Consider the following 144,179-nt stretch of genomic DNA (forward strand, 5'->3'; position numbering starts at 1 on the left):
TATGGAGTAAAAGAGGGTCATGTTGTTCTGGTGGGCTTAGACAGTGCTGGCGAAGGAGATGTAATGCGAGGTGTGGGTGAGGAAGACATCAAGGAACTGGGCCTGACAGTTAGAGATGGGGGGCTGGGTGAGGCCTGCAGTGACTGAGAACACTGACTGAAAGGTACCAGTGGCAAGAAAGGTGAGGGAGGCTGTAACTTTAAGGTGCACTGGCACTGGATTATTACTGTGTATCCTGGCCTAGAGGTGAGGTCCTCACTGCTGACAGAGGTGCTGTATGGCAGCCCTTTCAAAGCAGTACCTGGTAAGGCACTCCTGGTCACTGAGGTCCAGGAAATAGATCAGGGACTTGAAAACTCTCTGATAGGAGTCCCTACACCAAGCCTTGCCCTCTAGACTTTGAGCCATATCCAGCAAAACCTCAAGTACAAGAGCATTCAGCAGATCCATGCTTCTTGTGCAGGTGTCCTACCACCACAGTTGCAACCTACTAACCCTACTGCACACACCTCCACCTACTGCACAACTCAGCACCACCTAGTGAGACACTGAACCACCACAAGCAAGTACACAACACTTACTCATCCAATAACAGTACTCACTTACCCAGCACCAGTACATAGCACACTGACTGGGACTGGTCAGTGATCACATGACTGTATTTCTGTAATAATTGGGTCTTTTTTTTTATTTACAATGTGACAAATTCAGTTTTTTTAGAGGAAGGCACTGTGCTGTGTTTTTTTGATTTACTAAGTTTTTGAGTTTTCCACTGTGCTGACCTTAGTTTTTACGATACTACTGGAACATTGCCTTAAGTTGTATGCATTTGATTTTTTTATGCTTTTAATCAGTTTTCTTTTTATTCAGTTGGCTTGCCTTATTAATATACTCATTTTTATTCGTGTTCTAGAGTCTGTTCTTGACCACGGTTTTAAAGGCTTTTAGGTTTAATAAGGTTTTATAGAGTTTGAGTTTACTTTGTTTCCCTTATTAATATGCATGTTTCTAATAAGGTGTAATGCTTTTTGCGTCCCTCATTTATATGCACATGCTTTGGCGTGGTTTGGTAGGGCCACACAGGCACTCGCTGGAACACTGTTGTCATAAGCTGTGGTGCTGCTGCCATTACAGCATCATGGGGATCATGCTGATCAAGTTAATAGTGGTGCAACTGTATACAGGTCAACTGTAGCAGGAGCTGGAAGCTTTGTTAGCAAACACTGGGGGGGAGCAGAGGGGGCGTTCCCGCTGGACATCCCTGGACATCCCTGCGGGTGTGGCAGACCAGCACTGGCTGGTGCTGTTGTGCAAACATTGGGGGGGGGGGGGCAACAGGGCCGTAGCGAGGGCTAATGGCACCCGGGGCGGGTCGCCGCTGCGCACCCCCCCGGGTGCAGCATGGTGCGACCCCCCCCCCCTCTGCAGCGCACCCCCCCGGAGCGCAATCCCCCCCAGAATCGCATTCTTGCCTGCGGGAGGGCCGATCCTCCCCGAGTGCACGTCACTCGGAGCTGCATCGGCCCCGCTGGTTCCCTGCTCTCTCTGCCCCGGAACAGGAAGTAACCTGTTCCGGGACAGAGGGAGCAGGGAACCAGCGGGGCCGGCACCCCCCGAGCGTGTGCACCCGGGGTGGACCGCCCCTCCCGCCCCCCTTTCCTACGCCACTGGGGGGCAATGAGGCGTGCTCAGTATGCTTCCCAGGGGTTTGGAGCACTGCAGCCATGCAGGTAAATGGCTAGATGCCCTGGGGATGGCCACACAGTCTCTCCCTCTTTTGCTTCTTGAGGCACACCCCAGACTGGATATCATATCAGATGCAGAGGGGGAGAGACGGGGGTCTACATTCATATTTTCTTATGCCGGTATTTCTTTACCACTGGTGTATTGCATGTGCTTCCCATGGTTGTCATGGTTACTAATCAGATAATTCTTTTATTCAAGTGGCAGGCTTGGAATTACTGCAGGCCATGGGGAGGGGAGGAGGTAGTGGATCTGACCCTTTCAGGAATTTGTAAAACAATGGGGCGTCTTTGACCTTAAGCACACCTTGGAATGTAACCAAGATAATGCTAACACATTACTGTTTTAAATCTCTTGATAATTGTCCTTTGATATCTTTATTCAGTTGAAAATGTTGCTTCAGTTTACTGTTTATTTGTTTTTCTAAATTCACTTAAACAGTCTTATTTAAGTCCAATATTGCTTTTTGTGGTTAGGAATTAATTGTATTCAGACATGTAGAGTTTCAGAGTATCACAAAAGTTTGACTTTGGCAGCAATTAACAATGGAGTGTTAATTATGCAAATAGTGCTTGTTGAGCATCTGAGACCCTTTGAAGTATCAGTTTCCTGGGGAGAGGAGCTCTGTGGTAGTTTCATTAAAGACTGCTTATTTAGAATGAAATATTTATTTATTTGGATTTTGCTCACACCTTTTTCACTAGTAGCTCATGGTGAGTTACATTCAGGAACACTGGATATTTCTCTGTCCCAGGAGGGCTCACAATCTAAAGTTTGTACCTGAGGCAATGGAGGGTTAAGTGACTTGCCCAAGATCACAAGGAGCAGCAGTGGGATTTGAACTGGCCACCTCTGGATTTCAAGACCAGTGCTCTCACCACTAAGCCACTCTTCCATTCACTTAGCTAATGCTACCTATATTTTGTACTTTTAAAACTTGAAACAAGGAATCTGGTTTTTATAGTCCAATATCTAATATTTAACAGGCAGTTCTGTTCATTAGAGACATACATCAGATGGATATGTTTCACTCCTGTGAAGTTATTTGGAAGTTTTAATGCTGAGGAAGCTTCAGCAAGGTATCAGAGTTTAGAGATAAGTTATAGATATGAACTTTAACTCACAAATTGTAGTGATGGTTTCAGTTGTAGATCCAGTTTGTGTCACAGCAGAGAGAAAGTGTGCTTGCATGAAAAATGCAGGGAGGCAGAAAGTTGCATTTATCCAAACACAACAAATGGAACAACTAAGTGAGTGTATATTATGGGCACTACTATTACTACTACTTATCATTTCTATAGTGCTAGTTATGAACTATGAAATATGAACCATGGTTAAGACCTGTAAAAGCAGGCCTTGAGTGTCTCTTTTAGTTGACCTCTTTACTGAATCAGAGCTCATGGTCTGCTAGCACCTAAGTAAACACTATAAAGACCATAAATCGTGAGGCCCAGGAACTTATGATCTGATAAGACATTCCTGTGTGCAAACGGGCCTGGGAAAGGTGCAATTATGGATGAACAGAAGAATGTGAGATTTAGTGACATGGGACAGATGGTGTGAATAGAAGACATAATGATTTCTCAGGAGGATAAGTGCTAAAGCCTTGCTTTACACAAAAGGTATATAAACAGCTGTATCAGAGCATTACATTGGAGAGAGGCAGAGGTAGACCATATGTTTGGGTCCCCCGCGCTCCCCATGAAAAACTAGCATTTGTAATTGTAAATTACTCTTGATAAACAATAAAAAAGAATTGCCTTTTTCATATTCTTGTAGTTTTGGTTTCTTTTACCTCTCCCAGTAGAGAATGGCTGGTTTATGCTAATTTGGGAGGGGATACAAGCAGCCTAAAAACATGAGGGAAGTAACTAAAAATAAATTAACACTCAGGAATGGTGCTCCGATGTAGACTGAGCACAAGTAAGTACTCTTTGAGCTGTAAATAAGCAAAATGAGTGTTATTTAGCATGGAGTGTAGGAGCTCTAGGTACTGGGGTGATAGCTTTCCCTAAAAGAGTGACAGGGGATGAAGGTGGCAGCGGGCCACCAGAGAACCAGCATGCAACTGTTTTATTGGTATTTAACACTAGCTGACATTCCCTGAGCCAATTGGCAACAGACTCAAGACAAACCTGAAGTGGAGCCAGAGAAGAAGAGGATGAAGAGGTAGGGTAAAGTAAGAGGATGTCGTCTTCGTAAAAGTGTACTGAAATATCAAAAGACTGAATGAAAGCAGCAAGAGGACTCAAAAAGAGGTTAAAAAGAAGAGGGGATAGAATGGAACCTTGGGGCATTCCCCCCCCCCCCCCCCCTCCGATTGAGATCCTGTTTTGTTTTGTTTTTTGAAACAATATTATCTAACATGACTTGAAATGAGCGGTGAGTTAAGAAAGAAGTGAACCAAGATAGAACTGTACCCGAGATACCTAGAGAGGACAGGACGGCAAGCAAAAGAGAGTGATTAACCATCCTGCATAGAGTAGAATTTGGAGGAGATAAACCTTACAGCTGCAATGGCCTGAAGTAAAAACAAAAGAATTGGAAAATAGATTAAAAAGAGCCTAATACCATGTAAAATGAGTTTATCTTGTTGGGCAGACTGGATGGACCATTCAGGTCTTTACCTGTCATCATTTACTAGCCTCAAATTAGAAGACCCCTGGCCCAGATGGAGTGACCAACTTTTGTCTCAAACAGTTAACATCCCTTCACTAGGACAATGCAAACTGCAAAAAGCAATTAATCAGGCAGCCAAATTTGACATCACATTGGCTAATAACAGGAAAAACACATATTGTCTGAGGGCCTTGAAAATCAAACATAAATTTAGTCCTGTAAGGTACTGGTAGCCATATAGTTTTTGCATGAACGGTATGATGTGGTCACGCCATTTGCAGCCTTCTATCAGTTGTGAGGCAACATTCTGAATTAGTTGGAGCTGATACATACAAACTCTTTTTGGTTTGACCAGTGTACAGGGCATTACAATAATCTAGTTGTGATGTATCATGGCATAGGCTACTGTGGGCAGACTCTTCTTTTCAATATATGGAGAGAGATTTTGTAACTGCCATAGGTGATAAGAGACAATATTTAAAGGTTGTTTGAATTTGTGGGATCAGAATGAGTGATGAGTCTAGCAGTATCCCAGAATTCCTGACCTGTGATTTTAGGGGGAGTTCATCCTTCCCAAAAGGTATTTTGAAGTTGGGTATTTGTACACTTGTGTTTGGTACCCAAAGAATCTCTGTTTAATTTGGGTTCAGGCAGAGTTTGTTGTTGTTTGCCCATTCCTGAGTTGTGGTTAGGCAAGCCGACAGTTTACTCAGAGCTGTGGGTAGATCTGGTTCAATGGACATGTGTAGCTGCACATCATCAGCATAGATGTTGAATTTTGTATCCATTGACCAAAGCAGCTCATCCAGAGGCTTGAGGTAGATATTAAATAAAATGGGCAATACTATCAGGCTTATTTTCGAAAGAGAATGACGCCCATCTTTCGACACAAATTGGAAGATGGGCGTCCTTCTCACAGGGTCGTCCAAATCGGTATAATCAAAAGCTGATTTTGGATGTCTCCAACTGCTTTCCATCGCAGGGACGGCCAAAGTTCAAGGGGGCGTATCAGAAGCGTAGTGAAGGCGGCACTTGGGTGTGCCTAACACATGGACGTCTTTTACCCATAATGGAAAAAAAAGGATGACTTGACCTGGTCGTGTTTTTCTTACAACCAAGGTACAAAAAGGTGCTCCAAATGACCAGTTGACCACCGGAGAGAATCGGGGATGACCTCCTCTTACTCCCCCAGTGGTCACTAACCCCCTCTCACCCTCAAAACACAGCTTTAAAAATATTTCTTGCCAGCTTCTATGCCAGCCTCAGATGTCATACTCAGCTCCATCACAGCAGTATGTAGGTCCCTGGAGCAGTTTTAGAGGGTGCAGTGCACTTCAGGCAGGTGGACCCAGGCCCATCCCCCCCTACCTGTTACGTTTGTGAAGGAAACAGCGAGCCCTCCAAAACCCACCAGAAACCCACTGTACCCACATCTAGGTGCCCCCTTCACCCATAAGGGCTATGGTAGTGGTGTACAGTTGTGGGTAATGGGTTTTAAGGGGGGGTTGGGGGGCTCAGCAGACAAGATAAGGGAGCTATGTTCCTGGGAGCATTTTATGAAGTCCACTGCAGTGCCCCCTAGGGTACCCGGTTGGTGTCCTGGCATGTCAGGGGGACCAATGCACTATGAATGCTGGCTCCTCCCATGACCAAAGGGCTTGCATTTGGTTTTTTCTGAGATGGGCGTCCTTGGTTTCCATTATCGCCAAAAATCAGAAACGACCAAGTCTAGGGATGACCATCTCTAAGGATGACCTAAATTTTGCGATTTGGGCGTCCCCACCCGTATTATCGAAAAGAAAAATGGATGTCCACCTTGTTTTGATAATACGGGTTTCCCCGCTCCTCCAATGGGACGTTTTGCGAGGACATCCTCAACAAAACTTGGGCTTCCTTTTCAATTATGCCCCTCCAAGGATCCTGTTCAGAAGTGCATACCCCACCGACCCAACATAAAAATGACTGTTCACTTGCGACACAATGCAACCAAAGATCGTAACGAACATTACCTGACTCTTCTTCCCCCTTTTCCCCTCTAAGTTCCCCCAACTATACCTACCTTACATGTACCTCATTCTACCACAATATCACTTTGTATTCATTCATACCATGTATTTGTTCAGACCGTAATCGGCTAACGCTGTTAACGGTGATATGTAAGCCACATTGAGCCTGCAAATGGTGGGAAAATGTGGGGTACAAATGTAACAAATAATAATAATCCCTGTGGCAGTCCACAATTTAGTGCCCAAGGTAATGATGTACTAATGCTGAACAGAACTGATTGCTGTCTGTCTGACAAATGGGATTTGTAAGTACTGCGGCACTGATACCAGTTTCTGCCAGTCTTGTAAGCATGATATTATGATTCACAGTGTTGAAAGTGGCTCAGAAATCCAGCAACACTAGTACTGAGGCAGTTCCCTTGTCACAATTTCTGTGCAGATCATCAAGAATCTACACAATAACTGTCTCTGTTCCAAACCCATGTCTGAAGTCAGACTGACATGAGTCTAGCCAATTACTTTCAATTAGCCAGTTGATGAGTTGAATGCAGACTGTCTTTTCTATAAGTTTTGCTAGGAAAGGAATGTTAGAGACCGGTCTGTAGTTTTCAATCTTGCCCTGGTCGGGTGAGTTCTTTTACAGTAGGGTGCACATCACAGCTCTTTGTAGTGTTTTTGGCAGCTGCCTTTCCACAAGAGAGGTGTTAATTTTTATGCCCCTTCAATTAGGCCTACGCTCACTTGTTGTACTATCTTTGCTGGGCAGGGACCAAGAGGTCAGGTTGTAGGCCATAGACCTTTCAGAATTTTTTCAAGAACGTCCTCTGTGATCTAGTTGAATGAGTCCCGGATGGATGTCCATGGTGAGTAAGTGAGAGTGTTCTCTCTTCAATAGCTGGTTTGAGCTCTGATGGGACCATCTATAGGTCTTGATGGAGACCTTTAATGTTGTTGAGGAAAGTATGTGGCAAAATCATTGCTGGTTAGTTGTGACTGGCAAGTCTGGTTCTGTTTTGGGGTTTGAAGTATGCTGTTTACTGTTTTAATTAGTTTCTAGGTTGAATTTGCAGCTTGTTCTATATGTTGAGAGAAATATTGTGTTTTGGCTGTTGTTAAAGCCTAGCGTACACTACTACTACTACTTATCATTTCTATAATGCTACGAGATGTACACAGTGCTGTACACTGGACATAAAGAGACAGTCCCTGCTCGATAGAGCTTACAATCTAATTAGGACACACAAACAGGAAAAATAAGAGATAAGAAAATTACTAAGGTGGGAATGATAAAACATGGGTATTGAACAAGTTAGTAATGGTTGGGAGTTAAAAGCAGCATCAAAAAGGTGGGCTATTAGCCTAGATTTGAAGACGGCCAGAGATGGAGCTTGACATACCAGCTCAGGAAGTCTATTCCATTCATATGGTGTGGCAATCTAATTAGGACACACAAACAGGAAAAATAAGAGATAAGGGAATTACTAAGGTGGGAATGATAAAACATGGGTATTGAACAAGTGAGTAATGGTTAGGAGTTAAAAGCAGCATCAAAAAGGTGGGCTATTAGCCTAGATTTGAAGACGGCCAGAGATGGAGCTTGACATACCGGCTCAGGAAGTCTATTCCATTCATATGGTGTGGCAAGATAAAGGAACGGAGTCTGGAGTTAGCGGTGGAGGAGTTAGCGGTGGAGGAGAAGGGTGCGGAGAAGGGTGCAGATAAGAGAGATTTACTCAGTGAACAGAGTTCCTGGGGAGGAGTGTAGGGAGAGATAAGAGTGGAGAGGTACTGAGGAGTTGCAGAGTGAATGCACTTGTAAGTCAATAAGAGGAGTTTGAACTGTATGCAGAAACGAATAGGAGCCAGTGAAGTGACTTGAGAGGGCTAATATGAGCATAGCGACACTGGCGGAATATAAGTTGTGCAGCAAAATTTTGAACAGATAGGAGAGAGATGGCTATGTGGGAGACCTGTGAGAAGCAAGTTGCAATAGTCTAAGCGAGAGGTGATAAGAGTGTGGATAAGGGTTCTGGTAGTGTGCTCAGAAAGGAAAGGACTAATTTTGGTGATTTTATAGCAGTAGCATAGCCAGACCTTGGCGGGAGGGGGGTACAGAGCCCAAAGTGGGGGGGACACATTTTAGGCTGCCTCACCCCCGCCAGCAAAACCAGGGGCCCGGACTAAATCTGTGGGGGCCCAGGTCCCCGTGGCCCCACCTAGCTATGCCCCTGTATTATAGAGAAAGAAACGACAGGTTTTAGCAGTCTGTTGAATATGTGCAGAGAAGGAGAGAGAGGAGTCGAAGATAACCCCAAAGTTACAAGCTGATGAGACAGGGAGGATGAGAGTGTTATCCACAGAGACAGAGAATGGGAGATGAGGAGAAATTGGTTTAGGTGGACCAACTCAGTCTTGGTCATGTTTAGCTTCAGATGGTGGTGAGACATCCAGGCAGCAATGTCAGACAGATAGGCCATGTGTTTCTTACAGCTGAGCCTATCATCCTCTAAGTGAGAAAATGGAAGATGAAGATAATTATTTATTTTATGATTTTGCCTGTCTTACTCAAAAACACTTATTGTAAAAAAACATTCAATATACATCCATAACAGATCACTGACTGCTGTCTTTCCATCTTCACAAAACCTCTCCCTCCAATATTATTCCTTAGCGAAAAATTAGAGAGATAATATTCAGCCCGTGGCTTCAGTTCTGAGCTGCTCACAGCCGTGGGCTAAACTAGCCCCAGATATTTAATGCTGGGAGATGCATGGCTCCCTACATTGAATATCCAAGTCTGTGCACTGACCCAGAAGCTAACAAGGCACCATCTCTGAGGTAAACTTCAGGATTCCATCAGGACCATAACAGTATCCAATGAGTGATGATATCAGAGAGATGCACAGCATAAAAAAAATGGTAGATTGGGGCACAAAGACCTACTTGAATGTAGTCTGCCACCTGCTAAGTCAGATTCCTAAGAACTAATAGTGATGGGCATCCTTTACAAATGTGGTGTGGCCTGTTTTGTACGTCACATCCCAAAGCAGGGGATATGTTGGTAGGCACTGCAATCACTACCAGAGATGTGTGATACTCTGGGTCCCTTACTGTAAAACCTTGGAGTTCATAAACTATCCTGCACTGAATGCCACAATCCTATTGAGAGTGTGTGCTTTTGGAAACTCCGGCTGTTTGGACTGTCTCTTGGGTGTGGCATGTGGAGGGAGAATTGTTTGCTGAGCTTACATTGCTATTTCCTCTGTTCTGTGAAATGCTTTATACATGTTGCAGAAGTTGACAGACTAGTTTTGTACACATGCATAGTTGCATACTCTGTTCAAGGTCATTGTGAATGCCTAATAAAGGGGTCCTTGTCTCTTAAACAGTGTCCACTCTAGCACTGGTAGGGAAGGTTCAGTGAAAGGGGAGGACCAGTTCAGAATGTGATCAGCTATTTTTGTTCTGGTATGTTTTAGTGGCATTAGGCATTTGGTCCTGTGGTCTGTGCAGTGTGTACCTTGCCACTGTGTTCAACCCATGCAGGACCTTTGATTGAGGCCAAAGTTGGGTGTTAACATTATTGGTCATGTGCCTCCACTTTTTCTCTACATGCTGGGTCCAGTCCAGGTGCCAGACATGGTCAATAGAGTAGTTGAGATAAAGGAAATGTACATGAAGCATGAAATGGATTTACACCAGCCCTGGAACCCCCATGTGGTTAAAATCTGTACCCATTCGATCACACTGCAGGCAAAATATGCATCAGGCAGGGCATTGTAACAGGACTCCTTATCTGTCTCTTCCTCCCTTCACAGAGTCCTCCAACTTCTCTTTGTCTATTTTGTCACTCTACTTTTTAAAATTTAAATTGTGTAAATTGCTCAGATGACCCTTGATGGGCAGTTTATCAAATACCTATTAAACTTGATATTTGACAGGGCAACCATGGCCACAGAATTAATAAAACAAAAGAACCAGGCTAACTATGAATTATGAAACTATGAAAACAAGTGCATATAGTTAATCAAGCCATTTTGAAACACTGGCAAATACTGCAATTACACTCATGTCATGAACCCCCAATGTTTATCTTTAAAAAGAGGGAAAAACTTGCGTGATTTTTTAGTACCATCAGACTTGGTCGATGACAGCAATTTGAATGGGGAAGGTCATGAAAGGAGTCATTACTTATGCGGTTCATGTGGCCTTTGTGACATCTCTTTTTCAGGGACGGAAGTTATTTTAAATGGAATGACTGTCAAACTGCAGAGGGATTCAAGTTGTTTGACACATAGAGTACTATATGCTATTTGGTGTCTGTGACCTTTGGTTTATATTGGAAAAGTGATGCATTCTTTGAAAATGAGACTTATTGAACACCGTGTCAGTTATGGTGCCAAGATTTGACAGCCCCTACTGTTTACAGTTCCATCATCCTTTTGATGTCTTACTGTTCAGTGTGTTAGAAGTTGTGTATCCAGACCAATGTGGGGGAGATCTGAATGCACTCTTTTTGCAAAAAGGGAGCAGATTGATTTGTAAGTTAGGTACAGTTCAACCAGGGGGCATGAACTCTGATATTGAACGGTTTTAATGATGGTGATGTGATTGGGTTGTTTAGACTCTAAAGAAGGGTTAAGTGATGTGTATTTGTTGATAGTATCTATGTTTGGTCCCATTTTAATGATGTCATCCACCATAGCTGCATGCCAGAGTGTGTAGGTTTGAATTATTCTCTTATGTGAGCAGGATGAGCTAGCTTACCAAGAGCACCCTTTGGTATCCACATGATGAAAAAACTTTCAGTTTTCTTAAAACTACATGAAAGGTATTTTAATGCTTATGAAGAAAGTCATACCCTGTAAATTCCCACCACTCATAAAGAAAAATGAGTGGGTGGGGGGGGGGGGGGGTCCTGAGGCTTTTTCCTCTCATAGTTTAAAATCCTCTTGAGTATATATATATATATACAGTGGTGGAAATAAGTATTTGATCCCTTGCTGATTTTGTAAGTTTGCCCACTGACAAAGACATGAGCAGCCCATAATTGAAGGGTAGGTTATTGGTAACAGTGAGAGATAGCACATCACAAATTAAATCCGGAAAATCACATTGTGGAAAGTATATGAATTTATTTGCATTCTGCAGAGGGAAATAAGTATTTAATCCCTCTGGCAAACAAGACCTAATACTTGGTGGCAAAACCCTTGTTGGCAAGCACAGCGGTCAGACGTCTTCTGTAGTTGATGATGAGGTTTGCACACATGTCAGGAGGAATTTTGGTCCACTCCTCTTTGCAGATCATCTCTAAATCATTAAGAGTTCTGGGCTGTCGCTTGGCAACTCGCAGCTTCAGCTCCCTCCATAAGTTTTCAATGGGATTAAGGTCTGGTGACTGGCTAGGCCACTCCATGACCCTAATGTGCTTCTTCCTGAGCCACTCCTTTGTTGCCTTGGCTGTATGTTTTGGGTCATTGTCGTGCTGGAAGACCCAGCCACGACCCATTTTTAAGGCCCTGGCGGAGGGAAGGAGGTTGTCACTCAGAATTGTACGGTACATGGCCCCATCCATTCTCCCATTGATGCGGTGAAGTAGTCCTGTGCCCTTAGCAGAGAAACACCCCCAAAACATAACATTTCCACCTCCATGCTTGACAGTGGGGACGGTGTTCTTTGGGTCATAGGCAGCATTTCTCTTCCTCCAAACACGGCGAGTTGAGTTCATGCCAAAGAGCTCAATTTTTGTCTCATCTGACCACAGCACCTTCTCCCAATCACTCTCGGCATCATCCAGGTGTTCACTGGCAAACTTCAGACGGGCCGTCACATGTGCCTTCCGGAGCAGGGGGACCTTGCGGGCACTGCAGGATTGCAATCCGTTATGTCGTAATGTGTTACCAATGGTTTTCGTGGTGACAGTGGTCCCAGCTGCCTTGAGATCATTGACAAGTTCCCCCCTTGTAGTTGTAGGCTGATTTCTAACCTTCCGCATGATCAAGGATACCCCACGAGGTGAGATTTTGCGTGGAGCCCCAGATCTTTGTCGATTGACAGTCATTTTGTACTTCTTCCATTTTCTTACTATGGCACCAACAGTTGTCTCCTTCTCGCCCAGCGTCTTACTGATGGTTTTGTAGCCCATTCCAGCCTTGTGCAGGTGTATGATCTTGTCCCTGACATCCTTAGACAGCTCCTTGCTCTTGGCCATTTTGTAGAGGTTAGAGTCTGACTGATTCACTGAGTCTGTGGACAGGTGTCTTTCATACAGGTGACCATTGCCGACAGCTGTCTGTCATGCAGGTAACGAGTTGATTTGGAGCATCTACCTGGTCTGTAGGGGCCAGATCTCTTACTGGTTGGTGGGGGATCAAATACTTATTTCCCTCTGCAGAATGCAAATAAATTCATATACTTTCCACAATGTGATTTTCCGGATTTAATTTGTGATGTGCTATCTCTCACTGTTACCAATAACCTACCCTTCAATTATGGGCTGCTCATGTCTTTGTCAGTGGGCAAACTTACAAAATCAGCAAGGGATCAAATACTTATTTCCACCACTGTATATATATATATAAATGAGAGGTGACCAACTCACCCATAGAGAGCAGCTGTTCTGCGCATGCGCGGCACGTCACAGGTCTCTCCCGACGTCAGCTGATCATAACCGCAACACCTGTACTACTACTTATCATTTCTAAAGTGCTATACTAAACGTATGCAGCGCTGTACAGCCACCCTCCTCTCTCCCGTGCCCCCCTCCAGCCACCCATGTCCAGCGACTCTCCTCTCCCCCTGCCCCCCTCTAGCCACCAATGTCCAGCAACCCTCCTCTCTCCCCTGCCCCCTCCAGCCACCCATGTCCAGCAACTCTACTCTCTCCCCTGCCCCCCCTCCAGCCATTCATATTTAATTGGCACACGGTCATTCCCAGCGGTTTAAACCTGGAAGTTGAGTGGTGATTGGCAGCATGGATAGAGGTGTGTTGCGCTCAGAGTAGATTAACTTATTTAAGCCGGTATCCCACGTAACAGGATATCCGCTCGGAATGAACTGTTGTGCCTGCACCTGATGGACGCTAGTCCCCCCCCCCCCCCCCCCCCGGTAAGTCGTCGCTGTTGGTATTAACAATGTACTATTTAGAGGAATATGATTTAAATGAAAAAAGATATGGCAAGTTTAGTATAAATATATGTGATATTATTTGTTTTGGATTGATATGTAATAAAGATACAGGTTGCTTTTCCTGAAGAAGATTCCGAAATGTGGTTCCACATAGAGAAGTAGAGGAGTATTTAATGGCTTCTGCAAAAGAGTAAAAGAGGAGTCATCCATTTCCTAATTTGTGTGAACAGTAGCTTTATGGAAAGTATTAAGGCAGACAGAGATGATTAACATATGTAAGACTTAGGCACCATGGGACGTTGAGTACTGTATGCATGCCCTATGAGATGGGATTACCATTGATTCATAGCATCAACATCAAGGTTTCTCAATAAAGAACTATGTGGTTACATATTTGAGCCAAACCAAGATCAGAGACACAGTTTTATGATGAAAGGCTCATACAGAGGACTTAATGATTGACTGTCTGTTTGATTACTGCATAAGTGTAAATTGGTTAGAAGCAATTCCGTTGTTGCACCACATAGAATGAGACGGTTAGAAATGATTGTAGTATGAAAGAATAAGGGACTAAATACTACCTTATTAAATTTGGTATTTTTTGAATTAATTTGATGTGGGTGAGGTATTATTATATGAACAATTTAGAGATATTACTTACCTCACTTAAAAAAGTAGGTCTCCTTAAGTGCAGTACAATTAGCATGTGCCAATTCGTGCTTTAAGGGCATTTTGTGTTAGGGGTGTATCTAAGTGGGGCATGAGTGGAGAATCAGCACGGAGAGTATATTGCTGTTAGCGCACTAACTGCAACTGGGGTACCGAGCACTAATGGACATTTTAACCTGCAACCTACAAAAGAAATGCTGGGCACAGCCTCCAATAAGTGCCACATTAAATTTGCACTTACCATATGTTAACCTCTTGTGTTAATGCACAGTAACTGAAAAATGTAATGCACTTAAATTTGGCATGAGATAAAACCAGTGAGAAGACACATTCTCACTAGTTTTATCTCATGCCAAATTTAAGTTCACATTAAGATGCATTTGAGTCCAATATTCAAAGGGAAATATCCAGATAACTGCCACAGTGATTCAGATATTTCCCTCTGCCACAGCTATCTGGGGTTATTCAGTGGTGATACCTGCATACTGCCAGTAAGGGATGTAGTTATCATCATGGCCTACTATTAAGAAGTGGGTTTTTTTTTTTTTACTACTAACTTATGCCATTTTAGCACAGGTCCCATTTTATACATGGAGACCTAGGCAGCAATTTTATAAGCACCCACATGTCTAAATGGTAGTCTTTAAGAGCCTTATTCTACAAAGTTTATGCTCCTAAATTTAGGAGCATAAATTAGCTCATAAATTTAGGAGTGTAAATTGTAGGAGCATAAACTTTGAAGAAAAAGGGCACTAAATATCTATAATATCATCAAAATTCGCCCTTTTCTTTCTGAGCACACTACCAGAACCCTCATCCACACTCTTATCACCTCTCGCTTAGACTATTGCAACTTGCTTCTCACAGGTCTCCCACTTAGCCATCTCTCTCCTCTTCAATCTGTTCAAAATTCTGCTGCATGACTAATATTACGCCAGTGTCATTATGCTCATATTAGCCCTCTCCTCAAGTCACTTCACCGGCTTCCTATCCGTTTCCGCATACAGTTCAAACTCCTCTTATTGACCTATAAGTGCATTCACTAAGCAGCTCCTCAGTGCCTCTCCACTCTCATCTCTCCCTACATTCCTCCCCGGGAACTCCATTCACTGGGTAAATCTCTCTTATCTGCACCCTTCTCCTCCACTGCTAACTCCAGACTCTGTTCCTTTTATCTTGCTGCACCATATGCTTGAAATAGACTTCCTGAGCCGATACGTCAAGCTCCATCTCTGGCCCACCTTTTTGATGCTGCTTTTACTCCTAACCCTTATTCACTTGTTCAGAACCCTTATTTTATCATCCTCACTTCAATATTCCCTTATCTCATGTTTGTCCTGTTTGTCTGTCCTAATTAGATTGTAAGCTCTGTCGAGCAGGGACTGTCTCTTCATGTTCAAGTGTACAGCGCTGCGTACGTCTAGTAGCGCTTTAGAAATGATAAGTAGTAGTAGTAGTAGTAGTAGTAAATGTTTAAATGTCATTTCAAAACAGGGGCCATTCAGATATGTGAAAGCTCACTACATCTAAATGGCAAGAAGGCAAGGAGAGGGAGTGTTCTGGGTGGTACCTCAATACCAGAAGTGTATCCAGGTTGAGGGCACAGGGGAAGTGACTGGACTGCTGACAGCACCGGTGCTTAATTTAAACATGACAGATCACGTCAGAAATAGGCGCCAGCTCTATCGGAAGTCCATTTGGGGGAGTGGCCGCTCCCCTGGCGATCCACCTAGCTACACCTCTGCTCAATACAGACATGCATTCCCTATTTCATATAGGGAATCCATATATGCAGTGGAAAACCCAGATATCAGAATTTAGATCTGCTATGAGGCATGACTAAGTGCCTGAATCAGGGGCAGTGATTAAATCCTGCAATTCCAGTGGTTCCTCACTTTAAGCACTCCATGCCATCAGTTCACTCCTCCCCCCCATATCACCAGCCTCCTCCTCACTCCCCAACTCCCCAGCATCAGCAGTCACTTTCCAGTAACACTCCCCCCCCCCCTTATTACCATTCCTTTTCCCATTTCAGGTCTTGGCAGCATAGGCGTAGTTTGACTGTTTCATTTGGGGGGGGGGGGGCAAAGAATGGGCGGAGCATATTAGCATATCATTTTCATATATACATATACAAATGAATATGCTAATGTTGAGGAAGGAATTGTAATTTACAGGCAAAATATCATAGATGCACATTTCAAAAAGCTGGCACATTTCAATTAATAAATTATGAATAAAATACTTTTATCTACCTTTGTTGTCTGATCATTTAGTTTTTCTATTCGCTTTGGTCCCAGTGTCTTCTGTTTTATGCAGTGTCTTCTTTCCAGTAGGCTTCCTTCTGCTCCCCACCCTCCCCAGTCCCATCCATCTCTTGCTCCTTCCCTCTGCTCCCCACCCCTCCCAGTCCCATCCATCTCTTGCTCCTTCCCTCTGCTCCCCACCCCTCCCAGTCCCAACCATCTCTTGTTCCTTCCCTCTGCTCCCCACCCCTCCCAGTCCCAACCATCTTCTGTTCCTTCCCTCTGCTCACCATCCCTCCGTCCCATCCATCTTCTGCTCCTTCCCTGTACTGTGCCTGACCTCTCCCAATCCCATCCATCTCCTGGTCCATCCCTCTGCTCCCCACCTCTCCCAGTCCCATCCATCTCTTGCTCCTTCCCTCTGCTCCCCACCCCTCCCAGTACCATCCATCTTCTGTTCCTTCCCTCTGCTCACCATCCCTCTGTCCCATCCATCTTCTGCTCCTTCCCTCTGCTGTGCCTGACCTCTCCCAATCCCATCCATCTCCTGGTCCATCCCTCTGCTCCCCACCTCTCCCAGTCCCATCCATCTCTTGCTCCTTCCCTCCGCTCCCCACCCCTCCCAGTACCATCCATCTTCCCTCTGCTCCCCACCCCTCCCAGTTCCATCCATCTTCCTTCTACTGCCCCCCCCCCCCCGCGAGGTCCAAGATCGTGACTTTGTTTACCCCCTTTCTTCCTCCCTCCCTCCGGCGCAGGCAACAGTCTTCAGCTTTTTCTGCATTCCTGGCAGCGGTAGCGATGTACACGCTGCCTTCGGTCTGCCCCGGAAGCCTTCTCTTCAAGTTCCTGTTCCCACCTATGCGGGAACAGGAACTTGAAGAGAAGGCTTTGAGGCAGAGCATGTACTGCATGTACTGTTGGGAAAAAGCAGGAAAAAAAAAGAAAGCGCAAACCAAAGTGATCCAATATAGTCCAAGAGTAAAATTTATTCAAAATGCAACAATACATGTGGGGTATAGAACAAATTGCTACCTGTGTTGCTGCTTTTTGAATGAATTTTACTCTTGGACTATATTGGATCACTTTAGTTTGCTCTTTTTTTTTTTTTTTTTGTCATTCTGGCACTTGCAGACCACTCTGTCTAGATTTCATTATTACTAACCAGTCTTCAATTTTCTCTTTTTGCTGCATCTACTTATAAGTTTCCATCTCTTTCCCTCCTGTGTTTCCTTCTGTCCCCTCTCTCTCTCTCCCCCATTCCAACCAGCATCTTCACTCTCTCTCTCTCCGCCTTCCATTTTGCATCTCCTCATTCTCTCTCCCCCCCTTTCATCCAGTGTCTCCACTCTTTCTCCCTCCCCCTTCCTCCTACTCTCTCACTTCCCGCTTCCATACAGCATCTCCTATCTCTTTCTCATCTCCTTCCATCCAGTATCTCTTCTCCTTTGCAGCATCTCCCATATTTATCTCATTCCTTTCCATCCAGTGTCTCCCCTTCCATCTAGCATCTCCCCCTTTGCAGCATCACCCATCTGTCTTGCTCATCCCCTTCCATCCAGTGTCTTCCCCTCAACCTTCTATCCAGCTATCTCCCCCTCTCTCCCCCTTCATAGCATCTCTGATCTCTCTTGAACATTCCTTTCCATCCAGTCTCTTCCCTTCCTCCTTCCATCCAGCCATACCCCTCTCAGCATCTCCCATCTCTCTTTCATTCCTTTCCATTCAGTGTTTCCCTTCCTCTTTCCCTCTAGTATCTACCCCTCTCCCTTCCATTGCTTCCCCCTTCCAATCACTGTCTCCCCTTTCCATCTAGAATCTTCTCTCTCTCCCCCCTTCCCTGTTACAGCCATCTGATCTCTTCTCCCCCACCTCACCTCTCACTCAGCAACATAGGTGCCTAATCACTAGTTTCTTCTAACAGCTGTTGTGGTGGCCTGGAGGAACCATGAGTTTCCGTGCTCTGCCCTGCCTCTCACTGACACTCACTCCCTCCAGCAACCCTCCCTCCCCTGCTGAGGCTCCAAAACAAAATGGAAATGTGTACAGGGCCATAGTACTGTGTGTGCCGCTGCCAGCTTCCCTCCTCTTCCCTCTCCCGCCTCATGATGTAAGTTCCTGTTTCTGGAGAGGGAGGAGGAGGGAAGCTGGCAGCAACATGTGCAAAACTATGGCCCCCTTGCATGTTTTCATTTTATTTTGCAGCTGCAGCGGGGTGTGGGGGTGGGGGGTGGAAAGAGACAGGGCAAAGCACGGAAACTCACAGTTTGTCTAAGATGCCACAGCAGTGGCCAGAGAAGCTAGTATGTATGTGTAACCCGGGCCTCACTGATCAGCTCAGTTCTCTCCTGAGTCTCACTGACCAGCTCAGTTCTCTCCCACTGACCTGGACCACAAACCAAAATTTTTTTTCCTGGTAACTCCATCTCACTCTCCACTCATATCCGGTTACCTTCCACATTAGATTAGGCACAGGCCGGGGATGGATAAAGATCTGGAAAGCCGTAAGATATTAAGCTGGACTTTTAATTTCAGTATCCTCAACAGTCCTTGAGTTCACTCTTCACTTTCTCTTGTTCTCTCTTAAAGGATACTCCACACACCATGAATGTTCCTTGAAGCAAACTTTACTAAACTCTGCAATGGCAGCAAATATAAACTTCCAACTTCTCTATCAGGCTCATTTTCAAAAGAGATGGACGTCCATCTCACAGAAACGTCCAAATCGGTATAATCAAAACCGCATTTTGGATGTCTTTCTCAGAAGTCCGTCAGAAGGATGTCCAAATCTCAAGGGGGCATGTTCAAGGTGGGACTTGTGACTTGGACGTCTTTCAGCCATAATGGAACAAAGCAAAAACGTCCAGCACTAAAACTTGGACGTTTTGAGTTAGACCTGTTTTTGTTATGAATAAGGCACAAAAAGGTGCTCCAAATGACCAGATGACCACTGAAGGGAATCAGGGATGACCTCCCCTTACTCCCCCAGTGGTCACTAACCCCCTCCCACTCCCAAAAAGTGTAGTGAAGAACATTACTTGCCAACCTCTATGCCAGCCTCAGATGTCATATTCAGGTCCATAAGAGCAGCATGCAGGTCCCTGGAGTAGTTTAATGGACTTCAGACAGGTGGACCCAGGCCCATAGCCCCCACTACCTGTTACACTTGTGCAGGAAACTGTGAGCCCTCCAAAACCCACCAGAAACCACTGTACCCACATATAGGTGCCCCCTTCACCCGTAAGGCTATGGTAGTGGTGTACAGTTGCAGGTAGTGGGTTTTGGGGGAGATTTGGAGGGCTCAGCACACAAGGCACGGGAGCTGTGTACCTGGGAACATTTTATGAAATCCACTGCAGTGCCCCCTAGGGTGCCCAATTGCTGTCCTGGCATGTCAGGGGGACCAGTCTACTAAAGATGCTGGCTCCTCCCTGTTGGAATGTATTGTATTTTTACATGCATTGCCTGTCACCTATTATTTCTCTGTGATTACTCTGTGACCTCTGATGTGAATTACTTAGAGAGGTCACACAGCTATGCAACTTCCTGGTGGGGGTTAGACACAGCACATGCAGCACATGGAGCACATGGAGCTCATGATCTCTCCTAACCTGAGAGAATCTATGGTGGTGTGAGCATCCATTACCATCTAAGCACATGGAAGGAGCTGATAATACAAATGTATAGTAATATGTATATATAAGCCTGTCTGATTATAATCTAACTACAAACTGTGAGTAAACAGATGTTTTGTTACTTCAACTTTAAAGTGACTCAGCAGTGAATTATTCAGGGGTGAATGAGAGAGAGATGAAGAAAGAAATTAACATTTCTAAAGCTGAAGCTGTGTGTACTAAAATCTGCTAATTATTTACTACAAATAATCCAACAAAAGGGTTATGGGCCCAGGGCCAGGAATTGAAAAAGAAGAGAAATATTACCAGGCAGAAAAAAAAGGCCACATTTTTCTCTTAAGTTTTAAAGGAAAGATTCAGTCTGTCTCTCTCTCCCCCCACACAGCAGACAGAAGGCTAAGAAAATGGCTGAGGGAGGAAATTCACCATTGTTCTATTCTCTCAAGGTGCCTAGATTAACTGAGTTTAATTATCAGCAGTGGGAACTAAGATTCATATGTCTCCTTCGAGCAAAAGGATTAAATATATGCTTAGACCAAGACAGAACAGCTGAAAATATGGCTGAATGGGACAATGCAAACTATTATGTGAAGTGCATGCTTTTGGAAGCTCTCTCAGAGAAACAAGCCATATTAGTGGAGGGAAAAGATACACCAAAGGACATTTTATATAAACTGAGAACTATGTATGCAACTACATATGCAAAGCAGCAACCAATTTGGCTGGCAGAGTTGAATGAAACCAAATTAAGGGATAAAAGTAAATGTAATGATCACATTATGCATCTTATGTCTTCATTTCAAAAGTTAGAACTTTCTGGAATTCCCATGTGTGATGCATTGAAAAGAGCATTTCTTTTTACCTCACTATCAAAGAAGTTTGATGTTTTTAGGTCTGTAAATGAGGCCATTGAAGGGCAATCTTTTGAACAGGCAACATCAAAACTAAGGCAGGAATGCATAATAAATGATTCTGAGGAGATGTGTTCTCAAAGTCAGTCAGAGAGAAATGAAACAAATTTCTTGGCAAAGAACAGAGGAAGGCGGAGCTATGGGAAAACTCCACCCAAGGGCAAGCTGATTTGCTACTCATGTGGAAAGGAGGGACATGTATCTAAATGGTGTAAGGAAACACAAAACACTCCCTCTAGCTCACCTAAGCCAATGGAACTAAAGAATTTTCAAACCAGGAAATGTATGAAGGACAAAGATAAACACAAGGGCTTTCTAATGGCAGAAAAATCTTTGACTATGGTAAATAATAATTCAAATGAAAGTACTTGGATTTTGGATTCAGGGAGCACATGCCATTTAACCAATTGTAAGGATTTCTTTCAGGAAATGTGTCCAGAAGAAGGTATTCTTAAAACTGCAAACGCAGGGACTGCTAAGATCCAAGCAAAAGGTATTGGATTCTTAAAATGCAAAGTGTCTAATGAAGTTAAAGAAATTCCTGTAAGTGATGTCTTGTATATTCCCCAAGCAGTTTGCAATATGCTTAGTGTATCTACATTAGATAAGAAGGGATTTGCGATTCATTTTGAAAACAGTAAGTGCACAATCTCTAAAAATGATGAAGTGTATGCTGAAGCTTTTATGCATAATGATGTTTATAAACTGAGCATTTCAGGTGAAGCCTCACATATGGCGCAAGTAAGGAAGAATGATGGTAAATGTAGTCTGAAAATCTGGCACCGCCGCCTGGGACATCGTGATTCTAAGGTGATCCAGGATCTTTACAGTAAGCAACTGGCCACTGGCATTCAGATAAGTGCAGATGCTGGTAAAATGGAGAAATGCATAGACTGTGTTACTCAAAAAGGTGTGAGACCCTCATTTCCTGCATACACAGGAAATAGGAGTAATAAAGTGCTGGACTTAATACACAGTGACTTATGTGGACCGTTTAATATCCCATCATTGGGAAATAACAGATTTGTGCTAATATTCTTGGATGATTTCTCTAGATACTGTGTGGCCTATTTGCTGAAAGAAAAAAGTCAAGTCACAGACATGCTGAAGAAATACGTAGCCATGGTGAGCAATAAATTTGAAAGAAAACCAAAGGTTCTTCAGACCGACAATGGTGGTGAGTTCACTTCACAAAGCATGCGCACATTTCTAGAACAAGAAGGCATTCAGCATATCACAACAGTAGCTTATACACCAGAGCAAAATTCTGTTGCAGAGAGAAAATTTAGGTCAATTGTGGAAATGACCAGATGTATGCTGTCAGATAGCAATCTCCCTAAAAGACTATGGGGGGAAGCCATTCTCACAGCAGTGTACCTACAAAACAGAATGCCAACTAAAGGCGCTGAGCGCACACCACATGAGACATGGCATGGTAGGAAGCCAAACCTGTCACACATAAGAACATTTGGAAGTACAGCATATGCTCATATACCAAAGCAAAGAAGGCATAAGCTGGATTCCACAACAGAAAGGGGCATTTTAGTTGGCTATGCTCCAGGACACAAAGGATATAGAATTCTGAATCTGAAAACTGGCATTGTTGGCATAAGACATGTTACATATTTTGATGAAAACAAAAGGGTTGATAAAGGCTGGATTATCCCAGATGAGCCTTATCATCCAGAATATGAAACTAGAACCATAATAGACATGCCAGTGTATATAAATGCCATACCAAGGCAGATGTCTGAAAGCAACTCATCTGTATCTAACGAGGAACAGGCAGAGGAAGCAGACACAGAAAGGATCATTGAAGAAGACAGTACAGTTGGAGAAGGGGAATCAATTGGAGAAGGACTCTCAGATTTTGAGGATGCGGAAAGGTCAGACCAACCTGTTGTCAGACGCTCATCCAGGGAAAACAAAGGTGTTCCACCCCCAAGACTGTCTTACCTAACAAAGTCAGCAGAAGCTCAAGAGCCCTTAACATGGGATGAGATTGAGAAAATGCCAGCAGAAGAAGCTGCTGAATGGCATAAAGCTGCACAAGAAGAAATTGATGCATTGGATAAAAATAATACTTGGATTCTTACAAAATTACCTCCTGGCAAGAAAGCTATAGGATGCAAATGGGTATTCAAGTTAAAAAGGAATGCACAAGGAAAAGTGGAAAGGTATAAAGCCAGATTAGTGGCAAAGGGATATCTTCAAAAATATGGAGAAGATTTTGATGAAGTGTTTGCACCTGTAGTGAAACACACGACAATTAGAACACTTCTGAGCATTGCAGTCTCAAAAGGCATGCAAGTCAAACACATTGATGTGAAAACAGCGTTTCTTCATGGAGAAATAACTGAAGACTTGTACATGGAACAGCCAACAGGTTTCATAAATACAAAACAAAGACAGCTAGTGTGTAAATTAAACAAAGGTCTTTATGGATTAAAGCAAAGTGCAAAATGTTGGAATGAAAAATTGCATGAAATATTGACAAATTTAGGATTTAAGCAAGGTGAAGCAGATAAATGCTTGTACACTAGGTGCACAAATGGACAATATGCATACATTTTAGCTTTTGTTGATGATCTGCTCATTGCAAGCAAAAGTGAGCAAGAGTACAAGGACATTGTAAAATATTTAAACCTCAATGTTGAGATAAAAGAACTGGGTAATGTGTCATACTATCTTGGTATAGAAATTGAGAAACAAAATGATGGTTCTTATCTTCTAAGCCAGAAGCAGAAAATAAATGAGCTTATTGAAAGTTTAGGTATGCAAGATGCCCAAGTTGTAAGCACTCCCATGATCACTGATTTTCTGAAGGATGAAACAGTAAGAGAACCTTTACCAGATAACATCCAATATAGATCAGCCATAGGTAAGCTTTTATATCTAGCTACCACATACAGGGCTGATATAGCAAATGCAGTAGGAATTTTGAGCAGAAGGGTCAGCTCACCTACCAAATCAGATTGGACTGCAGTTAAAAGGATGGTAAGGTATTTAAAGGGTACCATTGATTGTAAATTAAAGGTTTCAGCCAATAGTAATCCAAAACTAATATGTTACTGTGATTCAGATTGGGCAGGGGATCATTCTGATTATAAATCCACAAGTGGATATGTGTTTATGTATGGAAATGTACAAATTTCATTGGCCAGTCATAAACAAAGTATTGTGAGTTTGTCTTCTACAGAAGCTGAATACGTGGCCGTATCGGAAGCGTGCAGAGAACTGATGTGGATTGAAAAACTTTTGCTGGATTTCGGAATAGCTGAAAAGAGACCAATCCAGATAATGGAAGATAATCAGAGCTGCATCCGACTGTCACAGAATGACAAGGTTCAGTCACGCACCAAGCACATCGCAACGAAATACCACAACGTGCGAGAGCTGGCGAAAGAAGGGGTCATCAGTCTACACTATTGTCACACCAGTGAGATGACAGCTGACATCATGACCAAACCGTTACCCAGAGAACATTTTGTGAATCTGTGTATAAAGCTTGGACTTTGTATGAATAAATAATTGCATGACAGTTATGCATGAGAAGGGGTTTGTTGGAATGTATTGTATTTTTACATGCATTGCCTGTCACCTATTATTTCTCTGTGATTACTCTGTGACCTCTGATGTGAATTACTTAGAGAGGTCACACAGCTATGCAACTTCCTGGTGGGGGTTAGACACAGCACATGCAGCACATGGAGCACATGGAGCTCATGATCTCTCCTAACCTGAGAGAATCTATGGTGGTGTGAGCATCCATTACCATCTAAGCACATGGAAGGAGCTGATAATACAAATGTATAGTAATATGTATATATAAGCCTGTCTGATTATAATCTAACTACAAACTGTGAGTAAACAGATGTTTTGTTACTTCAACTTTAAAGTGACTCAGCAGTGAATTATTCAGGGGTGAATGAGAGAGAGATGAAGAAAGAAATTAACATTTCTAAAGCTGAAGCTGTGTGTACTAAAATCTGCTAATTATTTACTACAAATAATCCAACACTCCCACGTCCAAATGGCTTGAATTTCGACATTTTAGACTTGGACGTTTTTTGTTTTTCGAAAATGGCTGAAAATCAAAGACGTCCAAATCGCAAAACGTCCAACTCCAAGGATGTCCATGGTATTTTTGAACACAAAAGATGGATGTCCATCTTTTTTGAAAATGACCTTCCCTTTGGGCCTCATAATCGAAGGTTGTTCCTGATGTCTTTGATCCCCATCTGTTTCCTTCAGGATCAGACCTTTCTGTCTGTCCTTCATCCAGCAATGTACCTCTCAGGACTACACCGTGGCCTGGAACAGGCTTCCCCTACTTCAACTGCCGCTCCCAAGCTCGGCTTCCCTTACCCACTCAGAGCTTGTTTCACCCTCACAGTTACTGCTTTTAGGAGCAGGAAACAGTAGAGTAACCAGAAGGCAATTTTTGGGTGGGCCAACAGGTTGGATGGGTGGGTACTAGAGAACTTCAATAAGGGTAGCAGTGCAGACTTCAGTAGCTGCAGGCCACTTTGAGGGCTAGAGGAAGTACAAGAGGCTGCACTCATCATCCCTCATTGAACCACAGTCCCCCAGCACACATATGCTTTCTCCTAAATATTCTGCATCCATAGAACCCCCTGGTCTTCCCTCAACAGTGGATGCAGAGCAGAGCTAGGATATTGCCCCATAAACTCACCATACAAAAAATTATGTTTCTAGTGTTATCTCAATAACGGGCATATTGTAAAGTAATTCAAAAATCTATCAAAGAAAAAGTCACTCAGACCCTAGAGCAAATCTTCCATGCCAGCACTAACATCCAAAATAAGGATCCTCTCTATGATATTTTAGGGCCCTGAATATTACAGTGGAGCCCTAAAATATCAATACATCTACTGAGAAAACTGAACAAGTCAAATTACTACAGAATACTACATAGAAAATTCATGCTAACAGAATACATTGGTCACCCTCACAGAATACAAATGCCAAATACGGTATAAGTGACCATAAACCTAAATTAAATCGAAACTCCAAGAAGCCAGAGCTTGCACGTAGTGCAACACCAGAGAAATAGAAGAGATGTACTTCTTCCTAACCTGTGCAAAATATAAAGGTAGCACATGTCAGGGATGGTTTTATGGGGGTACAGCCTGGTAGTAAGCTTTGGTGTCCCCCCCCCCCCCCCCAAAAAAAAAAAAAAAATTCTGCCTCAGCCATATCTAACAGCAACTCTGGCAGGATGCCCATTTCAAATCTGACATATTCTAATAACAAAATAGAAAAATAAAATTATCTTTCCTTCCTTTTGTTGCCTGTTCATTTTATTTTTCAAATCATGTTGGTCCCAGGCTCTGGTTTCTGCTTCTCTCTGACTTCTCTTGACTTGCTCACCAAGGTCTCTTGACAATTTGGCATTTCTTCTCTCTTCACTATTCATCTTCTTCCATCCCTGTGTCTACCTTCCTCTATGCTCAGCATTTCCATTTCTCTGTGTCCCTATATTTCCCTGTCCAGCTTCTCCCCTCTCTTCCTCCCCCATGCCAATGTGTCTTCCTCCACACTGACTCCACCCCATCCAGCTTCTCTCCCTCTCACTTCCTCCTCCCCTTCCAGCATTAGGCTTTTTTGCCTTTAGTGGGTTCAGTATTTGATCCCCTCTTCCTTCATCCCCTTGGTCTGGCATCTCTCTTTCTCTTCCTTTTCCTCCCCATCCTGCAGGCCCAGCACATCTCTCCCTTCCCTTAGCTCTCCTCCTTTCACATCACCTCTCTCCCTTCCCTCCAGTCCCCCTTCCTACCATGGGTCCAGCATCTCTTTCCTTTCTCTCCAGTCCTCATTCCTCCCATAAGTTCAGCACCGATCTCCCTTCCCACCAGCCCCCCTTCCTCCCATGAGTCCAGCACTTCCCTCCCTTCCTTCCAACCCCCCTTCTTTTTCTCCTCCTTCTCCCACAAGTCCAGTGTACCTGCCCCTTCCCTGTAGTCCCTCTCTTCCCACAAGTCCAGCACATCTCTCCCTTTCCTGCAGCCCTTCTTCTCCCAGAAAGTCCAGCACACCTCTCCCTTCCCTCCCACAGGTTGGGGATCACTGCCGTTTCCTTCTCCTTCCCTCACTTCCACTGCAGGGCTTACTGCTTGCAGCTTACATTTTCGGGCCATCCACAATTCACGCAAGCACTGCAGAGTCTTCCCTCTGCCATGTCCAGCCTTCGCATCAACAGGAAGTTGCATCAGAGAGGGCCGGACACAGCAGAGGGAAGGCCCCAGAGTGCCTGTGTAAATCGTGGCTGGCCCGAAAATGTAAGCTGCAAGCAGTGTAGTGGCAGCAGTGGTGGGGGAAGAAGAAGGAAGCAATGCCCACTTGCTCCTGCGTGCTTGACGGTTTCTACATGTGCACACTATAGGGGGAAAGAGTGCATATTCTTCTGCAGTAGCATCTGTGAGGATTTAATGCCCATTGTTTCTTTTTACTGCCAGCATGTTAGGGATGAGCAACCCCCCCAAAAATTTGTGTTGTTTATTTCCAGATCTTTTTGTGAGGTGACATTTAATCATCTCTCTGATCTCATGTGCGACTTTCTTTAAATTAGTCACCTCACTTTCTAACTCCTCTTACTCTCTTACCTATCTATATGCTCCATCTTTGCTTATACCCTAAGCTGTCTATTAAGATGTTCTATTAAAATATGAAAGTGTCAAACCACTACGAGAAAAGTACCACTGGCTCCCACTCAAAGAACGCATCACGTTCAAGATCTGTACCCTAGTTCATAAAATCATCCATGGAGATGCTCCAGCCTCTATGTCAGACCTGATAGACTTACCGACTAGGAATGCCAAAAGATCAGCCCGCACATTGCTTAACCTTCATCTCCTAAGCTGCAAAGGTCTAAAATACAAACTTACGCATGCAGCAAATTTTACCTACTTGAGTGCCAAGCTATGGAACGCACTGCCGCACAACCTGAGAAAGATCTACGAACTAACAAACTTTCGAATATCATTGAAGACCCATCTTTTTAATAAGGCATACTACACAGAACAACAAACATAAATACATGCATCTCCTATACCTTTACACAAAACTATTTTATAATATCTGCTTGCTTTAAACTTCTACCATGTTACTCAAAACCTCTATGTAACATTAACTGATTACATTCTTATCTAGTACCACCAAGCACAATACATTGTAAGCCACATTGAGCCTGCAAAAAGGTGGGAAAATGTGGGATACAAATGCAATAAATAAATAAACATTGTGCTGACATTGTAAGTAGTATACTTTGTTATTTGAATATTTTTACTGCTGTAATTGTCTATTGATTATGTTTGTTCTATTCTTATTGTACACCACCTTGAGTGAATTCTTTCAAAAAGGCGGTAAATAATTCCTAATAAAATAGTTGCACTGCTAAGGATTTTAATATGCTGTGTTTTGGTGTCTAATGCAAGACTTTGAGCACCATTAGCTTCTGTGCAAAACCCTTTTCTGCATCCAGGTGCCATAAAGTTGTGAGTTAAAACAGCTCTCACTCTGTGCTAACTCTGTAAAGCCTTAAACACTTTACTGCATCAGTCCCCAAAGACAGAAGCATGTGTTCACTTCTCCCTTTGCAGCCTTTTGTCAGACTTTCTGCCCTGGACACTGGAAGAGGTCGTCCGGGCTCCCTCCAGGGGCTTTTAACCCCTTTCGTAGCTCCTCCTGTTGCCGACGGGGTGCCCCTGGAGACGGGATCCTGCTCCCCTCACCTCGCTCGCTCCCTGCTGGCCTCGGCGCGCAAGCCCGTCGGGGCACGGTGCCATGTTATCTTCGGCTCCGTGCACCCGAAGGGCACTGCACCTTGCTTTTCTTTTACCAGCCAATAGGCTGGGGAGGGGGGCCAGAGTCAAGCAGAGGAGACCAAGGATATCCCAAGATTAGGCCAGACTAGATGGTCGCCTAGGGAAGCAGCTTTTAGGAGGCAAAAAAGCAGCTGCAGTCAAAACAAAATAGTAAGTTCTGACAGCCACAGAATTCAGAAAGTAGAAGTGGCACTTACTTTACCTGTCAAACCAAGTTAAACATTTTAAACGTTGACAATAAAAAAAATAGGTGTTTTTTTTTAAATGTTAAACATTTAAAAGCGTGATGTCAAATTGTTTTTATAGAATTGTTGTAAGGTGATCATGAATGATGGTAGACTTTAATTATTAAACTCTTGGAGGGGGAGCAGACAGACTAGGTAGGGACTGAAAATTAATTAGGGCTGGTAGGGGAGAAATGTAAGGCAAAAGGTTATCTCAGGATTCCTAGTACTCTTGTACCAGTCCTGGATGAGACACAAACACAGGCACACTTTCTTCCTGCCTGCCTTCTCCGTCCCAGTGCTGCTGTAAGCACCAGCTCTCTAGCACCTCCCCTCTATGCCTCCCCCCCCCCCCCCCCCCCCCCCCAGCGCTTGGTGGGAGTTTGCAGCCACAAGAACTGATTTGTTGTTGCCTCCCACTCTTTCTCCTGTGCGTTGGGTGCTGGATGGAGGGACTTACTTGTCTCTTTCTCACACACACATTTGCTCTTTTAGCATTAAGGTATCAGCAGCTTTACGGGGAGAGATCTATGTGGCATACTAGTGCAACTTTCCAATCTCCAGTCTTTCAGAAGTGCCCTACGGGGTGTGGAAACGTTGGGAAATCGGATGGATTTTGCGTACGTGCAATGATTGCAGTTTGACAATTTTAAGGGAGAGCTACCTTTTGCAAGATTGGTACAAATCAGAGAACTAAACCTTAGAATAGCGGTCGTTTTAAAGGCTTAAAACTGCTTCTCTGGACCAAACCAGAAGGGATAAAATAGAGGTTTAGACTAAATAAACATTCTGAGTTTTGGCATGTTTGGATACAGCAATTATTGTCCAGTATTCATCCAGCTCATTTCACTGTTTTAAAGCGCTGCTTTTTTTTTTTTTGGTCACGAATCTCATAGTTTACCAGTTTGCAGAGATATTCTTATTTCATATTAATTTAGATTAAGCCGTGCTGTTAGCTATTTCATGGAACAGTGCTAACTTTCCAGCCCCGGGCAGTGTGCTGACAATTTCGACGAAACAGCTCTAAATCTTGAAGATTGAAGACTAGTTGCCTGGCTTTAAGCGATGAATGACCACGTTCATTAGCGTCTTGGTCTGTCTCCCTAGAAACACACTGCTGGCACAGTTTGACTTCTGTGATTTAGCAAATTAAACACAGTCGCTCCTCTCTTCCCCCTTCCTGGAAGAGGGATTTTTACGTTTGACAGCTAATCCCAGGTAGTTCGGACTCGGAGAGCCACGATGAAGCGTGCAGCTAATGAATGGCTCCGAATCACTACTTTGCTCTTCATAGCTCACACTGCCACTGCGATGTTTCTTCCAAACTCTACACTGCTAGAGGAACTCTTAGAAAAGTATCTGGATGAGGATGGTGAATGGTGGCATGCCAAGCACCGAGGGAAAAGAGCCATCTCAGCCAGCGATATGCAGACTATTGTGGAGCTGCACAACAAGTTAAGGAGCGAGGTGTATCCACCAGCCTCTAATATGGAATACATGGTAAGACCAAATGGCCAGGGGCTATCCGGAAAGGTATGTGCTAGCCAATAATACCAATTGTATTATTGACCCTGTTATGGTAACAGATCTTTGTAAGCCACATTGAGCCTGCAAATAGGTGGGAAAATGTGGGATACAAGTGCAATAAATAAATAAATATACAGTGTGCTGATGGGTCATTTCCAAGTGGGATCTACAGGGCACGTCCTAAAATCGGTGGCAGGATGCCTCTGGCTGAGGGGTGAAGTAGCTGGCGGTGTTGCACTGCAGTGTGACGTTTTAAGCAGAGAAATTCAGAGTGGGGATTGCTAACCTGTAAGCAAACATTTGGGGGGGGGGGGGGGGGAATCGTAATGTGTATTTGATTCATTTGGATGTCTGTTGTTCATAGTTGCTGATTTAAGTCACCTTTTTGAGTCAGTGGCAGTATTGCTGTCAGAAATATGTAAGATCATTTCCTAATTAAACTACCCCCGCTGTTAATAATAAATTATATGTCCATAATCACTTGCAGCAAGTTTTTTTTTTTGTTTGTTTTAAGGAAGACGAGTGAATGATTTAATAATATCTCCAGTTAAGCCAGAGTATGCACTGAGGGGCCCTTTTTTGATGCTTGTTAAATTTCTGTGATTTAAAAAAAAAAGAATAAAGCAATACCAACAAAATAAAATCTATGTAGTGTTAATATCCCATTGGAAAAGCCACACAGGTAAAGAAAAGAAGCTGTATTCGGAGGTGTGAAGTATATATGCAGGGCCGGTCTTAGGCAGAGGCGACCAAGGCGGCCGCATAGGGCCCCGCGCCTGAGGGGGCCCCGCTCTGCCTCTGCTCCGACCTCCGCTCGCCTCGGACGACCGTCCGCATCATTCATGATGATCCCGCGGCTCGGCCACTCCACTTCTGGGGAGGGGAGGTTTCATGATAGCATTGTGCTTATTATTTCAATCAGTTTTTTTGTACAAGTTTAGCTTCATTTGTCTTTATTTGAAATTTCATAAATAAAAAAAATTTCTAAAAATGGAATAATCTTATCAATGGGGTGGGGCTAGGGTGGGGGCGGAGCTAGGGTGGGGCTAGGATGGGGCCCCACCAAATTGGTCTGCACAGGCCCCCGCACTTGCTAAGACCGGCCCTGTATATATGTTCCTTATGTTTAATAACCCATTCGTGGTTCCCTACGTTAAAAACTAGGGCGGTACTTACGAGGAAGAGAATTAGTGCCACCTCCACATCTAAATTGTTATTAATGTGCAGATGGATTTCCTGTTGTAATCCACACATGCAGGAAATCCACATGGTATTCTTTGCTTTCTCTTTAGTCTGAAATTATAAAAACATTGGTGGATTATCACAGTGTGCAAACTATATCCAGAGATGTGACTGTTCACACAGACAAGAGCTTTGGTGTATCCGCCTCGGTTGTGGATTTTGCCAGAGACAATAGCTCAGATGTTGTCTTTAAAGATAAAAGCAGGGCTTATTTTGAGGGTGTATTTGGGGGTACTGAGTACCGGCACCTTTTCCATTGTGTGCTAAAATTGACCCATGGACCCCAAGTTTTAATGAAAGAGCTCAGGCTCTACACACCAATTCTGCCTTGTCATAGATTATGTGACTGCTTGCAGGGGGCCTGGCTATTGTGGGGTGGGGCCCTCAGTAACCATACCACCCCTGAGGGGTGGCCTTGCATTTGAGTTCCAGCACCTTTTTTGCTAGAAAGAACAAACTGGATAAAGGAATGGGGCAGGAACCTGGCTGTCCTTTGAAGCTGCTTAAGTTAGAATGTGCTGCTTGTTGATTTTGTACTCTGTGCTCTGTGTAGTGCTTTGGTAAAATAGTTTAGGAATGGGATGAGAATAGGGAGGAAATACGTCATCATGCATGTAAATTTCATTCTGAAGGAAACTCTGCTTTGATTTTTAAACGTATTACAATATATGGGTCTAAAAGAATTACGTTCTCATTGCAAACTTCTACCATTTGGGATAAAGATGTATCATTTAGCCAACTACTCTGCTCTGCAATGGCATAAAGATAGGCACTTGCTTCAATATGCCATCCCAGGGCAGTACTTGTTCCCTGCCTCACCTGTTGGTTAAGAGCAGGACCAGTGCTAGGGTTTCTGGCGCCCTCCTGCAGCCTATTAGTTGGCGCCCCCTACCCATCCAGGGGCAGGATCACTATGGCTCTGCCCCTACAATAGCCACACCCCTTTTACCAGCCATGGCACATGTAAATAGTCATCACTGAAAATATTATGCCAGTATAATATGCAAACTCTGCATGCAACACAATACCAGAAAAATAGAAATAAACACATTGCTGTACATTGAAAAATAAGACAGCAGATGTAAATTCTCAAATTGGACATATTCCAAACTCTAAAATGAAAAGAAAATGATTTTTTCTACCTTTGTTGTCTGGTAACTTTGTTTTCTGATCATGTTGGTCCTAGTCTCTGATTCTGCTGCTTTATATCTGTTCTCTTAACTCCGTTTCCAGGGCTTCCTTTCCATTTATTTCTTTACTTTCCTCCTTTCTTCTTCATTTCTTGCCCTACATCCATAGATAAAAGCTGGGTTCTCCTTGGACTTGACTGGAGGAGGTATAGAGTGGATCCAGCTTTTGCATATTTTCTCCATCCATGTGTAGTTTTTCTCTTTTCCCTTTCCCTCATCTCCATCAGTATGCATCTCCTTCCTCTTTCTTCTCTTCCCGCCATCCATATGCATCTCCTTCCTCTCTCTCTCTTTCCTCTCCTCCATCCATGTCCAGCATTTCTCCTCTCTCTCCTCTCCTCCATCCATGTTCATCTCACTTTCTCTCTCTTCCCTCCCCTCCATCCATGTCCAGCATTTCTCCTCTCGCCCTTCCCCTCCATCTGTGTGCATCTCCTTCCTCTGTCTTTCCTTCCTTCCATCCCTATCCAACATTTCTCCTCTCTTTCCTGCCATCCACTCTATCCATGTCCAGCATTTCTCCTCTCTCCCTCTCCTCCATCCATATGAATCTCCTTCCTGTTTTCCCTCTCCTCCATCCATGTCCAGCATTTCTCCTGTCCTCCCCTCCATCCATCCATGTCCAGCAACTCTCCTCTCTCCCTGCCCTCCCCTCCATCCATCCATGTCCAGCAGCTCTCCTGTCTCCTCTGCCCTCCACTCCCATCCATGTCCAGCAATTTGCCTCTGCCCTCCCCTCCCCTCCCATCAATGTCCAGTGATTTCTCCTTTCTCCCCAGCCCTCACCTACCATCCATGCCCAGCGATTCTCCTCTGCCCTCCCCTCCCATCCATGTCCAGTGATTCACCCCAGCCCCCACCTGCCCCATTTTCAGCCCCCGAGTTCCAGTTTCAACCCCAGCTCCACCTGCCCGCCCTCTTCTCCCGCGAAATTCCCCTTTTGTTCCTGTGTCCTGTGTCCTGTGTTTAAATCTTTTATTTTGAGCACCAGTCTTGGGGGCGTGTCAAGATGGCGACACGCAGTTGATCGAGGCTCGAGCCTTTCCCGAATCCACACTCTGTTTTAAAAATATTTTCCTCGATGCCGCATACTAAAAGGAAGGGAACGGTCCGGGAAAAACCTTCGACAACCCGGACCTCTTCTCCACATCAGGTGTCGATTGAAAGGTTCACCTCGCGAATTTCCACCCAGGACGCTGAGAGGAACCTGGCTGTCCTCCAGGAGAGGGAAATCCTTGAGGACTTGGGCCTAGATGTTACGCTTTCCCCTCCGGCGCTTCATCCACCGCTCCCTCCAGACGGCCGCCAGATTCAGAGAGGATCTCCCGAAACCGAAGTGTTTGCAGTGGAGACCTTATTCGAAGGTGCTGGGAAAGCGGACTCTGAAGGAATGCAAGACCTTACTGGCCTGGGCAGTGAATGGAAGCAATTGAGAGCTGCTCCGGGAACGGTGTCATTGGAGAACATGTGGGTAGTTCTCCAACAGCTGGCAGTAACCGTAGAGAAATCCACGAAAGAAATCTCCACGTTAGTGAGTACAATGAATACCTTCTCTGACTCTCTGGCTACTATTAAAATGGAGTTTACAACTCAAACAACAAAGCTTAATCAAGATGTAAGAAAACTACAAGACTTATCCTCTGAAATGATAAAAGATAAAACTATTATGAAAAGAAGGATTGAACAAATAGAAAATTATAATCAGAGACTAAATCTGCACATTTTAAACTTTCCGAGAGAAATAGGTATATCACCATTGGATGCCTTTAAAAATTATCTCATTGAAGTATTGAAATATTCCCCTGAAGTTTTACCTCCGATAAACAAGATATATTACATACAAAATAAAGATCGCTCGGAAGGATAAACTAAATGTATCTGAATTGCTGGAAGTCTCCCTATCAGAACATTCAGAAAGAATGACTTTATTTGTCCAATTAGTCTTTCAACAGGATGTAGAAGCGTTAAAAAGATTATATTTTCGAAAAATGAATGATCTATTTTATGGTAAAACAGTACGTATATACCAAGATGTTACAAAGCAGACACAGGAAACTAGAAAAATGTTTTTGAGTATGACTACTACTACTACTATTTAGCATTTCTATAGCGCTACAAATCGTACGCAGCGCTTCACAAACATAGAAGAAAGACATTCCCTGCTCAAAGAGCTTACAATCTAATAGACAAAAATAAAGCAAGCAAATCAATTAACGTGGGGGAGTGGTTACAAGTCAAAAGCAATGTTAAAGAGGTGGGCTTTCAATCTAGATTTAAAGATGGTCAAGGATGGGGCAGTATGAGAAAGGAAACTTTAGAAATGGGAGCCTCATTCTTTTTGAACTATCCTTGTAAATCTGTTTTGAAATATGAAGGTTTGAAATATATTTTTTTTCAGCCAGAACAGTTAAGAGTTTTTCTTGATTCCAGGAAATTGTCTGCGGTTGCTACCAACTGATTAAGAAGGTGTTAAAGTAGGTGTGAAAATGCGTGTTAAGTCTATTCTGTTATAAATTGTACTTGTTAAATTTCCCTTTTATTCTTAATACACGCCCCCCCCCTTTTTTATTTTGTTTACTGTGATTTAAAGAAGACATTTAAATTTAAATTTGTTATAATGTTCATTATGGATGCTATATTCCTAAGTTTAATTTGGTCTGCTTTTCTTAAGCAAGATTTTCTTGTAATGCAAAATAATTGGAAAATATAAATAAAGAATTAAAAAAAAAATCTTTTATTTTACCTCAAGTCGCAGTGGCAGCAGCGGCAGTGAAAACAGGAGGCTCGCCTCGAGCCTTCCCTTCCCTCTCAGTGCCCTGCCCTCGTGAAACCAGGAAATTACATCACAGGAGGGCGGCGAGGGTGGTACACTGAGAGGGAAGGGAAGGCTGGAGGCGAGCTGCTGCTTTCACCTCTGGATTGCAAGACCAGTGCTCTAACCACTAGGCCACTCCACCACTCCTCCATGCCACTCCACTCCCTTGAAATTTGGCCATCCCTGTGGGGGGGGGGGGGCAGTATGCAGGTCCCTGGGGGGGGGGGGAGATATGTGTGTGTTAGTGGAGGCATAACGAAGGCATGGATGTCCTTCTTTCAAACATTTTGGATGTCCTCAACGGACCTCCACAGGGACGGCCAAATTTCAAGGGAGTGGCAGAGTGGCCTAGTGGTTAGAGCACTGGTCTTGTAATCTAGAAGTGGCTGGTTCAAATCCCACTGCTGCTACTTGTGATCCAAAATCTAAATAAATAAAGAGGGTGTCAGAGGCATAGCAAAGGCATGGACATCCTTCTCACAGAAACATCCACATTTTGGATGTCCTCAACTGCCATCACGTCCCCTCCTTAGGAAGGAAATCGTGTGCAAATGAGCTAACAGCGAGCAACTCATTTACATGCAAATTCCTTCATGCATGCCCGTTCCTTTCCGGATCGGTAAGGGAAGGGCTTTTTCCATTCAGTTAGTGGGACCAGTGCACTACGAATGCTGGCTCCTCCCATGACCAAATGGCTTGAATTTGGTTGTTTCTGAGATGGGCATCCTCACTTTCCATTATTGCCGAAAACTGGGGACGACCATCTCTAAGGTCGACCTAAATTTCAAGATTTGGGCGTCCCCGACAGTATTATCGAAATGAAAGATGGACGTCCATCTTGTTTCAATAATACAGGTTGCCCCGCCCCTTTACAGTTCCGTCCTTAGAGATGGGCGCCCTTAGAGATGGGCGCCCCCGTTTGATAATCCCACTCCTGGTGTTATAAAGAAGGAATATATTTAAATTGAAGTAAAATGAAACTCTCCTTTCACTGAGCACATGAAATCACATCTTCACTTCATCTCATTTGTGGAAGTTTACATTTTAGATACACAAATGGATTATATTGATTTGAGTATGTTTCAGGGAAAAGTGGTTTTATAAGTCAAAATCAAAAAGAATAAATATTTTGTTTCATGCAGATCTCTCATTTGTTTAACTAAATGGGCAATAAGTTCCTAATGTAGTACATTGTTTTTCTTAAACTTTTTTCTTGTGCTGACTTATATTGTGCAAAAACTGAAAACTCTTCTCTTCTATCTGGTTGATAATAAAAGGAGCTCATTGTGAACACTATTCACCCTAAAAGGACTTTTTGTGGCTGTACATAAGGAATTGTGATATTGTATAAATGTGTGTTTTTGTTCCTAGTCTTGCATCCAAAGGTTATATAATCCTTTTAAGAAAGCCAGTAAATTGTTTAACCTATTAGTGGAACATAATCACAAAGGCATGGTTTGGCCACATTTAAATATGGAAATACCAGAACCCAACTAAGGAACAGTTATTTTGAGTTGCTGGACCAAACTTATTTTCTTTGAGCCATTACCATCCAGTTGGATAGGCAGTGCCTTAAGAGGTGGAGAATAAAGGGTTCTTTTCTTTTCTTTTTTTAATTTGATGCTGGATATGGATGAAGGGGAAATTGCTGAATTTAAGGGCTGGATCAGAACACTTTGAGGGCAGATGCTGAAACTGGAGGAAGGATAGGGACAGGGCTACAGGTGGTAGACAGGACGCATAAGGACACAGGAGGATGGTGGACATGGTGAGTGAAAAAATATAAAATGGAAAGAAGACACTGCATAAAACAGAAGACACTGGGACCAAAGCAAATAGAAAAACTAAATGCTCAGATAACAAAGGTAGATAAAAGTATTTTATTCAGATTTTATTAATGTGAATATGTCAGCTTTTGTAAATGTGCATCTGTGATATTCTGCATGTAAGTTTCAATTTCTCTAGTACTAGCCGTTAAGCCCATAAAAACGGGCGAGATTTCCAGCTACCGTCCTCGCCGCCGCTCCCTCCCCTCTCCATGCCGGGCCCCCTGCATAGACCTGACAGCGCCTCTCACCTCCGTGTGAAAGCGCTGCAGGCAGCAGCATATCGCTGTGCTGCTGCCTGCAGCGCTTTCACACGGAGGTGAGAGGCGCTGTCAGGTCAGTGCAGGGGGCCCGATGCGGAGGAGGGCGGGAGCGGCGGCGGGAATGGGGGGGGAGTACATAAGTAATGCCATACTGGGAAAAGACCAAGGGTCCATCGAGCCCAGCATCTTGTCCACGACAGCGGCCAATCCAGGCCAAGGGCACCTGGCAAGCTTCCCAAACGTAGGGTGGAGGGTGGAGGTTGGTGCGTGCGATGTTCATTTCCAGGCGGCAGCATCCGACAGTGACTCCGACTCCGCTTCCCTCTCTGTTCCGCCCTCTGACATCATCACGTCTTGATGCGAGGGCAGGACAGAGAGGGAAGTCTCTACTGCGCATTTGCAGGTGAGTCAGTCACTTGCCGTTTATATGTTTGATTGCTACATGTCGAGTCTGACTTCTTGAGGTAACTTTCCAGTTCAGTATTTTGCCTTCATATTTTTTGATTTCTAGTTCATTGTGTCATATCTGTGGTGTCATGTGTGATCAAGGCACAGTATGCCTTGTAGAGCTATAGAAATGATAAGTAGTAGTAGTAGTAGTATTCTGCTAGCGTGTAGTATTTACAGCCTTTTTTTTCACTAGGTAGTGTATTGGTGTTTTAGAGCCTGCCTTTCCACATATAAGGTTGTAGCTCATCCTGACCTTGGAATTAGTGCTGTTATGGTTTGGAAATGTTATGAGTGTGTTTTTGCACAAGTTTGTGTATAGTGTTTTGCAGTGGAGCGATTGTGTGTTGGCCTTACTGAGGTGGCACCAAAACATCAGAAACGGTTTTAGAGCCTAAATCATGACACACTACCTCTTGAAGGATCTACACATAGAGCCTATGTGTTCCTAAGGCCTACACTGGCATGGTATGGGAAAGGGGGTGGGGAAATACTACTGGAGAGGAAGAGGGAGTGCTGGGTAAGGAGGAACGAAGGAAGGAAGGAAGGAAGGGAGAGAGAGCTGGCTTTTTTGGGAATAACCATAATGAATATGTATGATATATACAAATGAATATGCTAATATGCCCTGCCCCATCCTTTGTCCCCCCAAATGAAACAGTCAAACTATGCCCATGGGTGTGGCCATATACAGCACTACAACCTTTGGTAAATACCCATGCCTAAATTAGGCATGGGTCCCCCAAATTCCAAAACTATACACATAAATTTGAGGAATACCCCTGACACATTAGGAGTCACGGACCAAGAAAGGGATCTAGGTGTCGTCATCGATGATACGTTGAAACCATCTGCTCAGTGTGCTGCTGTAGCTAAGAAAGCAAATAGAATGTTAAGTATTATTAGGAAAGGAATGGAAAACAAAAATGAGGATGTTATAATGCCTTTGTATCGCTCCATGGTGCAACCGCACCTCGAATATTGTGTTCAATTCTGGTTGCCGTATCTCAAAAAAGATATAGTGGAATTAGAAAAGGTGCAGAGAAGGGCGACAAAAATGATAAAGGGGATGGGACAACTTCCCTATGAGGAAAGGCTAAAGCGGCTAGGGCTTTTCAGCTTGGAGAAAAGGCGGCTGAGGGGAGATATGATAGAAGTCTATAAAATAATGAGTGGAGTTGAACAGGTAGATGTGAAGCATCTGTTTATGCTTTCCAAAAATACTAGGACTAGGGGGCATGCGATGAAGCTACAATGTAGTAAATTTAAAACGATTTGGAGAAAATTTTTCTTCACTCAATGAGTAATTAAACTCTGGAATTCGTTGTCAGAGAATGTGGTAAATGCGGTTAGCTTAGTGGAGTTTAAAAAAGGTTTGGACGGCTTCCTGAAGGAAAAGTCCATAGACCGTTATTAAATGGATTTGGGGAAAATCCACTATTTCTGGGATAAGTAGTATAAAATGTTTTGTACTTTTGGGGATCTTGCCAGGCATTTGTGATCTGGATTGGCCACTGTTGGAAACAGGATGCTGGGCTTGATGGACCTTTGGTCTTTCCCAGTATGGCAATACTTATGTACACACACACATACTTCTCCCGTGGCCGTGCCTCCTTTTCAGATATGTGTGTTAGAATTTTTGCTTGCCTCTTTTTAGAATATGCCTAAAAAGAAGTGCGTAAATTCCAATTATTGCCAATTAATGCTGATAATTGATTATCAGCCAGTTATCATTGCTGATTGGCTTGTTATTCAATTACAGTGTGGGTGTAAATCATGTGTTGCTTGTCAAAAATGCACACAAATACAGTCACTCCAAAAACAAGTGCAACTTGAGCCACAAGGTGGAACTATTTTTTGCCTGTCTCTAGGAAAAAGCCACAGTTATTTTTCCACACATGGTTCTTGTTCTTAAAAGGATATCTTAAACTTCTAGTCAATGGATTTTACCCATTTTACCATAGATTTTAAATTGAATAAAGTGAATAATTAAGCCTCCTGCTGTTATACATTTTTCATGACTTACATTGATGGATTTTTCTCTCCCTTACTATAAACATATCATAATGAACATGTCTTTACTCTACAGATAGTTGTAGGTATAGACTTGTCACTTTCATCCTTGAATGCTAAATCTGAACAAATGTAGTGAACCGTTCATTTCAGGTTAAGACCTCACACAAAGGATATTAGATAGTATCCATTTCAATTCATTCTTCCATTGTATTTCCATTATTTTCACGGAACCCTGGGAATAACAACAGGCAACTTGCAAAACACCTGAAATAACAAAGCTAATTGCAAAATTCAGCTTGCAAGAGAATTCCATAGACTATCCTTTTCTCAGAAAATGCAGTTTTGTGCTCTGTTGAACTGTAGATTAAGTTAAAATGTTTTGCAGAAAGTATGTATTTCCTTTCTAACATAAAGAATATCAGATATAACTGTATTTTTGCAAACCAAAGTTTTTTTCTGCTTGTAGCAGAAGTCTTAAAAAAGCACACTCAAAGTAACATGTGTTCTGGCACATTGTTTTTGTGGATTTTGCTAATGACTAAACAGTTTAGGGATGGATGAGCTGCTTATTCTGGGCTTGAATTTGATTTAGTTTTCTGAAATTGCTCTGAGCTACTTTTGACAAGAAAAATTAGCTTACGTTACTCAAATATTTTATCTTTTATATTACATGTATAATTCACAGGTTTTTAAATGTTTATCATAAAGATTTTAATACAAATAAGCACCAAGATTCCAACCATACAAGACCTCAGATTATTAAGGAGTCCAAACCCGGATGTGCCCTTGAATTAGTTGACTCCTGGTGACCACACAGTGAGAACCGCCCCCCTTGTTGCTTTCTTGGCATCACACAGGAGTGGTTTGCGTTTGCTGTTGCCTTATCTTAGGCATGGAGGGTTATGCGACTTGCCTAAGACCACAAGGAGCATTGTGGGGTTTAAATCTGGGCCTCCCGGTTCCTAGCCCACTACTCTATCCATCATGCTACTCCTCTGCTCTGTTAAAGAGTAGTTCACAGACAATCTATGGAGTATATCTGTTCTTCTTTAATGCAATTTGCAGTAAGCTTTCTCTCTCACACGAAGCCTAAGTTAAGGCTCTTAAGTGAAAATTTATATATTTATTTGAGCATTTGTTATATCACCAAATCATGTTGAGATATCAAGGCAGTTTACAAAATAGAAGATATAATTAACAGAACATAAAAACTCAAATATATAAAACAGACATTAATGATACAAAATATAGGAAGGGTAAGTATAGCACAACACAGTTCAGACCTATGACATAATTATCATTAGACACAAATAACTGAACACATAAAGATAAGGAAAAAGGGGGGAGGGAACTTAAAATCTGTTAAAAAAAAACAATAACATTTGGCTTCAAGTGATACATGATTCAAATGCCTGCTTAAAAAGCCAAGTCTTTAGTGGAGTTTTAAATTTAGGCTGAGAGGGAATGGACCTCAGATCTGGAGGAAGGTTATTTGACAGTAAGGGAGCAACAAAAGGCTGTCTCATGACTATTAGATTGTAAGCTCTTTGAGCAGGGACTGTCTTTTTTCTATGTTTGTGCAGCGCTGCGTATGCCTTGTAGCGCTATAGAAATGCTAAATAGTAGTAGTAGTAGTAGTAGAGGTGACCAGTCACACCCGAGCTAGATTAGGAATAACCAACCGGTTGTTGGTGGTGGTGGATCAAGGTGAAAGAGTTGGATGATAAGGAATCAAAATAGAGGCTAAAATATAGTAGTAAGCATTATGAGTTAGCAACAGTATCTTATAAAAGATCCTGCCCGTTTGCTTCTTAATGCCAAGAGATATGATCATGTCACTGTTTTGATTTTCAGCATCAATGGCTTCCTATTTCTTTTTATTCTTGGTTTAAGGCTTTGGTCATTACTCAGAAAGCTTTCCATTCCGGTAGTCCCCCTTATCTTTCATCGATTGTCATTCCATATACCTCAGCTCACACTCTTTGCTCTTTGGATGGACATCGCCTTGTTCTTTCCTCACTAAATCTACTGCCTTCTTTTTCTTAGCCCCTAAGTTGCGGAATGATCTCCTTCCTTCAGTTTGTTCCAAACTCTCTTTTGCCAGATTTAAAGAATCTCTTCAAACCCATTTTTTCAACCTAGCATTTGACACTACTCTGGACAAGCCTGGCCACCAGTAGGTCTATGTGAGGAAAGCAAGTTTTAATGTTAATTTTACTGTTTTATTATATGGTTTCATAAATTTTAATTGCTGTGTGATTGCTTTTGATTTTTTGACTTGCATGATTCTTTCCTATCATTTATGGAGTACTTTTCTTTCTATTATGATGATCATTATATCATTATCAGTGTAAAGATGGCATATCAGCAAACAGAATAAACATAATCATCCTGAAGCTAATTGGAAGGCAGTGCTGTTCATAGAGGAGTGAGGAGACATCATCATATTTTTCAGCATTATAGAGAAACCTCACTGCTGAGCTCAGCACAAGTTGTAATTGATGAGCTTGATATGATGGAAGGCCAACCAATAAAGAGTTAAAGTAGTCAAGTTTATTTAATATCGTCAATGTGACACCGATTTTTAAAAAGGATTCCAGGGGTGATCCAGGAAATTGCCTGACATCAGTGCTGGTCAAAATAGTGGAAACTATTATAAAGAATAAAATTACAGAACATATAGATAAACATGATTTAATGGGACAGAGTCAGCATGAATTCAGCCAAGGGAAGTCTTGCCTCACCAATTTGCTTCATTTCTTTGAAAGTGTAAATAAACATTTGGATAAAGGTGATCCGGTTCATGTAGTGTATCTAGATGAAAACGTTTGACAAAGTTCATCATGAGAGACTCCTGAGAAAATTAAAGAGTCATGGAATAGGAGGCAATGTTCTGTTGTGAATTAGGAATTGGTTATTGGACAGAAAACAGAGGGTAGTGTTAAATGGCCATTATTGTCAATGGAGAAGGGTGAATACTAGAGTGCCGCAGGGCTCTGTACTGGGACTGGTACTATTTTTAACATATTTATAAGTGATCTGGAAATCAGAATGGCAAGTGAGGTAATTACATTTGCAGATTACACAAAACCATTCAAAGTTGTCAAAACACATGCGGATTGTGAAAAATTGCAGGAAGACCTTAGGAAACTGGAAGACTGGGCATCCAAAGGGCAGGTGAAATTTAATGTGGACAAATGCAAAGTGATGCACATTGGGAAGAATAATCTGATTCATAGTTATCTGATGCTGGGATCCACCTTAGGAATCAGCACTCAAGAAAAGAATCTAGGTGTCATTGTAGACAATATACTGAAATCTTCTGCCCAGTGTGTGGTGGCAGCCAAAAAAAAAAGCAAACATGATGCTGGGAATTATTAGGAAAGGGATACAAAAGAAGACCAAGAATATTATAATGCCTCTGTATCACTTGATATTGCCACCTCACCTTGAGTACTGTGTTCAATTCTGGTCGTCGTATCTAAAAAAGATATTGCGGCATTAGAAAATGCTCAAAGAAGAGCGACCAAAATGATAAAGGGGATGGAACTTCATCCATATGAGGAAAGGCTAAAGAGGTTAGGCCTCTTCAACATGGAAAAGAGATAGCTGAGGAGGGAAATGATAGAGGACTACAAAATCCTGAGTGGTGTAGAACGGGTAAATGTGGGTACTCTGTCAAAAATTACATAGACTAGGGGACACTCAATGAAGTTACATGGTATTACTTTTAAGACAAACAGGAGGAAATATTTTTTCACTTAAGGAATACTTAAGCTCTGGAACGTTTTGCCAGAAGATGTGGTATCAGTGTGTAATCCACTGTTAGGATGGGATTACTGAGAGAGTAATTCCCTGTGGAGAGTCACTAGGAGGAGTGATTGGGAGGTCACTGGGTGGGAGGAAACCCAGCCCAAAGGAAATGGTTTTGAAATAAAATACAGACAGATAGTGCCCTGAAACTAAAGAGTGATGGGGGAGGGGGGAATTGCAAAGAGATAAAGAGGAAGGTTTGCACTGGGGGGGGGGGGGGTGTCTTTCGTTGCCTGACAGTCCCCTGCCACTGACCTGGAGGAGTAAAGGGAATCCCAATTAAGAAAAGTAAAACCATTGGCTGTAAAGAGGAGTTGTGGCTCTGCAAAGCAGCAACTGTGAAGGAGGAGAGCTGTGGGTGGGCAGAAGAGAGACCCAGCCTGCTAGCATGGGATCAGAGCCAGAAAGTGCCCATCCCAGGACCAGAATGAGCCAATGCAAAGGTCACCCTGAAGGGAGGTCAGGCCAGGAGGATCTGGACCTGTAAAAGTGAGAGGAGCACATCCTTTGGGACACTATTTTCTGGGATAGGCATGGACAGGAGTCTTTAAAATGTGTAGATAATTCTCCTGGAAAGAATCTGTACATATATTCAGTGACATCGGAAGGATAGTTCTGCACCCAGTGTTGAGGAGCTGAAATGTATTGATGTTCCTGCTGTTGCAGAGTTAACAAACAAACAGTTTGAGTTTGCATAAACCACTGACTCCAGTGTATTCATTGGATTGAAAAGAATAATAAGTGGCTATCAAGCCTGCCTAATCTATCAGACAGCCTTATTTTCTACAGTTTACTTTGGACTAGATATTGGGTTTCCTGGGAGAGAAGAGGTTAATCCCACCCACTAACGCTTCTTTCCCCAGGTGGAGGCACTGAGGCCAAGCCAATAAGAGACTGATGGAGGCTGCCCTCTGGAGGCTCCAACCGGGTCGGACTCTGAATCCAGGAGTGCCCAGGTCAGAGGTGTTGCAAGTGGTTAGTGTATCTGGGTTTGAAAAAGGTTTGGACAAGTTTCTGAAGGAAAAACTGTAGTCTGCTATTGAGATGGACATGGGGAAAGTCACTTCTGTCCCTGGGATCAGTAGCTTGAATCTTGCAGCTATTTGGGATTCTGTCAGGTATCCGTGACCTGAATTGGCCACTGTTGGAAGCAGGATACTGAGCTAAATGGTCTGATCCATTATGGCTATTCTTATGTAGGTATAAGGGATCAGTGCTACTGCAGAGCAGTATGGCAGGTAGACATTGTAGGGATCAACAGATGGATGTTTACACATGAGGACTGACTGGGTCCGTGTAGAAATATTAAGATGCCCCCCCCCCCCCCACATAATGATATCTCTCCCAAAGTATTGGGGAGGAGGGGATAGAGAAGGAAAAATCCTTTCAAAGGTGCAGTAAACAAATCCTGCAAAAAGCAAACACATTCCAGACCTATAAAGAAAACCTGTCCTATTAATAGAAATAGAAACTTAAATGCAAGTTATCAGGGATGCACATTTCTTAAAGCTGACATATTAGAAAATAATAAATTCAGAAAAAAATATTTTTCTATCTTTATTGTTTCTCTTTTCTGCTATTCTCTGCTTTTTTTCTCCCTTAACTCTCTTTCCAGGGCCTCCTGTCATTTTGATATTTCTTCTCTCTCTCTCTCTGTCTACTGTCCCTCTCTCTTTCCTCCCCTCATCTTCAGAACCTGCCCTCTCAGTGTCCCTATCCTTTCCTTGTGTCAAGCATCTCTTCTTTGTGTCTCTATCCCTCCACTTATCCAGCTTGTTGCCTCTGTCTTTCCCTCTTTCCTAACTGCTCACCCTGGGCTCAGCATCTTTCCCTTTATCTTCCCTCATCCCTCCACAGACTGGCATCACTCTTTCCCTCCACTGGTTCAGAGTCTCGGTCCCTCTTTTTTTCCCTCCACTTACCCTAGGGTCCAACATCTCTACCTCCCCCCTTTTCTGGTTTCTCTCTTTCTCTCTCTCTCTCTTTCTTTTTCTCTTTCTCTCTATGCATTCCCTCCACTCATCCCCTTCAGTTCAACAGCAACTCTCACCTTTTCTTCCCCAGGTCTCTTTCACTCTTCCTTCTGCCTTAACCCCTACCCCACCCCACCCTCATGCAGGTGTCAGCATCATTACCCCTCTCTCCCCTCTTTTAGCAGGTCTAGTATCCCTCCTTACCTCTGCCCCCCCCCCATCCATGGGCCTAGCATCTCCATAACCCCTCCTCTGCCCCTCCTCACAGGTTCTAGTGTTTCCCCGCTCTTTTATCCCCCACAGGTCCTGACATTTCTCCCCATCTCACCCTGATGCAGGTCCCAGCATCTCTCTACCCTCCCCCCCCCTCCTATTGGGTAGACTGGGTGTACCATGCAGGTCTTTATCTGTCACCATTTACTATGTAACTATGGGGCTCATTTTCAAAGCACAAAGTCTTAAAAAATTACATGGACATCGAAGTCCAACTTTGGATGTTTTGCAAAAAACATCCAAATTCTGAATAGGAAAGAAGGTAATTTTCAAAAAAGAAAAATTACTTTTTTTTTTCAAAAATACTGTTTTTGAACAATGTTTTGTGCTTTGGACATTTTCTTTTTGGTCCATTTTCGAAAAAAAAAAAAAAAAGAAGTGCAAAACGTAGAAAATCAAGCTATTGGGATGTAGAAGGAGCCAGTATTTATAGCAGACTGGTTCCCCATACATCCCAAGAGAGCAATGGAGCACCCTAGAGGGCACTTCTATGCACTTCATAAAAATGCTTCCAGTTACACATCTCACCTTTGCTCCCATATCTTGTCCCCTGAGCTCTCCGAAACACATAAAAAACCTACTGCCCCCCACTGTAAAGAACTACATTAGCCCTTATGGGTGACGACGGCACGTATGTGGGTCCAGTAGGGTTTTAGTGACTTTGGGAGGGGCCGCAGTTTCTACCACAAGTGTGACAGGTAAAGGGAGAAAGGGACCTGAGTCTTCCACTCCATAGAGAACTGCACCGATCACTACACTACTCCTGGGACCTGCATGCTGCTCTAATAGACCTGACTTTAACATCTGAGGCTGTCATACAGACTGGTAAGCCATATTTTTATTCACATTTGTGGGAGGGTAGGAGGGGGGTCAGTGACCAAGAGGGAGGGGGTATTGGGGGGAGGGTCATCCCTGATTTCCTCCAGTGGTCATCTGGTCATTTAGGGCACCTTTTTGTGCCTTATTCATGATAAAAACAGATCTAGCTCAAAACATCGTAGTGTTAGTTTAGTTTTGTTCCTTTATACCTGAAAAAGTCTAAGTCTTAGGAACACCCAAATCCCACCCTTAACACGCCCCCAACACTCCCCCTTGAGATTTGGACAAACTGCAGACAAACAACATAGAAAAACATCTGAAAAATAGGTTTTGAAAATAGACGTTTTGTGAGAAAAACATCCAAATGTTGCTTTATGCCAATTTTTAAACTTTTTTTTTTTTTCAAAAATGAGCTCCACAGTAACCTATGTAACTTTGTAAGTCTATGTGCTTTGCAAATGAGCCTCCACATTACTATGTTACAGGACAGGTGTTGGTGTAGCTGTTAGACTGAGAGTAGTGGCATATTGTTGGTTACAGATCCTGCCACTGTTACCCTAAAAGATGTTTTTGGTGGGGGAAAGGTGCCCAGTACTCCATACCTTTGGTGTGCTATCTCTTATTTGTGTGTTGTATAAAACGTTCCTTTTTTTCTTTTAAAATTGTTAATGCTGAGTGCAGTTTATATGCATTTGTTCTACCAGAATGATGGCTTTGGGGAGTTGGGGTACCTGGGAAGATTCCATGTGCCTGCCTTGCCTGCATAGATGACCATGCCAGATAGCTAATTCAGTCTGGCTGTTTTATGCATGCAGGCAAATATATATGATCTTATTGATCACTAGACATATGCTGCCCAATATTCAGAGCTATTTAACTGGCCAGGAAGTGGAATGGCTACTGGCTGGTTAAATAACTCTTAACCGTCTATCCGAGAATATCCAATGGGAGATACCTGGCTATCTCCCGCTGAATATTGCCGGTCAGTGCTTAGCCGATAAATGGTTATATTGCACAATATAGCTGGCTATCTGCTAATATTTAGCACATCGCTGATTAAGTTTGACAGCCAAATTGGGCTGCTGAAGTAGCAGGCCTATTTTTGGCCTGTTTCACCTTAACCAGCCAGCGCTGATTATTGACTTGGCTGGTTAAGTTGAAACTGGCCAAAAATAAACCAGATATTCAATGCTGGTCACCGGAAATAGCCCAGTATTGAATAACTGGATCAACACTGGCCACAGGAGTCAGCTCGGCTAACTCCCACAGTCTGAATATAGGGCCCATGGTTTCTATACACATCGTAGGTAGCCAGATGTTTTCAATACTTAGTGACTTTAAATTATAAAGAACTCAATCACAAAACTCTGAAGACTTCTTAAACATATATGTGGTCAGTAAATTGTGGTATTTTAAAACTTTTTTGTTTGGAGGAAAAAGCCTCAGTTAGTCCTCGGTCATTAACAATGCTTTATGACTTGCTGGACGTCGACCCTTCACTGGCTAAAAACCTCCATTTTTAATTCAACTTTTGTAAATTGTATTTTCATTTTTACTTTATTTTAATTTTGTAGCATATAACCTTTTGAAGCATATAACTCTTATCTTATTTAGCCATCTGATGGGGTCCTGTTTCGTCTGGTGGGCTTTCTCAAGGAGGACCTAGTGTATGTCCTTTATGTCTAAAAGAGAACAGAATACCATGTCAGTATAGGCTATGTCCTGAGACTTAATGACACCAATATGCAGACTTTTGGTGATGGGATATGGTGAAGGTCAGAACATTTGTGTCAGCTCTATGGGTATCTTGCAGGTCTTGGTGTAGGTGCACAGGGTCTTACTTGACCATGGATATCTGGATTCCTTCCCAGACCTTCCTTGCTGCTATATAGTTTGGCCTCTGTCTCCATAGGGTGGAACAATGTGCCCTCATTGGTCAACACAAAACATGTCAGAAGGTTGCTGTTTGCATCAGAGAAATTGCAGTTCCTCCAACAACTACATTGGTACTTTTTAATGATGACCCACTAGAGGCCAGTGTGTAATGTGGGACTGGAAGCACATCACTGTGGCTTTGTGCAGCTAGCTGTGCCATATGCCAGGGTGCTGTAAAGTGTAAGTACAGCATCATCTACACATGGACCTGATTCAAAATGCCAGAAGATACACATGGATGTCACTTTTGGCAGACAGTATTTTTTCTACATGTACACAGGCCGAGAAGGTCTGTGCTTCAATGCTTGTTGGCTATTGCTGCCTTGCACGTGAACCTGTTGGCTATTTTGGGACAGTTACATGTGAATTCCACCACCCAATTTTTCCCCACATCATTGTTGAGGGATGGAAATACATATATTTAACAAGTGGTCTCCATGTTCATATCTGACTTTTAAAATGATGCTTCCAGCTTCCATATGCATTCTTGAACTTTTTTCGTGTATATATATATATATATATATATATATATATATATATATATATATATATATATATTCTTTCTAAAATGGGTCTCCGGATGTGTTGGCTTAGAACTGTGCAAGTAAAAGACATATAAGCTAAAAAGTTAACTCTAAGTTTATTGTAGACTTTAACTGGATGTGAGCTATTTAAAGCCACCAGCTACAAGTTTCCTATATAAAGGCACAAGCTAGAAGTAGCTGTTTAAAGCTGCAGGCTACAGTTTGAATCCATGAATATTTATTAAGATTTTCTATATGATAACAAATTACCAGCAATAATAACATAAGGAATATAAAATACAGAAAAGCAAATAAAATTATAACAAGACTTAATACCCAATATATACAACTTAATTGAGTACTTGCTGCATATAAATTATTAAAACCTAAACTAAGGCTACCCAGAATGACAAGAAATCAAATATTTTCCTATAGGAAACCAAATTCTCTCAACTAAACAAGTCCGTCCTAATTTATCTGCTAAGGAAGTTTCAAACATATATTTGTAAAATTGAGTGCCACCAAAATGTAGGCTACAGTTTGGATCAGAAAGGGTCTAGCAGATTATATAGTGGGAGGAATGCACTGTGGATTAAGTTGTGCAAGTGCCTGTATAAATGGTTGTATATTAACTGTGGAAAGTTTTTAATAAGAAGGCTATGGAGAAGCTTCCCATAAATAAAGCATATAAATAGTGCACTGCTTATTTTTTTTTAGTAACATTTGTACCCCATGCTTTCCCACTCATGGCAGGCTCAATGTGGCAGGCAATGGAGGGTTAAGTGACTTGCCCAGAGTCACAAGGAGCTGCCTGGAATTGAACTCAGTTCCTCAGGACCAAAGTCCACCACCCTAACCACTAGGCCACTCCTCCACTAGGAGTCTAGTGCTGTGTTCCTGTTCCAGAGAGCTAACCAGAAGGTTCCTTTACCACATAAAATGTAACACACATCTTGTTTAAAAAGAATAACTTCCCCATCCCACACGTACATTTTCCCAGGATGCAAGAAAAAAAAAAAAGTCACCAAAGCCAATTCTGATATACCGAAAACGTTTATATATTTTTAGTTTCTACATGTTTTGGTTGGTATAGAGTATTACCCAGTGTGCTCCCACCCAGACCAGCACCTGGGCTCTGTTTCCACTACCTGGCAGCAACAAGAGATAACAGCAGTGGTTATTAAATATACAGGAGCACCTTCCACTCTTGCCTAGCAACCATATGAATCCTGGTATGTGGTATTTAATTAGCAGCATACAGGGCATGGATAGGCAGGCCTTGCTATGTACAGGAAACACATTGTACACATCACCTTTTCCTCTTCACTTCTGGAAACTCCTTCTTTGAATTCTTTCAACCTCTGTCTTATCCCCAGGCTAAGTGAGATGCAGAGAGCAGCAGAGAAGTTCTGGCAACTGCATGCAACTTCCTGCTTCCTTCTCTTGCAGTTTTATTTAGAGGCAGCTGATCCAATCTTACAGATACATGTGTGTCTCTGTCCTTCCTTGATATATGTAGTGCGCTTGTCATGTTAGTCCACTTGAATGCATAGGTATATCAATACAGAAAAAGAATATGTTAATACTTTTTTATAGGGATAACCTTTAAATTATGGAAGAGCTACTGGTAGGCCTTAAGTGCTTCTCTAGTTCTTTTTTTTTTTAATATCTTTATTACGTCATTGAGGCATTGAGAAAAACATAATGTTTTTTATAGTTGATATTTTGTAATATTTTGATATACTATTATTTTATTTTAATTTTGATTTATTGTTTTGTACCACTCTGAGATTTGTTTTGAACAAGAATGGAACATAAATGCGACCTGCTGAGTAAAAAGGTACCAAAAGTGGAGTTACAAATAAGAGATAAAGGCTATAAATGTTTGGAGGGTAACTTCCATTTTTGAAAGTTTTGTGTATTATAGGGTCAGTAGAATGAGACTGTCAGGCTTATTTTCGAAAGAGAAGGGCACCCATCTTTCGACACAAATCAGGAGGTGGGCATCCTTCTCTCAGGGTCGTCCAAATCGGCATAATTGAAAGCTGATTTTGGGCGTCCCCAACTGCTTCACGTCGCGGGGGCGACCAAAGTTCCTGGGGGCGTGTTGGAGGCATAGCAAAGGCGGGACTGGGGCGTGCCTAACAGATGAGCGTCCTTGAGCGATAATGGAAAAAAGAAGGGCGTCCCTGACGAGCACTTGGGTGACTTTACTAGGTCCATTTTCTCTTATGACCAAGCCTCAAAAAGGTGCGCAAACTGACCAGATGACCACCGGAGGGAATCGGAGATGACCACCGGAGGGAATCGGGGATGACCTCCCCTGATTCCCCCAGTGGTGACTAACCCCCTCCCATCCTGAAAAAAACAACTTAAAAACTTTTTTTTGCCAGCCTGAAATGTCATACTCAGGTCGATCACAGCAGTATGCAGGTCCCTGGGAGGGGAGGGAGGTATGTGTGTGTGTCAGCGCAGGCATAGCGAAGGCGTGGACGTCCTTTCAAACATTTTGGACGTCCTGAACTGCCCCCTGCCCCCACAGGGACGGCCAAATTTCAAGGAAGTGGAGTGGAGGAGTGGCCTAGTGGTTAGAGCACTGGTCTTGCAATCCAGAGGTGGCCAGTTTAAATCCTGCTACTACTTGTGATCCAAAATCAAAATAAATAAAAGGGGTGTCAGAGGCATAGCAGGTGTGGACATCCTTTTCACAGCAACATCCACATTTGGATCACAGGGACTGAGCAATAGCAAAGGACATCCTTCACCCATACACCATCCTTAAACACCAAAAAATAAGACTTTACACGACATAGACATAATTAAAATCTTATCACTTGACTGATCAACCTCCTTACTACTAATGAATAAGCATAACCACTTCAATCTCTATTTCGAATATGGTCTCTCCATAGTCGATGACCTAAAGAATGATACAACCCAATTTCGTACTCAGGAACGTTCATGTATTACAATAATTTATTCTTCCAATTTCTTACTCAGGAAGTTTCATGTATTACCATAATTTATTCTTCCTTAACATATATATGCACATGATATATATCTATACCATGATCTTCTTCACGTATGTTATGTTATATGTATGTTACCACGTATGTATGCAACTTAACACATTACCATTTGTAATTCTGTTACCCGGAAATGGCAACCACCATTACGGCAAATGTAAGCCACATTGAGCCTGCAAATTGTTGGGAAAATGTGGGATACAAATGCTACAAATAAATAAATAAATAAAATACTCTAAAAAAAAAAAAAAGACATCCCTGACGATCACTTGGATGTTTTCACATGGACTTGTATTTTTCTAAGGTTGTAGATGGCAATTTATTTAAGGTTGTAGACGGCTATTATACACGCAGCTTGTCTGCATGTATGAAGCCGTCTTTGGCATGCACAAAGCAGCCACGCATAATGCTTGGCTGCTCTGCACTGGCTTCCCCTCCTTATGAAGGAAATCATATGCAAATGAGCTAACAGTGAGCAGCTCATTTGCATGTGATTTCCTTCATGCATGCCCGTTCCTTCCCGAATCGCTAAGGGATCAGTAAGGGAAGGGCTTTTTACATTCAGCTAGTGCATCAGTTAGTCCACTAAAGTGCCCCCTAGGGTGCCCTGTTGGTGTCCTGGCATGTCAGGGGAACCAGTGCACTATGAATGCTGGCTCCTCCTATGACCAAATGAGTTGGATTTGGTCATTTTTGAGATGGGTGTCCTCTGTTTCCATTATGGTCGAAAACCAGGGACGACCATCTCTAAGGTCTACCATCTCAACATTTAGGTAGACCATCTCTAAGGTCAACCTAAATGTGGAGATTTGGGCGACCCCGACTGTATTATCGAAGCAAAAGATGGACGCCCATCTTGTTTCGATAATACAGGTTTCCCTGCCCCTTCGCGGGGACATCCTGCGAGGACGCCCTCAGGACAACTTGGGTGCCCCGTTCGATTATGCCCCTCCATGCAATTTGTATTACAATTTTAATGTTATTTGTATTCTGCAGCCTAAAACCTGCAAGAGGCTAAAAGGTACCTAAAGTGGAATATTGATTTCTGGGCTTTAATTATATATATATATTTTTATTGAAAAACATTTCTTAGTTCATACCTGAAGCTAAAAATTTTCAAGATTCTGTAGTTGATACCCCTCGTAGTATAAATAAGTCACATATCCCACTTTTGGTACTTTTTCGCTCAGTGGGTCACAAATATAAAAAGTATTGTTTTGAAGATAGCCATTTAATCTCATGATCATAATGACTACAGCTTATTTGTGTACTTTACAACCCATAAATAGCACTCTGTAGACACACAAAATAGGCGCTGTCTGTCAGTCTAATCATGATACGCAGACAAGTCTTATAAATTACTTTAACTGAGGTCTTGTATATCATTACATATTTTGGGTGTGTATAAATATCTACAGATATTTCTCTCTTTTCTTTTTTATATCTTAGACCTGGGACACAGATCTAGAGAGGTCTGCAGAAGCCTGGGCCGAAACCTGTCTTTGGGAGCATGGACCAGCACATCTGCTTCCATCAATTGGACAGAATTTGGGAGCACACTGGGGCAGGTATAGATAATATAGATGGAAGTATTTGCATTTAGAATGGAGATAGCTTTGTACACTTTTTTCATTATGAGAATAATTCAGAATCAGAGCAATTCTATAAACAGGCATGTGCAGTTATGTGCATTTTGCATATGCAAGTGGCATCTTAATTGGCATTTACACACTTAAGTACACTCTGCACTATTTTATAAGGTAACACATAGGTGCTATAGCACGTAATTGCAAGGGGGCATACACGAGGACAGAGCATGGGTGCGACATGGGTGTGTCACCAACTGTAGCACACAATTTATAGAATACTGTCCTTGTACTAAAATTTCTATTAGTAATGTGTGTTGCATGGTGCACTTTATGCACAGAAGAACACAAATCTTCGCACATTCGAAAGCACACAGGGAACAGCAAAAATGACTCAAAAATAAGTCTCTTGACAATGTTTAGTTTTTCTAAGTTTATTGTACAACTTTATATACTTGAGACGGCTGTGTTTCGGCCAAACTGGCTTGCATCAGGAGTCTCTGAAATCTCTCAAAAGATGTCTAAATGGAAGGAATATATTCCTTTCTATGTAGAAGACAAAAATCAGGTACCACTATGCAAAATACTCTTCTTTGATGGGAAAAACGGGAAAATGCTAAGATATAACTCACAATTCAAACAAAAGCGCTGCTTTGGACTGATGAATGAATGTCTCCTTATCCAAAAGATTAGGAGACGTTTATTTGTCAGTCCAGAGCAGCACTTTTGTTTGAATTATGAGTTATATCTTGGCGTTTCACCCTTTTTCCCGTATTTTGCATAGTGGTACCATCATACCACTTCATATACTGGTTTTTGTCTTCTACATAGAAAGGAATATATTCCTTCCATTTAGATATCTTTTGAAAAATTGCAGATACTTCTGAGGCAGGCCAGTTTGGCCGAAACACGGCTGTGTCGAGTCTATAAAGTTGTTACAATAAACTTAGAAAAACTAAGCATTGTCGAGACTTATTTTTGAGTCATCTTCTCTGTTTCCTGTGCACTTTATACTCACCAACTTACTCTAGCCATTGACTTGGCATGAGTAGTAGTGCTTAAAGTTTGTTGTGCCAATGCAGCTTTTTGCTACAATTTGATACTGGCTTAGATGTGCCCAGAAGGCATTAGAGATTTGGCCCTCATGGCTAAATTCTATATATGGTGCCTAAAAAAATCAGCATAGCAAAATATGCTTAAATTGTATTCTATAAAAGACTCATTATCACATCTGTATTAGAACTAATCAACATTGAACTCCTTAATTTGGTTACTTTAATCATACTGTTATTATTTAATGCTATACTTTATCCTACATTTTGCATATCTGATATGTATTAACTATTTCTTTACTTCTAATTTTCTTGATATCTTATGTACCTTAATTGAAACAATACTCTGTTCTTCTCATTCCGTTAATGACAATTGTCATTGTGGCATAATGTAAGCCACATTGAGCCTGCAAAGAGGTGGGAAAATGTGGGATACAAATGCAGCAAATAAATAAGTAAATAAATAAGCCATGCATAAAGTTTGGAGTCATCTTAGATTCTATCCTCTCATTTGAAAAGCAGGTCAGTGCTTTGCGTAAGAGATCATTTTCTTAAAGCTCAGACAAGCGATTAGATCTTCTTTACGAAAAGAAGATTTTAGAACTTTGGCACAGGCCATTCTCCTTCCACAGTTGGATTATTGTAAATTGTTACACTCTCAGGTCAGTTGTAAATTGAAACAAATTGGTTGCAGTTGTTACAAAATACAGCAGCCAGATTAATCTCTGGTCTGGCTCAGGTCAGTTTGATAGTGTTTCACCTATCCTGAGGGAGCTGCATTGGCTGCCTATTGAGCAGCGTGTTAGATTCAAGGTGATAAGTTTAATTTTTATAGCACTTTTGGGGCAAATGCAGAAGGTTTAGTGGATCTGTTAAAGAGTTCTTCTAGGGAAAAATCTTTGTTATTATCAGACTTTAACATTAGGTTATCCTAAAATGAATAATATTGGATTAAAATCAATTATTGAAAGATCATTTCCTTTTTAGGGGGCTTCTCTTTAGAATATGTTACCTTTGAATATGAGAACACAATCTTCGTATTGGCTAGTTAGGAAGATGTTAAAGTCTTACTTATATGAATGTTAAGTTCAGGCCTGTATTAATTTGTCTTGTTTTGTAAATTTCCTCTTTAGTGATGGTATTTTTCTTTCTGTGAACTGCTGTAAATCCTGTTAGGAATAATGGTCAGTATACAAGACCCAGATAGAATGGAGGTCATATGTAAATTTAGGTACTGCCATTTGTACCAATGAAAACATGGTGCAAATGCCCATGCCTAAATTTACACACAGAGCACTGTTATTCTATAGTTACACATGTAACTTAAAATCACGTCTCTGATCTGCCCTGAAATGCCCATGACCCTCCCTTTTCTGCACCTCCTTTTTTGGGCCACGTGTAAATTGTAGGTGTGGATCCTGTGCCTAACTTTATATGCATAATCCCATATTAAATCTAATTAGTGCCAATAAGTGCTTGTTAAAAAGCCAATTATTGGCACTAATTGGCTTGTTATTCTATTGAATTATGCGCACAAGTCAGGGCCATGCCTAAATTTGCACATGCAATGTTTGGTGACCTTTATAGAATCAAGGGGTCAGTGTGCAGCATTGTGGTACCTAAATTAAGGCACCATTTCTAGAATTGTCTTATTTATTCAATTTTTTAAATTGTTGGTATTCTATCTATTTCTGTTTTATTTCACAATGTTTCTCAATGTAGGTACAGGCCTCCAACATTTCATGTTCAGGCCTGGTATGATGAAGTTAGAGACTACACCTTCCCTTACCCTCAAGAATGCAACCCACATTGTCCTTACAGATGTTCAGGGCCAGTGTGTACCCATTATACGCAGGTATTCAATATTTATTTGTTAAATTGTGGCTTCATATGTTCCACTTTTTTTCTATCAGTTTCTTATTTCCTTATGGTATTTATGGAAAGAAACATAAGAAAGTACATCCCAACACAATTTCACTGTTCACATTTGAAAAATGTCTAGAGCCAAGAAAGTAACTTGTGTTAATTCCTTTAGCCCCCTATGTATTAAAGTGAAATGATTTTGCAAACATGCATTTTGTGTGAGGAATGGCACAAAATGCTTGGAAATGTAAAACTGTGAAAGTTCAGGTGTTTTCTACTATTGTTTACATGAACTTTACGTTTGCGAAGTGCCTTTGCAAAAGAACACTTTGCAGTAGCAAACTTTATGCAAAGGTTTATATATATTTGGCATTAATGAGCTGCTACACTGCAAAAGCAAGCAAAAGAACAAAATAATGCATAAAAATGTGAAAATCAGCATGCAAAAAAAAAAAATAAATAAATAAAAGGCTTTGCTGGGCCAATTTTCACTGGAAAAAATATCTCCACCTCAAGAGATGTCATTGTTTTCAGGAGCTTAACCTCCCCCCCCCCCCCCAAAAAAAAAAGCCCAAAACAAACAACAAACAAAACAAGATGTGAAAAGTTATGCATTAAATTACAAAATAGTGACAATCCGAGCCTAACTTTGGGGTGCCGGACTTATACCTGCTTCTTTCAGCTGTAAGCCAGGTGCACAAATTTAGGCAAGACTTGTGCACTATGCCAGTATTCTATAAAGGTCAGACACCCTTTACAGAATAGGGACTCAGCACGGATCTTTTCAGTGCCTAACTTTGGGTGATCTATCTAGAATTCCTCCCCAAGGTGGCAATTTTATAAAAGATGCTAAAAGTTAGGCACCCAAAATCTAGGTGCTAAGCTAGTGTTCTATAACAGCAAATTTGTGTGCCTAATGAGTTATAGAATACTAATGTAAGTCAGTCATTGATCCCCGGATTCTATATTGCACGCCTAGAGATCCTTGCTGATTCTATAACAATGCACATAACTTAAGCTAATGAGCACTTATAACAGCACTTAACAAGCAAAAATGAGCACTAATTGGCAGTGATTAGAATTTAGGTGCACAAGTAGCTAAGCGTATGCTGTAAGGATGTGCGCTGAACTTCTAATGAGTGCAGGCATAAAGGGGCATGGTTATAAGCGGGGAATGGGCTTTTCGTGGGCATTCTGAAATTTATGCACCTAGTTATAGAAGATGGCCCAGTGCGCCTAAATCTATGTGCTGAGATTTATGCCACATTTTTGTTGGTGTAAATGGATACATGTAGATTTATGCACTGAAATATCAACTAAGCATATTCTATAATCGGTGCCTAAATCTAGGCACTGATGATACAATATACAGTAGTACCAAGGTTTTCGTTGACTTCGGTTATTGTCGGTTTCGGGTTTCGTCGATTTTTTCTGCGAAAAATTTGTCTCGGATTTCATCGCCATGCCCATGTGTCCTCGCTGCTAATTTTGCAAAAACAAAGGGCAACCCACACGTTCTCCTGCTCAGTGTGGCATTGTTTCTTGTTGTGTGAGCATCACCCTGCGCGTCTAGCCAAACAATTCCATATGGAAATAATTGCCTCGGTTTTCGTCGGTTTCGGATTTTGCCGATTGTTTTCGGACGGATTATCGACGAAAACCGAGGTATCACTGTACTTAGTTGGTAATGATTTCAGCGCTGATTTTTTAGGTGCCATATATAGAATCTTCCCCTCAGTGCATATACGTAGGTGCCACCACTTGTACTTGCTCTATGACAAGTGTAAATGGGTGCATCTAAATGCAGCAATTAGGCACCTAATTGACAGTATTCAATAAAGTGTGCACTGAAATAGAATGCCCATGACCCATCTATACCCTTCCCATGTGAATGCCTCCTTTGCAATTACATGCTAGAACATTTAGGAGCTGAGTTATAGAAAGTGCATAAAGGGCCCTTTTACTAAGCTGCGGTAAGCCTACAGTGAGCTTATCACATGCCAGTCCAAAACTACCACCAGCCCAACATAGGCGCTGGCGGTAGTTCCACCCCTAGTGTGTGGCATTTCCAGATTTGCAGGGGGTTACCACCGGGATAGCATGGGAGCCCTTACCGCCACCTCAATGAGTGGTGGTAAGTGCTTCCCCCCAAAATGGCCACACAGCAAGTGCGAACTTACTGCATGGACATTTCATTTTTGGCCATTTTAACCCACTGCAGTAAAAAGGGGCCTGGCATGCGGCAAAAACAGCTGCCACCGCTGGCACAGGGCACCTTTTACCATAGCTTAGTAAAAGGGCCCCTCAGTGCACTTAGGTGCCTAACTACTCTTTCACCCCCATTTTGACACTTAAATTCTGTTAACTTCTGCTGAACTCCAAAAGGTAGGCACCTATTTGATACCTATCTTTTGGTACACTATATAGAATTACCCTCTATGCACATAGAAAATGACTGTTACATAAGGGGAAATTCTATATATGGTGCCTAGAAAATCCACATGGAAAACATTTTTGCCTAAATGTATTCTATAACGGGCACCTATATGTAGATGCGGTACATAGAATACGTTGATTTGATAATCTAGCGCCTAAAACTATGCACCTTCATTTACACCAATGAAAATTGTGACATAAATCCCGGCGCAAAGATTTAGGTGCATTGGGCCATGTTCTAAAACAACATGTGCAAATTTTGGAACACCCACAAAATGTCCATTTCCCTGCCAATAACCATGCCCTGTTTTGCCTGCATGCATTAGAATTTAAGCACAGTGCATTACAGAAAATGCTTAGCAAGTTATGTGCGTAAATTCTAATTATTGCCAATTAGTGCTCATTATTGCTTGTTAAGTGCTGTTAACAATGCCAATTGGCTTGTTAAGCTAATTAAGTTACATGTGTTGTTACAAAAAATGCTTGGATTTTGGCACAGAATGCTAGGCGCACTATATAGAATCCGGGGATTACTGCATAAACAGGGGAGTCTAGGTAGAGCATGGGTTGGACTCATAGTTATGTGCATAACTTATAGATTACTGTAAGTTACACCCCTATTACTGATGCATAGGCATACACACCCCGGACCTATGACTAGCATAAGTACTTGTGTTTAATTTTAGGCATGGTTTATAGAATAGCACTGATGCCCAGAAATTACACCTAACTTTGGGTGCAGCCATTTGTACCAACTGAAACATAATGCAAACGAACGTGCCTACATTAGGTGCATTTTCCCTGTTATTCTATAACAATGCATATTAATTTTAGGAACAGTCCCGTTACACCCATGACCCTCCCACTTCTCTGCCCACTTTTTCAGGTTGTGCCTAAATTTATATGTATAAATGCTAATTAAATCTAATTAGTGCCAATAATTGCTTGTTAAAAAGCCAATTATTGGCACTAATTAGCTCGTTATTCAATTAAATTGCACCAGAAAATTGGGTGTGCACCCAAATTTGCACGCAGAATTTTTGGTGACTTTTATAGAATTAAGGGTTATATATCTACCCTATTCAGCTAGTAATTTATAAAGAAATGTAGGTATTCTATTCCTAGTAGGAGCCTATTCCTTCATAAATTAGGCTTGATCTAAGTACACTCCAGACACCTAATTATAGGTACTACATCCTAGTATGTGTACATCTTTAGCCATTCTAATTGTATGACATGTACTGATTAATCTTAGCGATGCCACCGTTTCCTAACTATAATTTGTTTCAGTTGATCACTGTGATTTTAACCTGATCTTGTTTTCTATCACTTAGGTAGTATGGGCAACGAGTAGCAAAATAGGCTGCGCTATTAATTTGTGCCATAACATGAACGTCTGGGGACAGGTATGGCCTAAGGCAATTTACCTGGTGTGCAATTATTCTCCCAAGTAAGTTTCAAAGAATTACTCTTACTCCAACTGTTCATTCCCAAGTTCTCAATTTGTGGCCTTTCTGTTTAAATAGTGTAAAATTCGAGAATTGTGAAATGCTTTATAATATATTCACAAACATTATAAGATATACAAACACCATAAGGGTATAAGAGCAATTTGTCTGAAAAGAAAATATTGGGAGGAAATCACACACAGTTCAATATTTATTTATGTATTCTATTATTTAGCCCATGCTCCCCACAGCACCCAGAATGGATTACAGAATTGCATTCATAATATAATAAAACAGTACAACATATAGCAAAATTAGGTAACTAAACAACAGTTCTAGCCTGACAATTTCCATTTCAACTCATCAAATTGCTAGATCAAACCAAGCAAGTTTTAACAGCCTTATGAAATCCCAAAAGATCATTGATAGATCTCACAGAGGGAGGAATCTTGTTCCACAACCAGGTCATAAAATAAGAGTAAGCTCGAGAGCGAGCACACTCTAACTGAAAAGATCTGGTAGGAGGTAAAAGAAAACGCCTCCCGCTCTGAGAATGTAATGATCACTTAGGAGTATAAATTGACAGCTTATCGGATACATATCTTGGTGCCATGCCATGGAACAATTTAAACGCCAACACCATTAAGTGTGAACAAAACCCAAAGAAAGGCTTTGAAAATTTTAGAGAAGTGATCGAAATGTCGAGCACATTAAATCCCTTTCTCATAAACTATACTGAGAGGGAGTTCTTCCCTCTCCGCCCCCAACTTCTGGACTTTATTTCAATTACTGTATTTAAAAGAGATGATGCTAGGTAAGGCTTATGAAGAAGCTAGTTTGGGATAGAAATTCCGAGCTGTTGAGCACAAAATGAAACGGTTAACTCTGACTGGATGTTTAGCTGGAGGGCCAAGAATGGCTCCTAGCTGGTTAAATAGCACTTAACCAGCTATCTGCAAATATTAAATGGTCATCGTATAGGGCTAGATTCTATATATCATGCCTAAAACATTGACGCTGAAAAAAAATACGCCTAAGTGTATTCTATAAACTGCAACTAAATTTATAGAATACACCTAAATCTAGGCATAGTTTATAGAATACACCCAACACCTGTTTTTTTGTGACTATACTTAGTCACAGCCATTTACGCCAATGAAATCCTGGTGTAAATGTCAACTCTTAATTACAAGTGGAATGGGCAGATTCTATACTAGTGTGTATAAATTCTAGGAACACCCATGACCTACTCATGGCCACACCCCCTTTTCAGGACCGCGTCTTAGAATTTACACACATTACTTTATAGAATATGCTTAAACATTTGTTCATATAAATTCTAATTAATGCCAATTAGTGTCAATAATTGTTAAGTTCAGTTATCAGTGCTGATTGGTTTGTCAAGCTAATTAAGTTGCAAGTGCAAGTGCAAATCCAGAATTTGACTGGATTTGCACACACAATTCAAGTCGCAGTATATAGGATCTGAGGGTCAGTGGCTAACCGGCGTGATATAGCCCACTAGCTGCGAATATTTAACATATCGCTGGCTACGTTTGGTGGCTAATTGGGCTACCCAAATAGCCGGCCTACCTTAGGCTGCTATAAACTTAACCAGCCTGTGCTGGTGTTGAGTGGAAAACATGCAGTCCGGTGCCGGCTGAATATCTGCCGGACAGAGATTTTGTGCAGACCTATTTGATCCAAATTTATAGAGCTGGAGGGAAGTTGCAGATTTATTTACAGATTAAAAAAAGCCCTGTGGGGTAATATTCAAAGGGAAATTTCATACATGCTTTCCCTATCAAAAGCAATGTAACTCATTTATATACTTGCTTTGTAGGTGACCTGTTACAAAATGAACCTCTCAGGGGATAATTTTATAACTGAGAGAACATATAAATAGTCTAAGGTTGACCTGAATGTTGAGATTTGGGCGTCCCCGACCGTATTATCAAACGAAAGATGGATGTCCATCTTGTTTCGATAATACGGGTTTCTCCGCCCCTTCACGGGGCTGTCCTGTGAGGACGCCCTCATGAAAACTTGGGCTCCCCGTTCGATTATGCCCCTCCACGTATTAAATCTCTGCAGTAATCAATATTATATGTGTTCACACAAAAGATATTTGAGCTAATTACTGCTATAATCAATTAATGCACATTCATATGGAAAGGTATTTTCAGACCATCAGAGGCGGTATTCCGCTGTTTAGTATTAATGCAGTGTTAATGTCCACCTTTCTCGTCATCGGTCTTTCATATATCTTTTTTCAAATCATTTTCCTTTTTTATATAACAACACAATATTTTTAGTCAGAAATGATTCTGTACTTATCTTAAAGGATTCAAGGGGATTTTTAGAAAACCATCTCAGATCATATGGGGCTGCATACCACCACGTATTTCGCTTCAAGCTTTTTCGAGGTACGCCCCTTTTTGTCTCCAAATTGAGTACTAAGCTCTTCTCCCCTTGTGTCAAACCAGAGAGTTCCATGGTGGTCAAGGCAAATATTCAGTAGCACTATCTGGTTAAGTGGTACTGAATATTTGCTCCTGGACCAGCCAGCAGCCTCTCCTGTCTGGTTTAATTGCTTGGAATATCAACCTAGCCATTTTTAATGTATTTTTAATTGGGAGAAGTTTTCATAGTAGTTATCTTGCCCTGAACTACAATGTCACCTTATTACCTGTCCTCTTTTGTTTCTCCTAGAGGCAACTGGTGGGGTCACGCTCCTTACAAACATGGCCGCCCTTGCTCAGCCTGTCCACCAAGCTTTGGAGGGGGTTGTAGAAAAAATCTTTGCTACAAGGGTAAGTTGGAAGCATGTGTATAAAAATACATTCTGTATGCTGTTTTTTAAAAAAACCTTAAACAATTTTTTATTGAGAATAAAATCTTCTAAGTTTTACAAAAATATACCAACTCATCCCCCTCTCAATTCCATAGATACCCCTTTTTTCCCCTCAAGAACGAGAAAAAAGACAAAACTCCATAAGAGGTCTGTTTTCTTATAATCTCTCACCTGCAATTATGAAACCCATTTCCAAAACCCCTTTCCCCCTATTCAATACCATCCCCCCACCATCTCTATCACTTCCCTCCCTATCCCATTAAGAAATAATCCCCCCCCCTTTAATCCTAGAAATACTGAAGCATAACAAAACACCTTGACTAAATATTAAATAAAGCAACTATTTCAGGGAATTAAGAATCAAGCTTTGAGCCCGTACAGACAGTGATTGCAAATAAGGCTCCCAAATAAGCAGAAATATTTCTTGTGTCAAACAGTAAATGAAGCCAATCTAGACTCCCAGATCATCTGATACAGTTGATTTCTCCATGCCCAGTAGGATGGGGGAATCAACAATACACAAGAAGAAAGGATGCATTTTCCCTATGTAACCCCCCCCCCCATACTAAATTGATGAGATCCCCTGTTGTAATAGTCACTGGGGGGGGGGGGGGGGAGGGAAATGAGTTAAGAGAAAGTGAGAAGCCCAGCCCCAAGGGGGAGTGTTTATGGAGAACTGCTGAGGGAAATGTTTCTAGTTATTGAATAACACACCAACAAAAAAAAGCAACACTGGGCCTTCAAGATTGGGATAATCAATGTTCTCCTTTATTGTGAACTTGACCCGACATGGGCCGTGTTTCGGCGCACAAGCGCCTGCTTCAGGGGTCAGAAAATCTTGTTTTTTTACTTTCCAAGAAATGTGTAACCAGACACAGTCGAGATACAATGCCTCTGGTTTACTCGCTCATAGAAAGCTGTCAGCATACGGAAAAATGTGTATTATTATTAGCATTTGTGTAGCGCTACCAGACGCACGCAGCGCTGAACACCTGATACAGTTATTGAATGACAGTAGGGGTGGAGTTTGGAGTTAATAAAAGTTGTTATTGTATAGAGCACATGGTCTTTGGTTGCCTCTACCCCTACCAGGACCTGTGTGGAGAGTGGGTGTCCTAGATAGGCCCAACAACCTAAGGCTGTATTAAGTGGAGGTTTCTGCCAGTAAAAGCATTAACTGTGGTGTAGAGGAGTGCTCCGGGCAGGAAGCAGGGGTGACCCAGTCCAGGAGCAGGAACAGAGAAGGAGTCTCCCTTTGGGAGGGAAAGGACAGACAGGGAGTTCTGATCCTGAGAGGTTTGTTAAAGAAGTGATGCAGGCATAGCCTTGGATTGTTTTGCCCAAAAGGATGGGTAATGGTCTGGAGGAGTTGTAAATATGTACATACCATAATTTAGAAGTGGACTATTAAACTACACCAAAGGTCTGGAACTGGCACTTAACCTTCTTTTGAATAAGTTATATAGTTGGATACAAATTGACTTGTTGGATATTGAAAGAACTGTTTGCTTCCAGAACATATGAATTCTGGATGAACTGCCTGCTGCAGAGTTTAAGTAAAGTTTGTGTTTGATTTATAAAACCTGGACTGGAGTATTTCTTTGAGTGAGAGTGATTCTTTTTTTTCAAAGAAATCATATTGAAAATTATGAAATATAACAACATCAAAATTGTTCAACTAGTCATTAGAAAATGACTAGCATCAACTGTCTCTGTTGACAAATAATTAAACAAGTCATATGTAAAAATAGACAGTTCAGATTCAAAAAGATTGCAGAACTCTTTTGGAATACCATCAGGACCCAGAGTTTTACCTGATAGAGTGCCTTTAATGACCATTTCCTGAAGAGATATCTCCTGCTGAAGAGAGTTGGAATTAAATTCAGACCATTTAGGACCTTGTAAAAAGGTCAAAAAATCATATATTTGGGAAGTTATAGTAAAGAATTCTGATTGATACAGCTGGAAGTATAAAGAATGGAAGGCCTTGAAAATATCAGTCAGAGAGGAGGAATTTTGACTATCAGTGAGTTTAGTGACTAGAATTTGAACCTTAAGATGTTTACACTTTAAATAGTTCACTAACATCTTGCTACTTTTGTTAGACTTGGTGTAGTGTCTAGCGTTACACTAAATATTTCTTGTCCAGCTTTAGCACTATGTTTATTTAAAGCATTTTTTGACAGATTTTATTGAGCATTAAAGGATAATTAGATGCTATGTAAGCATTCTCTGCATCTTTAATTTGATTTTCTGAAGTTCTGATATGGCATTAAGTGAAATTAATTCCTCCCTCAGGGCTTCCTTAAATGCATCCCACACTGTGAGTATATTAACTTCATTTGAAATGCTGATTTTGAAGAATTCTGATATAAATTGCCTGATATGAGATATAACCTTTTCATCTGTAAGTAAATTAGTATGTAAGCGCCACAAAGGAGTTCTCAGAGGGGCAGAGATCTTACACTTAATAATGAGTGTAATCAGAGTGTGGTCAGAGATAACTATAGGAGATATGGAGGTAGAAAGAATAGAGTCAATCAAGGAATGAAAAAGTAGAAAATAGTCAAGTCTGGAGAAACTGTTACTTGAAGCAAAGAAGAATGTGTATTCCCTGGCTGTAACCTCCAGGGATCAAGCAAGTTAAAATGTGTCAGAAAAGAATGAAGAGTAGTGGAGGATTTAGATGATAGAAGCTTTGACTTGTAGTGTCTATCCAAATACATATCTTAAGGAATATTAAAATCCCCTATAAGAACAATTGTGATAAATTCAAAGATTTGTAATTTTTGAAATAAAGTAATAAAAACTTTTGGGGGTCAGAAGTCGGAGCATAAATGTTAGCAATAACCATATTTTCATTATATAAATACAGTTTTAGAATTACTTATCTACCATGCAGATCAATGTCTTAATCTAATAGTGTAGAATTAAGATCTTTAAGGAAAAGAATGGAGACTATATTTCTCCTCACAGCTGAAGGAGAATCTATAGAGAAAGAAATCAAATTATCCTTGATAAATGTGTTTATATTAGGAATATGAGTTTCCTATAAACAGATTATATATGGTTTCAGTTTTCTCTAATATACAATGTTTTATTGTTTTTTCCTTTTATGGGATATCTTAGACGGTTAACATTCCAGGAAACTATGGTGAGAGGAATGTCTTGATTAGCCAATATATTATTGTAAAAGTATATTGAAACACATTATTGCATAGTACCATACATTTATCTTTAAAAAGAAAGAAATAATAGTGACACAGTTTAAATGTGGTCAACACATAGGAAAAAATGGTATAAAGAACCATTACAATTCAACCAGAAAAACTGTGAAAAAATGGATCTATGAGCAGATGACAATAAGAACCCAAATCACTGCTCTATGAACAAAAGTAATGAGAATTTAAAACTCCAAATACCAAATCAAAAAACAAGGACCATGTATTGAAACAGCAATGTTGCCAAAGGAAACAATAAAAACAAATTTCATTTGTTGTCATTAAGTAACCACCAAATAGAAGACAGTTTTTGAAAAAATATCATAAAAGAGTAGACCATAATAAACAGCTTGTAAAAGCAGTATTAATAACAATAGAGAGCCGATCAGGCATACAATAAGAGAGGAAGTCACATGTTGTTGAGGAGCATGCACTATGAGGTACGTTCAAGTGGTCATACCCTGTGATTGAAGGTTATCCAAATATATGTGCAGCTGGTCGAGAGAATAAACAACAAACGAGTGGTATTGATTAAGGTGACACTTATTGTGGCTGGGTAACGGAAGCCAAAACGAGTTCCTAAAGACTTTACATGGGCACGCATTTCTAGAAAAGATTTCCTTTTTCTAGCAGTAGTCTGAGCAAGGTATAGTACAAAGAAACCTTTCTTACCATCAAATTACAGATTTGGAATATTGTGTGCCTTAGATAAGATCTCCAAAGCTTGAGGAAATCACAAAGGTGTACTACTACAGGCTTACGGTGTTGTTGCCCTGCTTTAAGTTTCATTGATGTTTTATGAGCTCGCTCAAAGTGAAGCGGGAGATGTGCAGTGATTTGCAAAGTCTCTTGAATCTAAGGGCCCTGTTTACTAAGCCGCGTTATAGGTGTGTTAGCATTTTTAACACGCGTTAACAGTGTACGCGCCTACAATATCCTTATTGGTGCTGAACTGGCTGCGTTTATGCTATTCACTTTGTACCAAAATTAAGAAAAATATTATAGAATAAGTTTAAAGGAATCAGAGAGTTAGAAGTGGTTTTTATTCTTACCAGCACAGCTTCAGATATCAGTTTGAAAGTCTTGGGAAAATATCACATGTACAGAATCTCAGTTAGAAAAATATCATCACATGTACAGAATCTCAGTTGGAAAAATATCACATGTACAGAATCTAATATCAATAGCTTAGGTAATAATAATAATAAGCAATCAGACTAATTTGATAAGGAACAGTTGTAAAGAGGACAAAGAAAATGAGAGAGAGAGAGATCAGCACATGTTATCTGGAAGTAAAGAGAGAGAGAGAGAGAGAGAAACAGAGAGATCACAGGTGTTTCCTGAGACCAGGCTTTCTTAGAGAGAGAGGGAGAGAGAGAGAGAGAGACAGAGATAGGTCACATGTTATCTGAAAACATGTAGGGATCAGCACATGTTATCTGAAAGTATGGAGAGAGAGAGAGAGAGAGAAATATATCAGGGGTTCAAGCAGGAAATATATCAGTGGTTCTGAAGCGAGATAAAATATAAAGAAAGGCGAGGATAGTTCTGTTATAAAGAAATAGTTCTTACCAGAAGCAATGCAGAAATAAAGAAGGGAAAATATATTTCCTAGAGAATAGCCAATTAGCAAGGATGCCCTGAATCAGGACAGAGAAAAGTCTCCTGCAAAATATGGCTAATTCTGAAGATTTCTTTGTGTGCAGGTATTCTTATAGAAAAAGTGATGTCGTCACCTCTCCCCCCTCCTACACCAATCGAAGGTAGCATAGGTGTCTTGCCAAACCCCTATTGGTACATTTGACCTTACCATCTTGTAACTGAAGAAAAGATGTGTATTCCAGATACTGGGCTGCCATAGTAACAGAAGCCAGGGATGTCTGCATTCCTGTCTATGGTTACCAGCAGTGACTAGCAGCCAGGTACAGAAAAGACAGAGGGGGGGATGGGAGGCAGTACAGTACAGGTAAAGTAGAACATTTTTTTACAGTGCCTACACAGTTAGCGCGCATACTAATCGTAGGTGCATTAAAAATGCTAATGTGCCTTAGTAAACAGGGCCCTAAGACTGGAGAAATTTAATCATATCTGACCCTTTAACTCCTTCCATAAGATTAATGATCCAAATATTATTTTGACAATGTCGATTGGAGAGGTCTTCGATATCCTGTTCCAGCTTTTTCATGTTGCTGGGCTAATAATAAGATCACTTGATCCGCACACGTTTCCAAAGTTTCAATATAGAGCTGAAATGCAGAGAGCTTCACAGTAAGAGCCTGTAAGTCAGATTTTAGTTCAAAGTAGTTTTGAATTGTTTAGATGTTAAATCACGTAAGGCTTGGACCTCATCCACCATTATATCTGATGCTGATGGAACATGTTTAACATGCTTTGTTCTTTTGGTTCTCATCAATACCATGCAGCCGCCTGACATCTGTCTTGCGATAATGAATGACATCAATGTGCGTCTTGTAGACAGATTTGACATTGCTCACTCTGGGATTGACTCTGATCGGAACAGCTCTGTAGATTCCTGTAACATTGACTCACCTACTGGATGTGACTTTTTACTAGTTACAAAACTCATACTGTCACTAATAAATACACGTATGGACAAGTTTCTGGTAACCCCTGTGCTTGACCCTCAAGTTTTGCCTTGTTTATTTTTAGTTCTCTACACTGCCTATAATGTAATTTATCCCCATTCCATTTTTACCATGTGTGAAATTACAGCACCTTGAGGAGAGGACTGTCCTATGTGCAAGCAAGGTCTTTGAGGGTTTTTTTTAAATATCTGTTTACATTGAAGATAATTTTCAAAGGAAAACTGTTCAGCTCTGGGGTGAATAGAGCAGAAAGACAGTAGGAGTCTTTTCTGCTCTAGAGAGCCTTCTACAGTATCAGAGGAAGCAGGCAGGCAGGGTTGGGGAGGACATGACAGGGCAGGGGGTGAGAGTGATGAAGGCTTGGGAGATTGATGGGAGGCACTGGGGCTTGGAGTTCTTTAGAGGCTGTGGCATAGGAGGGAACAACCAGGGGAGGGCATCTGCCTTGGTCCAAAACAGGGCTTCTGCTCATCAGGAAATTTACCTCAGGCTGCAGAGGACTCTTTAAACACTCCGGTTTGGAGGGCTGAGGAATTATTTTGCACTGCTGCAGGGGAAGGAGTATGTGTTACATTGATGTAACTGGTCAATACAAATGTTTTACCACTTCCAGTAACATATATGTAGTACTAACCACTGTGAAATTGTTTTAATCAGGTATTTACTAAAGGCTTTTAATAAATGCCACATTCAACAGCCTATACCACCAAACATGGAACCCAGGTATAGAGCATTGGGAGTGGAGGGAACCTGCACAAAGTAGTACTTAGAACCCTAAACAAAAGTATGGAAAGAGGGAGGGGAACCTACAAGGAGAGGTAATTACCACTTTACAGAGCAAGCTGGATGGGCCACACTAAACCACTTTAGAGAGCAAGTTGGATGGGCCACACTACTCTATCTGCCATCAATTACTGCGTTACTATAGCACATGCTCTGAGAAATGGGCTGCTCAACTTGCTATGTAAAATGTATTTGACAGACTGAACTCAGGGCTGGCCTTATCATTGAGTGACTGTGTTTTTTGTTCAAGGTCCCATTTTTGTGCCCTGCTTTACTGCCCCTACTGACTTAAGAAAAATGAGGCCCTGCATCCTTCTGCACCTTCTGTGAGCCATCCCCTGTTTCAGCCCAGTCTATGATTCCACTTGAGATATTTTAGAAAAATAAACTTACCATTTGCTAGTATTACCTTGACAATAAGCGTGAAAGGCTCTTAAGTGCTATTAGTGCACATGGAATTGTGCAGAATACCTCAAAACACTAACACAAATGTAAGAAAGAAAAAAAAAGCATAGGAAAATCAGCATACATTTTGATGGATATATGTTGTTTGTTGGCCAGAAATTGATTTTCTTTTCTGTTTTGTTTGTACTATAATATAGACGGTTCAGAAAAGCATTATCGCCCTCAGGAACCTGAGGAAGAGACCAATGAGATTGAACGGCATCGATCAAAGTCACACAATGCTGCATCACAGAGTCGATCAAGGACCCATTCTCCTACATCTTCTACACGGACCAACACCGTCAATAAAAATGAAGTCTTAAGCACAGAACAAATGTGTAAGGAGTTTATTTTTTTCCTCAAAACGTGGGACTGTTCGTAGTAAAGCCATTCCAAAATTATTGGAAAATAGAAAAAAAAAAGAAAAAAAAGAAACTTTTGAAAGCAAATTGACATCATAGCTTCTATGCATTCTCCGCTGTGATATTGAACAGCGTTGGCTGAAAGACGTACCAACTCAAGCCAAGCATATCATATCTAATTGTTTTTTTTTCTGGTCTGGATTGATACATACAGATCCAAATGGTTTATCATTGGATCATTGTAGGAGTTAGTATGTTTGTATTCAAAATATTGTACTGATATACTTTTTCACTGACCACCCTTATTAGAATAATTAAGGGTTATATTTAAAAATGAACTTATTAAAGGGTTGTATCCAATAGCAGCTCATTTACTATGGTGGGAAAGGCACCAGTGTTGAAAAAAGGAACATAAGAGTAGCCATACTGGGTCAGACCAATGTTCCATCTAGCCCAGTATCCTGTTTCCAACAGAGGCCAAGCAAGGTCAAAAGTTCCTAGCAGAAACCCAATTCGTTGCAAAATTCTATGCAGCAAATTCCAGGGCAAGCAGTTGCTTCCCCATGTCTGTCTCAATAGCAGACTATGGACTTTTCTTCCAGGAACTTGTCCAAAAGTTTTTTAAACCCAGATAATGCTAACTGTTGTTACCACATCTTTCGGCAAAGAGTTCCAGAACTTAGCTATTTGTTGAGTGAAACAATATTCCATCCTATTTGTTTTTAAAGTATTTCCATGTAACTTCCTCGAGTGTCCCCTAGTCTTTGTACTCTTGGAAAGAGTAAAAATAAATCGATTTACTTCTACTCGTTCTACACCACTCAGGATTTTGTAGTCCTCATTCATATCTTCCCTCGTCCGTCTCTTTTCCAAGCTGAAGAGCCCTAACCTCTTTAGTTTTTCTTCCTACGGGAGGAGTTCTTTATCATTTTGGTCGCTCTGCTTTGAACCTTTTCTAATTCCGCTATATATTTTTCGAGATACGGGGACCAGAACTGAACGCAATACTCAATTATAGTATTTTCGGTCTTATTCACCATCCCTGTCTTAATAATTCCTAGTATCCTGTTTGCTTTTTTGGCCACACATTGAGCAGAAGATTTCAGTGCATTATCTACAATGACACCTAGATCTTTTTTTGAGTGCTGACCCCCAAGGTGGACCCTAGCATCAGGTAACTATGATTCAGATTATTCTTTCCAATGTGCGTCAACTTGCATTTGTCCACATTAAATTTAATCTGCCATTTGGATGCCCAGTCTTCCAATTTCCTAAGGTCTTCCTGCAATATTTCACAGTCCGCATGTGTTTTAACAACCTTGAATAGTTTTATGTCATCTGCAAACCCACGTGCAGCACCGGCCATTTTTAGCGTGGCTTAATAAAGTTATTTTATTTTACTGTGATCCGCATAGAACTTGTATAGGCTTTTGTGGAACATAAAACCAATATATAATGTAATGCAATTTACCATGCATTTGTCTCACAGAATTTCAGATCACATCAAGAAAAAAAAAATCTTCAACTCTTTACAAATTTCCTTGTGTAGGGTGTTAGACAGCACTGCGTACGTCTAGTAGCGCTATAGAAATAATTAGTAGTAGTAGCACCACAATGAAACATCAGTGTTAATTTTATGCAATAATTTTAATTTTATGAGATAGATTTGCAGGCAGTGGAGGCGATGCATGCAAATCTCTCTCCTAAATATTCATTGTGGGTATCCTGAAAACCTGAAAGGCTGGGGTGCCTCCAGGATCAGGTTTGGGAACCGCTGTCCTATGCAATAGTTTATTTCCCAATAGAAGTCCTATTTTGCTATGATATCCTGTTTTCCAGCTTCGTATGCCTGTAGTATTCCACTTATAAACTCCCTGAGATTTAAACTCTATAGTTGGCATTGCTTTAGAATGCTAACTGTGGCATTTAAACCGACACCTGGATATGCAGCGCCAGTCTATTCCCAAATACTGGTGCTGAAGTCATCCAGGTATAAAGCAGCTGCTGGAAGTTATTTGGGTATCTCTGCTATTCAACACTTCCAGCTCTACCTTGGCTGTGCTCTTGGACCACCCCAGTGTTACCAGGATACTGCAAGGATGACCGGTAAAGATTTTTTAGTGGCATTATCTGCTCTTACCTGGATGGCTCCCACTGAATATCAAGTCCAATGATTTTAAATGCTTAATAAACTTCTCAATCAGTTGTCTTCCTCATATGAAATGTAACTGATCTACAGCTGAGGTTTCCCAGTGTGATAAACTCATTCATATTTTAAAAATCTAGATCATTTCTTCAAACTGATATGTTTAATTTTTGCTGCTAATCTCATTTCTAGCTCAAAGTGTCAGCTGTGCAGTGAGACTAAGAGACCAGTGCAAAGGAACAACTTGCAACAGGTATGATTTTCATTTTAGATTTTATATTTGCTAAGTATGTTCTTGCACTTATTAGGCTATTTAGATCCTTGCATTTTTTAAATTTTTTAGGTATGAATGCCCTGCAGGGTGTGTGGACAGCAAAGCCAAAGTCATTGGAAGTGTACACTATGAGACGGTAAATATTTTTTGGAATTAGTATTATTTGGTAACTTTCTGGATTAGAGTTTTGCTAAGATACTGTTATAAACCTTGACAAAATAGAGTGCTCATGGAAATCCACACCCCCCCCCCCCCCCCCACCATGGACCAGGAGCTCAAAATAAGAAAGTAAATCTCTCTGACACACTGTCTCTCTTTCTGATTAGTTTACAGAGCGGTATGTTTACTAACTTGTGCAAAGCAGTTAGCATGAGTCTTACTGTGGGACCCTCACTAACAGAGTGCACTAAACAGCATGGTGAAAACCCTACACTAACTTTTTAGTATGGGTTGGGGCAGGAACAGGGCACATCATGAGCAGAGATGGGGTGCTTGCTGTATCGCTTAATGCCAAACTGTCACTTACACATGTGAATGTTACACTCACATACTTAAGTGCTAGTATTCTATCTGTCTGATATTCAAAATAATTTAACTGGGCAGGAGAGGCTCCAGCCAATGACATCACTTCTGACTGCCTAAGTAGTCATATTCAGCAGCAGTTAACTGGACAGTGCCAATGAATGTCGCCACAGATCAATCCTGCACTGTCCAGTTAGTGCTGGGGCATTCTGTGGGTGGAGCTTCGGCAGAGTATGGGAGGTGCCAGGACCTATCCAGTTAAATAAATCTGAAGTTAGAACAGCAAAAGGGTTGTCTTTAGCTGGCAAGCTAATCGGGCACTAGTCTGAATCTTGGCTGGTGCTTGGTTAATTTCTGGGTTGTGGCCCCAGTTTTCCTGTTGCCCCCTCCCTCCCTTGTGACTCCAATCATCCCCTGCCTCCCACCCTGTTTGTATGCAAGGGCCGACTGAACCCTCACTGCTCTGCAGATTCCCTGGGCCTACCTGTTACATGCCTGATGATCCACTGAGGTATAATAGGCAGGAGCTATGCCAACATGTTCCTGCCTGTCATGGCAGCTACTGCAAAATGGTTCCACATTCTCTAGTGGAAGTCTCACAATATTAGCAATACCCTACTGGACTGTCAAGCATTTAACAGGTAGATCCATGGGGCTCATGGTGGTGGGGTAGGTGGGGCCACTCAGTCATCCCGAATGTATGTCTAAGATGAGTTTGAATGGAGAGCTGGGTCACAGAGGAGAGAGGGGACCTTGGAGGAACAGAGGATACTTTACACGAGTCCTGGCTGATATTCAGCCAAAGCTCACATAAATATTGAGGGGGTTACTAGGCAATAAGGAGGCAATTCTAAAACTAAGCGCATATATAGAATTTAGGGGTATGCGCCTATATTTTGGGAGGCATGGCTAGTGCTGGGCACACTTCTACGGTCTGTGCCCTGAAAATGGCAGATACAAATCAAGGTCAGGTATACACATAAAGTAGCACATATGAGGTTATCTTATTGGGCAGACTGGATGGACCGTACAGGTCTTTCTCTGCCGTCATCTACTATGTTACTATCTTGCTCATTTTCGAAAAAGGACGCCCATCTTCCGACACAAATCGGGAGATGGGCGTCCTTCTCTCAAGGTCGGCCAAATCGGCATAATCGAAAACTGACTTGGCCCTTCCTCAACTGCTTTCCGTCGTGGGGACGACCAAAGTTCATGGGGGCTTGTCGGCAGTGAACCAAAGGCGGGGCAGGGGCGTGGTTAAGAGCTGGGCATCCTCGGCCGATAATGGAAAAAACAAGGGCGTCCCTGACGAGCATTTGGACAACTTTACTTGGTACCTTTTTTCCCTTGACCAAGTCTCGAAAAGGTGCCCAAACTGACCAGATGACCACTGGAAGGAATCGGGGATAACCTCCCCTGACTCCCCCAGTGGTCACCAACCCCCTCCCACACAAAAAAACAAATCAAAAAACAGCCTCAAATGTCCTACCCCAGCTCCATCACAGCAGTATGCAGGTCCCTGGAGCAGGTTTTAGTGGGTGCAGTGCACTTCAGGCAGGCGGACCCTGGCCCATCCCCCCCTACCTGTTACACTTGTGGTGGTAAATGTGAGCTCTCCAAAACCCACCCGAAACCCACTGTACCCACATGTAGGTGCCCCCCTTCACCCATAAGGGCTATGGTAGTGTTGTACAGTTGTGGGGAGTGGGTTTTGGGGGGGGGGGTTGTGAGGCTCAGCACCAAAGGTAAGGGAGATATGCACCTGGGAGCAATATCTGAAGTCCACTGTAGTGCTATCTAGGGTGGCCAGTTGGTGTCCTGGCATGTGAGGGGGACTAGTGCACTACAAATGCTGGCTCCTCCCACGACCCAATGCCTTGGAATTGGTCGTTTTTGAGCTGGGCGTCCTCGGTTTCCATTATCGCTGAAAATCAGAAACGACTATCTCAAAAACGACCTAAGGACGACCATCTCTAAGGTCGACCTAAATGTCGGGATTTGTGCGTCCCCGGCCGTATTATCGAAACGAAAGATGGATGCCCATCTTGTTTCGATAATACGGGATGCCCCGCCCCTTCACGGCGCCGTCCTCAGAGATGGACGCCCTTATAGATGGGCGTCCCCGTTCGATTATGCCCCTCTATGTTACTATTCGATAAGCTGTGTCTACATTCAGATGCGGTTTATAGAATAGCGCACAGGCCAGGTGGTTGCACCTAGATTTAGGCACAGCCATTTATGCCATTGAATGCTGGTGTAAATCTAGGTGTGCTCCCCCAAATTCTAACACCATGCACAAAGATTTGATTGGTGACCTCGACGTGCCCATACTCTTCCCATTTCCATGCCCCCTTTTTGATTACATGTGCTGGAATATACATGCACCTCTTTTTAGTGTTATGTTTCTACCGGTCTGGCAGGGGAAGGGGGTGGACTTCACTCCTGATTGGCTGCCAGGGTTTGTACTGACGTCAGTGGGTAGTACTTTAGCCTGCATGTTTCTGCTTTCCCTGCTTTGGCGTTACATTTCTTTGTGACTAAAAGCCTGGGCAGTTCTCTGCCAGAACGTTGTGCTATGCTCTGTCTTTGATCTGTGTTTTCCTGTTCAGTATTTCTTTCCCTTCCCTTGGTTTGTGATAGCTGGTTACAGCTTGTGTTTGAGGGTGTAATCAGTTCACTTGACTCCAGCTGGGCTTTCCCTGCTGCTTGCTGGTCTCTGTGGGAAGCCAGCTGCTTGTTTGCTCAGTGGGGGCTATGCTCCCGTTCAGCCGCCGACTCAGCAGGCTGCTGGTCGGCAGCTTTCTCTCTGGTTGTTTGTTTACTATAGGATCTCTCTCCCTCGTGTCCCTGCTTGCTGGCTCAGTAAGTTTAACCTCCTGTGTACTGTGGCTCTGCCTCTGTCTTCTGGGTGTTCTGTCAGAGGTTTCCTTTCTTTTTTGCTGTGTCTTTCCTCTGGTATTTGGTTGGGGCCTAGTACCCTTTTGTTTACTGCTCCTGTCTTTGGCTTGTGGGGGTTGGTGTGTTCATTCTCCCCTCTGCCCTGGGGTGGGGGTCCCAGGCTGCGGGGTCCCCGGGTCACGGCGTAATTTGGGCTGTTGTCTCCACTTCCGCCTGTGGGTTCAGGGGGCTTCCTGTTTTAGTTCCCCGGTCCTGCGCTGGTCCCCTGAGAGGGCGTGGCCCCGCTCTGGTTCTTTTGTTTTCCCTTGCCCTGTGGCTGGGGTACAGTGCGTGGCTGGTACCTTGGGGTTCCGGGGGGACTCCTGTGTTCCTTTTCCCCCTCCCTGGGTGTGTCTGCATTCCGGTTCGGCCGTGAGGCCCGTACAAGTGGCTCTGAGTGTCTGGGTTCCGGTTCGGCCATGAGGCCTGCTTGTATGCCTATTTCCCTTTCTTCCTGAGGTGCTGGGGGGAGGGGTAGGCTAGGGGTTGGGTAGTTGGGGGCATGCAGTGGTGGGTAAGTCTCCCCCCGGCCTTGGTCTGCGATCTGCGGGCCTTGGCCGGGGCTCAAGGGCTCACAACCAACCCAATGGATTACATTTAGAATACACCCAGAATATGAGCGTGTAAATTCCAGTTATTGCCAATTAGTATTAATTTATTTTTGAAGAGATTCATCCAAGGCAGTGAACAGCAGGTACAATTTTGTTAAAAGCATAACAATAGTAAAATAACCAAGTATAAACATGATAATTGGTCATTATTGGCCAGTTATCAACACTAATAGTATAATTGAGTAGCGTGTATAAATTGGCAACACATACAATTTAATGCGTGCTACTCGACATGCCATATATAGAATTTAGGGGTATGTGCCTATATTTAGGTAGACCCACTTACGTCATGTCAATAGCAGGTGTAAATGTGCACCTAAATTTATTTATTTATTTATTTATTTGTTACATTTGTACCTCACATTTTCCCACCTATTTGCAGGCTCAATGTGGCTTACATAGTACAATGAGGTGATAGCTACCTCCAGTGGAAAACAAATGAAGAGTGATGTTATTGTCAGTGAAATAAATATGTACAGACATATCAGGGAATCGTAGAGAGGGAAGTTATATAGTAATCATGGAGGGGCATAATGGAACAGAAACGCCTATCTCCATGGGCGTTAATCTCCGAGAACGGGTCCGTGAAGGGGCGGACCGAACCGTATTATCGATAAAAAATAGACGCCCATGTTTTATTCGCCAATGTGTGAGCTGGGCGTTTTTGCTTTTCAGCGATAATGGAAAGGGAAAGTGCCCAGCTCAAAAACGAATAAATCCAAGGCATTTGTTCGTGGGAGGGGCCAGGATTCGTAGTGCACTGGTCCCCCTCACATGCCAGGACACCAACCGGGCACCCTAGGGGGCACTTTTACAAAAACAAATAAACAGGTAAAAGAGCTCCCAGGTGCATAGCACCCTTCCATTGTGTGTTGAGCCCCCCAAATCCCCCTCAAAACCCACTGCCCACAAGTCTACACCATTACTATAGCCCTAAGGGGTGAAGAGGGGCACCTACATGTGGGTACAGTGGGTTTGGGGGGGTTGGACGACTAATAAGCATTAAGCAGCACAATTGTAACAGGTAGGGGGGATGGGCCTGGGTCCACCTGCCTGACGTCCACTGCACCCCCTAACAACTGCTCCAGGGACCTGCATACTGCTGCCTGGGAGGAGGGTATGACATTTGAGGGTGAAAATAAAAAGTTGTGAAACATCATTTTTTTGTGGTGGGAGGGGGTTAGTGACCACTGGGGGAGTCAGGGGAGGTCATCCCCGATTCCCTCTGGGGGTAATCTGGTCATTTAGGGCACTTTTTGGGGCCTTATTCGTGAAAAAACAGGGTCCAGGAAAAGTGCCCTAAATTCTAGCTACAAACGTATCCATTATCGGCGAAAGGCGCCCATCTCTGTTCGGGTGATAACCACGCCCCAGTTCCGCCTTCACCACGCCTCCGACACGCCCCCGTCAACTTTGTCCGCATCCGCGACGGAGTGCAGTTGAAAGCGTCCAAAGTTCGGCTTTCGATTATACCGCTTTATTTGTTTTTGTGAGAAAAACGCCCATCTCCCGATTTAGGTCGGAACTTGGGCGTTTTTCTCGTTCGATTATAAGCAGGATAGTGTTCATTACAAGTTTTTGTTTCTTTGTGTTACTGGGTTCAGGCACTTAAGTTAGGTCAGTGGGGTATGCCTTTTCGAACAGGTAGGTCTTTAGTGATTTCCAGAAGTTGAAGTAGTCGTACATAGTTTTTACGGCTTTTGGAAGTGCATTCCAGAGTTGGGTGCTTATATAGAAGAAACTGGATCCATAAATTGATTTGTACTTGAGTCCTTTGCAACTAGGGTGGCGGAGATTTAAGTATGTTCGTGATGATCTGGTTGAGTTTCTGGTTGGCAGGTCTATGAGGTCAAACATATATCCCAGGGCATCACCATAAATGATTTTGTGGACCAGGGTGCAAATTTTAAAAGTAATACGTTCTTTGATTGGGAGCCAATGTAATTTTTCTCGAAGGGGTTTGGCGCTTTCAAATCGTGATTTTCTAAATATAAGCCTGGCTGCTGTGTTTTGAGTGGTCTGAAGCTTCTTTATAAGATTATCTTTGCATCCCGCATAAATTACGTTGCAGTAGTCGGCATGGCTTAGTACCATTGATTGTACCAGGTTGCAGAATGTTGCCCTCAGGAAGAATGGTTTCACTCGTTTAACTTTCCACATTGAGTGGAACATTTTCTTGATTGTACAGTTAACTTGGTTGTCGAGTGTAAGGTTCCTGTCGATTGTGACACCAAGGATTTTCAGGTTATCTGAAATAGTGAGGGTATAGCCTAGGGTGATTAAATTTGTGGGTATGTTTGTATTGTATTGGGATGAGGGAATGAGGCAGTATGTTTTTTCTGTATTGAGTTTTAGTAGGAAAATGTTTGCCCATGAGTTACCTCTGATGTACATAACTTACAGTATTCCTTAAGTTCACCATGTAAGTGGGAAACCCTACCCATGCTTCTCCCTCTGTGAACACCCCTTGCATTTAGGCGCTAAGGCAGTTACACACTATATACTACTAAGTGTGTGTCTAACACTTACTATGTAACAGTTACTCATATGAAGTTACATGGAAATACTTTTAAAAGAAATAGGAGGCAATATTTTTAAGCTCTGGAAATCATTGCCAAAGGATGTGGTAACAACAGTTAGCAAAACTGGGTTTAAAGAAGGTTTGTACTGAATACCACAAAAGAAAAAAGGATATCATAATGAAAAAAAAAAACAAAAAAAAGTGCCTTACCATACAACAAAATTTTTATGTAACATAAATTACAACCATTCTGCAAATCAAAATTTAAAGGGAGGAAAAATACCTCAGCAGGTCTGGAACAAAATGGTACTGTGACTGTCTATTGCTATCACTCAGTCTCCTGGTTCCAATCACTGGACAAAAATCTTCCGAAAAAGAATATAGTGCAGTTTAATAAATTCCATTCATCTTCTTATTGTATATCTTCTCCATATCAAATTCTCATTTTTACTTTTGCTTGTTTTCTATATATAAATAGTAGTGACAGTATCTGACAGTGTCAGTCCAAATGTTGTATATAAATGAATTCAGCTTGTTAGTCTTTTTTAACCCGTTCAAAAACAAAAACTGTTATCTTATATAACCTGATGGGGACCTCTGTTTCACTAAAGCTTTGTTAGGGGAAAGGAAAGTGACTGTGTGGAACAATAACAGTCTTCTTCGATATACAATGCTGCCTGCAATCACTTCATCCGTGGTGCATATGTCATAAAAACATAGCTATTGTGCCCATCACTTGTATTGTATAAAGCACTGCAATATGAAACATCAAAAAATCATCAGCTCCTGGCCATTTATTGTGCAAAAAAGAGAGCCACTGCTCAACAAAGGCTACTTGCAAAATTCCAAAATGGCGCTGCAAGAAATAGACACCGTGAAAGAAATTCAGTCAGAACATGATGATGTCACCGATACACTTTTAAATTTTGATTTGCAGAATAGTTGTGATTTATGTTAAATAAAAAAATTTTGTAGTATGGTAAGGCATGTTTTTTGTTAAAAAAGGTTTAGACAAGTTCCTGGAGGAAAAGTCCATAGTCTGCTATTGAGACAGACATGGGGAAGCCACTGCTTGCCATGGGATTGGTAGCATGGAATGTTGCTACTAATTGGGATTCTTCCAGGTACTTATAACCTGGATATAGGATACTGGGCTAGATTTACGATTGGTCTGACCCAGTATGGCTTCTCATGTTGTTAAGGGGCCCTTTTACTAAACTGTGGTAAAAGGGCCCTGCGCTAGTGGCAGGGGACATTTTTGCCACATGCTGAGGCTTTTTTTTATCGCAGCAGGTAAAAAGGCTGAAAAAAGACATAGCCGTGTGTTAAGATTGCTCTTACTGCATGGCTATGTGGGGGGGGGGGGGGGGGGGGGGGAGGGAGAGCACTTATCGCCAACCATTGAGGTAAGCAGTAAGGGCTCCTGCAGTAACCTGGTGGTAATCAGATAGTGCACAGCACTTCCTGATTACTGCCAGGTAACCCCCTGCAGAAATATTTTTTTGAATATTTCCGCTAGTGCCAGAAAGACCACGCACTAGAGGTGGAACTACCATCAGTGCCTGTGTTGGGCCAGTGTTAGCTCCAGATTGGCATGCGGTAAGCCCACAGTGGGCATACCACTGCTTAGTAAAAGGGTCCCTGAGTGCTAATATTCTATAACTTACACATGGAATTGGTGACTAACTTTTGGCAGCCTGTTAGGGAATGGAGGGGGGGAGGGTTGTAAATGTGTGCCCTGCACAGTAAATGCAGGACAAATACTGGCCACAGCCCTACCATTTACCGCACATGTTTTCCACTTTGCTGTACGTTAAGTTTAGTAACTAACGTGGTAAGTGCAAAATCTTACCGCCCCCAGTTTCAGACTCCATGCCTTCATTCTGTTCTAAGTTATTGCAGCCCACCAAAGGAAAACTAGGAAACACTGCAGATATTCAGACTTGTGTGGGACAAAGATATGAGATGACAAAGATATTTTTCCAATTATGTTTTCTAACTACAAAATCAACAGATATAAAGATAGAACATGTTGATATGGAGAAGTCCACACAATTCAATTTTGAAAAGCAACTGTAGACATAAAGAGCATGAAAGAAAAGCTGGATATACTTTTTAAATATTTTGAAGTAGTACATATCTATTATCAAGAGCTGTGCTTGTGCAATCAAAATGTGTATTTAAGTGGATTTACATGGCAGCCTCATTGATTGAAATACTGTATAAAAATGTGCCATTTCTGATTTTAGCAATCCAGTATATGTAGAGCTGCGATACACTATGGTATACTAGACAATAATGGTGGATGGGTAGACGTCACTCGACAAGGCAGAAAAAACTACTTCATCAAATCTTATAGAAATGGAATTCAGTCCATTGGGTAAGTCAACATGCTCATTGTTTCTGCAACTAAAATGTGCAAATTTCCACTTAAATTTTCAAACAACTTTTCCATATAGGTTTATCAATGCATGTATGTACACATTGATATAGATAGATAGATATATACCAAGCCATTTATATTGATCTTAATTTACTACGTCTTATGATATAGCAAAATTCATGGACCATTACTGTACTTTTTTATTACATCTGTTACTTGTATTTTGCTATATCATAAGAAGTAGTAAATTAAGATCAATATAAATGGCTTGGTATATATCTATCTTACAGGATTACTATTATATTGTCTATTTACATTTTAATTTTTCGACATTGTGTAAGCCACATTGAGCCTGCAACTAAGTGGGAAAATGTGGGGTATAATATAAATGTGTTAAATAAATAAATCTGTTAACTAAAGCTGATCATTTTAACATTCCCTTTAAACAGTTCCTGACGGTATCCTTAACCATGTGGTGCAGATCATTACTGTTAAAATGACTCTTAATCTCAAAGCAGTTGCTATATGTGTTGGTTTAAGGTGGTTATATATATATATACTAGCCGTTGAGCCCGTGAAAACGGGCTACTTTTGGAATGGGGGGGTTTCCGAGCCCCCCCCCCCCGGAGTCGCCGCCACTGCCCCTCCACCCGGCCCGAGCAGCACTGTAAACTTACATCAGCACGCAACAGCAGGCACATCAGCAAAGCTGCCGTTGGGGCGGGCTTCCTTCTCTGCCTGTGTCCCGCCCTTGTGTGACGTAACGTCGGCGAGGGCGGGACAAAGGCAGAGAAGGAAGCCCGACGGCAGCTTTGCTGATGTGCCTGCTGCTGCGTGGTGATGTAAGTTCACAGTGCTCGGGCCAGATGGAGGGGCGGCGGCAACTCCGGGGGAGGGGGGAGGGGGAGCGGTTCCGACATCTGCAGCATGCCAGTAGAGACTTCCCTCTCTGTCCCGCCCCCATCATCACGTATTGAAGCGGGGGCGGGGCAGAGAGGGAAGTCTCTACTGCGCATTTGCGAGTGAGTATGGTCACTCGCCATTTATATATATATACATATATATAAACGTATATATATATACACAGTGCAATCCACTTAAGGGTCTGGGACCAAAGAAATGCATGCAGTTAACCAGAGCATGCACGTAACCGTTGTGACCCAAAGAAGCTTGACATCTGATAAACTTATGTACAGTACTGTTTATTATTATACGCACAGTATACAGTCTCAGTTAACTGACATTAGGCTTACTTGAAGTAATCGTTTATAGTCCTCTATACACTCTTGGGTCTGTGAGTCCCATAGACTACATCTGCCAGATGGTAAAAACTGTCATAGCACTGACATCCAGTGGCCTCCAGATAGGCCCGCACGGTGTTGAGACTCTCCAGCGCTCCTGCAAAAGTGACAGGAGGAGGTTGTTGAATTTCATCAGCATGTGCCTCACTGCTCATATCTTCATCTGTTCCATCATCTGCCATTGTTGCCTGCGTGTAGGAGCATATCTTAACATCAGTGCTGTCTTCAGCTGTTTGTAGATCATAATCAACAGCTACATAGCGATGGAACTCCTCTTCAGTAGCACCGGCTGGGATGTCAATAACCTTTTCATCTGACGTGCTTGCAACAGCTGCACCTGTTTCGTCCCTCTTCACATCCTTAACAAAGCTTGCCCGCTTGTAGCAGTTCACAATGGTTGCCTGTGTAACATGATTCCAGGCTTCTTTCTGCATATGTAGGGAATCCAGCAGTGATAGTTTATGAGCCAGTTCAACAGCACATTTATCCTTCCCAGCCTGGTCATCCATAACGCTCATCAGACGATGTAGCACAAAAGCCTGATAATGTTGTTTGAAATTGGCTGTTATGCCCTGATCCAGATGTTGGACCAGAGAGGTAGTGTTTGGTGGCAGGAAGACCACCTTGACGTTAGACAGCCTGACATCATCCCTGTGTGCAGCACAGTTATCACAAAGCAGCAAAATCTGATGCTTTTGTGCCCGCATTCTAGTGTCTAACTTCTTTAGCCACTGCTTCCAAACTTCCCCAGTCATCCACGAATTTGCGTTAGCCTCGTATGACACAGGAAATCGCTTAACTTTCTGGAAGCAATGGGGCTGTTTGCTCTTTCCAATGATGAGGGGTTCCAACTTCTCACTCCCATCCATATTGCAGCAAAGGAGGATTGTCAGTCGGTCCTTCAATGTTTTACCTCCAGTAGTTTCGGCATGCTTGAATGCAAGTGTTCCATCAGGAATCGCTCGCCAGTAGAGACCATTTTCGTCAGCATTGAAAATGTCACGAGGTGCAAACTCGATTAAGATGGTAGGAAGAACTGAAACAACCGAATTTTCAGCACCAAAGTCATCAGCGTCTTGTTTCTCACCATGCTGTTTCTTGAATTTTATGCTGTTCCTTTCCTTCCATCTTCCCAACTATCCAACAGTGGCTTTGAATTCAGTCAGTCCAAGACTTTCTGCTACCTGGTTAACTTTCTCTATAAGCAGTGGACCACTGACAGGAAACTGTCTGCTCCTGTCTCGAGAAAACCAATGAAGAAGAGCATCTTCAACCTCCTCAGCTTTTCCCACACGTTTTCGTTTCCGTTGTGGATTTGTATTATTTTGCCAGTCTTCCAGAAGCTGGTCTTTCTGCTTCAAGACACGTGAAATTTGACTGGGATTGACACCATATTCTTTAGCAATAGATGCTTGACTTTCTTTGTTTTCTAATTTTTTAAGAACTTCTATTCGTTCAGCCAGTATTAAAGTCTTACAGTTCTGCCGCCGCGACGACGACGACGACTCCGGTGCATGCTCCAACAACATTCTTTCCCCTAATCTGCCTGGGGCAGTTAAAGAGGCGGTAAATTTGAAATCTTGGTTGTCATGCGCCAATCGGATTCTATATTCCATGCACACGCTTATGCAGAGTCTTTCCTGCAGAGGAGCGGTCTTGAACCATGAAAATAAGCGAATCTTGCACTTATCAGTGGTGCGCTAAAATGAAGTTTGTCCCCATAGAAATTGATGGTGCCAAAAACGGGACCGAAGTACGGCATGCAGTTAAACAGAGCATGCTCTTATCCGACGTGCACTTAAATGGAATGCACTGTATATCTATCTATCTATCTATCTATCTATCTATCTATCTATCTATCTATCTATCTATCTATCTATCTATCTATTTCATTTAAGGGGGCTCACAAGAGGAAAATCAAAATTTCAGGCTTTTTCCAATCAATTCTGGTTCAAGATGACATGAAATAACATGTTAAATGTTGTTGATATTTTGTGTTGGTAAATGTTGTTGATATTTTTATGCTGTGTGCACTAGGAGTGTCATTCTTGCAGTTTGGTTCCTCATGGCTCGCAGTTTGTATGATAATTTGGAGACATGTGGCTCACACTTGGTGTACCAAACCCCACCTTCCCCTCTGCTGGAAATACTTGGGCAAACTTGCGGGTTATAATATGCTATGGTGACGTTAACTAGCCTACCATACATTAAAGAAGCATGGGGTGTCACTTAGCTGTTTGGCAGTGTGGACAGGTGGGCTGTGTCATGTGTTTCTGGCATCTGCTTGGATAAGAATTTCCTGGGTTTTACAGACTATTACTGATGTTCACCCTCATAGGTATATTTTTATGGAACACACTGAATTTTGAATCTGGTTGGTTCAGGCTCTCTCCCTTTATCAGCCAGTTAGTAGGCAGCACTATCAAGTTACAAAGTCTATGTCTAGAAGCTGTAAGGTATATTAATACAAATTTTAAGGAAGAAATATCCAACAAAAGAATAAATAATATAACTATGATCTAAAATATCCGTGCTATCAAGTTTTCATGAAGCAAGAGAACAGGTTGTATACAGACAGGTAGTGGCTGCTGCCAGGTCAGTGACCATCTTTGTGATGGCGGCAGATAGGTCGTTGGCCATCTGGGTGTTGTCAGCTGATGAGAGGTGGACATCTGGAGTTGGCTAATGTTAGGTGATAGTCATCTTGGTAAGTATGTGGCCATTTTGTGAACTTTACTGGTTTGCCAGAGAAGCCATTTTGGTAAGTTAATTTTCCAGCCTCTTTGCCGGGAAGCCATTATCGGGAAAAGGCATGATCACTTGGGCATATAAGACACTCGGGATCTGCCCTTTATTGTCTGTTCTGGAGAAAAATAGTCAAGAGCTGCCATCTTCTTAACAGCATTGGCTACGGGGGTGCATTGCAATGATTTCAAGGAGTTTAGCCACAATATTAAATGTTTAACATTATCTAGAGACATGCTGAGAGAAAATTCTAAGCCCCTATAGGAGTTGAATAGGCTTCCTCTCATTTGCCATGCAGGAATCATTAGCGCTGTTTTGTAAAAGAAGGCCTTAAAGCGCTGACATTATTGACCTGTGTAAGGACACACTAAGGGGTAAATGCTATAAATTGTGCCTAAAAATCAGTGCCAAAAATGAAATGCATTTAGTGCAATTCTATAAAGAGTATGAATCCTTTATAGAATCACGCTTAGCACTAAGCTGTGCCTAACTGTATGTAGCTGCAATTAGGCCTGCTATATGCAGGCTTAAATACTGGCACTTAAGTTAGGTACATTTAGCCATGATTCTGTACCAACACGCATAAAATCTTGGAACACCCCAAGGAATGCTCCTAAACATGCCCCCAAATTATTATGCATGATAGGATTTAGGCACATTCCATTATGGGATCAGATATGTGCGTAAATCCTAATTATTGCCTATTTGTGCTCATAATTGTTTGTTGCCAATTATGGGCACTGATTGGCTTGTTGTTCAATTAAGTTGTGCACACAATTTGGCCATGCAGCCAAATAAGCACGCACAACTTTAGGTGCTATATATAGAATTTGAGGGTAAGTTCATTTCTTAGAACAGCGTAGTAAAAGGACCCCTTTATTTAATGGTAGATGTCAAGTTCCAATGTATTGCACATGCTGTATAGTTAGAAGAACTTGAAGAACAGTGAAACCTTTCAATTATGAATTTCTTTGTTTGTTTTTTTTCTTTAGCAAATATCGATCTGCCAATTCCTTCACCGTTGATAAAGTATCATGTAAGTGCCTTGCTTATTTACTAGGTAATATTAGGTTAGAGTTACTAAAGTGCATTACTTCTTTAGTGAATAGGTCCAATTACATAAAATAAGACATGGTAAATAACATACATTAATACATGTTAGCACATGCACTAATGTGGTAGTGCATTTTAACAAATCTGTTCAATAATGTATGATGTATTTTTTGAAAAGCATAGTCATGTTTCCTAATTATATGTGGTTCTGCTGCTACAGAAACCACCACAAAGTTGGTCCTTAACATGGATTGATGGAAACTTGCCTGCTACTGCTCTGCCTCTTCTATTCCTTTTCATTGCTGACTATATGCTGTCACTTCCTACCCTGCATCTGCCAGTACTACCCTGATCTTAGAGGTGGGAACATGTGTGTAAACTGATGGAAGCGGCAGACAGGAGATAGAGATTTAAAGGGGAGGTTGAAGAAGGCATCCAGACAAATAGTCAAAAAACCATCACTTGACCATACCTGTCCCTCCAACTACCGCCCCATTTCCCTTTTACCTTTCCTCTCCAAGATTCTTGAACGCGCCACTCACAGCCGCTGCATTGATTTTCTCTCCTCTCATGCCATCCTCGATCCGCTTCAATCCGGCTTTCGCCCCCTACACTCGACAGAAACGGCACTAAGGTCTGCAATGACCTGTTCCTCGCCAAATCCAAAGGTCACTACTCCATCCTCATCCTCCTCGACCTATCCGCCGCTTTTGACACTGTCAATCACAACCTACTTCTTGACACACTGTCCTCCTTTGGGTTCCAGGGCTCTGTCCTCTCCTGGTTTTCCTCTTATCTCTCCCATCGTACCTTCAGAGTACACTCTCATGGTTCGTCCTCCTTCCCTATCCCGCTCTCTGTTGGAGTTCCTCAGGGATCTGTCCTTTGGCCTCTTCTTTTTTCAATCTACACCTCTTCCTTAGGCTCCCTGATCTCTTCTCATGGTTTCCACTATCATCTTTATGCTGATGACACCCAGCTTTATCTCTCCACACCAGAAATCACTGCGGAAACCCAGGCCAAAATATCGGCCTGCTTATCCGACATTGCTGCCTGGATGTCCAACCACCACCTGAAACTGAACATGGCCAAGACTGAACTTATTGTTTTCCCACCTAAACCCACTTCTCCTCTCCCTTCACTCTCTATCTCAGTTGATAACACCCTCATCGTCCCCGTCTCATCTGCCCGCAACCTCGGTGTCATCTTCGACTCCTCCCTCTCCTTCTCTGCGCATATCCAGCAGATAGCCAAGACCTGTCGCTTCTTCCTCTATAACATTAGCAAAATTCGTCCCTTCCTCTCCGAGCACACCACCCGAACTCTCATCCACTCTCTCATTACCTCTCGCCTTGACTACTGCAACCTACTCCTCACCGGCCTCCCACTTAGCCATCTATCCCCCCTTCAGTCCATCCAGACATCTGCCGCACGTCTTATCTTCCGCCTTAACCGATATACTCATATCACCCCTCTCCTCAAGTCACTTCACTGGCTTCCGATCAGATACCGCATACAGTTCAAGCTTCTCCTACTCACATACAAATGCACTCGATCTGCAGCCCCTCCTTACCTCTCTACCCTCATCTCCCCTTACGTCCCTACCCGTAACCTCCGCTCTCAAGACAAATCCCTCCTTTCAGTACCCTTTCTCCACCACCGCCAACTCTAGGCTTCGCCCTTTCTGCCTCGTCTCACCCCATGCTTGGAACAAACTCCCTGAACCCATACGCCGGGCCCCCTCCCTACCCATCTTCAAATCATTGCTCAAAGCCCACCTCTTCAATGTCGCCTTCGGCACCTAATCACTACACCTCTTCTTAGGAAATCTCAACTACCCCAACTTGACATTTCGTCCTTTAGATTGTAAGCTCTTCTGAGCAGGGACCATCCTTATTTGTTAATTTGTACAGTGCTGCGTAACCCTAGTAGCGCTCTAGAAATGTTAAGTAGTAGTAGTAGTAGTAGTAGTAATAAGGAGAGGAAATGGAATAGGTATAAGGAAGGGGGAGAAAGCAGAAAAGGAAATTAAAGGAAAGGAAGGAAACAGATAATATAGGTGGAAGAGGTAAAAATAAACAAAAAAAAGAATTAGGGGTGGAGACATGAGGAAGATACCAGAAGTATGAATACAAAGAGGAGAAGCAGAAGGGATAGACTTCTCAGAGAGACCATTGCCTCTTATTCTGGGTGTGATCAACAGGGAAAAGGTCTCCTCTTTAGAATTTTCTGGGTACTTTGGTCCAACCCAGCATAGCACTGAAGAGAATGGATAGAAATTCTGAAAAACATGGAGAAAAGAGAAAATATTGAAGAGAAGTAAGTGGTCACCTTTAGGAGAAGGAGAAAGGATAGAATAGGATAATAGAAAAGAAAGACAGCAAAAGAGAAGAAAGAAAACTAGAAAAATATGTATTACAATTTGAAAGAAAACTGAAAAGAATAAGAAATTAATGGGGGAAAAAGAAATAATGAAAAACAGGAAAAGAAATTTTTGAACACATAAAGGTTGAAAAACAATTTATGAAGCAAAGGTTTATATAAATCTTTTCATTAAAAAGTATTTTGTGCATGTTAAGAGTTGATAAAACCAAAATGCATTACTTTTGCTGTAGAATCTCATGACAATAAAAGATGAACAGACAAGAAAAAATACATGTTTATTATCACTTATATTCAAGTGAATAAATATGTCATGCATGCTACTTTAGAAGGTAAGTGCTCAAGAACCAAAAAAGATAAAACCGTTATCAATTATTCTGTGAACACTTTCTCATTCTCTCGAATTTTTAATAAAGTGAAGTGTTCACACAACAATTGACAATGGTTTTACCTTTTATTGTTTTTAAGACCACTTCACTGTCATCTTGGCCTTTTCTTTCATGGTCTGTTGCCTCCATTTTTTCATTTAAACACTACTTTATCCATAAAGTCTCATGTCACAAAATTTTCTAACACTTGTTTTAGACTTTGCCCATGAACATCCACAGAAAACCAGGGACATAGTTACAGTAGTTTGACAGCATACCTCTAATTTTGTGCTTGATTTTTATGTGCATTCTTGTCTGTAGTTCAAGCTGTTACATGTGAAACAACAGTGGAGCAGCTGTGTCCATTTCAGAAACCTGCATCACACTGTCCAAGGTAGATATCAATCTTGTACTATCTCATGCTTTGTTGGAATGCAGAACAAATATTTTGGGATATGTCGATATCATCTTTATTGAAATTAATTTTCATTCTGTTTCTGTACTCAAATGTATCATTTTTGTGGGATTAGATCAGAAATAGGAAACTCCATTTCTTGGGGGTCAATGCAAGTCATGTTTTCAGGTGTGTCTCTTCATTTATCATTTTATGCATTTTAAGCTAAACAATTCAGGCACATTAAAGCCCGAAACTTCCAGGTTAACCAAACTGTACAAATCAATGTATAGACCAAATGAAAGAAGATATAGAGGGGCATTTTTGATATGATATCTAAATCCGCCTTTGGACATTTTGCAGAAAACACCCAAAAATCCAGTAGCAAACATGGCCATTTTCAAACCAGAAAAGTGTCTTTTTGTTTTGAAAATGGTCATTTGCTAGATGTTGTTGTGTTCAGTGTGTCTATCTTTTTGGACCATTTTTGAAAAAAAAAAAAAAAAAAATCCAAGTGAAAAAAATATAAAATCAAGCCATTAGGATGTATTGGGGGAGGGGGGGGGGCAGCATTCTTAGTACACTGGCTACATAGACATACCAGCAGAGGAATAGGGTACCTTAGGAGGCTCTTGCCTGCTACTGCTCTGCCTCTATTCCTTTTCATTGCCGACTATCTGCTGTCATTTCCTACCCTGCATCTGCCAGTACAGCTGTTTCCAATTTAATACTAGCACCCTCCTTCCACCGACTGGGCCACAACCACCTCTGGGTGAGTCTCCCTCTTTCAAATTATTCCTAGTGATTTCTAGGTTACTGGAGTCACACTCCCAGTGGTCCCTCAGTTCCCATAAAGCACTCACAGACCCAACGCACAAGCCACCAGGATTCTTTATCAGTCCAGACAGGCAGAACGAATAAACAATTGTGTTTATTCTCAGAAAAATATTGAACAGTGGAACAAAAATGTGCAAATAGCAAACAGTAACTGAAAAAGGGATAAATTAGAAAGCTAAACATCTATATACTGTCTAAACAGTACATGGGAAGACCAGGACATATAATTGTTCACACAGCCTTAGCAAAGAGATCTGTCTCTCTCTTCTTCCAGGCTAAGACTGATTCAACAGCCAGCATCTGCTGGGTAATTTCAAAACTCCAGGCCAATCAGAGCCCAGAACAGCCAAGTTTCAAATAAAAACTGGTTACATCACTAAAGGCACTTCCTATTATCTGTGTGTCAAATAAAAGAAAGAGAAGTCAGTCCTCTGTAACAGCTTTAAGTACAAACATGCACCATCTGCTGGCCAAACAGGAGAAATGCACTTCAGACATAATTAAGAAAGGAAAATATCCAATACATTTTACAGACTTAAAACACACTGTTTCTTCACATTAATACTTTGTCGTGTGCTTCCTACAGTTTAACAATTGAAATACAACAAACCAGGTTTTAAACAATCAATAATTAATAAGATAGAAATTCTCAGAGTAATAACTCACCCAAGCAGACTGCTACCCTAAGGTCAAAGGCACTTCCTAGAGGGTGGATAAGGACATTAGATGGATTCCGCCAGCATTATATCATGTTTGGAGAATTTGAACAAACACCACATGAGGAATATAATGGCTGCCGGGTGTAGTGCATACACCCAACAGGCTTAAGATATGTGCGCCTTATACAAATTTTGCATTAGTATGGACATTAGATGGATTCTGCCCACATTAGAAGATCACGTTTGGCAGGGCTTCACATCATATGGGATTCACTGGAGAGGGCTGTGTGCCGCCATTTTTGAGGCGGCACTGCTGGAAGAGAAGTAAGTCTACCTGCCTCCTCCAAGAAAGGTACAGGGGGTGGGGAAGAGGGTTGCTAGACCACTAGGTTGGAGGGGGGGGGGCTTGATTTGCGAGCCACTGGGCCACTAGGGCTTTTCTTGGGGGGATGCTAACGGGGTTAGAGGGGCTGGAGATCCATCGGTTCTCCAGCCACCCTGAACTTGTATCGGGGGCTCAGGGGGCTGGAGGTCCACCAGACTGCCAGCCCCTGTGTCACTGGCTTGGGGTGGGGGTTTGGTGGAGGCACTAGGCCACCAGGGCCATGCTGTTTGGGGTCTGGTGGTCCCACGGACTTCCAGGCCCTGTGTTTGACAGGTCTGGGCTTTTGACAGCCTAGACCTGTCAAATAAGTGCAGGAGGATTCAGGCACAATCCTCCCGCACTTTACCCTACGATCAGAAATAATAGTGTACATACATTTGTGTGCTATTATCTCTGATCATAGGGGTGGTAAAACCTTGCGCTGTTCCAGTGCTATTTTTAGATCACCGTTTGGAACAGCTCAAGGCTTTCGATAATCCTGGCATTAATGCAGAGGAGGTCGATGGTGGACTTTAGTGTTAACGAAATGTAACTGATTCATAATCTTAGAAATACTTGCAATGTTTTGCTAAGGACCCTAAGGTCCTCCCAAGGAGTATGTCCAAAGGACACCCTCTCCAAAGGACATTACACATTGTGATACCCACATAAGTACATAAGTATTGCCATACTGGGACAGACAAAAGGTCCATCAAGCAAATTATCCTGTTTCCAACAGTGGCCAATCCAGGTCACAAATACCTGGCAAGATTCCAAAAAAGTACAAAACATTTTATACTGCTTATCCCAGAAATAGTGGGTTTTCCCCGTCCAATTTAATAATGGTCTATGGACTTTTCCTTTAGGAAGCCATCCAAACCTTTTTTAAACTCTGCTAAGCTAACCACCTTTACCACATTCTCTGGCAACAAATTCCAGAATTTAATTACACGTTGAGTGAAGAAAAAATTTCTCTGATTCGTTTTAAATTTACTACTTTGTAGCTTCATCACATGCCCCCTAGTCCTAGTGTTTTTGGAAATTGTAAACAGATGCTTCATGTCTACCCGTTCCACTCCACTCTCATTATTTTATAGACCTCTATCATATCTCCCCTCAGCCGCCTTTTCTCCAAGCTGAAGAGCCCTAGCCGCTTTAGCCTCTCCTCATAGGGAAGTCGTCTCATCCCCTTTATCATTTTCGTCGCCCTTCTCTGCACCTTTTCTAATTCCACTATATCTTTTTTGAGATGCGGCGACCATAATTGAATACAAGCGAGCCTTTTCCTGGAATGCACTCCGTGACAGGGTTCGCTTAACACAAGACTATCTCTACATCAGGAAGCAGGTTAAAGCTTGGCTCTTCAACCAGGTCTTTAATGGAAGAAGTAACTAACTTGCTAGTCTCACGCATAAAGGAGTGGCACTGGCTGCATATTTATTTTATTTTTATTACATTTGTATCCCACGCTTTCCCACTCATGGCAAGCTCAATGCAGCTTACATATTGTATACAGGTATTTATTTGTACGTGGGGCAATGGAGGGTTAAGTGACTTGCCCAGAGCCACAAGGAGCTGCCTGTGCCTGAAGTGGGAATTGAACTCAGTTCCTCAGGACCAAAGTCCACTACCCTAACCACTAGGCCATAGTGTAGCAGGTCAGGTTATCCACTCCTACCCTAGCTAAGATAATATTTAAGTACCTCTGTGACTTCATGTGCAACCTTCTTTAAATTAATCCCCTTATTTTCTAATTCCTCTTACTCTCTTACATATCTGTAAGTTTCATCTTTGATACTACCCTACGCTATCTATTAAAATGTTTTATTACATATTGTGTTGACACTGTAAGTAGTATACTATCCACCTTTATAATTGAAAGAGAAAAACGCCTAGATTTCGACCCAAATCGGGAGATAGACGTTTATCTCACAAAAACGAATAAATCGGTATAATGGAAAGCCGATTTTGGACGTTTTCAACTGCACTCCATCGCGGAAGTGTACAAAGTTGACGGGGGCGTGTCGGAGGTGTGCCGAAGGTGGAACTGGGGCGTGGTTATCGGCCGAGGAGAGATGGGTGCCTTTCGCCGATAATGGAAAAAAAGTATGCGTTTGTAGCTAGAATTTAGGGCACTTTTCCTGGACCCTGTTTTTTCACGAATAAGGCCCCAAATGACCAGATTACCCCCAGAGGGAATCGGGGATGACCTCCCCTGACTCCCCCAGTGGTCCCTAACCCCCTCCCACCACAAAAAATGATGTTTCACAACTTTTTATTTTCACCCTCAAATGTCATACCCACCTCCCTAGCAGCAGTATGCAGGTCCCTGGAGCAGTTGTTAGGGGGTGCAGTGGACTTCAGGCAGGTGGACCGTGGCCCATCCCCCCCCCACCTGTTACACTTGTGCTGGTAAATGGGAGCCCTCCACACCGCCCCCCAAACCCACTGTACCCACATGTAGGTGCCCCCCTTCACCCCTTAGGGCTATAGTAATGGTGTAGACTTGTGGGCAGTGGATTTTGAGGGGGATTGGGGGGCTCATCACACAAGGGAAGGGTGCTATGCACCTGGGAGCTCTTTTACCTTTTTTTTTGTTTTTGTAAAAGTGCCCCCTAGGGTGCCCGGTTGGTGTCCTGGCATGTGAGGGGGACCAGTGCACTACGAATCCTGGCCCCTCCCACGAACAAATGCCTTGGATTTATTCGTTTTTGAGCTGGGCGCTTTCATTTTCCATTATCACTGAAAAACAAAAACGCCCAGCTCACAAATTGTCGAATAAAACATGGACGTCTATTTTTTTTGAAAATACGGTTCGGTCCGCCCCTTCACGGACCCGTTCTCGGAGATAAACGCCCATGGAGATAGACGTTTTCGTTCAATTATGCCCCTCCACGCCATACTTTGCATTATTTGAATATATTTACTGCTGTAATTCTTTATTGCTTATATTTGACATATTCTTGCTGTACACCGCCTTGAGTGAATTCCTTCAAAAAGGCGGTAAACAAATCCTAATAAAAGAAATAAATAAGTTTTCCTAAAGAGTACAAATGCCTTAGAACAGATGATAGGATCCCAAGCATAACTTGTTCACTCTTAGTAGCAGAGCCTTTTAACATGTGAGTTCCTTGCGAATCTTGTGTGAATATGTAGAACAAAGGCTTTGCAGTTATAAACCCCTGGATTCTATATATAGGTTGCCCAAATTTGGGCATGCAGGATAAATGCATGAACAAATTGATTAGTTAATGAGCTGTTAATGAATTATTGATGTTAATTGGCACTAATTTGGACCTATGCATGCATCTGTCTACGCTTTATTCTATAAAACTATGTGCCCAAAGTGTCTTGCAGACAACCCAAAAGGGGATGTGGTCATGGAAGGGGCATGGGCGGGACATGGGCATTCCAAAACTTTGGTGACATGCTATAGAATTCCTGGGTTGTGCTCCCAACTTGCATGTCAGGATTTACACCAGGTTTCAGCAGGCATAAGTCCTCATGCCCAAAGTTGGGCTTGGGGATTGGCGCTAAGCACTATTCTATGTAGGGCGTTTGGTACGGAGTGCCCTTTATAGAATTTGATTTAACATGGATTTTTCTGGTGCCAAACTTTGGGCAACATTTACTGAATCTGGCTTGATGTGTCTATCAGTAGCTTGCAAAGCCAGATGCTTAGTTTTTGGAATTCTAAGTTGAAGTTTGAACTAAATCCCTTCCTCAAAGGTGACGATGTAGGAACATTAATGAAAGAACAGTTAGCAAGATATAAGAATATTTAATCAAAATGGTAGTACCTATGTGCCCTTTTACTAAGCTGCGTTAGACGCTAATCCATGCCTAATACAGTTAAAATGTTGTACATATTGGAGGTAATACTATTGATATCCAGAATGTAGAGATTCACATGGGGGGAGTCTGGATGGAGAATATATATCCTGTTGTCTGTGTTTTACATTATGTATGTTTTTGATTTTGTCCCTCAGCCTAGTGTGGGCTATACGTATTTTAAGGGGCTGATTTTCAAAAAAAGAAAAGTGCCATAAAGCGGCATTTGGACGTTTTGCTTGCCAAAACATTCAAATTGCTAGTTTTGAAACCCATTTTCATGTTTTGCAATGTAGTTCATCCACAGTGCATTCAAATCACAGAGGGGCATGATGGAGGTAGAATTTGGGCATTCCTTGCATGTTTTTCAGTCATAATGGAACAAAACAAAAACATCCAGGGCTACAATTGAGTTGTTTTTGGTCTAGACCTGTTTTTATCACTACTAAATCACAAAAAGGTGCCCCAAATGACCACTGAAGGGATTAAGGCAAGATCTTCCCCCTTACTCCCACAGTGGTCACTAACCCCCTCCCACCTCCCAAAGATGGGAATGAAACAGTACAGCATCACATGCTATGGGCAGTCCTATTAGAACAACAAGCAGGTCCCTGGGGTAGCCTAGTGGTTGGTGCAAATGCACTGTAGAGAAGGGGACCCAGACCATAGTCTACTCTAATTGTTACATTTGTGGTGCAAGGTGTGAGCCCTCCAAAACTCACCAAAAACCTACTCTACTCAGATATAGGTGACACCTGCAGCCATAAGGGCTTTTGTAGTGGTGTACAGTGAGGTACAGTAGGTTTTTGGTGGGATTTGGAGGGCTCCCCATACAATACAAGAGGGTAACATTGAGATGTGTACCTGGGACCTTTTATGTGAAGTCCACAGCTGCACCTCCTAGGGTGCCCCACCGCTATGTTTGGGATAAATGAGTGGCCAATTTACTAGGAATGCTGGCTCCTCCTACATTCCAAAGGCTTGATTTTATGCATTTTTCAAAAATATAGGCACACTGAGCGCAACAACATCTAGGAAATGGTCATTTTGTGGAAAATGTCCAAATTCTGATTTAGATGTCATATCAAAAATGCCCCTCAACATAAATAAAAACCTGTAGAATATAAGTTACACACAAAATCTCCTGAATCTAGGTGCAGGCATATACACCAGCTCTATAGCTGATATAAGTGCTCATGCCTAAGCAAATACAAGCATATATTCCTGATTATGTTAAGTATTGTACAAAGGCCAAGTAGATACCAACTTTCCTTTATAGACTAGGCTCCAAATAGGGCCCCTTTATAGACTTACCCTCATTGAGTCAACACTGTGTCATAGAAAACACTATAAAAATATTAACATTGTAAATTGTTTTTCTAATCTTCAGGGTATATTGTCCTCATAATTGTCTGCAGGCAAACTCACACTATGCACGTGTGATTGGATCCTACGTATACAGTGATGTAAGTAGCTTTTGCATTGTATAAGTGATATTGGGTCTTTTTACTAAGCGGTCTTAATATACCCTTACGTGGTTTTTTTCCTGTGTGCTAAGGCCTTTTTTTAGTACAGCAGGAAACTGACCAATTTTTCATTTTTCCTGTTAATGGCCATGCATTAATATTAAGGTTAACCACCAAGGTGGAGGAACTGGATCTGCTACAAACGTCCCTAGTCAAACAAAAGAGCCGCATGATCAACAAGACTCTTCCAAGAGTACCAGGGAGACGGCAGATGACATGTTCATCTTATTCCATAAAAGTTGTTAAAAAAATTAAAAATAATGACTTGACATGGCACTGTGTTTCAGAAAAGTGCTTGCCTCAGGAGTCTATAAAATACAATATAAATACAAGAATAAGTATATGTACATAACACACAAGGATTAATAAGCACTTACAAGACGTTATACAAACTTTAAAAAATGATTACAAATACATTGTAAAAATACATTCTCATCCTTCCTGTCTCATCAGCTTGTAACCTTGTAACCTTGGGCTCCTCAGTACCTCTCCACTCTCATCTCTCCCTACATTCCTCCCAGGGAACTCTATTCACTGGGTAAATCTCTCTTATCTGCACCCTTCTCCTCCACTGCTAACTCCAGACTCCGTTCCTTTTATTTTGCTGCACCTTATGCCTGGAATAGACTTCCTGAGCCGGTACGTCAAGCTCCATCTCTGATCATCTTCAAATCTAAGCTAAAAGCCCACCTTTTTGATGCTGCTTTTAACTCCTAACCCTTGTTCACTTGTTCAGAACCCTTATTTTATCATCCTCACTTTAATATTCCATTATCTCTTGTTTGTCCTGTTTGTCTGTCCTAATTAGATTGTAAGCTCTGTCGAGCAGGGACTATCTCTTCATGTTCAAGTGTACAGCGCTGCGTACGTCTAGTAGCGCTATAGAAATGATAAGTAGTAGTACATTACAAATACAGATCTTTTTGTTTTATAGTTCATGTTTTGTTTTTAAAGTTCTATTTCCATTCAATATGTTTCATAATGTATTATCATTTTTTAAGTTTTTAACTTCTTATAAGTGCTCATTAATCCTTGTGTGTTTCTAAGATTCTAAATCTGTTACATTCCATTAAAACTATTGTATTGTACTGTTTTGGGATCTTGCCAGGTGCTTGCAACCTGGATTGGCCACTGTTGGAAACAGGATGCTGGGCTTGATGGACCTTTGGTCTGTCCCACTATGGTAATACTTATGTAAAACTAAAGTCACTGAGGGGTTCTTTTACAAAATGGTGGTAAGCTTATGACAAAATAAAAACAGAACTACTGCTGGCCCAATGCATCCGCCTGCAGTAGTTCTGGCTGGAGCGCGTGCCATTTCCGGGTTTGGTAAAAGGACCCTGGCGCATGGGAAAAATGCTGCCCACCAATACCACAGGACCCTTTTTCCCACAGCTTAGTAAAAGGACCCCTGAGTTTGAAATGGAGATTGTAGCAGAAGTGAAGTGATCCTAGACAAGGGAGTAGACTAATTGAATCTGAGGTTTCTTTAGCTCTCATTTCTGTGCATTTTAGTACTTACATTCCTATTTTTCTCTACTGAAATTGAATGAAAATGGATGAAAGGATCTGACTTCTGCTGATCTGCAGGTCAGACATTTCAGCAGCAATTATTTGGCTCCAGAGGGAGCTGTTCATCTTCTTTGCCAAACCAAGCTATCTATCCTATGTGTAGTACTGTATTTTAAACAGTAAATTAACAGGCAACAGCAATAATGGTCACTAGCCGCCTACAGAGATAAAGGGAATATAGAAATGGTTACCAGTAGAGTTGGGATACATTAATGGAAAATAAATTGGGTTACAGAGAATGTAAAGAAGTGAAAAGTAGTAGTGTAGTGCTTTTAAAGGCAGAAATTAGCTTCAGCTTCTAGGAAATGTATTCTGGCAGCTTGCTGTGGCTGTTGACCCGTAGACTCTGTAGGATGAGCTAGAACATTTTTTTGTGATTTAATGAAAGCCTTTTATCTTCTGTCTTCAAGGATTTTATTTTTATTTCTAGCCATTAGAGTCAAACTTAGCCTTTTCGCTTCATTCCCTGTAGTACTTTTCTACTAAAGTGTAAATCATTTGAATTTCAATTTTGTGATTTTCTAGAAGTGCTATTGTTTAGCAATTTATTGAAATTACATATTTCCTTATTAAAAGCTTTTCTGTCAGTAACATGGGTATTTCTGTAAGCACTAGGCAGTTTGCTCCTGTTGTCTGTAACACATTTGGGTCTGACATTTCATATGGAATCTTGCAGAAAGCTCACATAAAATCATTAAGCATAATATAGAAGGAGAATGTATTTACTAGGATGGATTGAGAATTAAGTGAATGATTGGCAAAGGCTTCGTTTGAGGTACGGTGATTTTGGAGTTTCGTGGGATTCTCTGCTAATATATCTAATATTATGCTTTGTAATAACCAGTCTTAGGTGCTTATCAATAGGTGCATTTTAGAATTATGTGCCATTTATATGTATAATAGTAGATATACTTGTATAAATTGCATACATATATAAAGTAGCAATTTTAGAAATGGTGCTTATACATACCACAGTCGATATTCAGCATTATTTATCTGGCCAGGAATGGCTCCTGGCTGGTTAAATAGCACTTAGCTTGCTAAGCACTAATATTCAGCACGAGATAGCGCATAGTGGCTAACTGGCTATCTCACATAATATAACCAGCTAGCAGTGAATACCAATGTGGACATACATAATTCCTCCACATATATTCAGAACTGTCTTGCAATATCTGCTTGTTATACTATTATCATGTTTTATCATTATCATGTTGCCCAAGATCCTTCTGTAACACTAAATGTCTATTTCCTAATATACTGCCACTATTCATGATGTATTGTAAGCCACATTGAGCCTGCAAAGAGGTGGGAAAATGTGGGATACAAATGCAATAAATAATAAAATAATAATAATAATTTGAAGACCAAGGAGAGAGAAGGAGGCTGTCTGGTCAAAAGAACATCAAGGATTAAATGGATTAGAAAAAAAAAAGTTTGCCTTTTTGTGGATGACACCAAGATTTGCAACAGCATGAACACCCTGGAAGGAATCGGTAACAAAAGAAGTGATCTACAAAAATTGGAAGAATGGTCTAAAGTCTAGCAATTAATAAAATTTAATGTAAAGAAGTGCAGAGTGATGAACTTGGGGTGTAAAAATCCATACGAGCTATATGTAGTAAGGGCCAAAAACCTGATATGCATGGACCAGTAGAGGGACCTTGGGGTGAGAGTATCTCAAGGCGGTAGAACACTGTGAGAAGGTGGAGGCTGTAGACAGAAAGATGACATACTGCACAGAGAAAATTGTAATGCCCTGTAGAAGTCATTGGTGAGGCCTTTCTTGGAGTATTGTGTTGAGTTTTGAAGGTTCTACCTAGCTAAGGACATAAAAAAAGCCTTGAAGTAGTCCACAGAAAAGTGACAGAAATGGTATGGGGTTTGTTTCAAAAGATGCATGAAAAGAGACTTGATGCCACAAATATGTAGACCCTAGAGTAAAGGAGAGATAGGGCAGATATGATACAGGCTTTTTAAATTAATGAAAAGTATTAATATATAAACATTTTCTATAGATGGGGAAGCAGTAGAAATAGCGGGCATAAATTGAGGTTACAGAGGGGTTGACACAGGAGTAACACAAGGAAGAATTTTTTCACGGAGAGGGTAGTGGATGTCTACAATGCCCTCCCTGGGGAGGTGGTAGAAACAAAAACAGTGACAGAATTAAAAAATGCATGGGATAAACACAAAATTCCTATATGGAAAGAGGATGGAATCAAAATAAAACTTAGCAGTGCTTAAATAGCAACACCAATAGTTGGAAAGTAAGACCAGTGCTGGGCAGACTTCAGACTTCTATGGTCTATGATCTGAACATAGCAAGGACAGAACAAGAATAAGTATGTGTATTTAATATCACATTTAGTGGCTAGGGCCACCTTGTTGGCCATCATTTACTATGAGGCCGTTTTACCAAAATACAATAACTGGTTAAGTGCCACTGAATATTAGCAGATTGCCCTGAATAAATGATTTAACTAGTCAATAGCCATTTCTGATTGGCTAAAACACTTTGAATATTGACCCAACGATGTTTTTCTTTCTTTCTTCCTTCTTTTAACTGTCTCTTCCTTATTTACAACCTTTACTGTAAACTTCTCTGCTGCACTCTGTGAAGGGTGATATAGAAAGTCTGGAAATAAATGTAACCCCCCTGGGGAGAACTGGTAATGGAGTGGAGTCTGGGTGAGTTCCCATAGAGGATTACTGAGTCATATCTGGCTCCTGGCCAGGGACTGGGATGACTAATGGGAGTGGTTATTGGCTGGGAGGAGATATGTAGTGGATGTGCCAGGGTACAGTTCTGGTACTGTAATGGGTGAGGAGAAAACTGATACTGTAATGACTGATAGTGTAATGTAATGGGGGGGGGGGGGGGTGAAGAAAAATGAATAAAATAAATAAAGTAATTTAAATAAATAAATAAATGAAAGACCCACTCAGTATTTAATTACATCTGTTCCTAACTCAGGAACGCCAGGGTCGCTTTACTTCCGCCAGGGTCGCTTTACTCATACTACCCCTCTCCTCAAGTCGCTTTACTGGCTCCCTATCCGTTTTCACATCCTGTTCAAACTTCTTCTACTAACCTATAAATGTGCTCACTCTTCTGCTCCCCAGTATCTCTCCACACTCGTCCTTCCCTACACCCCTTTCTGTGCACTCCGCTCCATGGATAAATCCTTCTTATCTGTTCCCTTCTCCACTACTGCCAACTCCAGACTTTGCGCCTTCTGTCTCGCTGCACCCTACGCCTGGAATAAACTTCCTGAGCCCCTACGTCTTGCCCCTTCCTTGGCCACCTTTAAATCTAGACTGAAAGCCCACCTCTTTAACATTGCTTTTGACTCGTAACCACCTGACTCCACCTACCCTCCTCCTTCCTGTACACAATAATTGATTTGATTTGCTTACTTTATTTATTTTTTGTCTATTAGATTGTAAGCTCTTTGAGCAGGGACTGTCTTTCTTCTATGTTTGTGCAGCGCTGTGTATGCCTTGTAGCGCTATAGAAATGCTAAATAGTAGTAGTAGTAGTAGTAGGTTTTACTGGTCTAACATTGTATGATGTATTTTTTTTTCTGTTAATATATTTTGAACATGTTCATGCTTTCCTAATTGTTATGTAAGCCACACTGAACCTGAGTTCTACTTGGGCTAATGCGAGATATAAGTGTCATGAATACATACATACTGTAAATACATAAAATAAATGTCTGCCATTTTGTGCACAAGGTCTTTGGTTACCCTAACCCCTACCAAGACCCGTGGAGTGAGGGGGTATCCTACCTGGCACAATATGCAGGGGCTGCCATGAATGAGTAATCTCTGCTGAAAGAACAGAGAGGTTGGAGCAAGAGGGCTTCATGGGAGGAAAAGAGAATACCACCCTTTTCGAGTGGAACAGGGATAGACGTGTTCTGACCTGGAGGTGGGTGAAGGGAACCAAACCTTTATGGAAGAAGGACGGAGAAGGAGATCCAGTCCTGAATACAGTCTAGCAGCTGGGGAAAAGAGAGGCAAGAGAGAAGACAAGTTGTAGCTCCAGATTATCCTGTCAGGTGGGAAGGGTATAGAGGGTAAATTGCTGAATGGATTTTGAGTATGAGGGATTACCATGCCTCAAGATTGCTCCTGAAAAAAATGAGAGTAAACGACTATTTCAATTTTACCTGTTGCTGAATGTTCCTGTTGATTTTGCTATTAGTAAAGTTATTAAAAGCAACCAGTGGAGTCAGAGTGGTTTTCCTGCACTGTGTTAAAGCTGAAAAAAGTAGTGACAAAACCCCTCAGCTTACTGGATATAGCCTGGCCCTGACCTGCACCCAGTCCAGTAGAGACGTTGACTGACCTGAAGAGCTTAGCCAGCATCCAGTGGCGTACCAAGGTGGGGGCAGTCCGCCCCGGGTGCACGCCACTGGGGGGGGTGCCGCGCGCCTGTTGGCAGAGTCAGCGTGTTCCCTCCCTGCTGCTCCCTCTGCGCGGAACAGGTTACTTCCTGTTCCGGGGCAGAGGGAGCAGCAGGGAACGAGCGTACTTGGAGCCGACAGGCGCGCGGCACCCCCCCCCCCAGCAGGTAAAAATGCACCCGGGGGTGGTGTAATTTCGCTGGGGGGGGCGCTGCACCTGGGGGGGGGGGGCGCATCAGCGATTCACCCCGGGTGTCAGCCAACCTAGGAGCGCCACTGCCAGCATCCAGTACTGTCTAGAGGGTTCAAGGGTTACATAAACAAAATATATAAAAAGGAAAATTTCCAAAAATCATAATGCAGTTCAAGATTGGAATCCTTGGAATTTAATCATCCATCGAGTACTGATCTAAACTACCTTCTCATAACATGAAAATGTTATAAATATACCATTTTCTTAATTCTAAAAATAGTGTTCTATAAAAATAACCATTCAAAATTGGCAATATTAAGATTCATAATGTCAGATGCCGATACCCATTACTGTATCTTTGATTTGCTGAAAAAATTGATCCTGTAATCAAAAATAGTTTCTGCTAAGAGCAATAGATGCAAGTTCCATTAGAAATTGTGAGTACTCTGAAATCTCTAATATTAGCAAGGGCTTCTATCTGAGGTACATTGATATGCAGAGACTCTACATCAAAGGTGACTGCAATGAGATCTATGGGGTCTCTAACAGATTCATTGAGTTTAAATTAATAATGCAATATGAGTCTCTATCATATGATTTCATCATCATAATGAGGTCTTAGCAAAACATCCATAAAGATGAACAAAGACTCCAGAGCTGATCCCCTCAATTCTGAAGAAATTGGAGGTAAATGTCAGAATTTGCATTTTTTTTCTTATAAAAAAAACAAGGTTGATATTTAGCTATGGTGATCAGATTTTCTTAAACACCAGCCAAAGTGGCAGAAAAGAATCCTCACATTCAATGCTGGTATCTAGATAATGGCCAATGCTGAATATCCATAAGCAGTGGTAAGTGCAGCAATTCTCCAAATAGTGTTAACATTCAATGCTGCTATCTTGATAGCCATGCAGATAACTTAGTACAGCATTTTACAAAGGTGTGCTAGTGTTTTTAGCGTATGCTAATGATTAGTGTCCGCTAAATGCTAGAGACACCCATAGTAATATATGGGCATCTCTAGTGTTTCGCATACGCATATTTAACACATGCGTTAAAAACTCTATGGCACCTTTGTAAAAGGACTCTTGAGTTATTTAGATCGTTACCCTATCACCATTTTCTGGATACTTAATGACTCCACCTCAAACTTTTTATCAAGGACTTCCCAGGCACTTTTCTAGCACTAGTCTAGCTAACTCCATGAAAAACTCAATAGAAATACGTAGTGACATCACTCTTTGATCTAATGTGGATTGAATTATTTCCAAAGCGCCTTGTTGGAGAATTAACGTGTATAATGATGTAGCATCCATTGTCACAAACAACATGGGCCCTGATGTATCTAAGGACTCAATTTGTCTCAAAAAATCAGTAATGTCATGAATAAATGATTTAACTTGATGTGCTATAGGCTTAAGGAAATAGTCCAAAAATGTTGAAAGTGACTCTAAAACAGTTTCTAAGTGCCACTATTGGACAAACCGGAGGAGTTCACTGATCTTTGTGAACTTTCAGTAAAAAAAACTATTTTTCCTGCCATTATTTGAGCAGATAAAGGGTCACCTTGACATATTCCATAGCTTGAGAAGTACACTGCCTTGAGTGAATTCCTTCAAAAAGGTGGTAAATAAATCCTAATAATAAATGAATAAATAAATGTTTGCTTTTTTTCTTTTTTTCTAGCAATACATCTGAGATGTTTTAAAGATAATTCTTTTCAAAAGCAGATTGCATTGACTCTACTTTTCTTTTGTTTGCAGTTATCCAGTATCTGTCGTGCTGCAGTGCATGCTGGAGTATTACGCAACCAGCAAGGAGGTTATATTGATGTCATGCCAGTAGACAAAAAGAAACAGTACATTGGCTCATTTCAAAATGGAATCTTTTCAGAAAGGTACTGCCTATGTTTATTTCAGGTTAATATTCAAAATAATGTATGTGGTTAGTTTCAGAGTTAACCATGCACATTGTTTTTAATTTGTAATCCATACATTTTAGCCTGCTATCTCAATATCCATTTAGATGGAAGCATTCTGAATATGGGGCCAAAAGGTAGCCAATTAACACTTTATAAGTTTAAGTAATATCTGCAGAAATAAGAATTCTAACTTAAATGGATAACTTATTCATTTACGTTTAGGACCATGTATTCAGTGATCCAAATGTTCTATTTAAAATCCACGTGGAGGGACATAATCGAACGTCGCCGGTGAAATAGAGCGCCAGCGATCTATTTTGGCGGCGGCGCTACAGCTGGCCGTAACCGTATTATCAAAAAAGATGGCCGGCCATCTTTTTTTTTGATAATACGGTTTAGCCCGGCCAAATGCCTGAGTTTGCCGGGTTTGAGATGGCCGTTTTTGTTTTTCAGCGATAATGGAAAAAAATGCCGGCGATCTCCAACCCGGCGACATCCAAGGCATTTGGTCATGGAAGGAGCCAGCATTTGTAGTGCACTGGTCCCCCTGACATGCTAGGACACCAACCAGGCACCCTAGGGGGCACTTCTAAAAATTTTAAACAAATATACAAATACCTCCCAGGTGCATAGCTCCCTTCCCCTGGGTGCTGAGTCCCCCAAATCTCCTCCAAAACCCACTACCCACAACTCTACACTACTACCATAGTCCATATGGGTGAAGGGGGGCACCTACATGCGGGTACAGTAGGTTTTGGGGGGGGGGAGTTTGGAGGGCTCAACACTTACTACCACAAGTGTAACAGGTAGGGAGGGAATGGGCGTGGGTCCACCTGCCTGAAGTCCACTACAACCAACTTAAACTGTTCCAGGGACCTGCATACTGCTGTCAGGGAGCTGGGTATGACATTTGAGGCTGGCATACAGGCTGGCAAACAAGGTTTTTATTTTTATTGTTTTAGTGTGGGAGGGGGTTGGTGACCACTGGGGGAGTACGGGGAGGTCATCCCCCATTCCCTCCGGTGGTCATCTGGTCAGTTCAGGCACCTTTCTGAGGTTGAGGCTTGGTCGTAAAAATAAAAGGACCAAGTAAAAGCGGTGAAATACTGATTAACGCTGCTTTTTTTCCCATTATCCGCAAAAGCCGGCCATCTGGTAGCCACACCCATGCCTGCCCATGTCCCGCCTTCGCTTCGCTGCCGACAAGCCCCCTTGAACTTTCACCGGCTCGGCGACGGGAAAGTGGCGATGGTGTCAAAAAAGCAGCTTTCAATTATACCGATTTTGCTGCTTTTGCAAGATCGACGGCCATCTCCCGATTTATGTCGGAAGATCGCCGGCGATCACTATTGAAAATAAGCCTGATAGATAACCAGATACGTCATCTGTTTATCTCTAAGTAGGGACCGTGCTGCTTAACATCAACCCCACTGTTTGCAGATCCGTTTGAATTCCTGTACATTTTCAATGTCACTGAAATTCATTTGCTCCTTGGAAGGACAGATGAATAAGCCAGCATTGCTGATTTTAAAAGTAATACAACTGAACTCATATCATAGTTTGCCTGGAACTTCAGTTGTATCAGAACTGCCTGCTTTCCTTAAGTTTATGGACCGTGACCCTAACTAGCTGCTAAGAAATTAGAGCAGCTCTTTTATCGCTGTAAAGCAAGATAATACAGTGTTGGATAAGGACATTGTACTTTCATTTAGAGTTTCTAGGACTGCTAGCTAAATTCATTTTAAGAAGCCAATTTATTAAATAGCAATTAACGTTTGCTTACAGGTATCACAAGTGCTGTTTTAACAATGATGTGATGCCTTAGGGTTAAAGAGCAATTCTATAATCTAGAAACCCACGTTTACATGCATATATGTGCAAATGTCTAGAATACTAGCAATTAAAACACATATGTGCTCATATATCCATGCAAATTGCTAACAGGGTGTCTAAGCATTATTCTTCAAATACACACTTTGCAACTAGAGACGGTATAGTAAAACTAATAAACTATAAACAATTCTATAATTTATATGTATATATGGTGATTAAGTGTAGGTGCCCTCATTATAGAATTGCTTTATATGAGGGTAAATATTCTGTAAATATGCCCATATCTTACATAGCACAAATATTACAGGTGGGCATGTTCTATTCCAAGGGGGAATTGTACTTCAGTAGAGAGAGCCCCAGAGGCTCTGTCTTGAGGCTCTATCTTTGTTTCGGTATGAGTAGTGAGGGAAACCCAGTGATAAAATAAATTTTCAGAGAGATAACGATGAGGAGTGCAGAAGCCCACTATAACATAGTAATGTGAAGCAGCATTTTAGAAAGGATGCCCAACTCAGATTGTCACAATGGCTGTCCAACTCACATGTATTTTAGAACAGGCTATAAACTGGAAACATTCAGCATGAACATCCATTTTACAAACTGAAATTTTAAATTATGAAAGGAGAAAACAAAGACCATCGACATCTGTGTGGAGCATAGCAGGGTGCATCTTATAACATGTCCACATAAATGCCCATAAAGAGCGGAAGGGTAGCCTAATGGTTAGAGCAATGGATTGAGAATCAGAGGACCAGGTCCAAATCCTCCTTCAGCTGTTTTTTTTTTATTTTATTTTTTTTAATTGTAAGCCCTACCGGAACATAAAAATGCCTACTGTACCTAAATGTATACTTCAATAGACTCCAGGCTTGCAGGTGTCATATATTCAGGAACAATAGGAATTTTTCTGTCCATGGAGGGCTACAATTTAATAAAAAAAATGCAAGAAAGAGCTGAAGTGTGGGATTTAAACCTGAGACCCTTGTTTCCTATTCTACTGCACTAACCCTTAGGCTACTTCTTAGACCTACATATTGCTCTGTAAAGTATGTCTACAGTACCCAAAGCTGTCATAGAGCCTGATATCCCTTGCTGGTTTAACATTCAGGAGATAGGAAGGAAAACAGCAACCAATGGGAAATTAAGGAGGTGTCATGCCTAAGTCCCTCCAGTGGACAGCTGTTCAATCAGAGCACTTTTCTATAACTTGGAAGCAATAAGAATCATGTTTAAACAACAACGTCTGTCTTTTTAGACATGGATATCCCTTCCCCTTCTGTAATCGGAGTTGGATGACCATATTTTGGGCCATCCCTATTCCCACCCTAAACATGCTCAGATCACACCCCTTGCCATATGGACACACTGCTGTGTTTGACATCCACATCTTGCCTTTGTAAAATTGGAATCTGAATGAACATGTAATATGGACAACTAAATGCCAGCTTTCAGATATCCAGAATGAGAACAGAGCTTCTAAGTTTACCACCATAATAACATAGTAGATGATGGAAGATAAAGACTTGTGCAGTCCATTCAGTCTGCCCAACAAAATAAACTCATAGCATATTGTATGATGTAATGTTACATATATATACTTGATCTTGATCTGTCCTTGCCATTTTTGGGTTGCAGACTGTAGAAGTCTGCCTGACACTGGCCTTATTTCCCAACTACTGCAGCTGCTGTTGAAGCCCCACTCTGGTCCATCAAGATCTATCAAGCTATGATTGGCTTACAAACTGTAGAAATCTGTCTGACATTGGGGGACCCTTTTACTAAGCTGCGTAGGTGCCTACATGTGCCCAACACGTGTCAATTTGGAGTTACTGCCCGGCTACCGTATGAGCCTTGCGGTAATTTCATTTTTGATGCGCATCCGCTATGTGAGCCAGAAAAAATATTTTATTTTCTTGCGCATGGTGAAAATCAGGCAGTAACTCCGACTTGACGCGCATAGGTGATTACCGCATGGTTAACACGAGAGACTTTACCGCTACGTCAATGGCTGGTGGTAAGGTGGTCTCAGATCCAAAATGGCCGTGCACCAATTTTTATTTTGCCGAACATCCATTTTCAGCAAAAATATAAAATATGCCTCTCTTACAGGCACACTGAAAAATGGAACTGCATGCACCCAAAACACGTGCCTACACTAGCACAGACCATTTTTCAGCACACCTTAGTAAAAGGACCCCTGGGTTTATTTCCTAAGTACCTGAGTTGTCATCTAAGCACTGCAGTGTTTATGTTTATCCCAAACATTTTTTTTTAATTTTGTTACCATTTTCATCTCCACCAAATCCCACTGGAGGACACCCTCTTCCCTGTAAAAAGTACTACCTGATGTTATTCCTAAGTCAACTCCCATGGAACCTCAATTCATGCACTGAAAAATGGCCTGCACTAGTGTAGGCATGATTCATTTTTCAGCACGCCTGTAAAAAATGCCTTTTTAAAAATTTTTTGCTGAAAATGGACATGCGGCAAAATTAAAATTGGCGCGTGTCCATTTCAGGTCTGAGACCTTACCACCAGCCATTGACTTAGCGGTAAGGTCTCACGCGTTATCTCTGTGGTATTGACCTATGCACATAGAAAGCCACTTGACGCGTGTCTGCTATGCACGTCAGAAAATAAAAAATATATTTTGTACACACGTCAAAAATGAAATTTCCGCAACAGCGGCATGGTATCCAGGCAGTAACTCCAAATTGGCATGCGTTGGGAGTGCATAGGTGCCTATCACGTGGCTTAGTAAAAGGGTCCCTAAATATTTTTGAATTAACTTGCATGGATCTTAGCACTATCTACAGGAACTCTTAGTGGTAAGGCATTGTAATGGTCTTTAGTACCTAAGCATTGGGTAACATGCTTCATCAATAACATCTATTAGTACTTATGCTGGTATGAGTGCTCACAGATAAGTGCATAAACACATATGTATTTGTTTATGCTAGTGTTCTATTTTAAAAAAAATGTACCTAGATTTTTTATTAGCATAGACACATATATGTAGTCTCAAAATTATAGAATTATACCACTTAAAATTCAGAGATAGGGCCCAGATAGGGCACTTTTCTGAATAGTGGCTGCTGCAGTATGAATACTGCATTTGATTATCAGGCTGGATGAGTTTAATGTAGAAATACAGAAACACAGAAAACGAATGGAGTAAAAACCTTGGCCTATCCAGTTTGCCCATTCGTGCTTCTACTATCTCCTCCTCTCCCTTAGAAATCCTATGTACTTCTCCCAAGCTCTCTTGAATCCAAATACAGTTTTGTCTTCACCACATCCACCAGGGCCATTCCATGCATTCACTACTGTTTCCATGAAGAAGTATTTGCGCAGGTTATTCCTGAGTATGTCCTCTTTCTTCTTCATTCTCTGCCCTCTCATTCCAGAGCTTCCTTTCAATTGAAAGAAACTCTCATCCTGTGCATTTATGCCATCATATCTCTCCTCATTCACCTTTCTTCTAAAGTATACATACTGAGATCTTTAAGTCTGCTCTCATATGCAGACACCAACATTAATATATCTTTTTAAAGGTGCGGTCTCCAGAATTGTACATGGGGGTCTCACCAGAGAAGCAACATCACCTCGTTTTTCCTGATGGCCATTCCTCTCCCTATGCACCAAACTGTTCTTTTAGCTTTCACTGTCACCTTTTCTACCTATTTGGCCACCTTAAGGTGATTACATACGATTACTCCCAAGTCCCACAGAAGAACTTCACTCCATGAACTTCACTACTCCCAATGGTTATTTTTCTGGCCTTCATCATCTTATATTGACATTAGTCCTCTGCTACAGTTTTACATGCCTATTTAACCTGCATTGACAACATTTTAAAAGGATTGTTATTATTTCTCAAATTTATGTACAAATCTACAAGCAGAAAATTTCTCATTTGTAAAAGCAAACAACTACATTGGCAAGCTCAAGTCAAGTTCAGTGGTTTAACCATAAAACCATGCCACTTTCCAAACATAATAATATTTAGAAGGCAAATATGGGAAGGGATGGAAAATTACAAGTTTCAGTTACGCTCCAAAAGGAAAAAGTAATGTATACCAAATTTGTATTTGCAAGAAAATATATGTAGAAAAATTAAAATGGGTGATGTAGGATGTTTGTAGAGACCAAGAAGGTTGTTGCAAAGGAATTTGCCAGAGTAACTAATCAGTTATCTGGATAAATTTCCCTGACTGAAAATTGCCCTCCCTTCATTGGCTAATAATATTATGTGTACCATTTCAAAATGCATTTATTTTAACTATGTTTACATGGGCTGGTGGTGTAGGGAGAAGGGAAGAGAAGCAGTAAACTACATACAGAGTTTTAATTCATAGGTACCTTTTTGTCCATGACAAAATCCATAGAGACCCTTTTTCAAGGTTGTGGCAAAAGTGGCCTTAGCACCCCTTATGTGGGTTTTTCCTGCATACTAAAGCCATTTCTATTGTAGCTGGAAAATGTCCAATTTTCCAATTTAATGACCATTTTAGCGCACACCCATGGTATGTCATTATAAGCTGTGTTAAGCATGTGTAAGTGCTTACTGCAGCTTAGTTAAAGGACCCCATAGGGAGCTTCCTTTAAGAAATAGCTTTCAGATTTACTGTAACGTGGTAACATAGTAGATGACGGCAGAGAAAGACCTGCACGGTCCATCCAGTCTGCCCAACAAGATAACTCATATGTGCTACTTTTTGTGTATACCTGCCCTTGATTTGTATCTGCCATTTTCAGGGCACAGACCGTAGAAGTCTGCTCAGCACTAGCCCCGCCTCCCAACCACCAGCCCCGCCTCCCACAACCGGCTCTGCCACCCAATCTTGGCTAAGCTTCTGAGGATCCATTCCTTCTGAACATGATTCCTATATGTTTATCCCACACATGTTTGAATTCCATTACCGTTTTCATCTCTACCCTCCCGCGGGAGGGCATTCCAAGTATCCACCACTCTCTCTGTGAAAAAAAATACTTCCTGACATTTTTCTTGAGTCTGCCCCCCTTCAATCTCATTTCATGTCCTCTTGTTCTACCGGCTTCCCATTTATGGAAAAGGTTCGTTTGTGGATTAATACCTTTCAAATATTTGAACGTCTGTATCATATCACCCCTGTTTCTCCTTTTCTCCAGGGTATACATGTTCAGGTCCGCAAGTCTCTCCTCATACGTCTTGTAACGCAAATCCCATACCATTTTCGTAGCTTTTCTTTGCACTGCTTCTATTCTTTTTACATCCTTAGCAGGATACGGCCTCCAAAACTGAACACAATACTCCAGGTGGGGCCTCACCAATGACTTGTACAGGGGCATCAACACCTCCTTTCTTCTGCTGGCCACACCGCTCTCTCTACAGCCTAGCAACCTTCTAGCTATGGCCACCGCCTTGTCGCACTGTTTCATCGCCTTCAGATCCTCAGATACTATCACCCCAAGATCCCTCTCCCCGTCTGTACATATCAGACTCTCCCCACCTAACACATGTGTCTCCTGTGGATTTCTACTCCCTAAGTGCATCACTTTGCATTTCTTCGCATTGAATTTAATTGCCAAACCTTAGACCATTCTTCTAGCTTCTGCAGATCCTTTTTCATGTTTTCAACTCCCTCCCGGGTGTCCACTCTGTTACAATCTTAGTATTGTCTGGAAAAAGGCAAACTTTACCTTCTAACCCTTTGGCAATGTCACTCACAAATATATTGAACAGAATCAGCCCCAGCACCGATCCCTGAGGCACTCCACTACTCACCTTTCCCTCAACTGAGCGAATTCCATTAACCACCACCCTCTGGAGTCTGTCCGTCAACCAGTTCCTAATCCAGTTCACCACATCAGGTCCTATCTTTAGCCTTTCCAGTTTATTTAAGAGCCTCCTGTGGGGAACCATGTCAAAAGCTTTATTGAAATCTAAGTAGATTACGTCTATAGCACGTCCTTGATTCAGTTCTCCGGTCACCCAGTCAAAGAATTCATTGAGATTCGTTTGACACGAATGTTGTCTCAGGTCTTGAAACTTATTGGCTTCCAGGAAATTCACTAACCTTTCCTTCAGCATCACTTCCTCTACTTTTCCAATAACCAAAGTGAGGCTTACCGGCCTGTAGTTTCCAGCTTCTTCCCTATCACCACTTTTGTGAAGAGGGACCACCTCCGTCGTTCTCCAATCCCATGGAACCTCTCCCGTCTCCAAGGATTTATTAAACAAATCTTTAAGAGGACCCGCCAGAACCTCTCTGAGCTCCCTCAATATCCTGGGGTGTAAGCCTGCAAGTTTCCTGGGAGATTTGAAATTTGTCCCCTAAGTAAGCATTCAGGGAAATAAGCAATGTACAGCTATACAATATTTTCCAAAGGAAAACATTGTCAAATTTCTGCATCGACACATATCAGTAGATTGCTCCTGCAGAAACCGCTAGCACCAATGAAAGGCACAGGAGGAGGAGGAGGCTTTCAGAAGGACAGGGCAGTGGCGTAGGAAGGGGGGGGGGCGGTGGGGTGGTCCACCCTGGGTGCACGACGCTGGGGGGGGTGTCGGCTCTGCTGGTTCCCTGCTCCCTCTGCCTCGGAACAGGTTACTTCCTGTTCCGGGGCAGAGAGAGCAAGGAACCAGCGGAGCCGACGCAGCTCCCAGCGACATGCATTTGGGGGCGGATCAGCCCTCTCGCCCGCCCCTCGCTTCCTAATTGAAGTAAGAATGCGCTCCGGGGGGGAGAGGAGTGCCGTGCTGCACCCAGGGGGGGGGGGGTGCGCAGCGGCGACCAGCCCCGGGTGTCAGCCGCCCTCGCTACGGCACTGGGACAGGGGCATGTGGGGGGGGGGCTTCCGATCAGGGAGGGGGGACTTTCAGGAAGTCTTAATAATAGGGGTGGCCTTCAGGTTGGGAAGGACAATTGAGGGCTTCACTTGGGAGGGGGGGGGGGGAGGCTTGATTTGTGGGAGCCCTAGAAGAGCATATCGCTTGAGGGGCATTCTAGCTACTACTTTCAGTTAAAGATGTCAGCACCTTTACGAGATGGCCCACCAGCATCAGGTCATGTCTTGGCAGCCTGATGCTACAGGGTTGGATGAATAGCACTACTCACAAACAGTTTTATTCATTTCCTATGAGAGTCAGCTATTGAGATACCGCAGGTTGGTGACTCCCGTGGTAAATCAAGGTGCAGTAGAAACCTCCTAGGCCTTTTAGAAATGTTTAACATGTTTGTATTTTATTATTTTTATAATATGCACTTTAGCCTGCCTATCTATCTATCTATCTATCTATCTATCTATCTATCTATCTATCTATCTATCTATCTATCTATCTATCTATCTATCTATCTATCTATCTATCTATCTATCTATCTATCTATCAGTAACAAGAGGGGAACCAAGGCACTATGAAAGGAAAAACTCAAATCTCCAACCCATACCTAAAAAAAATGGTGAATCATACAAAATATCTAAATCAGGGAGTAGATGTTAACACAAAGACAACAGAGGTGGCAACGCCCTTGGATTCCAAGAATGAAATCAAATGAGCTGGTTTCTAAAACATATTCTTATGGGATTCCAATTTTACCACACATTTACAGGGAACATTTAACAAAAAATGACCTGTAGGCTATGTCTTTGCTTATAATATCTGGGTTTTTTTAATTGCAAACATGAGATCTTGTAAGAGAAACACAGTTCTGCTCTATGTATGTGGTGCTATGCCTGCAGTTTTTAAGCTGCTGACAGTCATGGGCAGAAGTAAGCATTTTGAATATTCGGGGCCAGCTGCCGACCCAGAAGTTATGCGGATGACAGATAATATTCATTACCGGCTTCTCTATAAGTAAGTGGGCAGAGATAGGACAGCCTTTTGTGCAGTTCTATTTGTCTGGTTAGGTTTCTGGGAACCAGCACTGACTATGTCTAATGCCCACATAATTGCCAGCTTCTCCCCAACTATGTCCACAGACTGCCCCAGCACTAATTGAGCAGTTCCACAGTAGTCAAAGCTAATAGTCAGTGGCATTTCCCAATTAAGTGCTGCTGAATATTGCCAGATAGAATGCTGAGTGCAATTTAGCCAGGTAGGAGCCTTTCCTGTCTTGTTAAATGATTTGAATATCACACCAGTCCATTTTAATAGCACAATATTCTAAAGTAACCCCTGCAACCCATGTTAAAGATCCCCCAAAAATGTGGCCACTTACTATGGGCTGCAAGGGGGTTAGTGTGGGAGCTCACTCCATAAGTCCCATCCTCATCTCAAGTACCACCTCCAGTCTCCTCTCTTCAAACAAAAACTCTCACTCTCTGTCACCCTAACAACGATCAGATCACTGAGCCCAGACACTCATCTCCCTCTCTCTGCACTGGCACATAGACACACACACAACAAAAATAAAGCTTGACAATATAGTGGGCCTGCTGTTTTCCCCAGCCTCTCATAGTCTCAGTGAAATCCCTCATGTTTGCATGTTGATTGGCATAAAGCACAAGGTCAATTGACAGTATTTTGTATGGGACACCTTGGCAGCAAGAGTGAAATCAGACTTTATTGGAGTCTAGAGGGTGAACCTCAAGAGAAGCCTAGCAATCATATTTCCACTATTGCAAGGGGCTGGACCTGGTGCTTGATCGTAAGAGATGGCAAGTGGCTCTTAGAGACACAAACTTTATTTCAAGAAAGAATTTTACTTTAGCAGAGATAGACCCAGAGGTTCTATCTTTGTGTGAGCTGGGGTAGTAGGGGACACCTAGAGATAAGTTCAGTTTTCAGAGGAATAATGATGGGGGGGGGGGGGGGGGGGGGTTAGAGGTTCAGTCTTTATTCCAGGTAGTAAGTAGGATGGTCTGAGACTGCTGCATATTAAAATTATTTTTCTATCAAGGGATACTCAACTATACCTTAACAATTACTGTTTTTCCTGGTTAGAAGGGCTGCGTTATGATTCATAGGTACAAATTTTAAATCCAGCATTAATACATAAAGAAGTCAACAGGAATGTTTCATGGTAATCTTAATACATATGGACGGTCATGGGCTAGTAAATGGTTAAAAATCATCGCTGAAAAAATTGGTGCTCAATGCTGTTCTATAATGGACAATGAAAGATGAACACCCATTATAGAATAGTGTTGAGTGCTGATTGTGGTGCCCAAATTTTGGACCTAGGACTTGCGTCTGCTGAAACCAGTTGTAATTCCCGGTACCCAATTTGAGTGCATATCCTTGGTGTTATATATCACTGCATACAAACTTAAGGAAGGCCCCTGATCTGTCCATGCGCCTCCCATGGCCACATCCCCTTTTGAGTTGTGTAATAGGATTTAGGTGCACAGTGTTATAGAACAGCGCACAGCAAGATGTGCCAATTAATACCATTTAGCACTCAATTATTGGCAGGTTTGGACGCCATATATAGAATCTGGGGGATACTGTAAATAAATTAGATAAGTAATAATAATAATTGGTGTTAAACAATTGACAGTACCTAGTCATTGATTAACATGCTTCATCACTAACATCTTTTTTTTTTTTTTGTTACATTTGTACCCTGTGCTTTCCCACTCATGGCAGGCTCAATGTGGCTTACATATACAAAGAGCTGCCTGTGCCTGAAGTGGGAATTGAACTCAGTTCCCCTGTACCAGAATCCAACACCCTAACCACTAGGCCACTCCTCCACTTTTAGTACTTATGCTCATAAATTCAACATTTGCTGTTCTGCACACTGTTTGATTGGAATTCTTCATGGTGTTTTGGTTTAAAAAAAAATTCTGAAAAAATAAAAGTTATTTGGATCAGTCATTTTGACTGAGGTGAGAATAAAATAGGAGAAGAGTAGAACTGGATACACCAGGAAGGTGTTTCATACATATTGACTGAATTATATTAGTATGTAAGTTCAGGTTTGAACTAGGAGATCTGTCTTATTTTTTTATATTTCCATTTGTTTTTTAGTTTACAGAATCCACCAGGAAGTAAAGCATTCAGAGTATTTTCTGTCATCTGAGTTCACCAAACCTGCTTGAAACAATGAAGAAAGAGCAACAAACAAAAACATGAAACCAGTGCACTTGGTGGGAAGAAGTCAACAAAATTAATGTAGCCCAATTCATAAATTGGGGATGATGATTTTATAATAGTGGAGATGCATAGAGTGCACATACTTTTCCCTGTGTGGGTACCTCCAAATTCTCAAAACAAAAGTTACTTTATATACATATATTTATACCAGGGCTTTGGCATGCACACATTTACACCTGAATTCTATAAAAGTTGCTAAAAGTGGTGCATGCATTTGTGTGTGCAATTTAATTGAATGAGCTAATTAATGGTGATAATTGACTTGTCAATGAGCAATTATTGGCACTAATTAGATTTAATTGAAATATATAGATGCACTAATTCTACATGCAAGCTCGAAAAGGGAGGGTCATGGGTGGAACGGGGTGTTCCTAAAAATTACACATGTAGTTATAAAATAAGGGAGCTATGCGCCTAATTCAGGCACATACATTTGCACCATGTTTCAGGTGGTACAAATGGCTGTGCCTAACTTTAGGCACAATTCACAGGCGTAAATGCTATTCTATATACTGCACCAAACTTTAAAAATGGGTTTTATAGAATAGCGCTTTTTTTGACACAACTTTTTTTTGGCACCACATATAGAATTCACCCCTTAGGGGGTAATTCTATAACAGTATACCTATATGTATGTGCCCAGAGGGCACCTGATTAGAGCATATTCTATAAAGGAAAGTAGGGACCTCTTTTCCTTTATAGAATGCTAGCATAACTGGATAGGTAGACATGTATGTGCTTAAGTGTGAACATTTCTGACAGCCAAAGGGCTGGTGTAAGTGGTCATGCCTCAGTGCTAGAGATACAAGTATAATGTAGGGTTCTATAAGTTATCCCCATCTTCTTATAGTGCAATTTAAGTTGCACACACAAATCCAGTCATATTCTGGATTTGTATGCACAATTTAATTAGTTAACAAGCCAATCAGCACGGATAACTGCCAATTAACAAGCAATCATTGACACTAATTGGCATTAATTAGAATTTAAACACACAACTATCTAAGCATATTCTGTAATACTAGTAAAAAAGGCCCATTTCTGACAGAAATGAAACGGGCGCTAGCAAGGTTTTCCTCGGAGTGTGTATGTTTGAGAGAGAGTGTGTGTGAGAGATGGAGTGTGTGTGTCAGAGAGAGAATGAGAGAAAGACAGAGTGTGTGTGTGTTTGTGTGAGAGAGAGAGTGTGTGAGAGACAGAGTGTGTGTGTGTGTGTGTGAGACTGTGTATGTGTGACAGAGAGATAGAGTGTGTCAGAGAGATTGTATGTGAGAGACAGTGAGTGTGTACCCCCCCTCTCACAGGTCCCCCCTCCCCACCCCCACCTCTCTGGTCTCAGGACTCCCTCCACACCTCCCTCTCCCCTGTCCCCCTCCAGCCATCCATGCCCAGCGACTCTCTCCCTCTGCCCCCCTGCAGCCACCCATGTCCAGTGACCCTCCCCTCTCCCTGCCCCCCCTCCAGCCACCCAAATCCAGTGACCTTCCCCTCCTCCTCCCCCCCTCCAGCCACCCATGTCCAGTGACCCCCCCCCCCCGCACATCAAACCCCCTCGCCACCCGCAGCTGCCTCTGGTAACGCTGTCCGGCCACTGCTGCTTCTCCTGTTGAGCAGCAGAGGCCGCTACAAAAAGAAAAAAAGCCATAAATGTTTTAAAACCTGAAACGTGGCACCGTAGACAGCCATCAGGCATTGGCTGTTGGCTCTGCAGTCACTCCTCCTCTCACCTCCATGTCACTGCCTCTGGAGTAAGACCCCAGAGGAGCGCAGCGACGTGAGAGGTGAGAGGAAGAGCGGCTGCAGAGCCGACAGCCAATGCCTGATGGCTGTCTGCGGTGCCGCGTTTCAGGTTTAAAAAGATTTATTGCTTTTTTTCTTTTTGTAGCGGCTGCTGCTGCTCAACAAGAGAAGCAGCAGCAGCTGGACAGCGTTACCAGTGGCAGCTGCAGGTGGCGAGGGGGTTGATGTGCTTCGGGGGGGGGAGGGGTGTTTTTGTGCTTCGGGGGGGGGGGGGTGTTGATGTGCTTCGGGGGGTAGAGGGGGGTGTTTAATGTGCCGGGGGGGGGGGCTTGGGTGATGCACCGAGGGGCTGTTTGAGAGGCGCAATCACAGCTGATTCCCAGGCAGGGGGAGGAGTAGGGAAACATGCGGAGCAGCTCAGCAACTCCAGGCACCATGGACACAGGCAGCTACTTTAGAACGTTGGTGGTAAGAATTATTATATAGGATGATGTGCGTAAATTCTAAGTCATGTGGAGGGGCATAATCGAAAGGGGATGACCATTTCTAAGGGCGCCCATCTCTAAGGACATCCCGGCGAAGGGGTGGGGAAACCTGTATTATCGAAACAAGATGGGCGTCCATCTTTCATTTCAATAATACGGTCGGGGACGCCCAAATCTCAACATTTAGGTTGACCTTAGAGATGGTTGTCCCTGGTTTTCGTCCATAATGGAAACTGAGGATGCCCATCTCAAAAATGGCCAAATCCAAGTCATTTGGTCATGGGAGGAGCCAGCATTCGTAGTGCACTGGTCCCCCTGACATGCCAGGACACCAACCGGGCACCCTAGGGGGCACTGCAGTGGATTAACTGATGCACTAACTGAACGGAAAAAGCCCTTCCCTTACCGATCCCTTAGCGATTCGGAAAGGAATGGGCATGCATGAAGGAAATCACATGCAAATGAGCTGCTCACTGTTAGCTCATTTGCACACGATTTCATTCCTAAGGAGGGGAAGCCAGTGCAGATCAGCCAAGCATTATGCATGGCTGCTCTGCGCATGCCAAAGACGGCTTCATACATGCAGACAAGCTGCATGTATAATAGCTGTCCACAACTTTAAATAAATTGCCATCTACAACCTTAGAAAAATACAAGTCCAGGTGAAAACGTCCAAGTGCTTGTCAGGGACGTCCTTTGCTAAAATGTGATGTTTCTGTGAGAAGGATGTCCATGCCTAGATGTTTCTGTGAGAAGGACATCCATGCCTGCTATGCCTCTGACATTCCCTTTGTTGATTTGGATTTTGGATCACAAGTACAGCAGTGGGCTTTGAACTGGCCACTTCTGGATTGCAAGACCAGTGCTTTAACCACTAGGCCACTCCACTCAACTCCTTTGAAATTTGGCTGTCCCTGTGGGGGGGAGGCAGTTCAGGCCGTCCAAAATGTTTGAAAGAAGGATGTCCACACCTTGACTATGCCTCCGCTGATGCACACATACCTACCCTCCCAGGGACCTGCATACTGCTGTGATGGAGCTGGGTATGACATTTGAGGCTGGCATAGAGGCTGGCAAAAAATGTTTTTACAATTTTTTTTGGGGTGGGAGGGGGTTGGTGACCACTGGGAGTGTAAATGGAGGTCATCCCCAATTCCCTCCGGTGGTCATCTGGTCAGTTTGGGCACCTTTTCGAGGCTTGGTCATGAAAAAAGGGGCCAAGTAAAGTTGGCTAAATGCTTGTCAGGGATGCCCTTCTTTTTTCCGAGGACGCCCATATGTTAAGCATGCCCCAGTCCCACCTTCGCTATGCATCCGACACTCCCCCGGGAACTTTGGTCGCCCCCGCGACAGAAAGCAGTTGAGGGCGCCCAAAATCGGCTTTCATTTATGCCAATTTGGGCAACCCTGAGGGAAGGACGCCCATTTCCCGATTTGTGTCGAAAGATGGGCAACCTTCTCTTTCGATTATGCCCCTGTTGGTCATTTAGGGCACCTTTTGGTCACTTATTTGTGATTGAAACAGGTCTACCCAAAAATATCTTAATTTTGGCCCAAGACAGTTTTGTTATGTTCCATTATTGCAGAAAAATATCTGTATTTTGGTGCCACCCATGTTCCACTCCCAATATGCCCCCTTGAAATCTGGACGGACTGTGGAGAAAAACATCTAAAATTGGAGTGTCTAAAATCGCAACTAGGACGTTTTTGAGAGAAAAATGTCCATCTGCCAACTTATGACAGTTTTTGAATTTTTTTTGTTTTTTGTTTTGAAAATGAGCCCCTTAGTATCTTCCTTCTGACATCATTTAAACCCAAGTGTCACCTTACATAAGTACATAAGTATTGCCACACTGGGACAGACCAAAGGTACATCAAGCCCAGTATCCTGTTTCCAACAGTGGGCAATCCAGGTCACAAATACCTGGCAAGATCCCAGAAAAGCTCAATACATTTTATGATGCTTATCCCAGAAATAAGCAGTGGATTTTCCTAAGTCAATTTAATAATAGTCTATGGACTTCTCCTTTAGGAAGCTGTCCAGACGCTTTTTAAACCCCACTAAGCTAACCGCCTTTACCACATTCTTTGGAAATGAATTCCAGAGTTTAATTACACGTTAAGTGAGGAAAACGTTTCTTCTATTTGTATTAAATTTACTACTTTGTAGATTCATCGCATGCCCCCTAGTCCTAGTATTTTTAGAAAGAGTAAACAAACGATTCACGTCTACTCGTTCCACTCCACTCATTATTTTATAGACCTCTATCATATCTCCCCTCAGCAGTCTCTTCACCAAGCTGAAGAGCCCTAGACACTTCAGCCTTTCCTCATAGGGAAGACGTCCCATCCCCTTTATCATTTTTGTCGCCCTTCTCTGTACCTTTTCTAATTCCACTATATCTTTTTTGAGATGTTGTGACCATAATTGAACACAATATTCGAGGTGCAATTGCACCATGGACCGATACAATGTTATTATAACATTCTCACTTTTGTTTTCCATTCTTTCATAATAATACCTAACATTCTATTTGCTTTCTTAGCCGCCGCAGCATACTGAGCAGAGCATTTCAACGTATCATCAATGATGCTGATATCCCTTTCTTGGTCGGTGACTCCTAATGTGGAACCTTGCATTACGTTAGGGTTCCTTTTTCCCACATGCATCACTTTGCACTTGCTCACATTAAACGTCATCTGCTATTTAGATGCCCAGTCTCCCAGTCTTGTAAGTTCCTCTTGTAATTTTTCACCTTATGAGTATTAGAACCAGCCTAGCAGAACGATCTGTTTGAACAAGTATAAAATTATTCTTGCTAGCAAATGTTCAGGTTGTACATTAAAATTCCACCTCTAAGGTCTACCTAAATGTTGAGATTTGGGCGTCCCTGACCCTATTATCAAAACAAAAGATGGCTGCCCATCTTGTTTCTATAATACAGATTTCCCTGCCCCTTCACCGGACGTCCTTAGGAAAACTTGGGCGCCCCGTTCGATTATGCCCCTCCAGGTGTATGTTTATAGTATTGATTAAGAGATAGAGGTCCACGATTAAGAATATGCATTCAAGAGATTGATGAAATGTTTACGGAACAACCTAGATGAAGTATGAGAGTCTAAATGAATACGTACATGAAGACAAACGTTGATTAATTAGTAGCAATTTACAGAAGTGAGTGGGAGTGTGATAGTGGTTCTAGAAATATACAGATTCACATGTTGGGAGAAAATGTAGCTTTCAGATGATTAGTTGTAGTCCTGGAACTGTCAGATTATTCTGAGTGATGTTGAGAATCATATCATGAGACTCAAACTTTATATTATCAACTTGGGGAATACTCCTGCAGGCCAGGAAGTGTGTGCCATATAGTAGTATACAGTCTATTGAAGATGAAACTCTTATACACAAACTATTCTTCACTGTTTTTCATTGATTTTTATCTTTTGTAAATGGGTTTGGGCATTTGTTTTACTATACAAAGACATTATGTTTATTTCTATGAAAACTGTATTGTGCTTTAAAGTGAAAAGCAGACAAACTTTATTTTTGTGTACTTTCTTTGAGTTTTCTGTTTTAAGTCATAAACATTTTACTATAGTTCACTTTATCTACTGTCTTATGTTTACTTAATATGCAACTTTGTGTCTGTAAGCAGGATTTTTTTATTCTATCCTAAATAAACTGGTTTTATTTCACTAAATCTAAGCTGTGGTATCTTTATTGAAGGGGACTGGAGAGTAAATCAACTGTTATCCTCTTAAAACCAAAACCCTCTAACTGGTACAGGTAAACTCATCCCTACCTATCCATTTTGCAGTATTTCTTAAAGATTTATATTTATTTATTTATTACATTTGTCAAAATGATTGAGGGGGAAAAGTGACTCAGAAGGAGGACAAAACCATAATGAAGAGACTGAATTCATTTTTGCTTTGGTCTTTATTGAAGACGATATAAAGTAGATACTAGCCTCACATTTTCATATTATATTGTTTCTCTGTTTCCAGGAAATTTCATTTTGTTTTTTTTTTCTCCCTATTTTGTTTTCATTACGGGAGTAATATTGTTAAGAGTGCATAGTCTTGCAGAAAGAGTGTGCGCTACTTCTGAAGAGCATGCACTATTTGTAAAGAGCATACACTCTGTTCCAATAGCGCGTGCATGCGTGCACCATTCGCGCATGCACATTGGTTTCAGTATGCGTGCATTATCAGGAAAGAGTGTGCACTCTTTGCAAAAGGTGTGCAGTCTTTCAGAAGACTGTGCACTATTACCGACATTAAAAACTTGGGGGGTTTTCCTGTTGTTTTGTGAAAAATAACAACATGAGGTAGCATGGGAAATGCACATAAATTCACATAAACTAGAAATTATAAGTTTGGGTGTTCATTTCTTAGTTAATTAGGTGTTCTTTGAGGGTCCAAAAATAAGTTGCTTAGCAATGTTTCATGCAGCAGATACCGATACTATTACCAGGTACCTTTTCCAATGGAATCAAATATTGTATGTATGTTTGTGTCATTTAGAAGGAATTGGTGCAGAAAAGATACAGAAACTGAATAGAGGATGCAAGGCAAACTAGCGCTGGGGTTTACTAAGCCATTAGCATGATTGGCTGTGTGCTAGCCCCGTTTCATTGCTTGAATTAATTCCACACCTTTAACATAACACAAATCATTCCTTCCCAAATGAATCAATAAGAAATCAGGGTAAGAATAACATTCAGCTTCAAATAATGTGGGTAATAACTGGTCCTGTCACATGTCATGCAGTCTCAACCAGCGGATGGTGATTCCATAACTTGTCAGACCAACTTGTTTCTTCAGCATGCTTGCAGCCCAAAATATATAAGAAATATATAAGAATGGCCACATAACCAAATGCAGACATCTATTGGATTGATGTACCTGGCATAAATTAACAAAATAAAATAACATTCACATATAATGCAAATACTTAACTTTACATGGGCAGGGCTCTTAACTTCCTACCCCTCAGCCCTTTCTCTCCCAGTTCCTTTGTCCCACCTAGGAACTCTGGGTCCTTCTGCCAATTGATCAGGCTTCAGCCCTACATGCTTTCCGTATTCTCAACTCATAGTAGCTAGCTGCACAGCTTCCTTCCACCACTGACTTACCAGGCTCTCTGGGAAAACTGTGGGTCCACACTCCAGCCAGCTACACTGGACTATAATTCCTTCCTCACTCTTTGTACCAGCCTTCTGCCTCTCCCTGGACTCCACTTGCTGCAAGCTTCCCTGCCCTTCACAGCACTCTGGGGGAAATCCCTTTTCCTTTGGGCAGGCTGTGGGTTGTGAATCCCTACAAGGGAAATCCTCACTTCCCTATTCCACAGACAGAATCCCCCTTGTAGAGAAAAAATCCACAGACAGAATCCCCCTTGTAGTGACATACAATCCAGAGCTGGAAAAACTGAGGAAAATCATAAGAGATCTACAACCTATACTCCAGGAGGATGAATTACTGAAAGAGATATTCCCATCCCCACCAGTACTGGCCTTCCGACAGCCACCCAACTTAAAACACAAGCTAATCAGAAGTAAAATTCCATCACAGACTGAAAAGGAACAGAAGGGCACACTTCCCTGTAATTTATCCAGTTGCAAACTATGCCAAAATATTTCACAGGACCCCAAAGTCATCCACAAAGGAAAGATATTCAACATAAAGGGATCTTTCACTTGCTCATCTTCCAAAGTGGTATATATCATTCAGTGTAAAAAATGTAACGAAGGATGCTATATTGGAGAAACAGGCCAGATGCTTAAGACAAGATTCAATTTACATAGACATCACATGAACAATACTGGTGCCAGTAGGGTTCCCACCCCTGTTGGTCAACATTTTACAGGACCAGGACCCTGTACCAGTGACTTCACAGTGAGAATCCTGAAAGGTAACTTTAAAACCATACAAGAACGTAAGACCTTTGAAGTCAGAATGATTGAATATTTTAACACCCAACAGAAAGGACTTAACAAGGATCTGGGGTTCCTAGCCCATTATAAACCATAAAGCTGTATGTCTCTGTTGATCACCCCACCCCTCACCTATCCACACCCATCCTGTTAGAATATCAATGATACGCTTTGATGTCCCCATGCATACCTCCTACCCACCCCCATCCTCCCACCCTGTCAGACTGTCATAGTAATGCTTGAATATTTTCACTTATATACACTGTCAGCTAGCACATTTGCTTATTTCCGATCTGACGAAGAAGGGCAACCTTCGAAAGCTAATCAAGAAATGTATTAAGTTATGTCCAATAAAAAAGGTATCATCTTATTTTCTTTTCCATGTTTTATTTGATTTCTATTGATAACCTTAAGAGTGGACTAACACGGCTACCACACTCCTCTACTATTGCTTCTGGAAACTGGCCCTTCCATTCACTGGGCTCCTTCCTTTCTTCTGGCATGTAGGGGATCCAACCCTTCCTTCACCATGGACCTCTCTTCTTTGCTTGACTAATACTTTTAACCAGAGTGTGCTTTCCAGTCACACCCTCTCCCTCTCTGGTTGCTGGGGATACCACATACTCAGGCTACCTTGATTACAAACCTGACCTGGGGGAAAGGAATTCTCCTCCTCCAGCTCAGCTTTTGCAGGGATTTCTCCTGCCTCCTTCTTACTGGGTAAGTGTTGGAGTTTATTTTCTTTTCTCCTTTCTCCAGCAGGTACAAGCCCTAACATTGTCTGCATTGCAGTAGGGTCATGTATAGTGTTCCTGCCTCCAGGTTTTCCTTTGATCCTTGTCTTTTACCTCCTCTTTCAGCAGGTTTAAACTAACAGTTTTTGACACTCTCCTGCATTTTCTCCATATCCAGGGAAGCTGACAGGCTCTGCATGTCACAATGTACAGAGTTACAAATGTGTTTCCCAATAAGATGTTGGCCTAGAATGCTTCCACACTAGATCAATAAAATATATTTACTTACCTTACCCAAACTATTTGCTTTCTATAGTTTTGTTTGTTTCTCCTTTGGGTGGAGCTAAGACAGACCTAGAAATTATCCAGGCACCACAAGTATTCAGTGCCAATGTCTGCATAGGCGCCAACTCCGTGGGTGCTGTGGGTACTCGAGCACCCCCAATATTGCACCCACCAGAGGTTCGTGCACCCACCGGAAGTTTGTTACCTCCCTCCCTTTTCCCTTCGAGTTCCAGGCCCCCTTCCTCCAAGTTTTAAAAGTCATCTATCTTACCTCATCGGGGTTAGAGCGGCAGCAGCGGTAAAAACCATGCAGGCTCGGCTCAGTGATTAGTTCAGTTTTCCCTTCTGTCTCTCATAGCTCTGGTCCCTGCCCTTGCAGAAACAGGAAATAAGGGCAGGACTAGAGCTGAGAGAGACCAAAGTTCACGGGGGCATGTTGGAGGTGTAGCAAAGGCGGAACTGGGGCATGCTTAACACATGGGCATCCTTGACCGATAATGGAAAATGATGGGCGTCCCTGACGAACACTTGGACTACTTTACCTGGTCCTTTTTTTCTTACAACCAAGCCACAAAAATGTGCCCTAAATGACCAGATGACCACCGGAGGGAATCGGGGATGACCTCCCCTTACTCCCCCAGTGGTCACTAACATCCTCCCACCCTCAAAAAATTGTTTTAAATATTTTTTCCAGCCTCTATTCCAGCCTCAAATATCATACCCAGCTCCATGACAGCAGTGTGCAGGTCCCTGGAGCAGTTTTAGTGGATGCAGTGCACTTCAGGCAGGTGGACCCAGGCCCATCCCCCACTACCTGTTACATTTGTGGTGGTAAATGTGAGCCCTTCAAAACCCACCAGAAACCCACTGTACCCACATCTAGGTGCCCCCTTCATCCCTAAGGGCTATGGTAGTGGTGTACAGTCATGGGGAGTGGGTTTTTGGGGGCTCAGCACACAAGGTAAGGGAGCTATGCACCTGGGAGCAATTTGTGAAGTCCACTGCAGTGCCCCCTAGGGTGCCCGGTTGGTGTTTTGGCATGCCAGGGGGACCAGTGCACTACGAATGCTGGCTCCTCCCATGACCAAATGGCTTGGATTTGGTCGTTTCTGAGATCGGCATCTTCGGTTTCCATTATTGCTGAAAATCGGGGATGACCATCTCTAAGGACGATATCACAAAAAACGTTCTTCCTTTAAAATATTTAATTTCTTTTATTACAATACATATATCACATAAAACCACTTATGCTGTGTAAGTTCCGGAACTTGCCCAGTCACACCCTTCACTTCACCACCCATTCACATAAACCTTGTGTGGGCACATTTCTATATATCCATAATCTGTGTACATGCTCCCCAATTGTTGTTTCCTCAATTTCAAATCTTCCACTTGTGTCTTAGATATCGTCCTTAAAGGTTCAAATTATAGTCCTTTTAAATCATAAAAATCTTCTAAATCACATCAAGCAGGAGCACAGTGTTCACAACAAAGTCTCTCCAGCACTCTTCTTGGAGTAGTGTTAGTTCAGCAGAGTGAATCAGTGCAGTGTGTCAAGGGCTTCCTGGAATTTACATACTGTTTCCAGACTTTAAGCACCTTCTAACTCTTCACACCTTCTCTCTTTTGTTCCTCGATGCGAGACTGCATTTCGAACACTCCTTCTTCAGGACGACCATCTCTACAGTCGACCTAAATTTCGTGATTTGGGCATCCCCGACCGTATTATCGAAACAAAAGATGGACGCTCATCTTGTTTCGATAATATGGGTTGCCCCGCCCCTTCGCTGGGACGTCCTGCGAGGACATCCTCAGGAAAACTTGGGCGCCCCTTTTGATTATGCCCCTCCACATGTTAACTTTAGAAAGAGAACCCCATATATTGATTTTGCAATTTTGTTTATTTGCGTATCTCACCCCTGGATACGATTATTTAGTTAACATTAACACATGGCCATTAATACAAAGAAAAAAAGGAAAATTGACCACTTTATGGCCGCAATCACAATGGCCTTTGTATGTGGGAAAGACCAGGTAAGGGTGCTCTAAGACACTTTCTACTGCACCTTTGTAAAACAACCCCTCTTTGGGCCTCCAGTAATATTTGGCAGAAGACAAAGAAAACAATGTTGCCTGTTTAGAAAAAAAAAAAAAGACCATTTGGAGCAAACACCAATCTGCTACAATAAATCAAGAGTTTTACTGTGAAAAAGAAAGTCAAGTGCTATTTTAGTTCTGGTGGTGTTATGATAGCCATTTCTTCTCTTAGCAATAGGATACATTTTGAAAAATGACAAAGGTCTATAATGTGAAATGTTTGCTTCTTTATATGGTTTTTACTGTGTAGTTTTCATTGATGTTGCTTCAAAGAGAGTTAACTGCATAGATTATAAAGAAGGAAAAAAAGAGTATTCAAATGCATCTACACTGCTGGTTTGCAGACCCACTGATTGGCTACTGATTGCAGTTTTACATTCTAAAAATTCCTCTTTAATGTTAATTGTGGAGGGGCAGCAAGAGAAAACACATAAAGCCATCTGTTTCACATTATGGCAGGGAACTAGAACTGCCAATGTCAATAGCACTTTTGACTATTACATTTCTTTAAGAATTATATAATCACTGAAGGTATCTTATTTCCAAATGTCTGTATCTAGTTTTAAGAGTATTATTTCTGCTTTAAAAACATCCCTTTAGATTACATTTGTACACAGAGAATTACATTAATATGATGGCAGCTGTCAACTAGCTGACTAGGAATTTTTATCTGGCATTCCACAATGGATTGCCAATAAAGATTTAGCTGTATGCTATAGTGATTTCCAGGTCAGGATGTGTCAAATTCTGCTAGTATTTTAGAAGAGGATCTGCTAGTGGCTAAGTGTGGCAGGAGCATCCAATTTACAATTGTTAACATCTAAAACATCAGTGGTGGCAACTCGAAACATACGCATCTAAGTGCTGACATTTATACAGAACATAGACATGTAAGTGCTGACACAGATGTGAGTTACCATTAACCATGGGCGTAGTTTGACTGTTTCATTTGGGGGAGGGGAAGATGGCGTGTGGCACAGTAGCCTCTCATATTCCCTAGGCCTGGCATCAGCACCTTCCCCTTTTCTACTTCTCTGAGGCCCAGCTCTTTCTCTTTTTCTCCCTCCTCTCCCCAATGCAGACCTTAGAAATACACAAGCTCTAGATGTAGAAATGCAGTATTGAGGAAGCAAAATGGCTGACACTAATAGCAACTAGTTTCATACCTTCCAGAGTAATGTCTTCAGATCGGTTAGTTCTATATATTCCAGACCCTCACCTCAAACAAAATAGAGGACCAGAAAAAAAAAAGCAGACAAAAACTGAAATGGAAACCCCCTAATCTTTTGCCCAAGAAAAAGGAGGTGATGATGCCCCTGTATCTGGTGAGACCTCATTTAGAATATTGTGTACAATTCTGAAAACCACACCTTTAAAAAGATATAAACAGGATGGAGTCAGTCCAGAGGACATCTGCTAAAATGGGCAGTGGTCTTCTTTAGATCTCAGTAATGTGCTGGGCTCTTTAGCCTCCAGACCACGATGCTCCTCAGGTGACTCTTCAACCCCCCATACTGGCCACCATTTATGTCAGGGGGCATGGGCTCCGGTGCTGCAAACCTCCATATTCCCCGACACAAGTTCAAAACAGACATGATAATCCTTACCTCTTTAAAGCAGCTAACAATCAGTATTATCTCTAGGCACTGGACCAAGTAAAACTGAGCAACGTTTGCTTCCTTTAACATAGGGGCACAACACTTATTAGGGTATTTTAAAAACAAGCTCATCTCCCCCTTTCCAGTTACAACCAGGGTTCCCAATCTCCCCTTTTCCAAACCTGTGTGCTGCTGAAAGCTTCACAGGTGGACAGACTAACTAGAAAGGCAGCTTCCCTGTCCTATCTGTTTGCTTCCAACCAGCACACTCTAAGTGCAATATTCAAGCAGTTTACATTGGCAGGACTCCTGGATTCCTAGTCCCTAGCCCTTTCTTTCCCAGTTCTTTTAACAACCTAGGAGCCATGTGGCCTTCCCCCAATTAGCCAGGCTTGTGCCTCCCAGCACCATATCTCTCTCCAACTCAGACAGAAAAAAAATCAATACATAGGTAATATATTCTCTAAAACATATCTTAAAGGTGAAAAATACCCCTGTTGGATGTATGAGACAACAATGTTGCAAATATTCAGCATATAATACCTATAGAATACACTATAAATAAATAGAAACATAATATATTAGAATATGTTTAATTATAAATGTTTAAATTAGTTTAGTAAAGTGTCTCTAATGTTAAACATAACTGAACAAATCCTTATTTGCATAATAATAATGTGAAAAGGTGCCTCGGACAAAAGAGAAAGCTCCAAATTTCATATTAGTAGAAGTCTAAAAGATCCATATAAAACACACATGGATAAATAACATTTACCGCTGAAGATAGCCACCATCAGGGGAAATAAAAATAAATTACCTCATAATACTAATTACAAACTTAAGACACTGAACTTTGATAATAAAAAAACTATATAGATACCACAAAATACTACATATGAATTGACTAATCTTATCAAACTCATCACTTATAGCCAAATAGCTAAGGTTATACTGGTTGTATAATCTCAACATCAATCCTAGATATTCTAAAGAATGTTAAATAATGCTGATATGCACTATTCCCCTGATTCTATATAGCGCACCTAGCGTTCTGTACTGAAATCCAGGCGTATTCTATAAGACTGCATGTAACGTACACCCCTGTTTAAGCTGTGTGACAGTGCCAACAAAGTCCATTCAAAGGGAATAGGCTCTGTCAGCATTAGTGCACAGCAGCTGCTAGCGTGGCTTAGTATACGGGGGGGGGGGGGGGGGGTAATTGGCTTAACAAGCCAATTAGCATTGTTAACAGCAAGTAAGCAATAATGAGCACTAATTGGCAACAATTAGAATTTACACACACACAACTTCTTAACCCCCCTCTCCCGTTTACTAAACCGTGCTAGAGGCTGCTGTGCACTAATGCCGACGTTGCTGTGCGACTTAGTAAACAGGGGGTAAGTGTATTCTATAATGCACTGCACCTACATTTTAATGCGCACAGGCAAAAAGGGGTGTGGTTAAAGGTGGGGAAATAGGCATTTTGTGGACGTTCCAAAATTTATGTGCACTGTTATAGAATATGGCCCTCTGTGTCCTAAATCTATGTACCGGGGTTTATACCATATTTTCATCGGTGTAAATGGAAGCTCGTAGTTTTAGGTGCTGGGATACCAACTAAGCATATTCTATATATTGCACCTAAATCTAGGTGCCACTTATAGAATACGCTTAGGTGGAATTGTTTTATAAACGGAATTTTCAGGTGCCACATATATAGAATCTGGCCCATAGTCAAACTCCATAAATCTAAGAAAAAAATAATAAATAAATAAAAATAGAAGGTAGAGAGAACGAAACAAATGTCATAATAATAACAGGTGTACTTCTAACAACAGAAATGTAAAACAACAATAAGGACATGACGCATTATCATAAAAGAACAATTAACATAAAAAAATGAAAGTGAACAAATGTGTATATAACGCTGTAATATGAGAATCTAATGGAAGCAAATCTGAAAGACTACAAAAAAGTGAATAAATGCATATTTAGTGCAAGAAAAATAAATGTTCCATATCTAATGGTAAATCACAACGTAAAAAAAAGCTAAGTGCTACTATTAAAAGCAGTAAATAAAGTGCCAAAGAAAATATACTATAATAGTGTTAAAATGCAAATCAATGGTGTTAAGAAAAATAACAAGTTCTAATAGTACTCAGTAAATGGTCCTGTACTTACTGAAACTGCTACTGCATCAAGTGTAATGCCTGAAAAAAAATATTCTAACATAGTTCCAAAATATTAGTGGAAAACATATCACATAGTCAAAACTAAAAATACGTCTCCCTCATTGTCAAAATAAAAATAAAAACCATCAGTTAAAGAAGCATAAATTAAATTAAAAAAATAAATAAATAGTATATCTATAGATATCTATATATCTATATATCTATATATCTATATATATCTATATATATATATATATATATATATATATATATATATATATATATATATATATACAGAGAGAGAGAGAGCTAACAATACAAATGAATCTTGATTATCATAACTATACAGAAAAAAATGATACACAATACTGTTGAAACAACAAAGAAACACTATAGCTCTCTGCATGCATAAATAGTTATGAAGCCGCTGTTCCTAAGTAGTCTAAAAAATGTTAATTATGCTAATGTGCATTATACAACTAAAATTATGAATAGTCAAGTTAAACCATATAAATATTAAAAGTAGCATGAACTAATCAAATGACAAAATAAATAAATGACAAGATGTACTTCTAACACCAATGATATAAGACATCAGTTGTAACGTGATGAGTCAGTAGATGAAATAAAGAAGTGGACATTAAAGTACTGTCTGTCCTCTTATTGGCACCTTAGCTGTGGTTTTGCACCTGTACTGTTTGTGAGGGTTGTTTCCTCTGTGTTCTTTGTTTTTCTCTCCCAGTGAAACCCCTTTTCTTCCCTCTTGCCTCTGGGAACTAGCCCTCCTTTCCAATGGGCTCCTTTCTTCCCTCTGGCTTCTAGGGAATCCAACCCTTCCTTTTCTGTGGACCTGTAGTATCTGCTGAATTGTTACTTTTAACCAGATTGTAGTCCCCATAGTGGCCCTTTTACTAAAATGTGATAAATATATGGGCATAGAATGTTTTAACGTGCCAGTATTTTAAGCATTTTCTTTTTTCTTGTTCTTTTTTTTTTGTTATAGCATGTGAGACTTGCAAAACAATTAACACAGGAGCACTTACCACTTCCTATTTAAGCAGTGCTGTTTTCGGGTTAACCCTGTATTATCCAGCTAGCACACGTTAATGTGAATGTGCTAGCTGGATAACACTTCTGTACCAATTCCCCGCTTATTCCTGCTCTATTTTGAAATAAAAAAAAAATACAAATAACACATAATTAGCGTGCGCTGATAGGCAAATTACTGCAAAATGTTTTAACACGTTTTGCAGTAAGCCTTCTTTCCCATGTTAAATGTGCATTAGTGTTTTTTGTGTCTAGTAAAAGGGCCCCATGGTATCCTTTGGAAAATTTGGGACAGAAGAAATAAAGAAGGGTCAAAAGCATCTACAAGTTTGGATCTGCTTTAACACAGGTGCAAAACTAAATATAGTTTCTATCTTCCACCCTCATTCTACCTCCTGCTTACCCATTTGTACTTCACTTTCATTGAGTCACCATCAAAGAACATATTGGGTATCCTTGAACATCCTTCTCAGTAAAGACCAAACCAAACAATTTGTTTAGTTTTTCTGCTATGGCCTTGTCTTCCCTTAGTGCCCCTTTCATCTCTCAGTCATCTAGTACCCAACCAACTTCCCCACAGACTTTTTATTTTGAATGCACTTTAAAAAGTTTTTATTATTAGTTTTTGTCTCCATGACAAATTTCTTTCCAAATTCTGTTTTGGTCAGCTTTACTTTTTAACTTGTCTGTGTTCATGGTCTTTTCTATGTTGTTCACTTTGATTCACATTGCTTTTTTTTTTTTTTTTTTGAAAGATGTCTTTTTGGTTTTAATAGCCTCTTTCACCTCACCATTTAACCAGGCTGACAGTGTTCTGGTATTCTGTCAATCTTTTCTAATGCAAAGACTACCCTTTTGTAACTCTTAACCCCTTCTTAGTCTGTTTAATATCGATCTCATTTTATTCATTTCCATAAAAATAAATGATAATAAATAAAACTTCTTAATCTCTTGTCATGTTCATCTTGGATAGATTGTAAACTCTGTTGAGCATCAACTGTATTTTACATATTTTGTGTACAGTACTACATATGTCTAGTAGCAATGCAGAAATAAGTAACCACTTTAAAATGCGCAGAAAACCATACTTTATGCATAAGGAAGAGGCATAGTGTATCTGTATTTAAAATATTGTTTATTAACACTAATCAGAAATAGATCAAACATGGCTTCCTTGCAGTCTGTTCAATTCTTAATGGCAATGCAATGCAGTCACCGTGGGATCTGTCAGATATGCCGCATGGCACATCAGTGAAGGTCGGATAATTGAGACTGTACTGTACCTTCTTGAACTGAGGTGACTTGTTATAATTTAGCCTTATACTGCCTCCTCTCCATCATTTTTGTATAATTGTTATTCTAGTGTTGCAGAAACATTTACAGTTTTAGATCAATGAAATGCCTATCATGTCTGTATTTTAATTAATGAGAGAAGATATCAAGGTATGGTAAAAGATGAGGTTTTACTACACCATGAATTCCCACAGGAGTTGGCAATCTGCAGTATCACAGTCCTGCAGGATGCTGACTCCTGTGGTACATGAATAATGATGTTTAACGAGCTACCTCACAAACAACAAAATTTAGTCTGGGAGCTTTGGGCCACAAAGCTGCAGCCAGATGATCCTGGTCTGGAGCATGAAGGGCCTGTGCCATTCTCTCACCTCACCATGATTATATTCCCAATCCCTCTAAAGTCCATCCCTACCCCGCCCCCCCATGACACCCCGCCAGATCTCTGAGCACATCTCTATCCCCCCCAGCACACCCGTACACCCAAATTATATCCCCAAACCCTCTCAAGCACATCCCTAACCCCCTAAACATATTCACTAAACCCCTGATCCTGGCCCCCACTTTCCAAAGGATCCTTCACCCCCAAAAGGATATTGAAGTTCAGAGGTCTTCGGGCAGGAGCAATCCCCAGTTGCTTCTGCCCTGGCTGGTATCATTTCCAAAATGGCATCTCTAGTGGTAGTCTCATGCTACTACAGCAAGAGGGTCTGTTTCTGTATAAGGCATTTGCATAAGGAAATAGCATCTATTTGTAAATGGCAATTTAGAAAGGCTACATTTTAATATGGATATCCATATATTTTTTTAGAATTGCAAGGGGGTATGTCGGGGCATGGTTTGAGTGTGACTTGGGCAGACCGTGGGATCCCCAGCAGCTACCGCTAAATATGTGCTACTGTTGGGTGGGCCTGAGTCCTACGTGTGTGGGCCATGGCCCACCCAGGCCCACCTGTGGCTACGCCTGCACTCAGGGAGGACAAGGCCATAGTGGAGAAACTGAATTAATTTTTTGCTTCAGTCTTTACGGAAGAAGATGTAAGAGAACTACCTGTACCAGAAATGGTTTTCAAGGGTGATGATGCAGAGGAACTGAAAGAAAGCTTGGTGAATCTAGGAGATATACTGAGCCAAATTGACAATTAAAGAGAAGTAAATTACCTGGGCTAGATGGCATATATCCAAGGGTACTCAAAGAACTCAAGCATTAAATTACTGATCTGCTGTTAGAAATATGTAACCAGTTGTTAAAATCATCCATAGTACCTGAAGATTGGAGGGTAGCCAATGTGATGCCGATTTTTAAAAAGCGTTTCAGGGGTGACCCGGGAAATTACAGATCAGTAAGCCTGACATTAGTGCTGGGCAAAATAGTGGAAACTATTATAAAGATTACAATTAAATAACCCATAGACAAACATAGTTTAATGGGACAGAGTTAGCATGGGTTCAGCTAAGGGAAGTCTTGCTTCACCAATTTACTTCATTTCTTTGAAGGCATGAATACACATGTGGATAAAGGTCAGCCAGTTGATGTAGTCTACCTAGATTTCAGAAAGCTTTTTATAACGCTGCTATTAGATACTCCTGAGAAAATTAAAGAACCATGGGCTAGGAGGCAAGATTCTAGTGTGGATTAGGAATTGGTTATTGGACAGAAAACAGAGAGTATGGTTAACTGGTAATTTCTCTCAATGGAGGAGGGTGAACAGAGCTCCTAAATTTATGCTCCTAAGTTAAGACCCATTTTACCAAGCTGCGGCAAAAGGGGGCTGGAGCTGGCATTGGTGTATGTTTTACACATGTGCCGAGGCCCCCTTTTACCACAGCTGGTGAAAGGGAAGTCTCGCCTTTCTGCAGAAAATGGCTGTGCAGCAAGTAAAGCACTTGACTTGTGGCCATTTTGGGGTGGAGCCCTTACCGCCACCCATTGAGGTGGGGCTCCCATGTTAACCCAGCGGTTACCAGGCACTGCACGGCACTACCTGATTATCGCTGGGTACACTCCAGCACAACAAAAATAAATACATTTTTGTAGCGCTGGAAATGGTAAACTGTTCAGCTACCTTGCAGCTACAACTTCAACCTCCTTAAACACCCTACCAAACCTCCCCCCATTATAGCACACCCACCAGCCACCCAAACCAGGCATGACAGGAGGGAAGAAGTTACTCTCCACACCAATCACCCTAACCCTTTCATTCCAATTCCCACCAACCAACAACCCCTATGCCCATCAAAACATCTTCACAAATCCCTATCTTAACTCCTCCCCTACTCCTGAGCCAATCTCCTCTTTCCCACAACTCCTACACACACAATTCTGCCTACCAACAACTCTCCCCATCTATCACTCTCTATCCCATATTTCATACTATTTTCTTTATCAACTTTTCTTTTCATACCCCCCTCCTCTGCCACCCCTTATTATTGTTCTTTTGTATACAATCTTCACTATGGCTGTTGCTCAGCCAAGGTTATTAGCCCACCGTCTCAAAGCTGTGGGCTTCTTTAAAATGGAATGGCATTATTAGATGTGTCATGTTTTAGTTAAATATAGCCCCTCTTTTAAAATGTCAATATTGTGTGCACACATAGAAATCTGGTGTACTTTTTTCCCTTTATGCATACATACAGAGAGTACATGGTAGTTGTACTGAGCCTCTTATTTCATGGTTTTAACCAACAAAACTGTTGAATAGTTATGTCATTTATTATACATGTTTCCTGCAACTGAGAGCCAAAATCCACTTCAATTGTATAATTTGGAAACCAAAAGCAGAAATTCTAACCTAAGTAAATGGCACATATTTATTTTGTCAAGTTTTTCTTCTACTTTATGCCAAAAGCCATCACTAGGACTTCTTGGGGTTAACTTTAAATATCATGCCCAGAAAGCTTATATACACCATAAACATTAATACTTCTGTATAATGTAGTACTTGATTTAGCACATAATTCAGGAAAATATTCCAGCTTCATTATTTCTTAGCAAATCCACTACCTACTCAAATCTTAAACAAGTAATAAATATTCTCTGACACATCATACAGAAAGAGTTTACTTAGTACAGTAGAAAACCTTTTATTCAGAATGCTTTGGATCTGAATCATATAAGTATTCTGATAAAGAATTTTGTATAAGCAGGTTTCATCGAAACATATAAGAGCAAACAATTTTTGAATCATAGGAGATTTTGAGGATAACAGAAAATGACCGCAACCTTACCCTTGAGAGCCAACTCCATAATAAAGAAAATGTTCTACTCAATGTGGAAACTTAAACGATTAAAGCCTTTCTTCCCGAGAGAAAGTTTTCGAAACCTAATACAATCAATGGTCCTAAATCATGCAGATTACTGCAACGGAATCTACGCATGATGCAAAGAACAACTCACAAAAAAACTCCAGACCGCCCAAAACACAGCAGCCAGGCTGATATTTGGTAAAACACAATTAAAAATGCCAAACCCCTCCGAGAAAAGCTGCACTGGCTCCCAATCAAAGAAAGGATCATCTTAAAAATCTGCACCCTAGTCCACAAAAGTATCTACGGTGTAGTCCCAGGGTACATGATAGACCTCATAGATCTACCAACCAGAAACAGAAACAGATCATCACGATCATACCTAAACCTACACTACCCAAACTGCAAAGGACTTAAATATAAAACAACTTACGCATCCTGCTTCTCCTACATAAGCGCACAACTATGGAATGGACTCCCAAAAGCTGTGAAAACAATCCATGATCATCTAAACTTCAAGAAATCACTAAAAACCAACCTCTTCAAAAAAAGCTTACCCCACCGATCCACCATAAATCCCTACACCTAGCAACACAGCATAACCAATGATCTTACTGGACAATATACAATCTACATTCCCTTCAACCATCATGTTACCTGATACACACCTATTTCATTAGACCACAACATAACCTGTATTTGTTATCAACTGAATTGGCGAATGCCATTACGGTACTATGTAAGCCACATTGAGCTTGCAAATAGGTGGGAAAATGTGGGGTACAAATGTAACAAAGAAATAAATAAAATGAATCAAAGCGCTTTCAGAAAAATGAATTTCAAAAATACAGTGATATTGAATGATAAAATGGACACAGCTTTGCATGAAGAATGAATTTCAGGAGTGTATCTCTTGGAAAATAGTAGCTTAACTTGATTTTTTTCTATAATGTCTGTTTTAAAGATTTTATTTTGTGGAAATCTTCACCATTTTAATTAGAACATTATCAGAGAGAGAGAGAGAAAATGTTCTTATCAAAGCCATCATTAGAGTTGTGGGCAAACGTGGCAATCACCATGATCTCCAATGTCATAAAGGTCCCAAGCCTGCCTGAAGCTGAAGAAGATACAGCCTGCTGGTGGTCTTTGAGTGCCACTCCTAAATTTCTGTTCTGGACCCCAGGTGGTTTAACACCAACCCTAGGTGTCACATGCCCTTCCTTAACATTTTTGTTTTCTTATTTAATCAACAATCCAGGGTATAAAGTAGAGAACATCTTCCCACACTAGATCCCACTCAATATTTCAGAGACAACTCCTAGTAGAGTGAGATGCTGAGTGAGCTGGGAAGAGTTGGACAAATGTGTGTGTGTGTGGGGGGGGGGGGGGAGTTATCAATGTGAGCTACCATTAAGATGGGTTTATTTTATCACAAGTCATGCTATTTTAGCACAGAGTCCCTTTTTATGCAACGGAAAAATGTGCTAAAATAGCACAACTTATAGTAAAATAACCCATCTTAATGGTAGCCCACATTGATAACTTCCCTACAAAGAGTCCTATTTTACAAGGACTATAGACATTGGAATTCAGACCTCCAGTTCAGTGCTCAGTTCTAGTGGTATTTTAGAAAAGAATCAGTTGATGCAGAGCCTTTTCTAAAATATCTGCATGTGTATTTGTCGGTACGTGCAATAAGAGCATCCATTAAAAAATATGCACATATGAAAATTAAATATAGGAGACTTGGCAACTTACTTGTATAAGTTCCAACTCTTAACATTTGTAAGTTGTACTTTTGCTACTTACAAAAATATGTCAACTATTTTGCAAATGTATACTACACATGTGTAGGTGGCAAATTAAATACAGAGGCCACAATATACCTGGAATGCCTTCCCAGGGGAGGTTGTGGAGGAGTAGCCTAGTGGTTAGTGCAGTGGACGTTGATCCTTGGGAACTGAGTTTGATTCCCACTGCAGCTCCTTGTGACTCTGGGCAAGTCACTTAACCCTCTATTGCCCCTGGTACAAAATAAGTACCTGAATATACATAATCTGCTTTGAATGTAGTTGCAAAAAACTCAGAAAGGCAGTATATCAAGTCCTATTTCCCTTTCCTGTATAGGAAAAGGATGGAATCCAATTAAACCAAACTTAAATAGCCTCATAGGTAGAGTGAGCTTTGATGGCAGCTCCAGAGGTTGGGAAGTAAGACCAATGACAGCAGACTTCTACAATTTGGGTCCCATAAATGGCAAAACCAAATCAGGATTACGGCAGGACTAGATTTCAACAGCAGGCAGGCACACTTCTATAGTCTGTGCCCCAAAATTGGCAGGGGGAGAGAGAGATTTTAGTATGCTAGTGTTTCATCATGAAGAAGTGATACCTGCACAGACTGTCAAATACACTTTGGCCATCTTGTTGGGCAAACTGGATGGGCCATACAGGTCTTTATCTGCCGACACATTACTATGTTACTATGATATTTATGTATTTATTTTCAATTTAGAAGCGCAAATAAACAAAGATGAATCAAGAAGGATTCCTCCCTTCAGCATTTAATTTGTAGACAAAAAAGGAAATGGGTGCAGAGCCAGGACCAGAAGTGAGGGTGGGGCCAAGAAGGCACATGAACTTACTCCTACACACAGAATGTTTCATTAGTGGATAGAAAGGAAATTGGTATGTAGATATTCTTAGAAAATCCATATATTTAATTACTAATATTTTAAGGATATCACCAACTGTAGTACAATTTTGCTGTATTATGAACAAAATATTGCACTGATTAGTGTTTTTCTCAACATTTACACATTGTTTTCCCCAGAAATATTTGGTAGTCTGGTAGCATAAATGAGTAGTTGGATGGGGGTAGAGGAATACTGTTCTGTCAATTATAAATGCAACTATTCTGTCTCTGCAAACACAAATAGACATCTAAAGTAAATGCATAATCCAGGGCAAAAATTGTGTAATTTAACATTAACTGATTTAATAATAATGGTATCTACAAACATGAAAAATCAAAACAATAAGAAATATAAGACCCAATATTCAGACCAAGGGAGGGAGCCTGGCTAACTCCTGCAGTTGGCGGTCAGCCCAGATATTCAATGCCAGGCCGTTTCCAGTGAGTGGCATTGAATATCCGGATGTTTTTTGGCCGGTTTAAATTTAACCAACCAAGCCAATATTCACCGCATGCCGGTTAAGTTTAAACCAGCCAAAGATATTCCTTCTATTTCAGCGGCCTAATTTGGCCACCAAACTTAGGAACCTGTTTACTTAGCCACGTTAGAGGCACGTTAGTGCTTTTAGCTTACGCTAACCATTAGCGCGTGCTAACTGTGTAGGCACCCACAATATTCCTATGGGCGCCTACACAGCGCATGCTAATTCTGTGCACGCGCTAAAAGCGCTAGCGCACCTTAGTAAACAGGGCCCTTAGCTGGCGATACACTGAATATTAGCGGATAGCCAGTTATATTGTGCAATATAACCAGTTATCCACTAAGGGGTCCTTTCACTAATGTGCACTGAAAAACGGGCTGTGCTAGTGTAGGCACGTGTTTTGGGTGTGCGCAGATCCATTTTTCAGCACACCTGTAAAAAAGGCCTTTTTAAAATTTTTGCCAAAATAAAAATTGGCGCGTGTCCATTTTGGGTCTGAGACCTTACCACCACCCATTGACTTACCGGCAAGGTCTCACGCGGTAACCGTGCGGTAATCATCTGCGTGTGTAGAATGACGATTACCGTCTGGTTTCCGCCGCGCACCAGAAAATAACAATTATTTTCTGGCATGCGTAGTGGACATGCATAAAAAATGAAATTACTGCCAGGGCCACGCGGTAGCCGGGTGGTAGCTATGAATTAACACATGTTGGGCACACGTAGGCGCCTATGCGGCTTAGTAAAAGGGCCCCTAAGTGGGAGATTCTATATATGGTGCCTAAAAAATCAATGTGGAAATTAGTGCCACCTAGATTTAGGCACGGTATATAGAATATGCTTAGTTGATATCTTAGCATCTAAATCTACCTGCATCCATTTACACCAATGAAAATGTGTCATAAATCCCAGCACGTAGATTTACACACACTGGGCCATATTACGTAACTACACATGTAAATTTTGGAACACCCACAAAACACCCATTTTCCCACACATAACCCTTTTTGCTTGTGTGAGTTAGAAGTTTGGCACACTTCGTACAGAATACGTATAGCGAGTTGTGCATGTAATTAGTGTCAAGTAGTACTCATAATTGTTTAGTGCTGTTATCAGTGCTCATTAGCTTGTTAAGCTTAAGTTATGCGCGTTGTTATAGAATCCGCTTGGATTTTCATGCAGATCTCTAGGCGCGCTATATAGAATCCAGGGGATAGTGCATGAAGTGTTCCAGGTGTCTGATTACAATTTCAACAAGCTGTTGTTGACTGCAAGTTGTGTAAGAGCTGGTATAAATGTACACTTGAGATTGCTACTGATACTCACCAGGCAAAATCTTAAATACCAGTATCAGAATCTTATAATGTATTTGAAATTCAACCAGTAATCAATGCAAAGAAATCAATGTTGTAATATGATCAAATCTTGATAATCCTTGAAGAATATGTGCTGCTGTGGTCTGTGATTGTCACGGTTGTGGCCGTGCCCTTATGTTCAGACCTACTGTTTTTCGGTATCTAGCTCTGTGACCTCTCCAGTCTACCTTTTTCCCTATTATTTAACATTTAACGTTTCTAAAGCGCTACTAGGGTTACGCAGCGCTGTACAATTCAACATAGAAGGACAGTCCCTGCTCAAAGAGCTTACAATCTAAAGGACAAATGTACAGTTAGTCAAGTAGGGGTCATCAAATTGGGGCAGTCTAGATTTCCTGAAAGGTATAGAGGTTAGGTGCCGAAAGCAACATTGAAGAGGTGGGCTTTGAGTAAGGATTTGAAGATGGGTAGGGAGGGGGCTTGGCGTAAGGGCTCAGGAAGTTTATTCCAAGCATAGGGTGAGATGAGGCAGAATGGACGGAGCCTGGAGTTGGCGGTGGTGGAGAAGGGTACTGAGAGGAGGGATTTGTCCTGTGAGCGGAGGTTTCGGGCGGGAATGTAAGGGGAGATGAGGGTAGAGAGGTAATGAGGGGCTGCATACTGAGTGCATTTGTAGGTAAGAAGGAGAAGCTTGAACTGAATGCGGTATCTGATCAGAAGCCAGTGAAGTGACCTAAGGGGTGATATGAGTATATCGGTTCAGGCAGAATATAAGACGTGCAGCAGAGTTCTGAACGGATTGAAGGGG

At 41.7% G+C, this 144,179-nt stretch overlaps 1 protein-coding gene across 1 annotated transcript; it reads left to right on the plus strand.

Annotated features, from left to right (window-relative positions):
• Window positions 1–29,882: 29,882 nt before the first annotated feature.
• Window positions 29,883–118,402, plus strand: CRISPLD1 (cysteine rich secretory protein LCCL domain containing 1). Its single transcript, XM_030190176.1, has 14 exons — window positions 29,883–30,528; window positions 54,167–54,285; window positions 57,078–57,210; window positions 60,989–61,104; window positions 63,815–63,915; window positions 71,169–71,348; window positions 73,711–73,771; window positions 73,862–73,928; window positions 82,633–82,763; window positions 87,805–87,848; window positions 90,937–91,009; window positions 98,091–98,166; window positions 106,170–106,303; window positions 118,116–118,402. Exons 1-14 carry the CDS (start codon window positions 30,271–30,273, stop codon window positions 118,165–118,167), a joined length of 1,545 nt encoding a protein of 514 aa, XP_030046036.1. The 5' UTR covers window positions 29,883–30,270; the 3' UTR covers window positions 118,168–118,402.
• Window positions 118,403–144,179: the final 25,777 nt, after the last annotated feature.

Source organism: Microcaecilia unicolor, chromosome 1, assembly GCF_901765095.1.
Source record: "Microcaecilia unicolor chromosome 1, aMicUni1.1, whole genome shotgun sequence".
NCBI classification, from domain to species: Eukaryota; Metazoa; Chordata; class Amphibia; order Gymnophiona; family Siphonopidae; genus Microcaecilia; species Microcaecilia unicolor.

What these genes read in the sequence shown, in the direction of transcription:
- CRISPLD1 (XM_030190176.1), top strand. Translation starts at nt 30,271, where the DNA reads ATGAAGCGTGCAGCTAATGAATGGCTCCGAATCACTACTTTGCTCTTC. An exon ending in GAAGTGTACACTATGAGACG is followed by an intron (nt 73,929 to 82,632) that starts GTAAATATTTTT and finishes TTCTGATTTTAG; the next exon opens with CAATCCAGTATATGTAGAGC. An exon ending in CACCGTTGATAAAGTATCAT is followed by an intron (nt 87,849 to 90,936) that starts GTAAGTGCCTTG and finishes TCTTGTCTGTAG; the next exon opens with TTCAAGCTGTTACATGTGAA.